This window comes from Gadus chalcogrammus, chromosome 1 (genome assembly GCF_026213295.1).
Source record: "Gadus chalcogrammus isolate NIFS_2021 chromosome 1, NIFS_Gcha_1.0, whole genome shotgun sequence".
In the NCBI taxonomy this organism is placed as follows: domain Eukaryota; kingdom Metazoa; phylum Chordata; class Actinopteri; order Gadiformes; family Gadidae; genus Gadus; species Gadus chalcogrammus.
The window spans coordinates 26,814,926-26,917,425 of record NC_079412.1 but is presented as its reverse complement, the minus strand read 5'-3'; the positions used below and the strand labels follow the sequence as shown (position 1 = coordinate 26,917,425).

Here is a 102,500-nt window from a genome sequence, read left to right as displayed (position 1 = left end):
CCGTTCCCCGGGAGCCCCGTCCACTCCATGACCAGTCCCCCATCAGCCAGATGCCCTGCTGTGTTCGCTGTAGTAGCATCCCAAAGGTTTAGCCGGTCGCTACACGCTGCAATAAATTACGAATAAAACCTTACACAGAGAAACAAACATGGGGAGCTCTTCAAAATGTCTCAATCTATTCTCCGCCCTTGCTCCAACAAGACGGTCTTGCGGGCCGTGTTCCCACATGATGGCTTATTTCCAGCTCATCACGTCGCAGCCGGTAATTAAGAGGACAGCTGTTTTCCTCGGAGAAGGAGAACCCCTATCTCACAGAGAGCTTTCAGCGGCTCCTCTCAGGGACTTTCTTTGCTTCCTAATGGATGTGGTGACATCGGGTCACCCTTGCTTAAAGGTCAGGCGAATCATTGGGGTGGTCAATCACCAGAATATCCTGCCGGGTGAAGATGGACGGGCGGGAGACAGAGAGACGGCGACAGAGGGAGGGAGAGGGAGAGGGAGGGAGAGAGAGGCAAATGGAATATATCGAACGGAACCCAAAGTGAGTCACCTCGTCGAGTTCACATCTCGGAGGCCAAGAATGTTTCTCTTGCATCTCGTCCAGGAACCACAGGAGTTCACTAACATGGCCGGTGCCACAACAGAGAACGGGGGGGGGAACACACAATTTACTTTAACGTTCGCCTAGTGGGGCTAAAAGTCCTGAAGAGCTGTTTGTCACGCGTCGTGACAGGCTGAAGTATGCCATGGGTCTTGACACATGCAGTGTAAAACAACACCTGGTTGGACAGCGCTGGCAGAGGGAATGCTGGGAAAACATCTGACGGAGCCATTAGCTGTCAGCCTCTCCATAAATAGCAAAGAGAGACAAGGAATTCTGGGCTCTTTTGAGCAGCGCCTTTGTAGTTTGCCAGATAGAACACGGATGGATCCCGGAGGTTAGTTTTCCGCCAATAAAAAAATTGGTTTTATTTCTATCGAAGAATATATTACACACTGTCCTACTTTTTAATCGCAGACTTTACGTTCTGCTTCCGACCCTGTCAGCGCCCCGGTAACGAACGCTCGATCAAATTTCCCTATTTTCCGTTCCTCTGTGTTGAGTGGACGCACTTCAGCAGGGCCACTCGGACCGGGAGCCTTTCAGCCTCAAGCTGGTTTCCCTCCGCGCGGCGCCTACCTGTTCCACCGCGCCCCCAAAACGCATGACATCATGACCAGCCTCGGGTTCACCCGCTGTTCATTTGGGAGATGCATCACTCACGAGGCGTGTTTATAGCGTTTCGATGTATAAGAGCCTGGGGGACGTTCATTCATCAGCTCACATGGCGCTCTGCATATGGACACGGTATCGTAGGAATACACACACCTATCACAGCAGAAGATCTTTCTGTTATTTCTTGCGCTCTGTCACCCTAATAGCCCACGAAGGATGACAGAGATGGATGGATGGGGTTGGCAGGCCTGTGATTTCCCTCTTTGTTGAAAGAAACCTTAAGTGACCCCCCCCCCCCCCCCCCCCCCCCCCCCCCCCCCCCGACACACACACACCCCCGCCCCCAACCTTTAGATGGGTATGTCTTACACACAGACACCTTACTGACCAAAACACACGCATACACACACACACAGACACACACACAGACATACACAGAGACATACACGGAGACAGAGATATGTTAACTACCAACTCTGGTCAGGAAGTTCAGAGAAGCCGATGAAGAGCCGATGAGGGAACGCCGCCGCAGGCTTTGGACAGCCACAGTACATTTACGAGACATGCACCACAGTACATTTCGGAGACATGCGCCACAGTACATTTCAGAGACATGCGCCACAGTACATTTACGAGACATGCACCACAGTACATTTCAGAGACATGCAAGGCTCATTGGTTGGCCGTGTCCGTGTACCTGTGTGTGTGTGCCTTCGTGGGTGTGGGTGTTTTCCTAAAAGAGTAAGACAGAAAGAAGGAGTGGAAAGACTCAGAGTGTGCACAAGACTTTTTCTTCTCAATGTGTAATGGGCCTTGGGACACGTGTGCACATATTTAGGGATCCTGAGAACGATCGTCTTTCCTGACGGGGTCCGGCGGCCAGATAACTTCTCCTGGCAGCGGGGCAGCCCGCTCCAGAGGAACTGTTCAACCCTGCAAATGATTCCCTTGACGTTCTCTCCTCTTCCTCTTCCTCTTCCGCTTCGTCCTCCTCGCCCCAGGCCTCTCTGTGCAATACTCTGAGTTGCTTTATTGTGCTGTTTGTTTTTCTGCCTGGGTTGCTGTTGTCCCCCTCTTCCTGCCTGATGACAATGATGAATACTCTGTGGACACAGCAAACAGACAGAGAGCCCCAGATAAGGCAAGGCTCCAGCCACGAAGCAAACCCATTGACAGACAGAGAGACAGGGAGGGAATCAGAAGAATTTAAAACACAAAGGTGTTGAAAACGTGTGGGACAAACCGGCAGGAGTAATGAGGATAATCACTGACGAAAATGTGTTATCTTTTACTCGGCCTCAGTTTACTCCAGTGAGCTGTTGTTGAATCCACCAGGAAGGTGTTGCGTAACAGCACGTTCCGTCCAAACATCGGTTGAGGGTTTTGCTGTAGTCAAAACAACTTGGAGGGGTTCTAGCACAAACCAAGCATGTAATTTGCTCCGCTAGCGTTCTGTCTCCACATTTCCTACCCCTTCTCCATGGCAGATACTGTGGTTAGGGACAGGAGAGATACAAACTTGAGGGTCTGGGGGCTGTGCAGTGGCGACGGTGGAAGACTGATTAGGCACCCAGGAGAGAAACGACAGTAATCTACATCAAGGGGGCGCGACGACCAAAACAACAGGATAACAAATTAGAGTAGTTAGTGGGGAAGGGGAGAGGAAGGAGAGTGGGAGGACAGTGCTCTCCATCACTGCTCGGTGAGTGGAAAGCAGCCAACGGACGGGACACTGGTGGCTTTCCCTCCGCGCAAGGAACTCCCTTTAAAATCATCGTAGCATTGGATGTTCGCCAGCGATGACTGCAACCCTGTGAGAGGCAGGGGTGCGGGGTGAATGTGTGTGTGTGTGTGTGTGTGTGTGTGTGTGTGTGTGTGTGTGTGTGTGTGTGTGTGTGTGTGTGTGTGTGTGTGTGTGTGTGTGTGTGTGTGTGTCATTCTGTACGCAAACGTCCATTTCGGCCAGGAGTTTCCATGCAGATTGAGGTTGTTTAGAGTAGTAGTGAGTGTGAGGAGTGAGTATGCAGATGGAGATGCAGATGTTGCGAGACTGTTGTGAATAAGACTCTGTGAGCGCTGCAAGGCGACTTTCGGCAAAACTGGCACCATTGAACCGTTTTGCCCATGTTGCACTCGCTTCCTTCCAATTGCTCAATGTCAGCCAATACCCCCGACTGCCGTTGGAATCACAACCCACCCTGTGTATGTTCCTGCATGCGTGTGCGTGTGTGAGAGGGGGAAAGAGAGAGAAGGAGGGAAATAGAGAGAGAGAGAGAGAGAGAGAGAGAGAGAGAGAGAGAGAGAGAGAGAGAGAGAGAGAGAGAGAGAGAGAGAGAGAGAGAGAGAGAGAGAGAGAGAGAGAGAGAGAGAGAGAGAGAGAGAGAGAGAGAGAGAGAGAGAGAGGTACATGGAGAAGCGACTGTTCATCAGGTATCTACTTTAACGTGCTGGTCTTAAACGGCCTTAGCTCAATCACTGATAATATGTACTGTCTACTGTAAATCGCTTTGGGCTACAAAAATATGGTTAATGGTTTAAAAAACATTTGTATAATGGCCTCATTGCATGTTGTTATCATATTTAAAGCAGGGTGAATATGCATGTGATGCTGCAAATGCATAGGTCCCAGCAATCTGCGCAGATATTTCTGGAACTAGGGCACATTCATACTTGCACATTCATGACAATCCGTGGAGGAGCAATCCAATGGTTCCCAACTCCCTCCTTTCAGCAAGAGGTTGGACGAGAGAGAGAGAAAGAAAGAAAGAGAGAGAGAGAGAAACAGAGAGAGAGTAATGGAGTGGAACAGGATGGGGGAATTTGTTTGGATGGATCTCTCCGAATCCCATTACAATCCCCTCTGTACCTCTGAGGATATACTCCGAGACAATATACGACAGTAAGAGACAGATGAAGAGAAGAAGAAGCGTTTGGGGGAAAACTCATATTCAGGGATCAATCTCCGCCCAGCCCCCTCCTATTAAAAGGGGCTGTCAAAATCCAACAGAGGAATCCTGAGCAGGGCCGTCCACCAGCCCACAGATACACTACAACAACAACGACTGAGCAAACAAACCGACTTTACACAACCCAATGTGGCGTTGTGGTGGTGGTGGTGGTGGTGGTGTTGTTGGTGGGGTGGCCGTCAGTGGAATACTTTTCCAGCCGACCTCCAGATGGAGGAGGGCTACAGAGGCCCGTCTATAAGCCAGCATTCTGTACATGATGGATGGCCGCTGGAATCTGAAGTGTGCTGGCCGATGCACCTTCTTCATTTACAGCCTGCTGCCAGTATGCGGCGGCACTGCAGGGTGCAGTGTTTTCTTTGATAATAAACAGTTGTTAAAATAAACAGGTTCTCCATTCTGAGGTCATCGACAACCCGGTGTCATGTCAAGAAGACGGAACCAGCCACAGGATCTGTGTTTGCTGTGTGTGTGTGTGTGTGTGTGTGTGTGTGTGTGTGTGTGTGTGTGTGTGTGTGTGTGTGTGTGTGTGTGTGTGTGTGTGTGTGTGTGTGTGTGTGTGTGTGTGTGTGTGTGTGCGCCTGTCTGTCTGTCTGTCTGTCTGTCTGTCTGTCTGTCTGTCTGTCTGTCTGTCTGTCTGTCTGTCTGTCTGTCTGTCTGTCTGTCTGTCTGTCTGTCTGTCTGTCTGTCTGTCTGTCTGTCTGTCTGTCTGTCTGTCTGTCTGTCTGTCTGTCTGTGTGTGTGAGCCCTTTTATATGTGTGTGCACGTGTGCGGCGTGTATGAATGCCCCCTGCGGCGGGCAGTGTGGAAATGCATGCCTGTGCGTTGCCATGTCTTTCGCGGCGTCCTATCATTGTCCGGTAGGGGGGGGGGGCGTGTTTGTGGTGTGCGTGCGTCGGAGCGCTGACGTCACTGCGTTAATGATGATGATGCTAGTGTTTATTTATCTGTGGAGGTGGAAAATAGGTGGACAGGGTTGAATGAACACAGTGTCACCAGACCTGTAGAAAAAGCCAAGAGGGGGAGAGGGCAAGAGGGGGAGAGGGTGGAGAGGTGGGAGAGGGGGAGTGGGGAAGAGAGGAAACCAGGGGGGCAAGAGCAAGAGAGAGAGGTAGAGGTAGAGGGTGATCAGTAAACAGTGGTCTGTTTGTAGAGGGAAGAAAAGAGAGAGCCTCTTGTGGTATGTTTACGTGTCAGTGCGGTTCCTGGGTCTAATTAATCGTATCTGCGGATGCGTGTGTGCGCATGTGCTCCTACCTGCATTTTGCCTGCATGTTTGTCGGCCCATGACGGCAAGTGTCAAGAGCGAGTGTGTGTGTGTGAAACACTGTGTGTGTATGTGAATGTGAGCGGCTGTGTGTGTTTGTGTGTGTGTGTGTGTGTGTACACTTTACACATTTGGGTACACTTAAGTGGTTGTGGGTCTGGTCAACCGTCCTCTGAGCGTTGCACCACACGCCAGACTGCTGGGGGGTTCCAGGCGGCTCGGTTATACGTCGCTGTGTTGTACATCAGGACTCCTTTTACTTCCAGTTCATAACTCACTGGTGATCTCTTTTGGCCAATGAGCAGCGGGGGCGTGCGTTAAATACCCTCCGCACTGGCTCCTCACTCCTGAGATTTATCGCAGCGTTACCCCATAAACCACAGACACACGGCAGGTGTAAAACATGAGACCTGGCCCCGTTCCTGTCTTGGATAGAAACATGCAAATAGGGGAGCGTGCGTTAAGACTAGCGTCCCGAGCTCACCTCATGGAAATGGAGAGGTAATGATGGGGAAGGATGGTGATTAGCTTTTGAGGGGAAATAAAGACACCATTTGTGTCTACGCCTGCATGTAAACATGTGTTTTTACTTTTATAATATATTATGAACAAATGGGGTGTTTTTCTCATGTTGAAGTGAGGCTGACTAGAATAATGGGCACAATTCCTGTGGGTAATAGGTTCTAAGTCCTGGGAGCAGATCTAAGCGCCTGGTAAGTGGTCCTGAAAGCAGACTGAAGATCCGTTTAAAGCGGCTGTTTCTAATTTTTCCACCCGTTGAGAGAAGGTGGTACAGTAGGATCCTGGGGATGACGGTTTTGAAGGAGGCAAAAGAGCGCCGTTGGAACGACTCTAGAGGCCAGGTTTGAAGAAAGAGGAAAAAACCAACTGTGAATAGACTTGTGAGTGTTTTCTTGTTTTGCTTCTTTCACAAAATAAGTGACAGGACTGCTGGGAGGCCGGGGTGGTAGGAAAGGTTCAGATGGTGAGGAGGATGAAGAAACACACACCCGCACAGAGAAAAGACAGTGTTTAGGGAGATTATGGTCATCTCCTATTACAGCAAATTAAATATTAAGGATGTCACTCAAAGCTGTTTGCCTGGAAGGTATCAGGTTGGTGCTATTTGTAAAATGGGCTCTTCTCGGGGCTTGGCTGAATTTTTTATGTGCCTGTGTATTTATGTGCTTGCGCACACATGATTGCTTGGCACCGATGCATGCGTGAGTAACCACAGGGGCTAATCTGATATTGAATCTCATTTTGTTTGACTTTATCTACGCATACATATTGAACTCTAATTATAGCCGTAGAGTAAACTAATTATAGTCCAGTGCCTCGGGTTGGTCAACTCCGTGCCAAAAGGTTCTGGGTTTGATCCCAGACGTCCTCAGAAAGGTGCTTAACACCTACCTGCTCATGGATTACCCATATTCACATTGGATAAAAAGTGAATCCTATAGTGACCTTTTATCCTGAGTAAAGCTCCAAACACATCGACACGGGATCTGGGTAACTGAAACCAAACCTTGTGGTCTATATAAATTGTCACTGGTCAACACAACAACGTTTGACTTGCATTTCAAACTGAGCTGTTGACGCTGATGGTTGCCGCCGTGATACATCATGCGCTGTGTTTACGGCTCTATATTCCCATTGCTTCCTGCAGAGCGTGACCCCACTTTTCCCAGGCCAGGACATGGGGCCGTGGAAAAGACTGTCACCACAATGTGGCGACTGTTCTCAAGCCATGAGCTGTGATCCTGTATTGAACGAGGGCTCTGCTTCTCTTCTCCGGGGAGCGAGGTGCCACATGGAGTCAACATTTGAGACGCTGGAACGGGGGAGACGCCGTAACTCTGAGGAGCATGCTTAGCATAAATCGTGACTGGCAGCACTTGGCGGCTGCCATTCCTGTTTCCATCTGCGGCTGATCAGCGCGGGCGAGTTCTCCGCCGCCATGGTGACGAGGGCTCTGACAGGCTCCTAATAAAGCTGTATCAAAGGGCCTTATGCTGTAAAAATACCACCGGTTGATGGTGGATTAACTGTTCCCGCCCCTTCCCTCCTCCCTTCACCTCCAGACGACAACCATCTGATCCGTTTGAAGGAATCAGAACAACCTGTTCAAACCAACCCTGCAAACATTAAGTCCAATTGACACAACTCACCGGGCCGGTAAAATAGGACTGTATTAGGCATGAGCGAGAGTGGGTGTCTGCACCACAGGAACCATGTAGGGCCGTCCTCCTGGCTAACGGGCCATGGTTTACACGGTGTAAACCATTACAGAACATCAACAACTCGCACACCGCCGCCGTGGCTCATAGGTCAGACAGGTGCCGTCGCTTTTAGACAAATAAATTAGCCCGGAATCATGTGGCCATTCCTGTGTATAACACACTTAGCCATCGCAGCCAAAGGATGTGGGGGGAGGCCTTCGCTCCATTAGCTTTTCATGAGGCCAAATAGGAGGAGATAAGCTTGAATAATGAAATGACAAGCTTGGGTAATGAAAGCGAGGAAGAGACGCATTTAGACGGTGCCCTTAGTGTTTGCGAGACCCTCGTCTTTTGGCACAAGTGGTTTGCCGGAGCGGGGATCAGGCCGATTAGCCGACTGTATTGTGTTTCTATGGAAAAAGAGCAGTGGATGCACACAGGGAAGGGGCCATAAGGGGAGGTCTGAGGCTGAGTTATCTGGTAAACAAACCTATCCATTCTCCTTTAGCAAAACAGAGATCATTTCTTCCCAGACGCGTCGGCTTTCACCTGCTTTCTGTTTTACCTTCTTTAGTGTTTGTCAGTGTTTTATGGTAATGGGGGGACGGCAACTAAAATAACTGGCTCCACATTGCGTGGACATCGTTTTCGAGGAATCCTTTACCAAGAAAGAGTCAAAGAAACCCGAGACACTGTAAGTCTGAGGCTGTGGTGGCGGCCCCGAAACGAGCCCGAACACAGACACGGGTTTACACTTGCGCTTCACTGATGAGGTCACTATCTCGGCTTTATGTGTTTAATGGGAAAAACGGAGCCACATGTTGAACACACTTAGGTTCAACAGAGGACTCATTCAGGCGTTGCTTCAGATCAGGCCATTGGGCTGATTGGAAGCCATGGTTAAGGCAGGGGGGAACTGCGTTTCAAGTGAGAGGGGGATAGGGTCAAGGCAGGTAGGGAGCTCTTCTGACGGAGACACCAGGTCTGCAAAAACCTCTTCTCTGGGCTGCCGGCATTGTTTCTGCTGCCAAGGGCAATGAATGTTCAGACTCATGATCTATGAACCTTTATTCCTTATCGGTCTCATATCAGGACCGGCGAGGTTAAATAAGGATGACCCACACTACAGTGAGCCCTTCTGTTCTTTAATGTTTAATACCAGGATTTTCTAGCTTTGTTTGGGATTCCCGGGGGCTGTTTCATGAGACCAAAGGAAGTAAACAACATGGAAATACACAAAGTGTCTGCACAACATCAATGGGGACATTTGTAGTTTGCAGAATATGTGATGTTATTACTTGAACAACAACATCGAGGACATTCCTCACATTTTGCCAATTTGTATTGTGGTGAATCTAGTACTCTAGTAAATAATTGGGCAGGTGTTAATTACGAAATATAAAGACAAGCCATAGTGGACACGAGATAAAAAAACATTACCTCGAAACCAATATTCCTCGAAACCAATAAACAAACTAGAACGATTGCCATCTAAAAATCGGTGAAATTCAAAAGCATAAATTTCTTAAATTATCCTTAAAGGCGACATTTCCTGGAACAGCTCCGACCAGGGACTGGCATCCGCCTGTGAAATGGGGACATCTGGTCGCCCTAGAACAGCCACCATAACCTTAGGTGATGTATTTTGGTTATGGCATTGTGTTTGTTATAACGCTTAAGGATGTTTATCGGTCCATTTAATCCAGAGATTTAAATGAAGGAACAATTTTAGATGAGAGAGAAGCAGAAGTGCATAACAATTTCCCCTCATTATATTCGTCTAAGAATCTAAGACAGTTGGCTGGGTCTCCGCAGCTCGGTAGAGACAGGTATGCCGCTGCTTAGCTTAGCCCCGGGGGCCTAACGTGAGCTTGCTGCTAGCCGTACTTGGTTTCGTGCTCGGTGCCCTTCACCCAGGTTCCCGACACCATAATGAAAACGAACCCTCAATTAGTCCTTTTTATTTTTTTGCCATGTTTTGCTATACCCTTTTTTTTTTAACAGAGCAAAGAACATCTGCCTGGCAAAATATGTGGTGACGACTATGCCCTGAAACTTTTCCATTGCAAGCAATTTCACGCAGCATCAGAGACCTTCGTGCAAAGCCACTCAAATATGAAATCCACATTGCAGTGACAGTGAGGAGAGAGATTTATTCAAAGTTGGGGTTTTTCTCTCCTGAATTTTCAGATCTTTTGTTTGTCATAGAAAGACACTTTTGTAGACGGGACACCTGGGTGCAATAAAAGCAGATTCGCAGACGTGCATATCTTTAAGCTGGCGTCATCTACCAGCATGGAACCGACCTGAAATCATGATTAAAAAGGAAGAGACTCCCAAAAGCACGCCATCTCATTTCAGGCTGGTTAGACAGGGTATGCACTGTCATATGATATTATGATATTTAATATGATACCTACTTACTAATTGGCAGGCTTGACAAGCTCCTGGCAACAGGTGTAGGATAAAACCAGCCCAAAATCGAGGTAAGATCTCTAAATGCGTACACAAATCAACACCCACCTCGGCCTGCTCTGGACTGGAAGCGAGACCGTTCATTTATCACACTCCATCAATGTCACTGGGAAATGACCAATGCACAAACAGGGATTGGGTTAAGAATCGGAGTGGTGTTGCAAGCAGAACTGAAAAAGCAAAGGGGGTACGGAGCGATGGCGCCGTGCCAAGGCCCGCCAACATCAGGGAGAGCGATCGCCGGTGATGTCAGGGCTGTGTTACGCAGGTTGTCATGAGCACAGCATGCCTGCCTTGATGTAATGTAACTCTGGTACTGCCCCCCTTGAACCCCAGAGCAGAAGGTTGAACATTTAACGGCAGAGAGAGTTGGAGAGAGAGAAAGTTATCGAGGGAGGAGAGAGAGAGAGAGTCCGTATAATTTAGCGAAAAAGTAAAATGGAGAATAATAGGAAAAAATTAAGTAAACAAAACCAGACATATTGGAAGAATATGTTGGACTTCAGCAAGCAGTCCATCAATATCTAATCTATCACCATACTTCGTTTTCTCCCTGGGATTTCCATTCTTTGCGGGCCCCTCTATATATCTGGTTGGACAGCAGCGCTGTCGAAGCCAAATGGATGTTTCTTTGAGGAGTGACTACACATCGACGTCCAATGTACTACCCCGTGGGAAAACGGATTCATCATGAACCAAAAATAAATAAATAAATAAATCAAATAATAAGCGGCCCACAGCCAGGCCCCCCCCGACCCAGATGGAGGCTCTCAGGACGGGGGGGGGGAGAGGGAGATTAACCATGTGAACAGGGAGAGAGGGGCACAAAGGGAATCTAAATAACATGAATCTTTCCAGGTTTTTCATGTGGGTGTCAAGTAACAGGACCCCCTTTTGGCCTACTCAAACCCCCACTGCACAGTAACACACAAGCAGACCACTCGCACACAGCACTCTGCAGCAAAGCCCCCCCCCCCCCCCTCCTACCCTCCACCCCTGACCTGCTATTACATTTCAACCCTCACCCGCATCACCGTGCTCACAGCCCCTCCCCGATCCTTGTGAGCCATTTTCAGGTGGTTTCCACTTCCCCGTCTGGGGCAGATATATGTCTATGCTAAAAACACATAAACACAAACACACGTACACGCGCGCGCGTGTGCGCGCACGCGCACACACACACACACACACACACACACACACACACACACACACACACACACACACACACACACACACACACACACACACACACACACACACACACACACACACACACACTACGTGATGAATGAATGTGAATGAATGTGAGCCCATGGAAATTCGAGCAATGCAAAACACACACACATGTTGGCTATATGTGGAGCCTGGACACATTCCCTTAAAGGGATCAGATAAGAGCCGTATGTTCACCATATTACGGAGAGTGCTGACATAAGATAAACATGATAATTGCTGGTTGTGTGGGTGGCATGCACTTATGCAACGCATCAATTCAAGGCATGTCTGTGCTCATGCCTGTGTTTGTGACAGGGGTCTATGTTTGGTTAGGATTGGACAAGAGAGCACCGAGCGTACATTACCGACCACAATGGGAGATGTTCTAAGTTGTAACTTTGAAAATTCACACAATTCAGGGCGTTCCCAGTGACACATTCTCTCGAACGCTTTGACTGCACATCAAAAATATTCGCACTCAAGGCAATCCAAGGCACTTTGAATGAAAGAGGCCACCCAATTCATGATTACATATTTGATTTTATTTGACGTTGGATGTCTGCCCACCTGGCACCTCCTGCACTATAGCCTGCCAAGAAGGGCACTTCTCGGGGGGTAGGAGCCCCCTTCTCAAGTGTCCATTTCCCTGGTCTCTTTCTTTTCCCTGGGGGCTTTGTTCATTTTCAACAGAACATTTCTGACACTTTCAGTTTTTATTCATACGTGCCTCCCTTGAGACAGGGATATTTGGTTGTACAAACAAACTTGACCCCACGGTATCTCCAGTGTAGTGCTGCGGCAGCAGTGGCCGACCTAACGATAACAAAACCACCAGTGGTCAAACAACTCGGCCTGAATGTAAACCATGTCAGCCTCGTGCAGTTGGCGGCTAACTCGCAGCCCGAGCAAGGAAGCGTGTTGAAATTGATCGTTCCCCTCTTGCGATAGATAAAAGGGAAATCGTAAAAAATTAATAAAAATTAAGCATGAGAACGCTTTTTGGAAACAGACCCAAGAAACCCGGCAGGCAGTGTGGGGGGTGAGGCGCTTCAGATAAATGCCCTAGATACGTCGTGTGACCCTCTGGATGGGAACACGGCACCAGATGGAGCGGATGAGAAGATGTCCGATTTTTCTTGGCTCCCATGTGTATGTTTGGCAGCGGCTGCAGCTGTGGGGGACTGCTCGCGGTCTCCCCACCGCCACGCCACATGACCCCCCAGGCATTCAACCTACCTCATCTTTACGTAACAACGCTCCCCCCATTTCTACCCCGATCTTACCACCGTGACCCTCCCATCAATCAATCTCCAATCTCCAACGTCGACTGCGCTCTAGCTTTTTACCCCTGTGCATCTCCCCCTCCTCCTCCTCCTCCTCCTCCTCCTCCTCCTCCTCCTCCTCCTCCTCCTCCTCCTCCTCCTCCTCCTCCTCCTCCTCCTCCTCCTGTGCCTGCTACCTTTCCTTTCATTCCTACTTCCTCCTTCCTCTAAAAGCGCATCCCCCCTTGTCACTCAGTGTCAAGTTCCCCACTGGCGCCCCGTGGCTTCTGCCACCATAGGACATCCGGGATTAGGATTGTCTCTGTTGAACAGGGCCCTGTGAACGCGGCTCCTTTAATAGCACGCCAAGGGAACACACAGAGTTCCCAAACAGGCGGTCTAGGGGCTCCGTAATGGAGGAAAAATAGCGAAGCAGTGACGTAGCGCAATGTAACTAAGCCATTGCTGAGGGGAAGGAAGAAAGGCCCAATTAGTAGAGCCCGCTGCTGGCTGACTGGATGCAGCTGTGCAGTGGGGATGGCTGATCAGAAGCACAGTGAATGATAACCATCACCTGGGCGGCGATGCTGCCAATATGAGAGTGGGATAAGCACATATGCACACGCACACACAGACGGGGATACATCTTTAGATGCACGTTCTCATAAATGCGCGCGCACACACACACACACACACACACACACACACACACACACACACACACACACACACACACACACACACACACACACACACACACACACACACACACACACACACACACACACACACACACACAGACATCACAAAAGCCCACTCCCATAAACACAAACAGGCACATGGGTCGTGGTAATTGCAAGGGGCTTGTATTACAAAGGATAGATAGTATGCAATGAAGAGAGACAGAGAGTTTGAGGGAGAAAAGGAGAGAGATAAAAGGAGAGAGAGGAATGAAGAGAAAAAGAGAGAAAGATAGAGCGAGTGAGGTATGGCAACCGACAATAATAATAAGTAATAAAACACACTTTCATCGTCGCCTTCATCCCACCTGATTGCTTCATTTATCAACAGAAAGGCGGATGAAAGATTTGAAACAAGCTTTCAGAAGAGGGAAAGATAGGCCAAGGGTGGTTGGACAAGAGAGAGGGGGGAAGGACATGTAAGTAGAAGAAAAATGATCTGTTAGGAGATGTAGAAAAGGGCAAATCGTATTTACTAGACAATGTAAATATCTGTTCTTAGAGATGGATGATGTGAAGCCAAGGCAGTCAGTCAACGAGCTTGATTGTATCCGATACAGAATAGCAGCGTGACTAATAGTGTGTGGAGTTTAGGTTGTGGGCTAATGGCTTCTCGTACAAGCCTTCCCCTGCGGCCACAGGTTTCAGTCTATAGATTACTCAGAAAGAGCCGGAAATTACGAATAGGTGCCAGTGAGTGTTACGTCACCAGGCCCTTCAATAAAAGGCAGTACAGAATATTCCTTATATTTGATGAGGTGTACTAGAAGCACACACACACACACACACACACACACACACACACACACACACACACACACACACACACACACACACACACACACACACACACACACACACACACACACACACACACACACACACACACAGCAAATATAAATGCTTGGTGGAAAGCCAAGTGTCTGTGTACAAACCTGTGTGTCTTCATTAGAGCCTAACAACAGAGACAGTCTGGGAGATCTACGCAGTGTAGATCTCCCAGACTGTCCCCGACCTTGACAAAGAATGACAATGCATTGATTTACCAACCAATGTTCACAATTTCTGCCCATTTTCCCAAGACCAACCTGGCCTTCTCAGAATTAACTCTTATATTATTTGCTTGTTTACTTACTGGATTTGCGCGGTTTACCCTTTGTTGTCGGGAAGTTCTGGGGCTGGAACGGCAGATGGGTTAGGGGCTTATTTGTGTGTTTTGTGTGTTTATTTGCGTGCGCGCATGCTTGTATGTGCATGTATGCGTGGACGCATGCGTGCATGTGTGTATGTGTGGGTGTGAGCGTGCACGTGTGTGGGTGTTGGGGGGGCGGGGGGTAATGAAATGATCCTGTTAAAGGTGCCCTGCATAGCTCCGTGGGGCTGTTACCGAGATAAAGAGCTGTATAAATAAACCTCCCGGGAGTGTTTGAGGGAGCAGAGTATGTGCAGTGCAGCAAGCCCAGGGTGTCAGGTCCCAGTGGGGCCGAGGCAGGGGGGAGAGAGCAAACCAATATCCCCCCCTGCCACACCCCCAACACACACACATAGATCAGCTGGATGGACGGCTTGGCTTCCTGCTCAACATCAACAGGGGCTTCTGACCACATAGCAGGCTGCGGGGGAGAGCAGTGCTGTTCAATACAGATTTGGGGTAAGGAGGCGGTGGGGTGTGAGGGAAGGGAGGCTGAGAGGAGGTGAAAAGTGTCATGGTGAAGGGAGCTTGAATTACAGCAGCGTGATTTTAGTTGATTCAATGGTTGCTCAATTCAATGGCTGTTTGGGGAGAAAGGATACAGTAAATCTGAAGTCGAGTGGGGTGCATACAGGCCAACTCAGGAGCCTCCCTGGAGTGAATAAGTGACAACGATGGAGAGAGGGGGGGGCAGAGGAAACAGTCGGGCCGAACCGTGATAGGCCAAAGAACACACCTGACTAATTCATTGCACATGTAACACTCGCGGCAGCCGTCATTTTGGTTCCACAAATCTTTGAGGAAGGAAGGCCATCCCAGAACACAAATTCATGTTCAACATGTTTTCCAAAACACAATTATTATCATAATTATATCATGTACTATTTTTTGCCAATTTTTTTATTGTGAGACTATTCTAACTCTACCTCTGTGTGAGATCTTTCCATACGGTACATGTTAACGTTGTTCCAGTTTATTAGGTCTTGATATATATTAACTGTATGCCGTATATGCTGGCTCAACGTTTAAGGAATGGTTTTGATTTTAAGTTATATTATTCGTTCTTCTCGTAAATATTTTTTTGGGTGGGTGAGACAATAGTAGGCATGGTTTGGTTTAGGGAAAAACAATTCCAGTTTTACCTGGTTACCTGGTTTTAAGCCAAGCTGGCTGAGCTAGAACAGATTAGCTGTCAAAAACCACTACACACAACCCCAACCACGAACTGCTTTGAAAAATGACCTAATAGTTTCTGTTACATGACATTGAAAACATATTTATGGTCTCAAATATCACTTTCTCACACAATTCTCAGGTCCTTCCAGCAGCTTTCACACTAATCAAGGAAACAGTCAAATCTAAGCTTATTGCAGACCAAAAATAATTACAACGGGCAATTTTCTTGTCAACCAGCTGTTACGGGATACATGCTGCAAGACAGTCGCAGGCCCGCACCTACAGTTCCAACCTTGATGTACGAGAGGGCGGCTGTACTGATGCCACCCAGTGGGCACGCAAGGAACCGCTGCTTTCACGGGACACGGGACTGGCATGCGTTTTGTGTGAAATTTAGAACAATGCTACTTGTAGTTTCTAAATAAAAAGCCCTCTAAATAAAAAAATAATACTGTGTGGAATATCACGATACAATAGTATAAATAAAGTCATAATGTTCATCCAAAATAGACTTCTGTTGTGTTAATAATTCTATGCCGGTTTTCATTTCATACATAATTATTCCACCCCACAATGGTCCAAAAAGGCATTTTCCAAAGTACTTTTGATAACCTCTTTATTATATTCATGTTGTACATTTACACACAAACATCATGTTGACGTTATTTTATAACTAATCAAAAAAATGATACATATAGCATGAAACAAATGGGGAGTGTAATGGGAAACACCACCCAGCTATTACACATAGTGATGCGTAATCAAATTATCTGATCTCCACTCAGTCACATGAGGGACGTCAAAGTACTTAAACTTTTCAACTGCTTGTCAAACATAGCCTTCAGATGTCCATTCTCCAGAGAAAGCGTGTGCGGACAGACAATTTCTCCCAGCAGACGATGAGGAGTTAGTAAATTAGAAGCATCACTACCTTAAGGCCAAATGGAAACTCCTTGTTGCGGTTGAACGGAAAGGCTGAATCAGATAATGATATCATATGACTTATAGTGCGCTACTGAATGTGTACGTAGTTAACATGAACCACTTCACCCAACAATAAAGCAATTCAACATGTACTTAATCCAAAGCCTTGTCCACAATGTCATGTAGTTTCCCCATGGATACCATTAGATGTGATACATGTGATCACAGTGATTGCATGAAGAGTTGTGTTTAATAAATATGTTTTAAGACAGAATGTAGGGGACCAGTAAACTGAACACCAACACACCCAAAAGTAACAGTTTCTAAACCATTGATACAATCCGCATGCATATACATTAACCCTCCCGCCATTTATTATTGTGCGCTTAACAATAGCAATATAGACGCATGTTGGTCCACGTTTATTTAGAGGTTGATGATTGGCTGCCTGGGAGGTCATGGTATTTAAAGGTCGGTGGTGAGCTGTCCCTTACTCTGGATGAGCTTCATAATGGACTGGACAACCTCAGAAGTGGTGCCCTGCCCCCCGATGTCAGCAGTGTGCAACTGCAAGGACGAAACACATTTACAATTCAGGCATAGATTTTTTACATATGAGAAAAAATAAGATTTTCTTCGAGTATGTACATTGACAAAAAAATATTTTATCAAATAAAAGACAAAATCATCTTTGCTAGTAGATCTGGCCCTAAATCCAGTCGGTGCAGGGCAGCAAGAGGGCCATTCTGTGGTAGAGAATCTGAGCTGAGGACTGAAAAGCTGGGAGAAGAGGACTCACCCTGGTCTCGTTCATGCAGGTTAGGATCGCAGTACGGAGCAGACTGGCATACTCGTAGAGCCTTGTATCATCCAAAGAGAAAGAGTACAATTGAAACCCCACTTTCACATATGAGAAAAAATGCACTGTGAGAAAAGCACCACAACTGAACATGTATTATGGCCCGTCAGACTACACGATTTCAGCCCGATTTTGCCCCGATTCTTTCGTCGCAGACAAATTTGCGAATCGTACACGATTTTGACGGGTCGGCGACGAGACGAGGTCTTGTAATGTGACATGCTTGCGATCTGCGATGCTTTCGTCTGCGACGTGCGAAAACCCCACGACGAAAAGTTGGGCATGTCAGAATTTTTTGGGGAATCGCATGACGTATCCATTGTTGACATGAGGGAACCACGCCCCCAGTTGCGTGAGGGAAGCCCGCGAACAGCTGGAGCTCACGCGCAGTGTTTACCAACTGACTTCACTGCACTACGCTGAGTAGGAGTAACTGCTGCAAAAATGAATGCGATCAATGACAAGAAGAATGCTAATAAAGAAAACGATAGAAAATGGAGGAATATAATGGAGACAACTTTGGTGGAAATGTGGCGGCAGCAACGTCCCTGCATTTTCAACCCAAGAACGAGTCCACAATCTTTTCTTCTTTTTCTTCCTTTCCGTCTCTGTGCAGAGGACCACCAGCATAATGCCTAGTGCTAGGTACTCGGGATCCATTGTTGACGCTTTGTTGCCAGGCTACGTTGTTGCTGCGTCTACTTTGTATAGTTCATGTCACGCGCAACGCAACTACTGTGAGGAATTGCCGCATTGAGCAGATATAAAAACTACTGGAACCTTATGACAAAAATGTAAAAAGCATTTATGTTAGTTCCAAATCTTAGATTTTCAAAATATCGTGCAAACGTGAATGATACAAAGTAGAGAGCATCGCACCCTCGAATCTTGTAGTGTGGCCAGTCTTACGACGAGACAAGGCCCGATTTCCTGACTCTGTGATCGTATAGTGTGACATGGTAAATCATGGAGGAATGTCTGAGAATCGTGTAGTCTGAACCGGCCATTAGACGCAGGTGGACTCTTACTTGAGGTGGTCCAACATCATGCAGCTGGCCAGCAACATGGCAGTGGGGTTGGCGATGTTCCTGCCGGCAATACTCTTCCCCGTGTTCCTTGTAGCCTGAGAGATAGAAGCAGAGTGACGGCCTTAGAAAAACGACCGACCGGAGACTCTGCGGGCCGAGCAGCTATACTTTGCAGATGTTATATTTTCGGGTTGTTTAAAAATAAAAACAGCAAAGAATGGATCTTCTTCACTGCAATGGTTCTTTAACTGTGCAGACTGCTTACCGTTTCAAAGACTGCATAGTCCTTGCCGTAGTTGGCCCCAGGCACCAGGCCGGGGCCTCCGACCAGCCCGGCGCACACGTTGCTCACCACGTTGCCATAAAGGTTTGGCATCACCATCACATCGAACTGCTCCGGGTTGGACACCAGCTGTTAAACGAGTCCACATGAGTGAAACAAAAGTTTGGTTCATGTTTCTCTTGAAAAAAATAACCATTCAAAACCCTTTACAGCTACTTGTCCTAACTGACTGTTACCTGCATGGTCGTGTTGTCCACAATCATTGCGTCAAACTGAAGATCCGGGTATCCAGACGCAACCTCCCTGCAGCACTGCAAGAACAGACCATCACCAAGCTTCCTGTTGGGGGAATACATTTTTTAATACCAAAAAAGACAGGCAGTTAAGGTGACTTGATCTAAATGGCACAGGTGGCCCCCAGTAGACTCACATTATGTTGGCCTTGTGGACAGCGGTGACCCTGCGGCGACCTTTCTCCCGGGCCAGTTTGAAGGCGTAGTCTGCGATCCTGAGGGAGTTGGTCCTGGTGATGATCTTAAGACTTTCCACCACCCCGGTAACACTCTGCAGTAGGACAGAGCCATGGCACAAGGGGCAACAGATTCATGCTTGAAATAGCAGGCATGGCCCAAGCAGAGAATTAAATTACAGCGTGCATGTTAACCATTAGAAAACCTATAATTGCATCATGTTACACACGGTCAGTCCTTTTGGCTTGGCATCAAACAAAAACACATTTTCTAAATATGTATAGACTACAAAGTCAGGACTTAGATAGAAATAGACTAAAAACACACACAATGTCATTGTTTGCATTAGAATAAAAAAAGGGTTTGTGTTTCGGTGTACTGACCTCGTGCTCCAGGCTGCTGTATTCACCCTCGGTGTTCTCCCTGACGATCAGGATGTCAATATCCTTGTGTCGGGTCTGGACCCCAGGGAGGGACTGGCAGTGCATCACATTGGCGTACAGATCCAGACTGGTGCTGTGGATGCACATGAAGAGAAACCGATTAATAGGAAGGGAGACAAGCTCTGAACAATAATAGGTTTGACAAAAAAGGCTTTTGTCCAACGTACCGACCATTCAACCAAATCACTCACCGAAGCAGATTGTTTCTGGATTTGACAGAGGGGGGCATGGTGTGGTTTGTCTCTATGTTACCTGACAGAATAGGTAAATATAAATGCCATATATTTGACATGGGTTATGCACATTGACTATAATGTAAAATCTTGTGTATTCCCTAACTTCTATTTTCACATTCTCTTACCTTTAAGGGCAACTCCATTACGGCGGATGGCGGTAATGGCATTATTTATGTCATCTTCGCTGGTCATGGCAGAGTTGACGTTCACAACCTCAAAGTCAACAGGCACGCAGCTGAACCTTTTGACGCCAAAAAAAACAATCGGGATCTAGTCAACCTGAATGTCCCCCAAGCCAAGCACATTCAACACTATACAAAATTGTTACCTACACAGTAGACAAACGATAACATACCTGAAAACTTCTCTGACATGATTCAGCAGCTCTGGTCCAATACCATCTCCTGGGATGAGGGTGACTGTGTGTCTGCCTCCATATTTTGCCGGGAGCGGCTGAAAAAGTGACAAATCACACATTATGGAGTTCAAGACTTTATTGATTTGATAATTAATAGTAACATATAGTGGTTGAGTTTGAAAGAATGAAAATGAAGTATTTTGCCATTGAAGAAGTGCCCCTCAGAAAAGACTACTTACTATGTTCTCTCCCTGTTTATTGATGGACAGAAGGAAAAGCAAAGCAATAGTTAGTTCATTTGAGAGCCATGATAGATAGAAGGACACACCATTTAAAGGCCATTCCCCAGGTTAGACTAGATAAACTCCTCTCCCAAAGGGAAACCATTCCCGCAAATAAATAATGAAAAAAGGGGAGTGGGAAGCTGGAATGAAGACCGGCACCGAAACCACAACACAACAATTCTACCCATATATATTTTGTTAGAGAAGGGACATTAGCACCTAGTGATATGCGACCAGGAAGCAAGTCGATTTTTTCTAGTAGTTTTTTTAATGACAAACTGGTTACCTCTTGTACTGTGACATGTTTCTTGAGGAAAAACAATGCATTTGTAATTTGTAATATATTATGTGTTATGGCACATAATATATTCCATCTCCAAGTATAAGATTCAGTCTGGCCCGAATGGTTTCTCCCGCACAGGACAGCTCTCAAAAATTGCTGTACGGCCTATTTCAGGTCAGCCTTTCACAGGTTAAATCACATTGCGCCACCCAAAACATGCACAGGTTATATACTACTGGAAATCAACTATGTCACTATGCTGTTCAGAGCCTGACCTAAAATCGTTTTCATGGTCTAAATGACAGCTGACAAACCAGCTCCTTATTCACATTTCAACACTCGACGGCTGACGCTAGGATGTCAATGAGAAAGTTCACAACATGATTTAGAAGATTGTTTACCAATTTCAATGTTCACACATATTGACAACTTCACGTAATGTCCCCCGTAGGGCCCAAATGTTTTTTCCCACTCAGATCTAAACAATGGCTCTACGGCCTATTTCAGGCCAGAGTTGCACTGGTGCTGATCGTAAGGAAGATGTATCCATTGCAAAAATCGGATTAGAGATACATAATCAGATGGTCAATGTCCTGTTTAGCATATAACGTGGCTGTTTTTGGGCCCCCAAGATGATTTAACCAAAGGAACGCTGGTCTGGATTTTCTGGCTTGTCAGCTGTCCATTAGACCATGAAAAAGATTCATGGTCCCGGCCCATTCGGGTAATGGACTAGGTCCTATAGTGGGGGATATATGCCATAACACAGAATAGATCGACTCGTTGCCTGGTTGCATATCAGTAGCTGATAATAGGGAGCTGCGAATCGGGAGCTAACATCAGCTTCGTTGCGAGATGAATAAGAAAAACACAGGCTTATGTTGTTATTGATATTGTATTGCTGGGATTAGAGGTTATCTGAGACACTCACAGCAGCCGATGACCTCTCCCGACGGCTTGTCAGCGTTGGCCCGAACACCTAAAATACGTTGCCATTATAAAAGGGAAGAAGAGAGGACGGATGTTAAAAACTCTTCTTATTACACTAGGTATTATTCTGTTATTACGTAAAGCTAAACGACAGGTTTAAACAGTGAGCTAGCTCATTTAGCTGGTAGTTAACCAAATGACCTTGTATACAGAAAAAAACATATTGGATTTTAAACATCTAACTCAGCTTTGGAAGGCGACCAAAAGCGTAACAGATGCCTTTTCTTACTTTAACCGTATTCCCCAGTCGTCCACCCCAAAGGGGTTTGATAAGTTTGGACATGGAAAGCACAGAACTGGAAGCAGCCATCTTGGTTTCTAAACAGGATGTAAAGTTGAGTGTCGCACCGCAATGCTCGCAATCGCTCGCTTGTCCGTAAAGCAATATTAATATCATTTATTTTTATTTCTGAATTTAAGTGATATGGGTGTGTGCAGCACCACTGTAAAGACACATTGTCACTTTTATATTTTATTTTAAGTAATAAATAATTTCATATTCCCTAGATACTTGGGCGCAGACTCAGTGGGCTCCCGAGGTGTCGTGTACCTTATGTTTCAGGCTCGTGAGGCTCAGGCGGTCTATTATTCCGGAAGATACTTGATTGCCTTTAACACAGTCTATGGGTTTACCGCACTGATTTACACTTTGCTTCTCAATTATATGTCAGTGTCGTTCGACGAATATACTAGACCAAACATCGACATACCAGAAATGGCTCGGTTATTTCAAATATCCAATAGTTAATTTACAATAGCGTTGCCTCGATGAGAAAACCACGGAAGAAATAAACTCCCAGGTGGCAAGTAATTCTGTAAATCATCGTCTTTAACCTTGACACAATAGTAGGTAGGAATTGTTTCCTTTTATTCATTGTTGTGATGTTTTGCGCTGGATACGATTGCGCTTGACAGTTGTTCAGTTTTAATTTGTGAAATTGGTCGTATGCTTAATCCATGCCGCCTTGGTTAGCCTCGCCTTTGCATAATGTAACCATCATTGCTTGGCCGTTTTTCGCGGTATCTGTTTTTTACGGTATTCTCTTATCTATATTTGCAGGCCTGTGTACGAGTTAATCATGAGATTAGCAGGTTGGTAGACAATATTTATAATAATATTCATTTCAAAGTGTTGGCCGACACTGGTTGATTGGAAATGTCTACCTCTGCGACAGGTCCACTAAGAGGAGTAGCAGTGGTACTATTGGTCGGACTCACCTGGTTTTTGGCCAGCACGATATTCGGAGGAGACAGTGGCTCATCAGTGCGACATTTCTTTACTGGTAAACTAAATCAAATGGACACAACCTATGCTACATGTCATTCATGCATGTTTTTTGTGCTCCAAAACCTGTGTGATTTTGTTTTTGTTATTTTAGGCGCAAGTGAGGAGCCAACAGCCGGTCAGTCAAATTACAATGACCATGTCCAATGTATGGAAAGTAGTATATTTAGCTGACTAATGTATTGTGTTCTTTAGCAGAGCCTCGTCCCCGTAGGTATAAATGTGGCCTTTCGGCCCCATGTCCTCCAAAGCACCTTGCGTTCCGTGTGGTGTCAGGAGCTGCCAATGTGATCGGACCCAAAATCTGCCTGGAAGACAAGATGTGAGAAGCGATGCATATCCTCCTCCCCCTCTACGCTCTCTCTCTCTTTCTCTGTTTGTCTGTCTCTCGCTGTCCCCTTTGATCTTTATTTCTCCCATCCCTTTTTCTTTTTCTCTGTGCTGCCTTAACCAGGCCTCACATCTTTCTGGGGAGCTGAATGCAAGTATTCAAACTCTCGGTTTGTTTATTTGTTTGTGGATATCTCACCTCCATCTTTTTCTTCCTTGTCTCTAGTCCTGGCCCTCGTTTTCTTTCCCATGTTGTCCCTCATGGTCCTGTCACTGGCCATTGGTTAACAGATACTGTTGTCTTAACCTTGCCTGGCCCTCTGCCTGAAGCTAATGATTACATGTCTTCCCAGGTTGGTGAGCAGTTTGAAGGACAACGCTGGCCGAGGCATTAATGTCGCTTTAGTAAATGGTAAGACTTAATCCATCCAGGTATATGTTTCTATTTCCTCTAGGCTTCTTTGTTCAACGCTTTTGTCTAACTTCTTTATTTATCTCGCCTTCATTTCTGATATGCAGGCGTGACGGGAGAGCTGCTAGAAACCAAGTCTTTTGACATGTGGGCAGGAGGTATTTAAAACTTTTGCCTCCTCCAAAGGATACACACTCATAACCAACATGGGAACACATACTCCCCCGCTGATCATGACTCCTGGCTTTATATGCTCTATCTGTTGTTTTCAGATGTCTCTGACCTGCTGAAATTCATCCGACCGCTCCATGAGGGAACTCTGGTGTTTGTTGCGTCCTTTGATGATGCTGCCACTAAGTAAGTCCAAGGTGCTCACTCTCCCTTCCTTCCTTTTCTCCAAGAACGTAGGGGGGGGACGCGGATGACAAAACTGTGGAATAAAGCAAAAAGTAGTTTCCAAAATTTCCAGAAGGTATCCAGGATCAAATGAACTGGATCAACTGAGATTGTATTAGATTCTACTCAACCTAAAACCCTCTTTTGAAAAGTTTGCCGCGCTAAATCACGGGTAAATCTTGGTTTCTGCTTGAAGGTGTGTCGTTACTGATGTCGCAGTTGTCTTGAGCCGATGGCACAACAACACATACTTTTATTGCCTGCATAGTTTTATATTATATCCTACCATAAGTCTGATTGGTTAGTTTGCGAGTCATTTATTATGTTTGGGTTGTTTCAAACGGACGGAGACACATAATGATAACTCATGATTCATCCAGTTTGATGGCTCATTGATAGCTGATTAATTATTTCACACTTTGGGCACTAACACTTTGAGATTGTTTCACACAAATTTTGCAGAGTGCCACACTCGCTGAAACATGATGTGTGTGTGTGTGTGTATATATATATATATATATATATATATATATATATATATATGCTCACTTTGGTCCGACCTCAGATAGACCATCCCGGGCGCATTTAACCTGGTGGTGGAAACGCAAATCAGCGCAGTACGCCTTGGCTGTAGCTAGTTGCTGTGTAATGCCCGGATATTGTCATAGCCCAACTTCACGCCTGCAACATACGGTAGATGATAATGGTTAACAAATGAAGACAGAATTCTGGTTGCGGTAGAAAATACATGATCAAAACCAATTTATTTTCTATTATTAATCACATATTTGGTCAGAAGCTATTTTGTAAAATAAGCTTTGAAGAGATATACCACAAGTACCCAAACGTTTGATTATAAACGCTGAAGAACTTCTGGAATTTCTCAATTGATTGGTTACTTACAACTTGGCTCCAAGAGCTTGTATTCAAAACAGACGTTTACTGCAAGTGTGCATTTACTTTAGTGAACGTCACTTCTATTTAGCAATTTCTCCTTTGCAGAATGAACGATGAAGCCAGACGACTGTTCGAGGAGCTGGGCAGCACGGCTGCGAAGGAGCTGGCCTTTCGAGACAGCTGGGTGTTCGTTGGCGCCAAGGGTATCGAGAATAAAAGTCCATTCGAGCAGGTACATGGTCATTCCTGAGGGTGTTCCGATCAGGAACCTTTGTGCTCATCATCGATTGCTGGAAGTAGCGTCGTCAGATTCTGAACACGGGGTCTATTTGAAACTGTCTTTACTGTGTATCATTATTAATTCATTTAACTATTATTTAACAACATGGTACATTCAGTTCAGACAACGTTATCGATTCCAACATACATAGGTCCATTTAAGGAAACGACGAGCATCAGTAAATACAATATGCATATTAATGATATATTATTAACGAACCCAAAATATATTTTTTTATTTTTACACGGTATTAATCTTCTTATCTTCTACATAGTAACTTATGGTGACCGTTACTTCAATGAGACAGTATATTAGAGAAAATGTGTATAAAATCCTATGTTTTTACCAGTCCCAGCCGCCCAGTTTTGTTCTTTTCGTGACATCACGAAGGGACGGCGGTGTAGTGTGGGTCAATGAGTGGTTTCCGTCTGGGCAGCAGTCGATAATATCTTTGTCTGAGAGGATTACCATTCTCGTTCACTTGTTAAAGTATAACGCCACATGTGTGGCACATTTCCTCTATCGCTCATTATTACGCTCATACCCAACGACGGTACAAGCTTAAACAAAAAATGTAATAGAATTAAGAGATGAGAAAGTATTATGAATTCACAACTGATACTTATGGCAGGCAACATGTGCAAAATATTAAACAGACCGGTGAAGCCATTTTAGCAGCACGACTGTTTTGTGTCACTCGGCTCTTCTGATCTGGCTTTATAGAGATCAGTAATCAAACTATTTAGAACGATTAAATTGGGCTGATAACGATCCAACCATTCCCAGCTCCCTCATTGATTTGTGATTGGAATGTTCTCACTGTCGATAACACCAGGTGTCAAGATAAATTATTTGAAGGCCTAAAGCAAATTGCTGTTAAATATCTTTTCTTCTTAGTATAAGTAAGTCAAGGTTGACCGGTTGTAGCACAGATGTACAGATGTACGTATATATTGTCATTGTCTTTTCCTCTCGTCAGCGTATGAAGAACAGTAAAGGCAACAACAAGTACGAGGGCTGGCCAGAGTCTCTAGAGATGGACGGCTGCATACCTCTTCGCGCACCCCTGGAGAGCTAGCTCCCGTCTAGAAGTCCTCTTCCTTTTCTTCTGAGCAAGTCAACTACAAAGAACGCCTGGAGCAGCTGACGTACTGCTCATGAGCCCCTGATCTTTCACTGTGAACCGTGCCTGATAGACCTCACCAGCCGATAAAGGCTTTGAATATTTCAACTTTAATTTACTTAGTCCGACTCTTATGTTGTATTTTTGCCCATATCAGACACTTTACCTTGGATATGTTTTGATGGACTACAATTTCAAGCATGCAAAGGTGCGAAGACAAGAGGCGTTCCTGCTTCAACTTCGGGCAGAATTTAGTTGGTGTGCAAGAATTAAATAGAGTAAATCTGATGGTTCATATGTTTCAGGATTCCAATGCAACAGGACATGAGTCTGCACGTTTTTTTGCCACTGTAGGCGAAAACGGTTAAGTTCCTTTGCAGGTCTACAACTTCTGTGTCCTTCTTTTTTATCTGTTGGCAAGACTAATCACTTTCATGACATTTGCCGCTATTAATAGTCTTATCAGTGAAAATAATACTATAGAAATATTACCTAAGACATTTAATAATCAGATTTATATATGATGATGAACTTCTTTGACTACCACTACATCAGTGCGTGGCTTCCTGTTCTTGTTCTCTATATGTACTTATTGTTATTTCATGGACATTGTTCTGCTTTTTTAACCTCTATTGGTACTGTTCGGTTTTGCATTTAATAGTATCCGAAGTAATTGCTGCAAATCTATGCCCAATGTTTACATTATTATTTTTTGAAAGCCAACCCTCGTACTATTATTTATAAATATTATTGTGGTAACTTGCTTTTCTCTATTTTGGGTATGTTTTACTCCAATGTATTCATCAGACATCTGGCTATTCCAAATCTTTGATGTATATTGTAGGCACCATTGGTGTAAATGGTTTGGTTGGTGTAGTTGCACTCGTGATTTCAGATGCTGATCAATTCAGTGTAATCTAGGGTCTTTGAAATAAATTTTAAATGTCATACTTTTCCATGCTCTTTTTGTTTATAGTTCTTTACAGATTCCACACAAGAGGGCGACATATATCAGGGTTATTCACTTAATACTGCTTAGAGGCATTTGGAAACAGAGAGTTTTATATATAATATATATTATCTGTAGAGAGAGATAGATAAATAAATGTATGATGTATTAGATATATACAGATTAGTATTTTAGTTGCGTAAGGCAAGCAAATCTTATCCTGTCACTAGTTTATTCGAAGTTAAGCATGACTTTCTGTATTGTATTCTATATATTATTCACATCAAAGACCGCATGAGTACATCATTTATTTGGGTATCTAAAATGAAAAGCTGTATGCTGAGACGCCTCGTAAACAACGTCTACTACCGCCCTCTTGTGGCGAAACGACGCCATGATAAGTGGCGTGTGTCTGGTCTAGCTCTAGCCCGTGGCAAGTGTATTCGACAGAAAGAGCGAAGCGGCGACAGCGAGCACGTCAAAAGCTCTTGAACCCCCCCAAACGCCCCGTGCGTGAGTCATAGGATGTAAATTGTGTACATAATTTATTTGTATTCTAATATGAGTGAACACGTGTACGTTTGAGTCTCCGTACCGACGGACCGGAGGACAATACCTCAAAGCAAAGGCTGGCAGCATCTGAACTGGAGCACGTACATCGACTCGCGCGCACACCAAGGATCCACTCGAGTGGGGATTTTCAAAGCGACTGTACCACCAGAAGCCTATAAAACAGACCAGACCAAACACGGGTTTGCTATATATTTGGTAGCAGTGCAAAATAGATAGTGTAAAAAATAATTGTGTGTACGGAAGACCGTTTGTACGTTGCGTGGCTATAACGCTTCAACGGCGCTTATCTAACGAAATGATGTGTAGGTCTTGGTGAGTTATCCATCTGGGCTGACCTGCTCGTCTGATAAATAACCGACAAGATGTTACATTTGGGTGAGTTATGTTTATTATTATTCAAAGCTATGATGTTGACAGACAGACGCTTGCCATTGTTGTCCAATTCCAATGCAACCGATGTTATTGATCGCACATATAGGCTTCTTAAACCATTCATAATGCTTTAAGAAGCCATTACCGTTAGCAAATATACCGTTGCCGTTAGTAACTAAATGTATACGTGTCTTTCAAGATGACGTAAAGCTAATTATCAGGTAACACTCATTTGGGTCGGGTCTATGTTTATTTAGTGGGTATATTAATAGTATAGTCTATCGTGTATCCTAATCAGGGGCGGTATGATAGGCCTATAAACATCACATTTATAGCTTTCAGAATGAATATTAAACTGCGAGGCCACCGATTTAGCGTTTATTTGTGTTTGTGTCTCATTCATGAATTTGTTCTTGTTCCGACCCTGTTACATTTTCTTTTGTCGCCACTTGACGTTTATAAAGTCAGCTGAGTAACCAGTTAGCCAATGGCTAGCGAGCCTGCATACTTGCAGTGTAAATAATGAAGCATGCACAATTAATTTACCACAATTATTGAATGTATCAGTTGTTGACAGTTCCATCAACGTTGTCGCTGTAGCACGTTGTTAACTTAATCAAACAACATTTTGACCCTTTAATGGCTGACTACAATATGACTACATCAAGTTTATGGTGTTGATTGCTTTTGCTCTTTACGGCCTAAATGAACATAATATTAACATGGAATTTTCAATCAGATTTGATTAATCTCTATCTTCAGCTATGAAGTCATGAGAGCTCAGAGGTGATCCGCTCAGCGCATGGGCGATTTGAAGTGATAAAAGTGGCTCAGCTGTTAATGTCAGCTCGAATGCTAGGACACCACTTCAGCATTGTGTGATCCTTATTAATAATGGTCTAATTAAAGGCTCGCAGTTTGCCCCTGGATTAGCTGGACGAACGGTGTGAAATGGCCCTCTGCTATCCAGATAACGCTCCCTTCGTCATTTTGTCGCCCCTCTGCTCTACCTACACCCCTCTCTTCCATGCTTGACCTGCGTTGCACAAGAGCACTTGTGTTTCTAGCCCTACTGGTGGCCCACATGAAAGGGAACAGTCCAGTGACCAGTCATCAGGGACCATTGTTATTATACTTTTTTCCCCTCCCCACCAGTTCTTCAATACCATCTACTCTAGACATAAGATGTGGAAAAATAAGCAGAATGTTCAGGATGTTATAATTGAATGTGAATAGCCTAGAAAACTGAATGTACAGTTTCTGTTCATTGGTTATAGCAGATTAAAATCAGCAGCTATACTCATACAATGGTTATAGTGAAACATCACAATCAAGTTCGTCCAGATGTGATGTTATGTCACAGCCCTTACCCTCCCCCTTGCATTTCATTTTATTTTGCATGTAACTTGTATGCAGTACATCCATTATGCAAACATACAATGGATAATTGATATTATTAAAGGAAATCAGTGCTGTCTGCATTGACACTTATGCAATCTTAGCATCTGTGTTTAAGTATTAGTGCTATATAATTACGCTCTGTGTATTTATTTTTGCATAATTAGTTAATGCTTAACAATAGATTATAATTTCTCAGACCGAATGGTACAACCAACCAGTGTCTCTACATGACTTGATTCTCCTTCATCGTTCTGTGGAAGCCAATGGCAGCCATGCTGATTGGTGGAAGCAGTAACCACAAAGATTGCATTAATCATAATTGTACCCACGCCCATGCTGGTGCCCACAGATCTGCATGAGGGTTATGTTAATCATGTATAACTATGGTCTTATGCAGGGCTGCTTCCTACGCAGGTTGTGTTGCAATCACAAAGTCCTTGTTTTGATAAATATTATGATGGTGATTATGTCTAGCAACCTTGGCGTGCAATTTTAACGCAAGCACTGCTTTTTTTTGAAGAGTGTGAATGATATTGTTTCCCTTGTGCTATTATTGTCATTCCTAAAAATGATATTGAGGAACCTCCCTGGTGTTTTTGGGCCTAATTTGGAAAAATAATTTCTCTGAAAATTGCGCTTTGTTGATCTCAGATATTTACTTGCATTAAAAACATATATGCTATTACAGAATTGTTACATTTTGGCTATTCCAAAATGGTATTAGATTTTTTGTTCTCAAGAAGATAACATTACAACATTGATTCTTTATTCAATTGTGAGGAATGAAAGTAAAAGCCTATTTTCTGTAGCCCTAATTGTTGTGAATCGGCCTTGACCTAGCAGTCTTAGCCTAAAGTGGCTACAAGATTGACCGAATGAACGGCTTTTAGTAGAGGGGGAAGATTGCCAAAACTATCCAGTTTCACTCATACTGTTGTGCTTCCATTAGCAGCTCTGGGCCGTACCTTCCCAGCCAAACTGTCCCTAATGCAATGCAGCCCTCCTACATGTCCAAGCCATTCCAATCTGAAACCATTCTCTTCCCGCATCTCATCCCCCTGTCTAAAACCACAGTTGTTTTTTGTTCAGGCAGAAATTTAGCTATAGTCACTGCTTTCATTCACACCTCCACTGGCACATATTTGATCAGGCGGAATCCCTCCAAACCGCTTTTTGTCTATGCCAACCCCCTCTTTTTCATCTCCCTCTTGTTCTCTTTCACACACAGTTTTCCCACCCCTTCATGTAGCCATCCCCACCACCCCTCCCCAACTAACTCTCCCTCTCTGTCTCCCTCTCTCTTTTTTCTCTGCGGTTTGAACCTGAGTGTCAGCTCGCTCAATCCAGATAAAACACTGCCTGAGCCCCCCTGCATACTTTTTATACAGGCTACACTTTTTAATCTGTGTCCCCCTCCATCACAATGTAACCCTGTCTGCCTGAACGCACGGCCACAATTCCCCCCAAATACACACAGCATGCACGCACACAGATACACACAGATACACACACACACACACACACACACACACACACACACACACACACACACACACACACACACACACACACACACACACACACACACACACACACACACACACACACACACACACACACACACACACACACACACACACTGTCCCAAACCCCTTTGTCTGTCTGTCTAATTCTACAGCGGCTGTTTAGTCCCGGGGGATTAATGTGTGGATGGGTGCCCATGAAGTGAGAGGAATGGAAAAAAAGGGCAGGAGTTGGTGCTGTTGGGTTGGGGAGGTGTGTTTGGTGTGTGTGTGTGTGTGTGGGGGGGGGGGTTATTAGTTATGTTTTGAGGGAAATTAATAAAGTTCTATAAGAGTCGGTGGGAGTTCTCCAACCCGATTTGTGGGGAGAACCCAAATCAGCCATCCCATCTATCGGCAGCAAGCGAAGGAAGATTTGTACTGCTTCCATTTCAGAAATAAACGGCCTAGACGCGGCTCCTTTCTTGCCGCAGGTGTAACACAGGGAAGGGTTTGCCCCAGCACAGGCCTGCAGGGCCACACAGAGCACAGTGTGTCAGATGTTCACTCCTCATTCGCTCCATATGAATGAATGCACAATGAATCTGACACGCAATCACATCTCTAGATTGCATATACTGGAAGATTTGTTTTTCTCGTTGACTTACCCAAATAAAGAATCCTGATTTTGATCATGGAATTTCATTGTGTTAATCACGAGCATGGCAACCATCACTGTTGAGGTTGTTAAGGCCCAAATAGTTGCTGGCAGGAAATGCTCTTTGACATTCTTTCATTGGAATTGGATGTGCTGTCATTTTTTAGGATTTGTCTGAGAGGAAGAAGGAAGGGATAGAGGACGAGAAAGCCTGTCAGATTGGTGTTGATTTGCGGGTCTGTGTGTGTGTGTTTGCGCATGCGTGCGTCTGCTGTAGGCTGATGTATATTTGCATGTTTGCGTATTATTTGAAGAGAGGTTGACGGACAGGGCAATAGACACTAAGAGAGCATGAGTGAGAGAAAGTGAGAGACTGGGTTTGTGTGTGTGTGTTTCACAGAGGCGCAGGGCTGGTGAGAGAGAAGCGGGCATGAATGTGTTTGATGTACTGTGATAACTCTGTCCGGTATGTGGCTTTCATTGGAACTCCTTGCCCTGGGGACACTGGCGAATAAGCTCTGGCATGAAAGGAGATCGACCCTCTCTATATCGCCTGTTGTTTTTCCCCCTTGTCTCCCGACATCCTGTTAGCCTTTACCTCTCTGTCCACTGTGTGTGCCCACCAGGGTTCCCTAACTAGATGCCTCAGTCTTGTTGCATTCCTCTCATTAACTGTACACATGAAGACAAAGCACCCAAATTTCTCTGACAGGTACACTCAGTCCGTTGACTATAACGCAACAGGATACAATTAGCCTATATACATCTGGGCCAAGCTGTTCTAGTTGTGGTTTGTCTTTATGGTACCAGAGTTTACATGGAGGCCCTGAAACCTTAAGTGAGAAGCGTAAATTATTACTTTGGACGGTGGAATGTGACTGGACTGGAAGTGTGTTTCAGACCACACCACTCCCAGAGCAGCAGGGAACCAACTCTAGCGCCAACCTTTTGTGTTTTGATTCTGAGTGACAGCCTTTGGAATCATGTGTCACATTCACCCATTTCTTCGAGTCAGCAGACAAGACTGTACTTGACTGACGGAAGCCGTGTTGACAAGATAATGAACGCTGTGGTGGGGTGGTGAGCATGAACCTCATAGCCTTGAAGCTACATGACCAGACACCAAGGATAGCATTGATTTGATATCTACGTTTGAAAAGCGCTCAGTGCATGCAGATACATTAACACACAGCATTCGACAGGAGGGGTCTGTGTGCTCTGGCTTTGCACTATATAATGCACCTGGAGATTGTCATCCAACATGGATTTGGATTGACACAATATTATCATTATCTTCTTCTTTCATTGCTGATCCATGTCAAACCACATTCCAAAGTGATTAAACATTTTCTTTTACGAAACCCCGTCTTGGGGATACCTTGGTATCCCCAATACAGTTTTTTGAAGCCACTCCCACTTTGTGCTGTATTATACAACGAGAAGAATTAGCTACATTGAGTGTCATGTAAACGCACTGAATGAGTGCTACAGACACTGACCAACCGAGATTTTGTCATCAGCCAAACAAAGTTGAGGAAACAGAAAACAGTTGTTAAGTCTTGCAAACTAGAGGAGGGCCACTTTGAGTATCGGATACATTCGTTGGTTCATAAAGTCTCATGGAAGGGTATTTGGAAAGGTAATCCAGACGCTAACATATTGCACATTTATGCTGGCAGGGGAAGTGCTATTTATTCACTGTAGCTTTTGTTGTTTTAATGCTATGCACGAGCACTTGGTTCCGGTAAGGCCAGTTGCCGCATCATAAATGGTTACAATGCACTTTATTGCTTCTGTAATACTGTCTGCTGGTCAGCAGCAGGCAAGAGTCGGTGTGGTGCAGTTCTGTTTCAGGATGGTTTGGAATAGAATGAGCGATTGTTTAACAGCCAGGGACCGACGGACAATTATAGATAGATGTCACTGAAAGGGTTTGACACACACACACACACACACACACACACACACACACACACACAGACACACACAGACACACACACACACACACACACACACACACACACACACACACACACACACACACACACACACACACACACACACACACACACACACAATCTCACAAACACACACACAATCTCACACACACACACACACACACACACACACACACACACACACACACACACACACACACACACACACACACACACACACACACACAGATAACTCACATGGGATCTAAACCCCGTCAATGGATACCTGAGTGCTGTAATATCCCAACAGTGAGCACTGCCGTCAGGTCTAAACTCGCTAATTCGACAACGGTACATTAGGAGGGTTACATGGTTGGATACGATGCCTGCCGCTGATGATAATTACAAGGATAGCTTTATTGTTACAAGCCCTTTCCTGTCTCTCTGCACTTGCATTCAGTTCCATACGGTATGCCTCGACCCATTAATTATTCATGCAGAAAAGGCCCGTGGTGCGCCATCCATATTTAATGTTCACGATCACATATTCCTAATGCAGCAATCTATTGACTAATGCTTCCATTGAGTACAACCAAGTCACATGATACTCATAAAGACCGGCTTTATCGGCCAATACCATTAAATTGGCCATGTGTGACACTTAAGCAGGTTAGATGTTGAAACATAATGGTTTAACCCAAAACAGAGACTTAGCTCTTGTTTGGCTGTGATTAGCAGATTATGTGGTTGCTCTCTTTGTGAGTGAGTCAGGATATTATACCATATATAGACACTATTGGGCTTCCTGTGCACATTACCAATTAAAAAAAACACAGATTAATCACCGCTGAGGAACTAGACCATGTTTGGACATTTTGTTTAATTTTAGCTTTGCTGGAAATGTCTTAGCCTGGTCTTTTTGCTGCATTTTATTTGATTCACATCTTTCAAAATGGCACCTGCCTACCAACATTTTAATATGCAATGTATGCATGTATTATGTATCCAAATTAATTCAATCCTATTTGATGAAAGACAATTTGATACTTATGTGACTTATGATATCTGTATATATTTTTATAATATTTCTCTGCCACCCTGCTAAATATATGTATGTGTGTTTTTGTTTGCCTTGCAGGGTTTACCTGAAGACACTTTTTTACAAGGAAGCCAGGAGCAGGGAGCTGTTCCCTCTCTCTGGCTGGCTGTCTGCTGCGTGTGCACATGAGAAGTACTGAATGAGGTCAGGTTTATTTCAGTTGGTCGTGAGTACACCTGCTGGAGGGCGTAGGTGGGACATGGAGAGAGGGAAAGTGAGGATACAACTTCATCTTTAGTTCACCATCTCAAACTGAACAACTGATTTTCAAGGCGCGACTGACAGCGAACGAGGGGAGCCACAGAGGGGGGGGGGGGGAGACTCGGAGGGACCTGAGGCGCCAGAGGAAATGCCAGGCCCTCTGACAGGGGTCAGAGGGTAACCACGGACACAGAGAGAGACGGGGACTGGCCGAGGATCCGAGGTTTGGAGGCGGAGACCGAGGACTAAGGGAGGGTAGGCGGGAGCTGGGACCGCCGTTTCCCATGGCGACCGACCCCGGCGAGCCCACCGGCACAGAGGACTCCTCGGAGAAACCGGATGGACGGAGGAGGGGCGAGGGGGCGGCGGAGGAGGCGGGGGAGCGGGCGGTGGGGGGCGGCGGCTCCGGACGGGAGAGGACGCGCAGCACCCCCTCCGACTTCCCCACCTACAACACCAAGGAGCGGCGGGACGAGGGCGGAGCGGCGGGCGGCCGCGAGCGCGAGGGGGAGACCCCTGTCCGACCGGCGTCCTACTCCAACCCTTCCTCCCCGGCGCTGGCGGCGGGCGGCGGCAGGCTGAGGCGGGAGAAGCGCTTCTTCAGGAAGAGCGTGGAGATCTGCGAGGAGGAGGACGAGGTGGACGAGCCCCCGCCTGCTCCTCACAGCGCCCCCCCCCTGGAGCAGCGCTCCTCAGACTCAGTCTTCGCCGGCAGTGGCGGCGGCGGCGGCGGCGTTCAGCAGGGTGAGCCGAGCGCCGTGTCGGCCAGCGCCGTCCTGGGGCAGGAGCCCGGGGCCCCCGTCTCCACGCAGGAGGCCGAGAAGGACTCGCCCGCCTCGGTCGCTCTGCAGAACAGGGAGCGTGCACGGGAGCTGGAGGAGGAGGCGGAGATGAAGGCCGTGGCCACGTCTCCCGGAGGCCGCTTCCTCAAGTTTGACATTGAACTGGGCAGAGGAGCCTTTAAAACGGTCTACAAAGGCCTGGACACTGAGACCTGGGTGGAGGTGGCCTGGTGTGAGCTTCAGGTAAGAACAACCCTAACCTCTGTATATTTAATGTTACATTCACAACACAATGAACTATATTGTTTACTATATATTGTTCAATATATGATATTGAACAAATACTGCCTTATCATCATCCATACTAGAGTAGGATTGAACACCGGATGTTTCCAGTGTTTTGATTTCACCTGGAGTGTGCGCCTGTGGCAAAAGCATGTGACCACAGCGGCGTGGGAGGCTCATTTCACATCAGAGGCTTTATGGGCCAATTAGATCAGCCAAATCTATAAAGCCAGCGTTGTTCCTGTGATGAGTATCCCATTGGAGGAAGTGTCCCGGGAGTGCTCTCTCCCCTGCCTGAGAAACTCTTGGCACGTTGTCTTCTTGCTATTCACGCTTTGAGGCTGGAGAGGAGTGGCTGCATGGGGTGAAGAGGAGTAGCATCCGCCGTGCTGAGTGGCAGCACCACAGAGGGAGAACACGTGGGGGCGCTTTTGGGGGTGCACTTATGAATAATCAAATCGCAGGCTTTTGTCTTTGTTGTATGTTTGTGTACACACATTCAACGTTGAATGGTTACCAATTAGCCCAAATGGTATGCATCGATGAGGGTTAGAGATGTGACAGAGCTGATGGTTTGGTATACAAATGAACTCAGTTTTTATAGCCACATCGTAGCATTTAATCTGCACATTAGTGAGTGATATCGCATGGTTACATCATTTTTGACTCATTAGTGCAGCATCCAAAATGGGCACTATTAGCAAAGTCAGCATCAAACTTATCTTTTTACATAGCCTACATGATCGAAATGAGAAATGTTGACAGGATATACTTACACTGAATGTAAGATTATACAGTTGTCCCCCAACTTTTTTTCTCAGGTCCCCTTTTTGGTCAAAATAAGTAATTTCATTTCTTAATGTTGTGTGATAAATCCAACACAATATGGATCGATTTCAATTATATTAGTCTCTATTTTTCTAGTACTGCTTCTCAGTGTTCTCCATTTAACTTCCTGCCCTCCATTTGTGGTTTTCACATAACTGGTGTCACGTTACTGCAAACAATGCAAAATACAAATGCAAAGGCTGTAATCCAATGTATTGCAATCATTCATGGACAATGCATTGCTGCAGATTGTATCAACAACCATCATTTATGATGAGAGGGCACGCCTCAGACAGGAGATGCTTAGGTTTAAAATCTCTCACACCATTCAGTTGTACTCTCTCTGTGATCATCATACACAATGCCGTGCCGCCCAGCCTTACTAAGCAGGAACCCCGGTCTGTTAAGTGTTTGATCCGCTTTGGTGGTGATTAAAACACCCAGTTAATATAGACTTTCTGCAGCGCACTGCTGAAACTCCTCATTGGCTGGTGGGGCAATGGGGGACATTGTCATGCCAGCGTGAGCTCAACATGTGGTGGGAGACGCACTCGAGGAGGCCCAGGAGAAAGTGTCTCTTTGAATGTTGACCACACAATGGAGTGCACAGTGTGGTGGTAGTGGTTGTGCTGGTGGTGGTGGTGCTTTTGAAGCTGCAGATCTGGCTGCAGGCATTGTATGTGGAGGAGAAAAGCTCAGTCATGTGTTTGGTTTGCATCTCATTCTAAAACAAGACTAATCCCTTTGTTTTAGGCCATGACACACACACACATGCACACACCTCAATGCAACCACATCCTCTGACACCTTTTCCCAGCCATACTCGTCCAGCTCGTCGGTGAGCTTGCTGACGGTGTTCTGTTTCCGTCTTGTGTCACTGACGAATGCGGCCATAGCCTCCTGCCTGAATACTTCCATCAAAGGCAACGGCTTGTGCTTTCTCACTGAGTATTTTACTCAGCTTCTCCTCCGCAGCTCTTCTCCACCGAGAAGCCATTCCCCTTTCTTTCCATTATGTCTCTAATGGAGGGTTCCCCTGATAATATAACACATTTTAAGGACAACTGCAATGGCAACATATCGGCCCTGGACTGAGAGAGACAAGGTGTTACTCCATCTTTATCAAATAACTAAAATACTTTATTAGAAAGTGCTCCCTTCGCGGTATCACTGGGATATCGTATTTGATTTTAAACAACCGCACCAGGCTACCACAATATTCCATAAGAAAATAAGGTTATTATTGATTGAATACAAATGGAACATTTTAGAGCATAGACACATTGAGCTGCAGCAGAACGAAAACCCTTATTGTAAACAAACTTTATATGACTTAAATGTTTATTTGAGGGCAGGATGGGTGGGGGGGGGTATTGAGAGAGAAAGCAGGCAGACCTTAGACACACACACACAGACACACACACACACACACACACACTGGTACTTAAACACACACACACGCACGCACGTGCGCACACACACACACACACACACACACACACACACACACACACACACACACACACACACACACACACACACACACACACACACACACACACACACAGACACTCACAGAAGCATAGGGATGGAATAAAAATTAGCAGCAGTGGAAAAGAGACTGGGCAGTGTGTGAAAGAGAGGAGAGAGACGGGGGGTGTTGGTAGTAAGCGAGAGAGAGTGAGAGAGAGGGAGAAAGCAAAAGAAGGCGAGAGACGAGGTGTTGGTAGTGAGAGAGAGAGAGGGATAGATCGAGAGAGGGAGGGAGGGAGAGGGAGTGAGAGAATGATGAGCCAAGCGGAGGATTAGCATGGCAGCTCTCTCGGCGAGCATTTGTGGAGCTAATGCAAAATTACCGCACACAGGCAGACAATGACATGCACACTCAGACACACACACACACGCACACTAACACTCACATACACACAGTACATCCACACACAGAGTTGCATGACCCTGTCCCGATAGATTGAGTGAACATTCTAATACATCCCGGTGAAACAGGTCTCCAAACCTCACACATTCAACAGTTAGATTGGATTTACAGACATCTGTTCATTTTAGTCTTATGCAAACTAGGTCAAAAAGCGGAGAAAAAGGATGTTTGACTGCATATCTGACGGCCTCCACTGCATACCAGATTCACAATTAATTACCTTTATCTATAACGATGCTTGTTTCTTAAAACTGATCAAACACTCTTTCAATACAGATTTTATATCTGTATTTAAATCCCACAGCTCCTGCTTGACCTAACCCAAACCTGGGAAATCCTTGGGATTTGCGGATATGATTTTGGGAATACTTGATGAAGTGTAGCCTGTGTACAGGTCCAGTTGGTAGCCGGCAGCAGAAAACTGTTCTAAGTCTGTTTTTCCACTGATAAGAGAATGTACTGCAAGCTAAAAAGGAATATAACAAGTGGCTAAAAAAAGCAAGTCAGAGACGGTACGTTTGAGGGATGAACTGATATCTGTTGTCATCCAAAAAATACTGTTGTCAGTTCGGCATGTCGTATGAGAAATGTTTGAACTAAACAATCATAGAGCAGCATTGGCTGACAAGAAGCTTGTTGTCCTGACATGGGGTTTGTTGATATATTATCATTGCAATCATTTCCTTCCAGGTACAAGGCACCCTGTTAAAGAGACCATTACAATTTGGATATTTCTGGTGATGAATCATGTGAACACCTTAAACAAACATGGTACTTCCAGCTTTTCAGTGTCGGGAGAAATTGCGGGCATGAGGGCAGTTGATGAAACATGGTGGATGGATGAGCATCATAACTTCTAGACCTGGCTGATGTGCAAGCTGCTGGCCTGTAGCCTTGTGATAATGTGAAGAGTGCTGTTAAGCACATCCATAGCTTCTCTGTGACTGCCCACTAAGAGATGGGGAAAGTAGCTGTTCTAATGCAACCTCAAAGAGTGGCTAATAAAGCCTCAGAGTGCCCAAAAGTGCGGACATCCTTTTCATCCTTGCCTCTTTCCTGTGAGTTCTACCTCTAAAAGGCCAAAGCTGTTTACCCCCCGCTCATTCCGATCATCGTGACGTCATCAGCACTGTTTATCACCCTATACATGTGTTTGGGTCCGTCACGGAAAGTTGTGAGGGTCAATACCATTCCTTGTTTGTGTGGGGGGTGAGAGTGCGTATGGGTGTTTATGTGTGTTTGTATGTCTATATATATGTTAATGTGCGTGCATGATGTGCGTGCATGGGGAAAAGGTTATAACCGACATGTTTCGCAACCAGCGGGTATGTATTGCTGTCTGTCTCTGTACACCACTGTATGCATCCATGTCTGTCTCTCTCTCTCTCTCTCTCTCCCTAACCTCCTGCTCGCCCACTCCCACTCCCTCTCTCCCCGGCCCCTCCCCCGTGGCTCTTTGTCTGGTCGAGTGAGTATACAGAGGGGATGCAGGGAGTTAATTACAGTGGGTGCCAGTCAGTCCAGAACAAAAACCCTGCACAGACAGCACAACTGGGGCGGCAGAACACTCAACGGCTTCCACCCGGTGCTGCCCTGGTCCGGCTCAGCCCACCCCCAGGGTAGTAGAACATCCCCAATCATAGGCTGACCTGGCAAAACAACCGGCAGCAGGGGGGGGGGGGTCTGGAGCAGGGGGGCCTGTAGTGGGCGCCGGGGGGGGGGGGGTCTGAATAGAGCCGTCTGAGTCTGGTCTGCCACAAGTGAACCAGACCGAGGCCAAGAAGGCCAAGAGAACTGACTGGTTGAGCTGGTAGCAGCAGCATTCTGGGCTGAATGCCTGGAGTGCTTCAGGTTGCTGTGGAGATAAATGTTGTTAGTGCCTCCGAGAGAGATGTTGTTATTGAATGTGTCTTTTTTTTGGAAAACCCGACAAGAGCTCTGCCTTTACAATTATTTTTGAGAGAAACAGTCTCGCTGCACAGGAGCTGATGGTGTTTATCCTGGTAATATTAGCAGAGTGTATAGGGTTACCGGCCTGACGCACAAGGAAACTCCATTCTGAAACCTACATTTAGCCCCTGTTGTGAATCGACTGGGCCATGCCAGATACAGGGAAAGGATCGGTTTGTCACGCTATTAATTGGAGAATTGTTGGTGGTGCACAAGTTACAACTGTCTTTCGCGTTCCAATGATCATTGTTGACCTTTGAGAGTTTGGTCGTACACAGCGTTGACCTAATCCACCTGACCTAACAGCAGAAAGGGGAGGAGTTGGTATTTATGTATTTGATTACAAAACAAACAGTTGGATTAGCACAGGAAAACTAAAAATATGCTATTGACCTGTGAGCTTATTTTAGCACTTGCTAGAATGGGCAAAGTACAGAATAATTTATTAGAGTAGATCCATATCAATAGGATAATATTGACAAGAGGCATATTTGTCGGAAGTAGAGACAGTTAACTGGTGTCCTGTGGCCAATTCCAAGCTGCTCTAACGGTGGTCCCAAACCGGTCATATAATCAGTGATGGTCTATTAAGGGACCATGTATTCCCCAAAGTCTGGCATAGCTAATTCAGATGAACGCTTGCCAAAATGACTTCAATGATTTAAGGTATTCTAAATCTTGCTGAGTATTACAGCTTACCACGTCAGTTTGATTACAATGGAATTTAAACACCCTCCTTGTATTAGAGCCATTATTAGGGACCGCTAATGACCTCAAGTGTACGGAAGTTTGGTAAAGCTAAACCAACCAAGCTAATTGTATTTAGTAATTATAGTGTCCAAGCATACACTGTAGAATATCATGGTAATAACTGGCTGAACTAAACCTGACTGACATCAATACACACAAACATGTTTAAGCACAGACACACAAAAGCAAAACCCTTAGACATAATTATTAGTGGCATTATCGTTGTCCTTTCACAGCAAAGCACATGCTCCAATATGCCTGGTTTGAGACGTCTTTGGGGAGGGGACCCTTGTACGCCCTGTTATTAAAGCCCCATAGCACACCTAAGTCCATAATCAGCATGCACATTGCGCTTTCTGAGGAACCGAAAGCAGAAGCCCTTTGACAGAACAGAGCAAATGTGTTTCATTTCAATTTGAGTAAAGAGAAGTCAAGTAATATTCTAGGCTGTCTTTAAATCCCAAACTGTCTCATAGACATTACAGAAATTAGGAGGCACTCATTGAACATCAGGGTCCATGGTAAAATGACGAGTGGGAGGAAATTGACTTTTGAGACCAACTGGACAAGCTGTTTACTTGTCATCAACTTTGTAGCCATGGAGAAGGGCAGTGGAGATCTGTTCAAAAGGATCACCAATTACATTCTCTGTTTGATTTACAAAAATGCTCAGAGTGAAGTAAGTTTACAGAAGGGTTTCCTTTGGGAGTGGGAACATTTTCCCCCAACTGTCTAAAAGCTTGAATAACATTTACACTATATTCGTTTAGCAAACCAAGCCTTCCAAGTGCTCCTTAACTACCCCTTGAGATATTCCAGACTTGATATCGTGAGCTTCTTCCGCTCTTATCTCATACAGGGCAGTAGCATATATAGTCCAATTCAATTATATGTTAGGTGGAGTTGAGCTAGGCTTTATTGCTCCAACCAAACTGTCAGGGTCAACCCGTTCTGCATGGGTTTATTCTGCTACCATCAGGTCGTCTTAGGATGTCGGTTGAGAACCAGGCGATATACGGTCTCCTTGGTCCCTAATGCTATTTAATAGATAATAGCACTAATCTGCTTATGGCACACTGTATCTGAAGTCGTCTGACCTGCCCCTGGGTACACTTGGGTTGTTATTGTTCTTGTTTAATTACTAGTTAATGGTTGTGCTTCTCAGTCTGTATTTATTTTGTGACACTGGCTGCGATACAATTGAACTCGAACTTGAACTGTGTTCAACGAGTTCCACGAATTGCCCTGTTATGTTTAAATCTTCAAGATATATGCGCCTGTCCATACAAACAAATCAAGCACTGCCGGAACAAGACCAGAAAAATCGATGGCGGTGGTGGCCGGTGAACTTGGCCTCTGGGAGCCATTCGGTTGTAATCCCTGCTCCTTCTCTACCAGTCCTTTCCCCCAGTCTCGTCTGCTGTAGATTACTGTAATCTAATTCTGGACGGCCACAAACGGTAAAAGGCTTTACTCCCACACACCCCGGGTCCATAAAGTAGACCAGGTCATGCATGTGCACGATCCACCTGCACCCAAAATAACCCGTGCATGTCCCCGGTGCCGGCCCTGTGACATGAGGCTAGCTGGCCGTATCGATCTCACTGCTGGTGGAATATCATTGCCACCCGGTGTTCCGCTCTCCAGACAGACGCTCCACTGTAGTCAGTAGAAAAATAAAATCAATACTGGATGAGTCAGACTTTTTTTGCGCTGTCAATGCGATCGTCATGTTTCGACGGGACGGGGACGGGGGGGGGGGGCGCATGGGGGGGGCTCACGTGTCCTGGTAACCCTAAGCACCCACCCTCCCCAAAAACGTGTCTCGTTGTAGGCCATATCTGGCTGCTTCCGCCCCTGTGTTTTACGAGCCTGCTTAACCCCTTAGCTCAACCTTCTGCCTGGCCAGGTGTCTGGTCCCAAACTGTCTGCGGTGGAAAAGGCTGGGTGACCTTCCGGGGTAGACCAGAGTGTGTTCTACAAGTGCATTAGGCTAGACGAGCTCAGCACTCAACACACAGGACTCTGTAGCATGTTGCATGTAGCACAGCCAGCCACACACATGTAAGTGAGTCAGAAAGAGAAACTGAAAGTGGAATAGAAAGTATGTGTGTGTGTGTGTGTGTGTGTGTGTGTGTGTGTGTGTGTGTGTGTGTGTGTGTGTGTGTGTGTGTGTGTCTGTGTGTGTGTCTGTGTGTGTGTGTGTGTGTGTGTGCGTGTCCTCAACCCAGTTTTAAATAGCTGCTGCATTGTTTACAGCCAAGTGCGTCCATTCGTAAGCCTGCCCAAAATGGAGGCTGTGCGCCAGCCAACTGAGTCTGTTAAACTGCCCTCATTAAATGCTGTGGGTCATTACACAAAATCAACATGCTAATATTCACTGTTGTTATTCTTATTTATTTTGTTAATAGCTTGCATATTATCAGCACTACTGCAGCAGTTTGACCGGACTAGAGTCACTCCTTCAGTTTACAATGAAGGCATGTTGACCTGGAGGAACTTTGGCATGGATGAGAGTCACCCACAGCAGGGTCACAAAGGGTCCCGTTCATAGTTCCAGTCTCCTCCACCCCCACCCTTTTTCTCTCCCTCTTGGCCTCCATCTCTTTGTGAGTCTGTCGTTTCTTCTATCCATTAATCCGGGAGATCCAGGAGTCTGTTTTCCTTCTTATTTGTTGCCTGTGAGCAATCTTAGTGAGTAGCTCCTTTGTCTGCCGAGCGTGGATGACGATATCTGTTGGTTCTACTAAAGAGGTGCAATGATTCACAAAAGTCACATTGTGGACCTTTATGCACTCCCAGGGTGTATCAATTTGAGCTCAGCTCAATATGTATTACAATTCCAATGAGTTCAATTCACTTGATTAAAGACAAGCTCTACAGTAGCATCACCCATACAGACACAACACAACAGCTTCTCCCCACTTAATTAAGTGCGGCATTCACAAACAGAACAGCTTTTCTCTCAATGGAATTGAGTGTTACACACATGCAAAATGAATGCCGGTCAGTGGATAGCATTGCAGCCTTATTTGAAGGACCTTGAAAAACACTCGCTAAGGTGTGCGCCACGGAGAATTGATCGTATGCATCTTATTAAATATACAGGCCTGCCTTATCAGCAAGTTAATATTAGCCGGCTAATGTAAATATAAAACTTTGAAAGAACAGAGAACAGTTGTGTCACGTGACCCCAGCGGCCGCCAACGCGGCAGTTATCCCATCCAGCCTGTGAAGCCGCCAAGTACCAGTGGAATAGCCCTCTCAGTGGTACCAACCGCGGCCATTGTACTCTGATGTGTTAAGCAGCCTTGTGGATTGAAAAGGCTACTCTGACTTATTCATGATGCACTTGAACAGCGCTATCGCCTTTCGCTTATAGCCTCTGTTTGTTGTTGTGCCGCCGTTTGTGTGTTTGTGTGTGTGTATGTGTGTGTGTGTGGGGGGGGATAATCTGTGGTGGGAATCAGTCTTGCAAGCAGGAAGATAATTACGTAACTCTAGGGGACTTTGGTTGACCCAAGGGTGGTCTGATGCAGCACGTAGAGTCAGGCAGCTTGGGGTGCAAGGAGCAGGATGCAGAAAAGTGACGTGTGGACAACCACGCTGATGTGCGGACCAAGACACACACGCAGGCACCCTGTCTCAGACACTCAGACAGGATGCTCTGACGGAACAATGACAAAAACGGGGAAACCAAAGCACCACACTTGCTCTGGTTTCAGTAGTGTCACATAACCTGTCCTTTCCCAGTGAAAAACAATTGCTGTCATGGTTGTATAGGTTAAAATATATGAATTATGAAATGTTCCTGGCCCTAGCTAAATGTAACACATGAATTGCTAGACTAGCCAAAACTGATTGTTGTAATCACTTCTCTATTTGTTCAGAGAGAATCTCTGAGGGATCGTGATTCATTCAATATAATTCCTATGATACAGTGTTCTTGTACCTATTTGCTTTATTTAACAGACAGATTAGAATGCACAAATTGAGGTTGTTCACCTAAGTAGAAGAGGTAGTGGCAGCCACCGTTCGGCAGACTCGCCATTTAGATAAAAATGAACACACTGTCTGGAACACGCACACACACGCTCACATATTATGCATGCAAGCACACACACACACACACACACACAGACACACACACACACACACACACACACACACACACACACACACACACACACACACACACACACACACACACACACACACACACACACACACACACACACACACACACACTCACACATACTTTTTCATGCATACACACAAACATTTAGAGGCAGATGGAGTAAAAGTGAGTAGAGAAGGTGGGGGGGAGGGCAGGCCCAGGGCATGCATCTTATTTTTAGCCACACCATCCCCGTCAATTCTAGGTCTCTGGTTCCAGTGAATAAATGGGGGGGGAGACTACTTCCAGAAAAGGGCATTGTGTCGGCAGAGACAGAGAGAGAAGCTTTCGGACAAGATGATTCACAGACGGAAAGAAGGGAGAGTGAGTGAGGGGGAGACGGAGCAGAAGAAGAAAGAGAGAGAATGGAAGGGACTATGAAGAGAGGGGCTGATTTAAATGAGGAGGGCAGCAGCGATCCGCCTGCTTACCTCAGAACACCTGCCGACTGCGAGGTGTTGGGTAAACAGCGCGGCACTACATTGAATCGATCGATGGAAACGGTTGCTGAGAGGCGTGTTATTTTTAGGAAGGCCCATGTGCAACACCCAAATGGCTGTTATTGTCTCCTCAAGCGCTGAACGTACATTATGTTTCAGAATCCATACTTAAGGTTATAGAATAGAATTTAGACTTCTATAAAGGGTCATTTTTATTGATTGATTCAGTGACCCTGCAAATTTGCCCTCAGTTACTGGATTAGCCATGGCATGTTGAATATCTATTTTTCTTCATTGATGTATTCATTTATGCTAACGAGTGATAAATTATGTTTTTTAACATTGAAGTAGAAACATTCCACCCTTATATAAAGCTATTTCGAGGAATTTCTGCATGAGGCTTATTTCTGAATAGCTTTTGTACAGCTGATTGTCACAGACCAAATGGCTTTAGTCTCTGGCTATCCCTAGTCCTGTGGGACTCTCCCTGTGCCCCCGTCAATGGGATTTCTACAGCATCAATACCAATCCGCCATACTGTGGAAACGACATGGCAGATGCAGCAGAACCGTGCGGTCACTGGGTGGTGGCTGGCCTCCCGTACAACTCTTGTTTTGCTAGCACCATCTAGTGGCAGGGGGTGTGTAGTGCCAGTGCCACCAGTCTTGACAAAACGGGTGTGCTGTTTCCAGGTTGCTTAATAATTCAGCAGCTCCCTCGTAGCAGCATCTGTCACTAATGGCCTGCGATTGTTCCAGTGCTTGTATCACTGTGTCCCTGAAAGCATCATTGATCTCAATGTTTCGGTTGTTTAAGATAGTGTAATGGATTGGAAGTGATAGTGTGTTTGGTTATGTTAGCTTGCCTGTCCTTCCATCTATTCTAGTTTCTGTACTGTATGCAATAAGGAAGTAGATACCAACAATATGGGAACATAGTCAGAATCTTATCTGTACACACTCAGACAGAACACCACGTACCCACACAAACACCCACACCCACACACACACTGTGTATGTGTCTGCCTGTATTGTATGTTCAGATGAAGCTGCTGAGTCTTAAATACTGACATGCGTTCCCTTTCCTTTAGGACCGTAAGCTAACCAAAGCAGAGCAGCAGCGCTTCAAGGAGGAGGCTGAGATGCTGAAGGGGCTCCAGCACCCCAACATCGTGCGCTTCTACGACTCCTGGGAGTCTGCGCTTCGGGGCAAGAAGTGCATCGTCCTGGTTACCGAGCTCATGACCTCCGGAACCCTTAAAACGTCAGGGATCCCTTCCTCATTCTCGTCCTCTAGATCGCTTTCAGAGTGGAACTAGAACAATATTTACACTATTTGTTTTAGTTCGGGGTACCATAAACTGTTGCCTGTTTATAAACAGTTGATAAATTGCCAAAGTAAAATATCTAAATATTAATTTAGTGTGTGAATAATCATAAAAAGATTAGCCATAATTCCAGGGATTTTTTTTTTGCAAATAGAGAAAGCAAGAGCAATTCAGATCCTTCAAATCATTGATATCAAGGAAACAATTAAATCAAACGTTTAACATGACCTTATTACAGCATGATTCCATTAGCATGGACGGTTTGTTTTTTATTTTCCGGCAGGTCAAATGTTTCATTGAAAATCAATGTTAATTCAATGAGTGTTGGGTTTCTAATCATTTTACATTGTTTGATTATCCGACCTGCGATGTGATGGAAGTGATCTCCCTCAGTTTCTTTTTGCGCTTCACATATCCCATTACATCTAATCCTTTAATGTATAGAATACCAAAGACTCCCCCCTGTATCCCCCCCCTCTCTCCACAGTTACCTTAAACGCTTCAAGGTGATGAAGCCCAAAGTCCTTCGGAGCTGGTGCAGGCAGATCCTAAAAGGCCTTCACTTCCTCCACACCCGAACCCCTCCTATCGTCCACCGGGACCTCAAGTGTGATAACATCTTCATCACGGGGCCCACGGGCTCCGTGAAGATAGGAGACCTGGGACTAGCTACACTAATGAGAACCTCCTTCGCCAAGAGTGTCATAGGTAGGCTACAAGGAAAATATGAATGGAAAAAGAACAGTGTGGTGAGTGTACATCCTGGTGCCCTGCTTGCTATGGATTAAAGATTATTGTTGACACGGCCGGCATTCATCCCGGCAGCACTTAGTGTTGGAGAACGGTGCGAGCTACGATATTTATCCAAGCACAGAATGTGGATAAGAGAGGGGCAGGCTGATGTCAAAGATTGCCCAGGAAGTAAGCTTCTCTATTGATGGAGTGGTTCAATGGTTTTATTGAAAAATGTTTTCACTTTCGGTACTTAATTCTCTCTTTACTGTAACATGAGCCCATCAAACAGGAACATAATGGTTAAGGGATTCTCTTACTCATTTTAATTTAAAACATTCTTCCTCGGACTGTATTAGAGCCTATAATAGGTCACAATGTTGCACATATTACAATGATCAAAACCCCAAACACCTCGTCTTGTCAACATACCAACATGCTATTTGATATTAACACCTTACCCAGCTCTTGGCCTCAATATCCGGATGCTAGAGTAAACACAGACACAGTGTTTGCTGACGGTGGTAAAGTGAAACTGTGATGTGTCAAAGCCACTGTCTGTGTTGTGCGCAGGAACCCCAGAGTTCATGGCACCGGAGATGTACGAAGAGCACTACGATGAGTCGGTGGACGTCTATGCTTTCGGCATGTGCATGCTGGAGATGGCCACCTCCGAGTACCCGTACTCGGAGTGTCAGAACGCAGCACAGATCTATCGCAAAGTCACAAGTGTGAGTTCCCCCCCACCTGACTGCAACATGGATAAACAGTATAGCCCTTGATTAGTTCAGTGAACGTGTCTCAACCGTTCAACTGCTTTTTTCAGCTCAATGAGGTCGTCTACAAATTCATTTTACAAATAAAAAAAAACAATGGAGGAGAATAAACGTGTCACCCATGTCCCCCCGTGCAGGGCATAAAACCAGCCAGCTTTGATAAAGTCAACGACCCGGAGATTAAAGAGATCATCGAGTGCTGCATTCGTCAGAACCAAAGCCAGAGGCAAGCAGATTTCTCTCTTCCCTTATCGACACATGACATGTAGCGTTGTCTCGGCCAGGCATGCTGATGTGGCACTCGGTGCATGACACCCCTGTTTCTCCCCTCTGCTCCCTAAAGACTGTCCGTCCGCGATCTCCTGAACCACGCGTTCTTCGGGGAGGACACGGGGGTGCGGGTGGAGCTGGCAGAGGAGGACACGGGCAGCCAGGACTGTCTGGCCCTTCGGATTTGGGTGGAGGATCCCAAGAAACTGAAGGGCAAGCATAAGGATAACGAGGCCATCGAGTTCAGCTACGACCTGGAGAACGACAGCGCGGAGGAGGTGGCCATGGAGATGGTGGGTTCAGAGCAGTCTAGAACGCTGAACTCTCTCAGGGTTTATAGCAATTATTTTTACCAATTGACTAATGGTACTTTGACCTGCGTTATTTTATTTAATTGAACAGTTTATTGTTCTATCATATATTTGATTTTTTTTGATTTTTTTGTGCCTTTATGTACAGAATAGTGAAAAGTAATAGTAAAGGGGGTTCAAAGGAAGAGGGATCGACATGAAGCATAGGAGCCAAACCTACATATGTTAGCAGATTAGCAGGTTGAGCCACCGGCCGCACCGGGTGCTTTATTATTGCTGTTGCTTTAGTATTGTTATTGTTAAGTAAGGCTTCTTCGTATTAATTAGCGAATAACACTCCCAGCGTACAATTGACCAACGTTAGTTTGAAATGTGATCCATCCTCTAATCGATGCATGTATCATTGATTATCACTCTCTTGCTGTCTGTGCTCCCTCCCTTTGTCTCTCTGGTCCCAGGTGAAGTCAGGCTTCTTCCACGAGAGCGATGCCAAGTTGGTGGGCAAGTCCATCCGGGACCGGGTCACGCTGATCAAGAAGTCTCGGGAGCGCCGTGTGCAGCAGCAGCAGTTACTCCAGCAGCAGCAACAGCAGCAGCAGCAGCAGGACCTGGAGGAGCGGAGAGACTCTGGTATTCAACCTTTCACCTGCTCCCACCCCTCCTGCCCCTCCTCCCTGGGACCCTCAGCAGCCGGCCAGGTGGCCCCTAGAGGTGGCGGAGTAGCAGGGCAGGAGCCGGAGGAAGCATTAGAGGCGGAGCAGCGCGCCAGGCAGCAGCATGTTCTAAGTGGGGCCTCGGCTCTCGGCCTGCCAGGTAAAGTCCCAAAGTAACAGCATGCAAATAGTGTCTTCCATATATGTTAGCTATCAGGTTTGTATACAAATATAACACAAATATTGTAGATCGTGAGTGGAGGAAGACTGATAACATTTTCAAGATTGTCTCTTCGTTGTGTGTAAATGACGAGTATAGTGATTGTAAATATGGTATTTGTTTGCTGTGTATTTTATCTTTGACTTTGTCCAGAAGGTGAAACCATTGGATCAGCCAGTTGTGAATCATATGCAAGTGACCAGAGCCATGTCTACTCCCATCAAGGAGAGTCCTACGCCCACTCCCACCCTAGCTACGCCTCCACTGCTTCCGTAAGTCTGCGGACTCCTTCACCACATACTAACTTCAAAAAAGGGTTAGGGTTACCCTAACCCTAACCCTATTAAAAAATAATTATTGTAAATATCATGTTTTCTTCTCCTGCGTTATAGAGTACTGGGATGACTTCTCATCCCGGAATGCTCCCCATTGGTCAGAGTGGAGGTGTTCCAAATGTGCCTATTGGTCAGAGCGGTGGCATCTCCGGCCTCTCCATTGGCCAGAGTGGAGGGGCATCTCTTGGCCAGACATTTATTCAACCTGCAAGCATGGCAACACAGGTCTTACCCAGTGTAACGCAACAATACTCTCAGGTTAATTTACCCACTTGTTCAATGTTGCATACTTGATTTGCATGATAGATGATGAAAGAGAAATTTCTAAAATGGGTTGATTTTCAAGTACCACAATATTAAAATTGTATTCCCTTAAATAACCCATTAACACAATTACAAATCCTTGTTGTAACTGAATTGGGATGGGTGCCAGATGCTTACTTTATCCTGTAATAATTAGAAATGCCTTGATAATTACTGACCCTTGCCAAAGCTTACTTGTACCTAATTCTTCTACCACTGTCTTTTCCTCTACCCCTTGTCTCTTACAACACCACTCATCTTACTGCCATTACCACTGAAAAAAAAACATAGCCATACATTTCAGATGGGTCCCAGATTGCCAATTCCAATGCATTGGCCCCCTCCCAGTCATATATGCCCCCCATCTCGCAACAAGCGCCCCTTAATATGCTGGCTACCTCCCTCTCGGCTGGTGATCCTACTGGACTAGCAGGGGGCATGGTGCCCCTCGCTCAGCAGACCCAGCCCACTGCCACTCCTATGCAGCCCCCTGACATCATCCCTCAGGCAGCACAACAGCAAGCGCAGCCTGTCATGATCTCTCAGCCGGCCATTGTCCAACAACAACAGACAGGGATGGAGCCACACACCACCAGCGTACAGCAGCAACACCAAATGGAGGTCCATGCCGCTCTGCTTCAACAGAAGCATGCTAGCGCTGCTCAGCAGCCTCAGCTAGCCGCTGAAACGCTGATGGCTGACCAGCGGCAGCAGAGCCTTTCCACCACGGCCACCCATCAACATCCACCTGAGCTTCAGCAGCACATGTACGTACAGCAAGCCATACCTCCGCAAACCCCTCAACAGACAGTTTTGGCAACACAGCCAAGCATGGAACAACAGCGGCAACAGGTGTTGTCATTTACCCAGCCGGCAGAGCTGCTTCACATGGATCAACATGGACAGACCCTGCTACAACAGCAACAGCAACAACAGCTTCAACAACAGCAACAACAACAACATCAACAACAGCTTCAACAACAACAGCTTCAACAACAGAATAATCAACAACACATACAGCATCAACAACAACAACACCCACAACAGTACCAACAACAGCATCAACTGCAGAACCAACAACAGCAGCAACTACAGCAACAACTACAGCACCAACAGCAGAACCAACAACAACCGCAACTACAGCAACAACCACAGCATCAACAGCAACAACCACAGCATCAACAACAGCAACAGCTTCAATCACAGCAGCAGCAGCAACAACAACAGCAACAACTACAACAGCAGCTTCAACAAAAACAAAATCATCAACAACAACTGCTACAACACCTTCAACAACAGCAAACCATTTCAATGCAGCAACAGATACCGCAGCAACAGCAAGTGGAACTTCAACAACAACAGCAACAACAACAGAACCAACACCAAGCTTTACTACTGGAGCAACATGCATGCATCCAACAGCAACAACAAGCCCAACAACAACAAGCCCAACAACAACAGCAACAACAAGCCCAACAACAACAGCAACAACAAGCCCAACAACAACAAGCCCAACAACAACAGCAACAACAAGCCCAACAGCAACCATCCCAACAACAGCAACAACAAGCCCAACAACAACAACAACAACAAAAGCAACAACAGCAACAACAGCAACAACAACAGTTGGAGCAGCAACAAGTACTTATTCAAAAACAATTACTGGAGCAACAGCAGGCCCTTCTGCACCAGCGGCAGCAAGAGCAGCAGCCCAAACAATCGTTGCTACCGCAACAACAATCCTTGCTGCAGCAGCAACCACAAGATCAGCAACAGCAAGCCATCTTACAACAACAGCTGGAGCAACATCAACAGCAAGTGATTTTACAGCAACAACAACTACATCTTGAGCAGATGCAGTCAAACCAATTACAGCCGCAGCTTGACCAATCCCATCCGCATGTTCTAATGCAAACCCCTCAGCCTCAGTTGCATCCTCTGAATGAGCAACAGCAGCAGAGCCAGATGCAACAGCAAGTGGAACAACAGCATCAGCAAGCTCTACTGCAGCAACACCTGCAGCAGCAAGTTCTTCTGCAACAACAGCATGCTCTCCTGCAGCAGCAACGCTTGGATCAACAACAAGCACAGCTCAAGCATCAGCTGGAAACACAGCAGCAGCAGGCTTTGTTACAACAGCAGCTAGAGAAACAACACCAACAAGCCCTGTTGAAACAACAGCAACAACAACAACAACAACCACAGCAACCACAAGCAGAGCCACTGCAACGGAATCAGCAGAATCAGATTCAAGAGCAACCTCAGCAACAGACTACCATTCAACAACTAGAGGCCGTCTCTCTCGAGCAACAGAGGGAGCAGCAGACTTTGATTCAACAGCCATTGACCGGCGTCCAGCAGGTGTGCCTCCCTCAGCAGAGTGTCCCTCAGTTCCCAGGGCCGAGCACAGGTCTCACCCAGGTGCAACAGCACGCTGCGCACGTACAGCAGCAGCAGAACGCGTACATGGCACAGCAGCACGCTAGCTCTGCAGCGGAGCCCATCGACTCTCAGGCAGCCGTCATGGAGGGCACCCTGCACCAAACTCAAATGATACCGCAGGCCCATCCGACACCTGTCCAGGCCACGAAACACCCCGCTCAGTCACTCGCTGCTGTGATGCAAGCTCAAGTCCCGGCCCAGCAGCGACAGAGTGACCTCCTGCCCAATAGCATAGCCCAGGTCCCAGTCCAGTTCCAGACCATGGCCGCCCCCCCGGCACCGCAGCCTCGATCAATGATGGAAGCCCCAGTCCCTCTTCAGGTGGTGACTTCCATCCAGGGCCAGCCGCCATCGGCCCAGACTCAGCAACTTCACTTGCAGGCCACACTTCCGATGGCTGCCACAATGACGCCGGGCGAGGCGGCGGCTCAGCCTTTAATCCGCCTACAGCCCCTGCATCCGGTGATGCAGAGTCAGCCTCAGCCACCACAAGGCCAAATACCAACTGACGCAACCATGATGGCTCAGCAGAACCAAGCCCCCATTCAGTCCCCGCCGGCTGTTGCCATGGCTCCCTGTCAGGTTCAACCTAACATACCAGCACAACAGACTGGCCAAATTTCAGGAATGTTACAGGCCCAGCTGCAGCCATCTGGCCAGGTGCAGGTTCAGGCTCCCACCGGCATTTTGGCGCCCCAGTATAATCAAGCCCTTCAGGCAGCAATGCCCTCAATACACCAGGACATCGTTCCACAACAGCAGCAGCCCTCTGTACTGCAGCATCAGCAGATGATTCTGTCTCCTGGCGCCATTGGAAGTGTTGGAGCAGGCGTGGCTGTCAGTTGCTCCATGGTCGACCCCATATCCTTTACATCTGCTCTTCCTCCTGTACAGCAGACGGGGCAAGCATACGTTGCTAGTCAAACAATTCAACAGCCAGCGGTTCAGAGCCAGCAGCAGTTGACGGGAAATATAGCCGTGCCTTCCGTCACCCACTCTTTACCCCAGCCGGCAACTATTCAACCTACTGGGCAGTACCAACAACCACTGCAGACGCTACCACAAATGCAAAATCAGCAACAACAAATGCAGCAACAGCAACAAATGCAACAGCAACAACAAATGCAACAACAACAAATGCAACAGCAACAAATGCATCAGCAACAGATGCAACAGCAACCAATGCAACAGCAACCAATGCAACAACAGCAGCAGCCACAACCGCCACTTCCATTTCACCAGACGCACCAGGCCCTTCCCGGTCCGGCCTCCATACAGCAACCGCTCCTCCTTCAGCAGCAAGCCCTGGATCCGAGTCAGCTGCCCCCACAGCCTCACGCGGCTCCCCAGCTGCTAACCCAGTACTCTGCCCAGATCATCTCAAAGGGCCCAGCCCAGCCGCAGTCCCCGCCCCAGGCGCTCCCGCTGTACAGTCAGATCGTCGCAGGGCAACCCCCGTCGTCCGTGCAGAGGACGCTGCCCGCCGACACACAAACCCAGACCGGCATGCAGGCCCAGGCTCAGACGCACACACAGACGCACGTCCAGACACAGGCCCACCCTCACGCACAGATCCAACCGGCCAACCCCTCTTTCGTGGCAGAGCAGGCTGCTCTTCCCCATGCCGCCTTTCCCCTCCAACAGATGCCCCCCAGTCCCACTCATACCTCCTACCCGCCAGCATCGCTAGCCACCCTCTCCCAGCTGCCCTCCCTCCACGCTCTGGCTGGCCAAGTTCCTCCAGAGCTCACCTCGCCCCCACCAGGGGGGCCGAGCACCTTACCCGGATGGGCTGACGTCCCCACCTCCCCTCCTCCTGTCGCACCTGTCCAGTTGCTTGACTCTAATGTCCCCTTGCTGTCCCAAACCTCGCTGCAAGACTGTGACCCTCCTCCATTGCTGGGCATAGCTCAGGTACAGGCCACAAGACCCACTGGGTTGTTACCTCACAACATTGTCTTCAGTTAGTTTTCTAATAGTGATTTGGTTTCCTTTTTTATCTGATATTCTCCAGCACTAATTCACGTGACAAAATTAACGTAATATTCTATTTTTCGATATTACTACAAAATTACAAACATTTCATTAGCTTAACTAACCAATTCAACAATGGATTTATATTCAATGATTTTATTTGAATTTCCTTGATTTATCCTACTAATGTTTTATTGTATTGCCTCTGTGCCTTTGATCTCCATTCCCCTGGATTCTACAGGAAAGTCCCCATCTATCAGGCACAGAATACCACTCTTCAACAGGGTATGTGTTGAAAACACAGTTTGTCATTAGAGCTGAAAATCACATTACATTTGTTATAGTAGATACAGTATGCTATTCACAGCCATTTAACTAGACCAGGCTCAAGCAGACACATAGGGGATTGTGAATAGTAAGCATCCATTACGACATGGAATAACCTCACAGCTATTTTTGCATCTGTACTGCATACTGTCATAATGCATATAATCTGACCTACAGATCTGCTCCACCGAACGGAGAAGAGATGCTGCAGCTCCTGGCCAATGGGAAGCTCGAAAAACTCAAGTCTCAAAGGCGATCTTCTGGCCAGAAGCCTGAGAAATGCTCCCTCCAGTTTCAGCTGAGCATGCTGCAGGTGGGTTGGACCCTAAGCAATCGGATATGCGTGTGGGTGAGTTGCGTAATTCATTCATCCTGGTTCTGTAATTAATTCTTCATGTCGCCCGTAGGTTTCCAGCAGTGGTGACAATATGGTTGAATGCCAGTTGGAGACCCATAGCAACAAGATGGTGACATACAAGTTTGACATTGAAGGGGATGCACCCGAGGACATTGCGGATTATATGGTAGAATACACATATGCATTTGCAGTTATCAGTCAACAGTATTTATTGAATTGAATAGCTTGTTTGCATATCATCAAGTAACTGCTTCATTATGTTTGTTTAGGTGGAGGAAGACTTTGTCCTTGAATCTGAGAAAGAGAAGTTTGTGGAGCAGTTGAGGGCCATAGTTAAGAAAGCCCAGGAAATTCTTCAAACAAAGTCACAGGTATGTTCTTATTGAAACACAAAATTTTTGTTTCCTTTCCTTTCCTTCCTTAAATAAATTACAACATTTTCATCTCTTTTTAGACGGGATCTTTTGAGCAATCGAGCACTCCCACTGGTTCTGCAGGTGAGTTTTCAAAGCTGTATTTATTTTGTCTTACACTAAAGACATTAAAGAGAACAGACATTTCCTTTGAGAGTCTGCTAACTCCATGTCTGCCAACCTACAGATTCAGTTCCCCAGTCCTCCCCAGTGGGGCGTTGGCGCTTCTTTATCAACCAGACCATTCGCCACAGAGACTCAAACCAGGGAGCCATCACACCGCCCCCTACTGGAGAGATACGATTACCTCAGTCCCCAGAGAAAGGTAAGCCCTTCTGCGTAACATGTAAAGATATGGCGCTAAATTAACTCAGTTAATAAGCAAGCGGCCTAACAAAAACTAATCTATCCCTGCCTCCTCCCCCCTACCCCTCCCCCATTCTCTTTATGGTGGCTGCAGAGTTTGAAAGATCTCAGAGGTCAGAGCCTTCCATCGCAATGGCCTCTCCCTCCTCCCCCGCCCATTACGCTGCTTCCCCCCCCACCTCCGCTGCCTCCGCCCCGGCCTCCATGTCCGCCCCCCCCACCGCCGCCGCTGTTCACGCTGCCACCACTCCCACCTCGGACAGCATCTCCGCCCCGGCTTCTACCCTAACCAGCCTGGCCGCAGCGCCTTCGGCCCCTTCTGCACCCCCGACCGGTCTGGAGCTACTGGTCCTCACCTCGGTCGCCGGCCCTTCCTCCTCACCGTTACCGTCTTCCGCGTCCAACCTGAATGCCGCCGCCGCTGTGCCCGCCTCCTCCGCTGCCCCCGTCCCCGACGTCCTCTCACCTCACGGCTCTAGCGGAAGCTCCGTTCCAGCTGCAAACTACGGGGAGACGGGACTGGCGGCCCCGGGCCAGCACGCGTCCGGAGGGGATCACTCCACCTCGGTTGACCCTCGTCCTCTTCCCCCTGTTCTCGCCGCCGCTGCGGTCACCTCCCCCCCAGTCAGCCAGGTGATGCAGGAGCAGCACCAGCAGCAGCAGCAGCAGCAGATGTTGGCGCAGATGGCCCAGCCAGCACCGCCCAAAACCCAGCCGCAGCCACCAACGCACCTTGCCCTGCATCAGGTGCCGCAGCAGATACTGCAGCAGGTGTCGCCGGCGCCGACGACGCCACAGCTTCAAGGCTTACAACGCCAAGCCCTGCAGCTTCAGCAGCTACCAATGGTGCCGCAGATGCAGCAGGTCTTACCGCCACAACCGCAGCCAATACAACAGCAGATCTACCAAGAGCAATTCAAAATACCACAGGAGCAAATACTACAGCAGTCTTTCCAGGTGTTACAATTACAACAACCCCCGTTACAGCAGCAACATCCCAGCCAGACTGAGCCAGTGGTGCAGCAGCCAGTCAACCCTCAAATGGCTCAAATGCCGCCAGCAGAATTGCACTCGGCGGCGCAGCATGTGACTGGTCAACAGCAAACTCCACAGTATAGCACACAGGTGCTACAGCAGCCCGCAGTGCAGCAGCTACCATCTACCCCAGTGGCAGCAGTGTCTCTGCAGCAGGCCCAGGCCGACCCCCTGCAGCAACACCTAGCGCTGCAGCAGACAATGCAGCTGCAGCAACAGCAAAGGCTCCAACAACAGCAACAGTTGCTGATGTACGCTGCCTCAGTGCAGCCCGACCCGGTGCAGACACTTCCCCAGTCGGTCAGTCAGCAGTTTATCCCGCAGCAGAGGGCGCAGCCTTCCAATGCCAGCTACGTCCAGCCAAACACGCTTCCACCACCGCCACCAGCGCAGGTCCCCGTGGAGCAGCTGCAGCAGCCCCTGCAGCCACAGCAGCCGGTCCACATGCAGCATGAGTCAGTGAAGGCCGGGGACCCGCCCCAGCAGGAGGACCCCCTGCCCAAGCAGCCCTTGTCGCAGCAGTCTGAGTCTGAACTCTCCGTGGGGGAGGCCGGAATCACGGAGGAACCGGCGGGGAGCCTGGGCCACTTCCAGCCTGCCTCGGACTCCTCTCTGCCTCCTCTGGCTCCTCTGCCTCTGAGCACGACCGAAGCACCGCCCGCCTCCCTCTCCCTCACCCTCACACCCTCGCCCGCCCAGCCCTCCTCCGTGGTCGAGTCCGACAGCGAGGGTCCGCCCAAAATGGAGTTTGGGGACAACCGCATCAAGACGCTGGACGAGAAGCTGCGCAACCTGCTGTACCAGGAGCACAGTGGGGCGGCGGCACCGGGGGCAGGGGGCGGGGCTGTGGCCCCCAGCCCACCTCCAGTATCTCAGACCGCAGCCTCCACCGCGTCCACTGGTGGGGACGAGACTTTGGAGCTCTCCACGTTCCAACCGCTGTCCGGTCACCTGCCAGGCTCCTCCTCAGACACCTCCCCTCAATCCTCCTCCTCCACCAGCTCCACCTCCTCCTCCTCCTCGTCCACGTCCTCCCGCTCCTCGTCCACCTCCCCAGAGCCCGAGGCGCAGAGGGCAGAGGAGGAGGTGGGTGCGTCGGAGCTGCCGCAGATAGACCAAGCTCTGCCCTCTGGCTCTGGCTCTGGGTCAGGGTCTGCCGCCCCGCCACCCTCCTCCCTCCTGATGCCCCAGCAGGAAGACTCTGTCGAGCCCCAGCGCCAACCTGTCCCCGGAGAACCTACTGTACTCGTAAGTTTCATTCATTAGTTTAGAGACGGACAAAAAACGGATCGAGTCCTCTCCGTCAAGTAGCAAGTTGCACCACCAACTTTCAACTCCCCAGTACAACAAGCTTTATTATTCCCCGTTATTTCTCTGATAATTATTTATCAATATTTGTAGGAAATTCCATTTCATCAAATTATTCATCAAACAACCTTGCAGAGGTCATTAGGCATTGAGTTCTAGAGATCCATAGTAAATCACTAATGCCCCACTAACTGTCTCTGCGCCTTATTCCCCATTCCTTTTCCCGATCCCACCGGGGGTCTCTAGGCTGTCTCCCCACACTCAGACACCAGTGCCCACGGAGAGGCGTCCGCGGCCCCAAAACAGCAAGCCATCCCTCTGCGGCACGGACTGCAGCAGCAGCAGCAAAATGCAGGAGGTGGATATTTTGGCCTAAACCTGACATGTCCTAGTATCAGAAATCCTGTTAGCAAGAAATCCTGGACTCGCAAATTCAAAAGCTGGGCATGCAAACTGCGCCACTCCGCCAGCTTGTTCAAGAAGCCCAGATTCCAGCAAGGTAGCGTCTTCTTAGAGGCTGATCAAAAGAGCGAGAGACTGAGCGATTGAGAAATTGAGACTGAGAGATTGAGAGAGAGAGACTGAAAGAAAGAGAGTGAGAGAATGGGATGCTGAGGCATGATGTAAAACCTAATGTCTAGTTCTAGTTGTAACATAGTACCTTAACTCCTTAGATTGTATTTTAGACGATAATTAATAATTGTAAATAGATACATGTTTTGCCTTCTGCTAATGTGACCCTGTAGTCCACTGTAGAGCTTTGATATCACTACATACATGGCTGTTCTTTCTTTGCTATGATTTAATTCCTTTATAACTAAATCTCATTTTCTCAGCAATCCTTTCTTTTTCGCATGCATTTCTCCCCGAGGGGACGAGAGCAGAGGGGAGTAGGAGAGGGTGGGAGGGTGTAGAAGGAGGCGACACCCACGGCTCATACCAAAGCCCCCCTCCCGTGCACAGGATTGACCTCTACATGATTCACCAGCACCACCCCATCCAGCCACACACAAACCCACCCCAACGCACCACCAATCAACTCACTCTGCTCACCACATCGCTTGTAGTGTCCACCAGCACGCAAGCAGAGCCATAACATCATGGGGCCACGGGTTTAAAGGGCACTGACATCTGTGCTACTACACAGATGTAGAAGCTTCCTTCTATATTGTGTGACGTGAACAATACCAAATCAACCATTGATGGGAGATTTGGTGAGAACTAACTGAACAGCTTAACTCTATGGCAGTTGTTATTATAGTATGTAGGCATTATGTCAATCAACTTTATGTATGTGATATCCCAACTAGGGTTAAAAGACATAACACATAAAGGATTATCACCGTTGATGAGACTACAGGTTATCAACACGGATGTCTCCTACCTCTGTGGAAACGATTGTAAGTCAGTGAAAATGAAAGAGTGGATGTGAGGGTGGGCGGGAATTCAATCTTCTTGAATTGGACATGCATCTGCCATACCATGGTTACGTTCCATTTCCTTTAAGTCCCTTTTTGTTTCCATTTCACGTGTGTTTACCCCTCACAATGCTTTAACACGTTTGCTTCGAGCATGCAATTAACAGGACTGCGCGCTTTCACACATTGTTTGACTTATGTTTGAATTCTGCTGCAATATTCAACATTCAATGCAACTGTCTTCTCATAGTCCTGCATGTAAGATGCATAAGGCGCAGGGTTGATAATAATGTGGTGTGGTGTTGGTGAGTGATTTTTAATGCTCTACTTCTGTGTCTGTGTGTTAATGTGTCTCTCTGTCACTGTATATCTTCATGGGTGTATATCGTTTGTTTGTACTGTTTGAATGCCTTGGTCTGTGTCTTCCCTGTCCATGGCCCATGTCTTTATACCTCTGTTTTCTCTGTGGCCGCCCTCCTTGTTTGTCATATGCCTCCATTGTCAGATGGGAAAGACGCTCAGCCGCTCACAGAGGAAAAGGAAGATGTGCCACTCAATCCGACAGTGTCCCGTAAAGGCCGATTTCAGGTGGGGAACGCACTTCTCTCCCACTTAGACATATATAAAACGATAAGTTCCAGCAGGCGAGACGACAGCAGCACTTACACCTGCCCATCGTTCTTTACCTCCAGGTGACTCCAGTGCCTCAGCCTCCCGAACCCTCCCCTCCCAAGGAGCAGGCCCAAAGCCTGAGGAGCAGCCACAGGAAAGTGGGGCGCTTCTCAGTGACCCAGGCTGAGGCCGCCAAGAGAGAGGAGGCGCACACGGACAGCTCCCCCGTCTCCCCCGACCTGGAGCGAGAGAGGAGGAAGGCCAGGGGGAAGGAGGGGGAGGAAGGGAAGAGGACACCTGCGCTGAGCCACCCGCCCCGAGGACACAGCCACGGACACTCCCCCCTGGGCAGCAGCGACGACGAGGAGAGTGAGATGGAGGATGAGGAGCTGAGGAAGGAGCTGCACCGGCTCCGAGAGAAGTGAGAGCACAATGGAGGGCAATTGAGGCTAAGATATCCTCCATCCATCCTATATAATCATGTTTAACTACACCCATGTTTATTCATAGCGTTTTTGGTCGTTTTCTTTCATTTAATTTGTCCTTTTTCTCCCCCCTGTGGATTTCCATCGCTATCGTATATGGTAACTTGATGTTGAGGTCCTGAATAATTCATAGCTACTTCCGCTGATTTGGCATTTGGAGGGTGAATACATTAAAAACAGAAGTTCAGCATAAATAATATTTTGAAAAAGAAAAAAACGAATTAAAGAATACATTATGTTATTGTCGAAATAACAACATAAATTATTCAATGTTGATATTTCATTAATCTCTATATTAGATTACGTATCAATATATCCCAGGCTTTCCATTATACAACACTAGCGATTACACAGCTTACCCTATTCCCCTAAACCGGACATCACCACCCTGACATTCCAACTCATGCGTTCCAGGCACATAAAGGAGGTGGTGTCGCTCCAGGCCCAGCAGAACAGAGAGCTGCAGGGTCTCTACCAGCAGCTGCGCTCCATCAAAGATCACAGGCACACCCTGCCTCTCCCGCTGCCGCGAACGCCCCCTCTTCCCATGACGCCCACATCCCTGTCCCCCCGCAGGCCCCGGCCAAACAAGGTCAAGCTCCGGCCCCGGCCTCATTCTCACTTGGACAACAATGGAGTCGCATCCCCTGGTAACCGTTGCTTTTCCACATATTCCATATATCCCCCCATCTCCCCACTCTCCTCCTCCCAACAACAACAACCCCAATTCATGTCATACTCTTACTCGCTCTGAGCTCTTGATACCTTCTGACCTTCCGTTTTATGTGTGACTCTTTGTTCAGGGGTCCAGCAGTCAAGCAGTTACTCTGGTGGGGAACACAGCCGCTTGCCTCCGTACCGCCACCCTGAAAGCACCACCTCGCTATCAGCCAAAAGAGGTATGGGTTTGTTCTCTTCACGCAAACAAGGAGTTACCGGCGCTCAACGTCAACAATGCTCACCGGAAAGCTGCCTCCTGCTTTGTTTCCACAGATCACAGCCCCCCTAGGAAGAGCACATTTACAGACGAGCTGCACAAACTGGTGGACGATTGGACAAAGGAGGCGGTGGGTCCCGCCCCTCCCAAGCCATCGCTCAATCAGATCAAACAGATCCAGCAGGGGCAGGAACTCTGGGGCCAACCGGCGGAGGTAAAGCCCGGCGCAACAAGCACTTCCTCTACTTCAGCCAAGTCAACCGCCCCCTGATAACATGTGTGATTGTTGCACAGGTGGCTCCCCCCTGCTGGTTTCCAGTAGCACCTCTAAACCCCCAGTCATCCCCAGCCCCGTCGAGCCTGCCCGGGGCTGCCCCGTCACACTACACAGGAGGAGGTGGAGGAGGAGGAGGAGGAGGAGGAGGAGGAGGAGGTGGAGTAGGAGGAGGAGGAGCAGGAGGAGCGTGCCGTACCTTGCGCTCCCCCGGGGCAACACCGCCTACACACCTGGCTCCAGTGCCCCAGCTGCAGCCCAGTGTGCACCTCCACCAGTCGCTCCAGCAGATGTCCTATCAGCAGCCCCCGCTCCGCCAGCAGCTCCCCCAGCCTCGGGTCCAGAGTCCCCTGCAGACCCAGTCTCAGCCAATGCAGAGCCAAGCCCCGGCCAGCGCCACTCACCTGCCACCTCAAACCCAGCCACTGTTGCCTTCCCAGAAGCCCGCCTCGACCGTGCCCCCCTCTGCACCCACAGACAGCAGCACTGTGACCGGGGCCACGTTCTGCTCCTGCTCCTCCTCTTCCTCCTCCTCCTGTTGCTCCTCCTCCTCCTGCTCTACCGCTCCTCTGCCTTCCAGTGCCAAACTACACCCAGCGCCCCCCGCCACCCCCCTCCCCCTGGGACAGCCCTGAAGCCCCCGAGAGGGCTTTGGGCAAGGACTGGGTGACGGGGCCAGGGTTGAGACTTTTGAAGGGTATTCTAAAGATTGGATATGAAATTGAGGATGTGGAAGAGTGGATGAGAGAAGGACGAGTGTTGATGTAGTTATTGTGGGAAGGGGGTGTGAATGTGAAAGATGGTTACTGTATGTACACTACAGACAGGGCCACTGTGGCTGTGGATTTATGAATAATGTTGTGTTTGGCTGTTAAGTTGTATAAATTCTGCAATGTGTGTGTGCATTTGTGAGTGTGAGTGTGTTTGTGCTTCTATGTATGTACTGTACAAGGGCATAACCCCCCACCCCCCCGCCCCTTTGTATTTGTGACACAAATTAATTATCTTTCCTTTCATACGGTTGAACCTGAACTCTATTTGAAAGAGACATGAAGGACACACAGGATTTTAACATCAATGACTTTTTCGTTATATTTCTTTGTCAAAGTTAGGGCAAAACAACAATTTTAAAAGTGCAATTAGTAACTGTCTAAATTGATCATTGTGCATTTGATTTATTTGTCTGTATGACATAAAATATTTTCTAGAAGCAACTTAACAGATGAGGATTAAAGAACAGACCATTAAAATGATGGAATAAAGCACAAAGTGTTTCCATGGGCCGAAAGCGTAAACACAGTTGCGTCGAAAGCATGTTACACAGTAAAGCATGGTCATGTTATCTGGCTACCATCGCAACCATGATGCCATCAGCGCACTGTTTTAAGTGTAGTGCATGGACACGGCATGTTAGCTTCTAATACCTCGAAACAGCAATGGGTTTGTAGCAGATTTAATTGAACGGAATTCACATGATTGATAGTCTGTGTCCTTCATTTTAGTATTATTAGCGGGATATTGACAAGCTCAGAAGTTCTGCCAAGTCTTTGCTTCACATTTTTATTGTTTGGGAGGACTTTAAAGTTCCTGCACTGCATCCATTACATTACTACTTTGCATGACCTTTTGGCTACCTTGAGTGGATCTTTGCGCACCTACACTTTGATTTAGGTAGTATGCTCACTACTAATTAATTCATACATGTTTATGAGGTGGGGCACGAAAGAGAAAAAAACTGCCAAATGATTATTAAATGGGAAAAACATGATTTCTTTCCGATATTGCCTTTTAAATTGACTACATTATTGTGTGAGAATGTGTATTTTTTTCTGTGTGGCAAAGCTTTGTTACCGTTGCACTGCGTCATAAATGGCACCCATTTTGCTTTTATTCGGAGCGGCCTGTACGCAATGTACGCAAGACCGGTGAGGACTTTTACACCTGTAAAGTTTGACATTTTACAACTGTAAAGTTTAAAACTTTGTTGAACGTGGTATTATTATTTTAATGGTGAACTATTTTGTCTATGATCATAAGCTTTTTCACTGTGAATGACTATAAACTAGACTGGACCACGAAAGTGCAATCATGCACAGTACCCTAACTTGATCAAGAAGTGAACATATTTCTGAATTAACGTCAATCAAAAAACAGGGACATAGGCCTACATAATAATATAGCCAACTGATGTTCTATTTGACTTTCAGCGTTAAAGCTAAATAATGTATTGGCTATTGATGGTCAATCATTGATACATTTACTTGGTATAATGTATATATAATGGAGTAGTATATACATTTCTGTATTTATTGAAAATATGATAAATATCAATAGAGATATTCTGTTCTACAGCAATGAGGAGATTAGGATACAAAGGAGTCAAAAACATCCTACAAATTTGTAATTGGGAAAAGCAGTTTGTACAAGAGTTTATGGTTCAATTTGCATCACTTTGCAGTAGTATTACCTGCAATTTAACGTATGGCTTCTAGTATTCATGTTGTTTTTGATACAACTCACATTTTCCACAGAAATGTAGTTCATTATTTATGTTGGATACTAACCTGTTGACTACTGCTACAGCTTTGACGATGATTCATGAATAAAATGGAACTTGCCAGGTCCTTGGAAGTGTTACCAAAATGTTACCTTAAAGAAAATTATTTTTGTATTTCGAAATGGGGTTGTATAAATTGTGTTATGATCAAATCAGAGGGTAAGTGAAACTAGAGAAGATTGGTTCTCTTTCTTGTCTAAATTAAACTCTTCTTGTGTCCTTCATTGGTTGGAGGCAGGATGGGGTGATTCTAAACCCTCATTTGTAATTGTTAGTCTTCTAGGATATATTATTGGATTTTAACAATGTGTCACCCGAGAAGAACTTTCAATACAAAAAAGATGTGCATTGATAAATATCCAAAATATGTTTGTGGAGTCTCGAAATAACATGATTGAGAACCAACTATAAAATAATAAAAAGAAAGTAATGAACGTTGCCGGTAATTAGCATCTGTAAATTGTAACTAATTAAATTGCTGATTTTATTTATGTTTTGTAACTAATCAAAATAAATGATGTATAAACATCAAACTCTTCTGATTGTTTTATTAAATATCATAATCAGTCTGACAAACTAAACGTTTTATTTTATCATTCCTGAGCTGAATCAGATAAATACATACATACAAGTATCTTATTGAAAATAAAATAAAAAACATACAGAATCATATGGTCTCTAGACGTGCGGATTATATAACGTTTTGCTTCTATCGTCCCGTAACGTTTTGTCTTCTTGAACGCACCTCAGTTTTCTACCAGTCGCAACTTTATTGTTCCTTCAATAACAGACAGCGAAGAAGAAACCGTTTACCGCTGTTGTCTTTGAAATGGCGTTGAAGCGTTATTATAGTAGTCCGTATTTCTGATGGTTGTGCTTGTTTAGGGGATTTGCTATATAATTTCCCCGGTAATTTTATATCAGAAATTTGAAATACACCATATTGTTCCTGAAGTTTGCTTCATAAAAATGTGCAGACGCTTGTTGTAGTTATCTTTTGCAGTGCTGAGCTAGGCCGCTTCTATCCCCGAGCTTGCTTACGGATTTCATCAGCTTTAAAGCTCTCGGCCTTGCCGCAACCTGGTTGCTTTGGTAAGTTGCTAACAACCGATTTATTTGTCTTTATTTTATGGGTTTTCAAAATGTTGGTTACCTTTTTACATCGAGAAAAGCCTTTTATTCATTATGCATGTTTTATTTGTTTCTTAATGTGAAAACAAGGATCTGTACAGCCCTTATTTTGACAACATAGCCGTTAGCTAATGTGTTAGCTCAGCGTTAGCCAGCTTTACCGCTAAACCGCTTTAACTCACAGCTCCATTATCCATTATAGTGTGTTTACAAATGGCAAGCCTCGTTAGCCTATAAGCTATTGAAACTTGTACTATGTACACCATCTTTAATCAACATGTAGCCTTTTTTTCGTTCCCTCAGTCTGCAGTTACTTCTAAATGATGTTACATTAAAATGGAAATATTTTCCAAATTGCTTTTGTAATTAGGATTTTTTTAGTGTAGACAGTATCAAGCTAGAATTAGCATCGATAACTTTTAGAGACGGATGCTACCGTTGGGATATCTTTGCTTAATTTGTTTGCGTAGAATCTATTATTTTTGCTTTATACAACATATTATTGCGTTTTAGACCCTGTTCTACCACTGGTGCTCCAAGATATTTATTTCTAATTTTCATTGTTTACTTTTTAACAGGGCTCCTGGTGGGCGACCAGTGTCATGCGTGTCAGGAACGATCATCTGGCAGGGATATGTCAGAAGCTCTACTCATTTCAGCATTATTACCCTTAATATAGAGCTACATTAAAACTCTTAATGTAGTTTGGACATTTGAACCTCTGCCTGTTGGATTGTACACTGACTGAAGTGGGCTCTTACCAGAGACTGCACTGAGATTGTTTTCATAGTGACATTCAGTATGGCATCAGTACCAGTATACTGTTTGTGTCGACTACCATATGATGTGACCCGGTTCATGATCGAATGTGACATTTGTCAAGACTGGTTCCATGGGAGGTGAGTCATGTTTATATTTTTATTCTTTTGTGATTTTGTCTTTGTCTTTGAGGTGGGCCATTAATAGTCACTGTTTGCTTTGTACCATTCCATACGTCGAATTATATCATCAAATCTTCTATTCTGTAAAGTTGTCAGTGATGCATACTGAATTGTATCCTAGCTCCATTAGTCAATTTGATGACTGTGTTTTTAGTGGAATTGTTATGACGTGGTCTGAGATGTGTTCCCTGATAATTGTATTTTTAATAAGATCTGCTCAGTTTGCTACTTTCCCTATCTTGATGCTGGATCTACACATTGATTTCCTTGCAGCTGTGTTGGAGTGGAGGAGGATAAAGCAGCAGAGATTGACCTGTATCACTGCCCTAACTGTCAGATCACCCATGGGCCATCGATCAGTAAGTTATTAAAATGTGTGTCATTTTGATATTTCACTAATCATTGCTTTTGAAAGCCTCTCCAATTTTCTGTCTAGACCCAGCACTTCTGTTGACAATGTGTTTCCCTCCGTTTCCACCGGCAGTGCGTAAGCGTCGTGGGGGAAATAAGCAGGCAGATGGGGGTGCTGTGGCAGGGAGAGATCCTACTCGGCCTGCGAAAACAGGCACCCCACAGTTTGTGAGGGAACTTCGGAGCCGCACTTTTCCAAGGTAAGCCCTGCACCCTCCCGTGTGGCGCCATGGCTGCTTGTTATTCTGACCTTCACCAAAAAAAAACATGAGCTATTAAACATGAGCTGTTAATACACATTACCTACTGTGTCTTTAAAAAGGGAATACACACATATTCAGCATACCCCAATCCCAATTTAATCAGTGCATGGTTTCCTTTATCCAGTGCGGATGAGGTTTTGCTGAAGCCCACTGGGGCCCAGCTGACGGTGGAGTTCCTTGAAGAGCGTTCCTTTAGTGTTCCTGTCATGGTGCTCCGGCGAGATGGCTTGGGCATGAACTTGCCGCCATCCTCCTTCGGCGTCAACGACGTAGAGCACTACATCGGTAAACCTCCTTCCTATTTAATTCCCTTTCTCCCTCTGGGTCATGTAGCCTTATTAAAAAACTTGTTCAACAAAGTGCATTTGTACTATTGACATTTTTCCCAATTGTTCAAAAGTAATTTTTTCCTCACTGAACAGAATTTGTGTTGAATGTGTAATTTGTTGAAAGAACACTACGCTACTTTTAGACGTATCTAATACATGGCGTTTTTTGTCCTCATTCTAGGTCCTGACAAAGAGATAGATGTGATTGACGTGTCTCGCCAGTCTGACATGAAAATGCGCTTGGAAGAGTTTGTGGAATATTACAACAGCCCCAACCGAGACAGAGTGCTCAATGTGATCAGCCTGGAGTTCTCAGAGACCAGGTGCACATTCTCATAGTTATACGCTCAGCCCCTGTTCAATACCACTTCAGTATCTAGCCTTATTCTACATGGACCCTACTGTATTTTATCAAAATAGAAAGTCATTTATTTACTAAATAAGGCACACGTCTCCCATATTGGTTCGCGTAACACTTTGTTAAGAAATAGTCCATGTCTCTTATAGGCTCTCCAATTTGGTGGAAACTCCAAAGATCGTTAGGAAACTGTCCTGGGTTGAAAACCTGTGGCCAGAGGAGTCTGTGTTTGAACGTCCGAACGTACAGAAGTACTGCCTGATGGGGGTGAAGGACAGCTACACAGACTTTCACATTGACTTTGGAGGAACTTCGGTCTGGTATCACGTTCTGAGGGTAAGCTACATGAGTTGACTTGTAGTGAGGTTTATGACTGAAACCGTTGTTCATAAGTGGCCTTTAATCTAACTACATCCATCCAAACCTCTTTTTGTCTCTCTATGTAGGGCGAGAAGATATTTTACTTGATATCTCCAACTGCAGCCAATCTGGCCTTGTTTGAACGTTGGAGTTCCTCTTCGAATCAGAATGAGATGTTCTTTGGCGATCAAGTGGATATGTGCTACAAATGTTCGGTCAAACAAGGCAACACCCTCTTCATTCCAACAGGTAGGCTCACAGTTTTCCTTCATTGGGCAGGGCCGGATTAACAAATCATAGGCCCCTGGGCACAAATGCCTGAAGGCCCCCCCCCCCATCTCTACCGCGTTTTGTTTTTTTCACCATAGGTGGACTGGCTCAATTGACAGGTTATGGGAGGGGGGTTAACTGTCACATTAGGCCACTATATTGTTCAGAATCATTATATTGCTGTTCTTATGACATTCGTTTTAATAATGAATTTTAAATGAATACCCTATTTAATAATACCATGTATAACTATTTTAAGAGTACAAACATTCATAAATTTTTTTTTTTTAAAAAAAAGTTTTTCGTGTGGTGCCCCCCCACTGGCTGGGAATGGTTGGGGCCCCTGGGCACAGTGCCGTGTGCCCTAATGGTAGATCCGGCCCTGATCGGGTACTAGTATGGTGGCCAAATCACAATTTTAAGTACCAAATAGGAAACACGATAGCATATAAGAAATGGGGAAATGGGACCAGGTCATTATCGTAATGCTCAGCAATTATAAATGAATACACTTTAATCAATTAAAATTAAAATCCACAAAACTCTTAAAGTTGTTCCATGTCTATTTATTTCACACCTCTCTGATGAGTGATTTAAAGCCTATAGTTATCATGTTATACAAACGGCATTGCGATTCAAGTTTTTCAGACTCGCGGAAGCTGTCTTTTTTCCCCCTATATGTGTCTGCATCACTGGAGCTGTCAATCAGTTAGATTTACATATTTTCTGCATGTGTTTTTTAGGGTGGATTCATGCGGTTCTCACTCCAGTGGACTGTTTAGCTTTTGGAGGGAACTTTCTTCATAGTCTCAACATTGACATGCAGCTACGGTGAGTTCCCTCACACCGATCTCATTCAAGTGAATTGCTCATGCATTCAGTGCAGGGGTTGACACTAACGGTTGCCCGCTTGCCCGGGGCAAGTAAAAAAAATGTTTGGGCAAGTTGAGATTTTTTCTGGTTGCCCGAACGGGCAAGTGGATTTTGGGTGGATGTTAATATAAAAGCTATTTATTCAAATGTTTTTAGAAACTGCAGAACAACCTTTTGTTCCGCAAAACCACACAAAATAGAAGTATTTGCAATTGATCAGCGCGCTGTCTTCTCTTCTCTCGGAAAGCGAGTTAACAGACACGCATCGCTTCAGTGCGAATATAGCCCCGCCTTCTGTCACTCACTCGCAGTGTGGTCTCTGGCAGTGATTCGCTAAAGGTTAGCCAACACAGCTAGCATCTCAAGTGCAGCACCTCCGCGAACGGTTTAGGTAGAAGTTAAATGGAGTAGTGATGGAGGAGTGCAGTTTGGAAGTACTTTGGATTGAGGCAAATTATCAAGGAAAGTCAAGAACACGGTTTTGTGTTTCATAACTGTGCACATGCGCACAGCAATAGCGATCTTTTTCACGAAATTGGACCCTCACTGTATATATTACATGAAAGCTGAGCCTCCACTTATTCCAACAGTCCAAACCATATCATTCTGTGACTAAAACTCGCAAATAACAACTTAAGAAGAAACGTCCCCTTTTCTTTTAACAACCAAAAATGAAGTATTACCTTTGTGATTTTTGTCCACAAAGTTGAAGTTGATTCTGATCGAATAAAACCACCATAAACAGATTATCCAGTATCTGGGCCAAATTTTGCAACTTAACATGGTGTTTTCAATCAATGAATAAGAGAAGGTTTCTTAGGAAATAGGTAAATTCCCTTCAATCAGAAAACATATTCTTCAGCGCAATCTAGTGGCCATATATTTATTTGCGAGTGTTTGGCTTGGTGCATTCGATTGCCAGATCTTTTTCCAGGAATAGTGTTGAAGTTAGAAAATCCAGTATCGTGACTGACAACCTAAACGCGATTGTGATTATTCAGTTAGAGCTACAAGAAACTTGAAAGTTAAAAAAGACATATCTTTGCTACTACCTCTGACATTTAGTTATGTACATTTGCATCAAATCATGCAGGTCTACATATAACTTGGCGATAGCTTTAATAGGTTGTAACTGTGGACTGAAATCACTTCATGGCACGATGTGACCGCTCGATAAATAAGTAAACAAAGAGAAGTTTGTTATTTTTTAAACACATGTGTGGAAGCTAACATTCAGCTTCAGTCTGAGCTAGGATGATTTTTCTGAGCCCCCCCAAAACCAGGCCGGGTGCCTGGCAAAAAGAGGCCTGTTTACGATTCTGATTATAATTTGGGCAAGTGAACATTACATTCGGGCAAGTTGAACCTGACCTGTACTTGCCCGATGGGCAAGTGCTTTTGAAACCTTAGTGTCAACCCCTGATTCAGGCACATACCTTAAAACATGTTTAACAAACCGTTTCTCCTCAGGGCATATGAGATAGAAAAGAGGTTGAGCACAGCAGATCTGTTTAGGTTCCCCAACTTTGAGACCGTGTGCTGGTATGTTGGCAAGCACCTCCTCGATACATTCAGAGGTAAGGTTTCTAACCTCTAGCCAGACGTGTTCAATTCATGCTTTCAAGACCTGTATTTCCTCAGCTTTTTTCATGAGAAGAAAAGTTTCAGAAAAGTTTCTGGTGATGTTACCAAACCAGTGGGGCTCTATTTGGTAGGTTTGAGGGAGAACCGCAGGCATCCTGCCACCTACCTGGTCCACGGAGCAAAGGCACTGAACAATGCTTTCCGCACCTGGACCCGCAAAGAGGTCAGGCGTAAACCCATCAACCACCTCACTCGGCTCACTCTCTACACATCTTTGAGTGAAGATCATATTATCGTACTGTCCAGTGATCAGAAGTTATTTAGATTTGTAATTTTGTTTTACCGATCTTCTTTCACAGGCAATAGCTGACCACGAAGTGGAAATTCCAGAGACCATCAAGACTCAGCAGTTAATAAAGGACCTAGCTAAAGAGATCCGCCTTGTCGAGGTACAAAGAAGCACCCTGGTAGATGTGGTGTGTGGCGTTCATATCATCGTTCCATTTTACACACTCCATATATTGTCGGTTTTCATTTGAATTATAACGGCAACATTTATTTTCAAAGGACATCTTTCAGCAAAACATTGGCCGGGCCGCTCCCCCGTTCCCTGGGTCGCCGCTCTCTAAAGGTCCCGCTACCCCTTCCCAAAATCCCATCCGCTCTCCAGGAAAAAAGAGAGGGCCCAAAGCAAAGGATGGGGTAGGGGTTATGGGCTTGCCGGTAACCAAGAAGAAGAGTCAGAAAAGTCTGATCAAGGCAGAGGCTGGGGAACTGGATCTCCTGGAAATTCACACCAAACACACTCTTAAAAAGTTTAATCCCGGCAAATCCAAGAAAAACAAGGTATGGGATTATCTTCACCTTCTTTCAAGCTAGGGTAGGCAATTTGGAGAAGCCAGCCAGAGTAAGCTTGGTCTTTAAGTTATCCAACCTACGGCAGAGTGCCCGCAGGAAGCCGGGTTGGACGGTAGTTGGACAGATAAAAGTCAAAGATACCGTATTTTTCTTTATGCTTTTAAAATAGCATTTGATTTTAATTAATTGCTTTTGGGATGTAAAGAAAAATTGAAAAAATAGGAAGAAAAAAAATTGCTTCTAAAATAAATTGCCTACTGTAGCTTTAATTTCTTTCTGAACAGCATGAGTTATTGATTGTGTTTGCCAATTGATTTGCTTACAACTGTATTTGTACTGTTTTTCTTTGGTCTCCAGCTGGAGTTGCCATTAGAGGAGTTTGAAGGGAAGCTTAATAAGAGCAAGCTGAAACTTGTACTGACCAATGGCAAAATTCAAGGGTAAGCGAAATGCACAACAGACACGTTGCTCCTTTTGTTGACCCTGTGCTCCTTCGAAGGCGGGCTGAAAATGCTGACGTAGTCTCTTTTTTTTTTCCTTCTTCTTTTCAAGCTCCAAGAAGAAGGGCGGCAGTAACGGAGCTGGAGGTGCAGGGAACTTCCAACATGTGGCCATGGAGGGATCCAGCCTCTCTGACCTGGAGACGGAGGACGAGCTGCAGATCGACGAGACCCCGCCGCCACGCCGCAAGCCCACAGGGCCCAGCAAGAAGAAGAAACTTAGTGGTGAGAATTAACCTCCAAAAGAGGGGCCGGGTGACGGCTGTATAATTATGGACAACCGTGCAGCTTCGCTCCTCCATAATCTTTCTATTCCCTGCAGACCACGAAGTTGTCCGCACTATTGCTACGTTATAACACTCCAGAAACTCAAAATGAAAATGCTCCTTTTTATAAGGTCTTCCGAGGAAGCTTCCCCGAGCCAAGCCGTGCTCTGACCCCAACAGGATCAGGGAGCCTGGGGAGGTGGATTTTGACATTGAGGTAAGGATGCTCTGCATGTTCAACGGGTCACGATGAATGCAATGTCATCTGCATGGTTATTTAAAGTTGTCTTCTTTATCATGGTTACCGCCATGCTAGAACCACGTTTGTTTGTTTGTTTGTTTGTTTGTTCATTAAAGGAGGACTACACAACAGATGAGGAAGCATTGGCTGCCCATGGAGTGAAGGGTGGAGCCGGAGGTATTCTGGACTTACTGAAGGCCAGTAAGCAAGTAGCGGGCCTGGACTCTGCACTCAGGTGAGATCTCTATGTTAGTGTTCAAATGTTTTACAGATTTAAGGCTTAAGTATATATTTTGAATCCAACAAATTGGGTGTGCTAAGCACTGCAGTCCTAATTAAAAACTACAATTGTAACGATTTTAGAAAGCATTGGTGTACTTTTTGATTGCTATCGGTAGGCTGATCCCCTCTTCTCTTTCTCAGTGAGGAAGCTCCAGCCTCTCCAAGCACACGGGAAGCCATCCAAGGCATGCTCTCCATGGCCAACCCTCCGTCCTCCTCCTCTTCATCCTCCTCCTCCTCGTCCTCGCCCATGTCCATCTCAGGAGGCCTGACGGAGGGTCTTGCCGTGGTGAAGGAGAAGGGGCGAAGGGCTGTGTGGGTGTCCGGCGGAAACAAAAAGAATTCAGGTAGTCCCGAGAAGAAACCCGCCATCCAGCAGCGTCCTGGGAAGCGGGCGATCAAGCGTCCGGCGCGGCACCTTAGCGACGAGGAAAGTCCGGACGAGCAGGAGACTCTCGGCACATGCTTTAAGGACTCTGACTACGGTGAGAGACATCATATGCACCTGCCAATGCCTTTTAAACACAGACCCCACACATGGACACGAAGCTGAACACGGAGGTCATCGACTGTATTTTCCTAAGATTCTTTCATTCTTTGAAGTAACTTGTGTGCCTGTCTTTTTCTCTTAGTTTACCCTTCGCTAGAGTCTGACGAGGAGGATCATGCCAACAAGGCCAAGATGAAACGGAAGAAAAACTGGGACGATACACCCTGGAGTCCAAAAGGTTTTCTGCATAGTTCATTCTGTAAAATGATAATGCATCTTAAAACCATAGTGGGGTTTTCTTTTAAACCCTTACTTTCCATTTGCAGCACGGGTGTTGCCCACCCTCCCGAAACAGGAGAGACCGGCCAGGGAGGGTGCGAGAGTAGCATCGGTGGAAACCGGTCTTGCAGCAGCGGCCGCTAAACTGGCACACCAGGTGGGTTTACGGAAATGTGAAGTTTTAATCCAACGAATCAGGGTGGAGTTTTGGGTGGTGAGGTTGATATGTAATTGTTTCCCTTGTAGGAGCAACAGAAACCCGCAAAGAGAAAGTACACCAAAAAGCAGCGGCCCCCACCTCCGGCACCGGCCCCGCCCCCTGTCCAACCGGAACCAGCCCCGCCCTCCCCGCCACAGGCTTCCTCCTCTGGACCCGAGGTCAGCCCCGACCGGAGGATGGACTACTACTCTGCCAGCTTGATGGATCACGAGTACACGGCAGGGCCCGGACCCTTCGGCCCGGGGGGCCCTCGGGGCACCGGGGCCATGGCTCCTGGGGTGTTCCTCACCTCCAGGAGGCCTTCGCTCTCCCCGCAGAACAGCAGCACTTACTCGCCCTCTGGCGCGTCCCCGGCAGGGCCGGCCAGTCAAAGCACTGCTGTAGCAGGACAAGGTAAGGGGAGCGCGTGAGAAACACACAACATGCTGGCATATCGCACTGAGGGCGTGTTTTCTCATTCCTCTTTTCCCTCTCTTAATTTAGCAGGGAAACGTCCAAGGAAAGGACTTGCAACTGCAAAACAGAGACTTGGAAAAATTCTGAAAATTCACCGCAATGGCAAACTTCTCTTGTAGGCGGTGCTGGTAATGTGGCCACACATTGGGTGGGGAAAATGAAGAAAAAATTACTTACAAGGACATACTGCCCGGACAGAATTCATTATATTTTTATTATAGGTTTTTATGATCATCGGTTTTCTCATCTTCCTCCATGCTTTTACTCTTCTATCCACAAATATAATGTTACAAAGACCCACTGAACACACTTTTCACCAGGCAACTTGACGGGTAAACCGCATCCTCCTAATGTTGGCAATAAAGACATTTTAGAAACTTGAAATTAATATAATATTGGAGTTAAATCTTCAATGTATCGTTTTTGAGTTGGGCTATAATAGTTTCTGTATTCAGGCAGCAGATATTCATGTTCTCTCATCTTTACTTAAATACTTGGACTTTTACTCTTTCTCGGTTCGTTCAAAATGTCCTAGCTTTCAGAAATGTTTTCTTCAGAAGTTCATAATGAATTGCAAGTTTGCCATAATAATGGAAAGTGTTGTGTAATTAGTTATACCATGTACGGTTCAGTAAGAATTATGTGATGAAGAGACATAATGCTCTGTTGTAGAAATGTTTCGAGCATTCTATTTTAGGCGTGTTTCCTCAGTTTTCCCTGTTCATGAATGACACCCTATTTTACACATTTTTATATCATGGATCTGTTTTATTCCTTTAGAATTCCCTTGGAAAATGGCAATTTGCCCCTCTGCATAGTCACAATGCATTATTTAATTGATCCCACGTTATTATGCTCAAGTTTGTATCCGATCATGCTGCAAGTTCAGATTGATACAAACTGTCATTTAAATATAGAATATTTTCTACATAGGCATGTTCTCAACTTTTTTGTATGCTTTTCCACTCTTAAGATGATCGTAACCTCAGTACATTGGTTTATTATGCTTTTTAATGTTTCTTTAAGTCGATGTAAATATTTGTAATTTACCTAGATACTGAGTAAGCAGTACGATGTTAGAACACAGAGTTCTCATTAGCATCCCATCAGTTTAGCATGATGGATTTAGCCGTGTTGGAGTTGGGCTATCAACGAAATGTTGGTTGAGATGTAGATCTTACCATTCACAGTAGAAGTGAGGGCTATTGTCTGATGTGTAAATACGTATTGTAATTTAATTTCTTTTATAGTTAAAATGACTGTTGAAATCTTTTTAAAAATGACTTGTAAATGATGCATTGCTGTATTTGGAAATATATGAACCTGTTTTTTTTTTAACTTGTTTGCAGTAAATATGTCCTGCTTAGTTGGTCATGTTGTATTGTCAATGTTATAAGGGAGTTATTTTGTGCTGAAAAAATACCCTAGTTTGATCTGTTTGGTTATGTATTGTTGTTTATATTCACTCATGCTTCAACAAACTGTATGTTACACACAATGGTTTTTAAATATGACCCAAAACAGATAAACTATACTTTGGGAAAACTTACTGTTTAAAAATGATTTCTTTACATGAACCATTCCAAAATTGGTTGGTTTTTGAGGGACCGCTGCCTATTCATCAGATTTATTTAGTTATTTGTATGATTCAAGCGTTTTGAAATGTCTCTACCCAACTTATTTTAACTCATTACATCTTGCAGTTAGAAATGTAAATGATTCACTTATTTAAATTGGTTATTTTGTTGTAGATAAAGACGAGCTCATCAAATGATGAGATGCATTGTAGCATCTTTAATCATTCCTAATATTTTGCACAAAACATTTACGGTAGTGAATTTATACAGACCATTTGTGGTGAAATCAGCTATTTTATTAAAATAAAGATCTTTGCAGTAGTTTGGAATATTTACGAATATAAGTTTGGCATAAATAACAGATTACTTATGACCTAAATTACAAGCAATCAAGCTTTTTCTGCACATCAGTGCATATTTAAAAACCAAAAAGTTGATTCAGTACACCAATTTACAAATCTAATTCAAATCAAGATCAAAATTTCTATTTTCGGCCGGAAACAAGACTGTCCATCTTCGAGACAGTCCATATTCATTGATGGAACAGGGTTTTTTCTCTCAGTACAAGGGAGTGCCAGAGCCTCTGTAAAGAAGTTCTCGCGAGACCTAAACTGCCCTACTCGCTACTAGTGCAAGATGGAGAAGTGAATTTAGCACGCAAACGAGGTAAGCAAAAATAAAAACATTTTAGTGTAACATGTCTCGGTGTTTAGTGAAGTGTACACATTGACCTTTCATCAACAACTAATGATTTATTTTCGAAGTCTGCCTCCAGTGCCATCAAGAGTTTCTGTCATGGTGAACTGAACATTATGCCATGTAAACCGCCATTTTTAATGTAGCCATGATCCCACAGATAGCATTGTGCTGTGTTCTCGCTCCTAGCTGCTTAGCTCGCGCGAAACCCACCAACACACGCCGCACGGGCTCACTGCGCGAATGCGTGCCCCCGTGTGCTACTCCTAGCCACATTAGCATATAGGCGAGTTAGCCGGTGGCTTCTGTGTCGAATGATGAGACAAACGACCGGTGAGAATCACGACGAGTGTGTGAGAGTTGATTTTCTTTTCCTGGCTGACCGGTGACATGCGGCAAACTGTAGCTTATGTTGGCTTATAGTCTGGGTAGCTAACGTGTTGTAGTTATTCTTTAACATCACCGTTACAATATCCTAGCTAGGGAACGTTAGCCTATGTTAACTATGGTAATATCTTAACGTCATATGGACTGATTTGTCAAGGTACGGACATTAACTTTGTATCATTGACTTTATTAAACACTCTAGCCCGTGTGGGCCAGAAATTGACATTAGTGTTACTGAACTCAGGTATTTGTCTTTACCTAAGTGGCTGATTTGCTTTACATGTTTAATAATCGAGATGAAAAATGGCTCCATAAAGGTCGACTCCATTCATAATACATGTTCTGGTTGTTAGCCACGTTTAAATACCTGTATGTGTACACAAAATGTTATAATGAAGCCGCACTGGCATAGTTAAGCTATACGACTCGTTTGGCAGTGTTTTGTTCAGTGGGAAGCCGGTGTGTGCAATATCTGCAGCCCCTTTTTACAATTTAACTTCATGAAAGACCATTGTGATGACATGAACACATAGGGCCTCTGGCATTCACAAGGCGTTTTTGCTCACCCAAAAATGTAGTCGGTGATGGAAAACAATGACGGATTTTGTTTCGTTTTCCAGTGTGTAAAGAGAACAACTGAGATAAAGGTGATCTATATTGAAAGTTAAAACACGTTTTAGAAATGTAAAAATATACAGGATATTATTGCAATAGTATATTTAAAGCAAACATTTGCAGTTGACCTTAATCGTATATCAGAAACCCTTTTGCTGATTTTGTGCAAGCCAATATGATCAAAAACTCAATATTTTTAATGGAAGTATATGTAGATTTGATTTGTTGATATTTGATCGTTATGTATTCCTAATGCATACACATAGGAAAACTGGGAGAACCAATCATCGATAATGTTAATATGATACCCAAGGTATTTGATGCATTGCACATCGTTGTCAGGGGACAAACAAATACAGACTTATTTTTTACATTACTATAATGAAGCATTGCAGAACAGGATACAACAGCATTTAACTTGGATCAACATTTTTTCATTAACACACATCTTATGCAATATAAAAACATGGATATGATCAACATATTTTATTACAGAGCTGCAGACACTCCAATTTTAGATTTTTTTTCTGATTTAACTTAAATTGTTAAAGCATCCTGACACTTTACATCATTCTTGAACCCCTTCTCTGATTGCTCTCACCAGGTATAACCAGTTCAGTTCGGCAGTTCAGTTCTGCTTTATGTTTAGAATGCTGAGAACAATGGCAGAGTGGGCAAAAATATTTATTATTTGGTTTTTAATGCCTACAAAAGAGTGCTGATTCCATTTCAATCCACAAATAATAACATAACTAGATATATGCCAGCATATCTCTTCATGAGTACTTTGCATAGCGAGAGTTGATATGAAATCATGCATCATAACTTTTCCAGCAAAATAGTTGCACGTCGATCAATCGTTTTTTGATACAGCTGAGACTCCCTGATTTGCAAATATCGATAGGATGCACACTGTAACCCAACTGTAGTCTTTTTGTTTTGGCTAGAGCATAACACATCCCATGGTTCATTATAGGTATATTACAACTCATCGTTTTGAAGGATTTTAAACAGAAGATCTCATGGACAACCTGTCACTGTGATTTTTAATCATGCTAGTAAATAATTATGTGGAATCAAATGTCGTTTTGGCATACATCTATAAACCAATTGTACCAAATAGTCTGACCTTGTGACTCAAAGTTAAAATGTGGTTCTGAGTGTACACAGGAAATGTGAACGTATAGACCCTTTTGAGATTCAAGCCAATAAGGACGGTGAAACTCAATTGCTTATGAACATTGTGACTTAAACTTGTTTTGATGTTTCTGGTTTAGTTAAAAAAATGTCAGTTCTGTGTTGTGGCTTTTTACTGAGATTGGTCTTCTTTAATTTTAGATTGCCTTGTTAAAAGACCCTAACTAGCTGAGGAGGATGATGATGGAGATATTGTATCAAAGCAGTTTCTGGTATGTATCGGAAATGTTTTTTATCCACGTCTCAAATGCAGTGATACCATGCTTTTTAATTGCAATTGTAAGAGGACTCATTCGAATTGCAACGAGCAGCTAGGGATTCAGTTATTTGTAGAACATGGGGCCTAATTTGTGATAAAGCTTTAACCAACTTTTAAGGTATTCTGAACTGTTTCTATATCTATCAATGTATAACAAAGGTTCCTTTGCTTTCATGGTTGTGATCCCATTGGGTCATTTCACTTCTTGCACAGTTAAGCAATTATTTTATATTGGTCTTGGCAACAGTTGGTTTATCAACACATGCTCCTTAATCCCAGCCCTAATTTAATATCGTTACCCGCTACCAAAATTGTGTATATATTGTTGGCAAAATAATCTGATTTGTATTAATTATTGCCATTATGAGAAAGGAAGATGCAAAATGGATGCCAGTTCATGTAATCTAAGTTGTTATTTTTTGCATAAAACCAGAGTCTGAACTAACTAGATCTTCATCACAATTGGAGTAATGGCTTTGGATGCCCACATTAATCCAGGAAAAGAAGGAAGGATGCTGACAATTTTGCATTTATTATAGCTTTCCTAAATGTACATTTTACTACCAGATTATACATTATGTATCTGTTCAGATTTCAGAATTTTTCTAAATTAAGACTGATTATGGGCAATGTTTAGATTAGATTAATATTCCTTGTGGGCAATTTACTATATGGTTTTAAGACCAATACATGGTTATTAATACACATGTTAGAGAGACGATCTCTTATAGTCCAAGCTTTTTAAATTCTGAAATGCACCGAGAAATCCAACAGTAACTACCCGGTTTCCAGCTGAAACATTATTCACTTTGCACACTACCCCAGTCATAATGACTTGTCAAGTCTAGTGTCTAGAGCCTATATGCTACGGATACATGCGCGCGTTGTCGTCGAAAAATGACCAGGATAAAAGTGCTATGACGGACGTTTAAAGCTATATGCCGGGCCAGTTGATGCACACTATTAACTGGAATACTACGAAATACGCCAACTCGCAGTGTCACGATAGACTCGTATGGGAATGATTCAGCGAGTAATTCTACGTTTCTGCTTTGCGTTCAAGTAGCTAGCAAGCTAGCTAGCCAACGCGTGCTACGACTTGCTAGCTGAAAGGCCGGGGTAAGAATCAGAGTGGCCAGATTTGCCGTTATAGAATCAAGAGTTTTTTATTGATATTGCAATCAGCCGCTGTAGTGTTTACGGTGTAAGGAAATGTGTCAGCAAGAAAGCCGAGCCTGATAGTGCGGGTTTCTTGTGCGGCCTTTAGTGCAACCGCGAGGTAAATTAGTCAACAGTGATGTCAGGACTGGGATCGGGAACAGTCAAATAAGGGGTGCTCTAGCTATTTAGCTAAAGCCGAACGTATTTCGGTTTCCATGCATTGTGTTAGCGCTAGTGTCATATAGGCATGTATCGACATACGCTAGGTATTGTCTGAGCATTTCACCAACTCAAGGTCTGTTTCCTTAGTATATTTATGGCATAGTTTGACACTAGCAGCGTAGCATGCCAAATGCCAGTCGCAGGCAGCGACTACAACGCCAGCCATCTAATTATCAATTGAAGTAATTTGCTTTATGTCTGGTTTGTGCCTAGTTGTTAAAAAGTGGACCAATTGATGTGGCAAGTAGTTCAATTTGTGTTTCCCCTGACTTTAAAATAGCGGGTATTGCTGGCAGCCTCTGTGCTAACCGTAGCTTGCAAGCTATAACTAATGCTAAACCTCTTTCATGTTACTGGCATTGCGGACTGTTAACCAATTGTACTTGTTGGCTTAACTATTGGTTGTTTCGAGGGGACACGATGGATTGCAAAAACGTTGCTTTGTGTGTATATATCTATATCTATATAATGATGTGAATTAATCACGTAGAATCATTTGTTAGCCATCAAGCCACCGGCGGCTCGTCTTTATGCGAAGCCAATCAAAATACTCTCAATGCTTGACTAACGCAAACGTTTTCAATTGCAAATGTCCAACTGTGATTACTTGTCCATTGTATTTTGTCGTGTTTTTTTTTTTAAATGTCCAGGTCTTTTTAAACCAGTCGTTATGACTATTTTCTCTATCTTCTAACTTCATCTTATCTATCTATTTTTACACTACTAATTGCATGCTATGTTTAGCTGTAATCAAAATATTTGTACTGTCCATCTTGTGCCTTTCTGTTTCATTTTGGCAGAATCTTTAGAGGCTCCTTACATTTTCAGTTAAATTTGATGTGGTTTCAATCTTTCACTTTGCAGGTAAAGTGCAAAAAACATGCTGTTAAGTGGGTACTGCCAAACTACTTATTGTAAGTATAATACTTACGGTTCTACATAATGTTTATCTTACAATGTTTCAATTAAGGTAGCTTCTGGTTTGCCCTCTATGGCCTCATCCATACAACATCCAAATATGACATCCTAATGTTTTTTATGTGGTGTGTTGACAGGAGCCACAAATAGAAAGTAGCGACAATGAAGGTCGACAGAAGCAAGTTAAAGAAAACCCCTACAGAGGCTGTGAGTGTGTATACTGGTGACATTGTAATTAATTAGACTTACTGGCTGTTTACTGGGCTTTGTATTGAAATAACCTCTTGCCTTCTCCATACTTTGCAGCCTGCAGACTGCAGGACCCTTATAGAGAAGCTCAAGGCATGCAGTGATGAGCAATTGCTTGTGGAGCTTCAGCACATTAAGACCTGGAATATTGGAAAGGTAAACAATATGTTGGGAGCAGAGCTTATGTTTTTATTGAAGCGAAGTGCTTATTATATGCAATACCATTCTGTCAATGTTCATGTGGACCTAGCAATCTCAGTTTCAATACCGTAACAAATGGCAAAAGTTCCTCTAACACTGGCATTTTCTCCAGTGTGAGCTGTACCACTGGGTGGACCTACTGGACCGTTTCGATGGAATTCTATGCGATGCAGGCCAGACTGTGGAGAGCATGTCATGGCTGCTGGTGTGCGACCGGCCAGACAACGGGCACCTCAAGGCCCTGCTGCTGGCTGTGCTCAATTTCACCGCCTTGCTCATTGAGTACAGCTTCTCCAGACACCTCTACAGCTCCATAGAGGTAAGCTTTCACCCTGCACAGCTGCTTTTCACCATAGGGGATAAAACCATATGAATAATTCTAATGAATTTTCCTCCTTCCCTTTTGCTTCACAGCACTTAACCACCTTATTGGCGTCATGTGACATGCAAGTAGTCTTGTCTGTACTCAACCTGCTGTACGTGTTCAGCAAACGCTCCAACTACATCACAAGATTGGGGTCTGACAAGAGAACTCCTCTTTTGGCCCGCCTGCAACATCTGGCAGAGGTTTAACAATACAATGTCAATATCCATCTAGTTTATGTAGGTGTAATGACAGATGTATTTTAGAACATAGAATCTGATTGTGTCAATCTCCTTGTTCTTCTGTAGAGTTGGGGTGGAAAGGAGAATGGGTTTGGTTTGGCCGAATGCTGCAGGGATCTGCCCATGTCGGTAAATGCCAATTTACATAATCTCTTTGTGGAGTCATTCCAATTATTCCAGTGACTTGTTTTCTTTGTAATTAATAGTGCAACATTGAGATTAATGATTCTTTTTGGGGCACCAGAAATACCCACCCAGTGCCACAACACTGCACTTTGAGTTCTATGCTGAACCAGGCCCTGAGGTCAAAGTAGAGAGAAAAGTAAGCATTACAGATTTACAAAATAACACCTACACTATCTTTATTTGTAGTATATATTAAAATGTACCCTTTTTTCGTCAGCAGACAAGCAGTAACACACTACACTATATTCACATTGAGCAGCTTGACAAGGTAAAGTCAGACATTACTCTTCTTTGCATTATAGTTCATAATATGCTGCAAGGAAGTCCATGATGCATGGAAGTCTTTATTTTGTTTGTTTTACCTGTCAGTTGTTTGATTTTCCTGTGTTTTTTAGATTTCAGAGAGTCCGTCTGAGATCATGGAGTCACTGACAGTAATGTACAACATCCCAAAAGACAAGCAGACCCTTCTCTTCACACACATTCGATTGGCTCACGGCTTCTCTAATCACAAGAAGAGGCTACAGGCTGTACAGGCCCGCCTGCATGCCATTTCTATACTTGGTGAGCACGTAGTCCCATCCCAACACCATGGTTAGCAAGAGGTTCTGACTGTAGCAAATGCTGACATTATGCTGTGTTCCCTCCCATGCAGTGTACTCCAATGCGCTCCAGGAGTCCGCCAACAGTATACTGTACAATGGCTTGATAGAGGAACTGGTAGATGTGCTGCAGATTACAGACAAACAGCTTGTGGTAAGGACCGTGTCATCCCTGTCGTCAAAGCATGTTTGTGCGCGAATGGAGACAATCCATGCAAATGCATAATTTATGTGTCACAGTAGATTGTGTCAAGACTAGTTGGATAGAAAAAAAACTGTTTTAAATGTGCTTTCATTTTTTTTTCTAGGATATAAAAGCAGCATCTTTGCGCACTTTAACTTCAATTGTCCACCTGGAGAGGACCCCTAAGCTTTCCAACATCATCGACTGCACCGGGACGGCGTCTTACCATGGCTTCCTGCCTGTGTTGGTGCGCAACTGTATACAAGCAATGATTGGTAAGAGTTGCTAGTACCGCTGCAACTGAATTTCCATATACATGTTGCATGCAGTGCACCTGTAAACGAAGCGTGCTCATATTTAAATCGAATGGCTATTCAAAGTGCAAGTAAACCCACTGTTTTGTCTCTAATTCGATGAGGGGACATTGTGTGTGTGTGTGTGTGTGTGTGTGTGTGTGTGTGTGTCATAAATTTGTCGGTTTATTGCTTGTTAAGTCATTCTGTATGAGCATCTTAAAGAGCAATGTAGTTTATTGAAGCGGCCACACACGGGGGCATATATACTACAAGTATCCTGGAAGCCTAACCCTCGCTCGGTCACATTAACATCAAGCACTAACCAGACGTAGCTGCACTTAGCCACACCCACCGTGACATTAGCCTAACCTCTAGCCAACGATTTTGCTTCGTTGTGGTGTCACGAAAATAATAGTTTTCTTTATGGTTTTTACGCCGTATTTCTCTTAATTCCAGTACAAAATGGCATAAATTACCATAATGGGGTGAATATAAGACATTGAAAAAAATCCTTGTTTCCACAGACCCTCTGATGGAACCCTACCCACATCAGTTTGCCACTGCACTCTTCTCCTTCCTCTACCACCTGGCAAGCTACGATGCCGGAGGCGAGGCACTCGTCTCCTGTGGTATGATGGAAGCACTACTCAAGGTACCATCTCCCCCATAATTCACTTTACAAACTGCATGGATATGATCTAATGTGAATGCAACCATTATAAAGCAGAAGTTTTAAAATCAGAAGAGGAATTGTCCTCCTTCAAAGTTCAAATCAATCAATTCTACATTTAATCTAAATATTTTCTACCATTCTTTCCCTGAAGGTGATCAAGTTCCTTGGAGATGAGCAGGACCAGATCACCTTTGTGACCCGGGCGGTGCGAGTCGTGGACCTCATCACCAACCTGGACATGGCTGCCTTCCAGTCCCACACTGGCCTTACCATCTTCATCTCCAGACTGGAGGTGGGTGGCGGCGCTCTGCAATGCTCAGCGACATGAAGCACTTCTTAACCTACGGCGCATAGCCAAAGAGCTGCGTTCACTCTGTCCCCTGTCCGTCTGTCTCAATGCCTAGCACGAGGTGGACCTGTCGAGGAAAGAGTGCCCTTTTGTCATCAAGCCAAAGATCCAGAGGCCGAGCACAGCTACTGAGTCTGAGGACATGGACACAGACATGGACAGTAAGTTCATTTTATTTTCTGTAGATGTAATGACCTTTTTATTGTGTTCAGCAGATGCGATCACCGAATTATTCATTTGCTTTAATGGGCAAATGTATATAAATGTAACGTTTCTTATGATAGTGGTTGTGAACCAATTATGTAATTGCTCTTATTAAGCGGCATATAAGCCCTGCATTATTAGTTATTGTTGATTTCCTCAGCCGACAGAAATATGTTCTATAAATGTTCTTTCTAGGTTTCCAATCACATTGTACATAAGCTTTCCCTTTTAAAGGCCGCAGGTCTCATGTCTTATGATTTTAATTACACAATCAAGTTGTCGATAGCCTATGATGATTTTTTTAAATCGGCAATGGCTTTCAAAGATGCATATTTTGATAATTTTTTTAACTTGCTTTGATTAGTGTCAGAAGTCTCTATGGAGAGCAGCCCCGGCCCATCCACATCTTCTAGCTCTAGACCAGAAGTGGACCACCGAGTGCAGAGTGGCACAGCCAATGCACCGCGTGCAGGTAGGATCGAATGCAATCATACTGTCTCAGCATTCAAATGTTTATCTGGGGTGTCTAATGACATCCTTGTCGTCTCCCATAGGTATGCAGTGTATCCCCCAGAGAGCAGCTCTGTTGAAGTCTATGTTAAACTTCTTAAAGAAAGCCATTCAAGACCCTGCATTTTCTGATGGTATCCGCCATGGTAAGATGTGCTTTTATAACAATGCTGGTGGATGGCATATATCTAGTTTATTGTGTGGTTGTATGGGACTGATGGCTCCAAGTGTATATATGCTAACCTATGTGCTTGTGATTGCCTTTTTCCTCTAGTAATGGATGGGTCATTGCCTACCTCACTCAAGCACATCATCAGTAACGCAGAGTATTATGGCCCATCACTCTTTTTACTGGGTTAGTACTAAGTCATTCACAAGAAGAGATGAAATGGCTTTTGTTTGTGTGTTGTGGCATGGTATGTGTAGTTGTCGAATATGATGATAAACAAACCAACATCAACAGTTGTAAGCTTGGAGGATGCCTTTCGCAGGTTGGTCCTATGGATTTCTCATCATGTCTCTTCTCCTCCCCCTGTGTTGTCCTGTCCGGTCTGCAGCGACGGAGGTGGTGACGGTGTTTGTGTTCCAGGAGCCCTCCCTGCTCTCCTCCCTGCAGGATAACGGCCTCACAGACGTCATGCTGCATGCGCTGCTCATCAAGGACGTGAGTCCCCCAGCCCTCTGCCGTTCCTTCCTGTCTCTCTCTCCTTCGGGCTTCTCTGACGGCTCTCTCTCTCTTTCATGCCCCCTACTAAACAAATTTTTTCATGCCTTTTTATTTTCCTTGGAGCTTGATCCAGCACAGCCAGATGTCTTGCCTTTCGCAGGCGTCTCGCTGTCCAGATTCACTCAGCTCCCATCACTCCCCTCATTCTGGCTCCTCATGCCCCCTTAGCCCAGTATCAACATTTGCGCTGTTTCGCCTGTACATTTTCCTCCTATTGATGCTCCGTGCACCTCTCGGCCCCTGACCCCCCCCCCCCTCCCCCCCCGCTTCTCCTTCCCCCCCCTCGCAGTTAACCCGTCCCTCGCCACTCTCTCTCTCACCCTGTCTTCCTCCTTTTTTTTCTCTCTCTCCTGCCTATTCTCTCTCTCATAGTGTCTCTCTCTGCAGGTTCCCGCCACTCGGGAGGTGCTGGGCTCCCTCCCCAATGTGTTCAGTGCCCTGTGCTTGAACGCGAGAGGCCTGCACTCCTTCGTTCAGTGCCAGCCGTTTGAGCGCCTCTTTAAGGTGCTGCTCTCCCCGGACTACCTACCCGCCATGAGGCGGCGACGGAGCTCCGACCCACTGGGTGAGTCATTGGCTGTTTGACTCCTGTTAGAATCCTCTTTAATCGTTAACACTGGATATATAACTGTGACCGTGTACGCATGTCTGCTGCTACAGGGGACACTGCCTCAAACCTCGGCAGTGCTGTGGATGAGCTCATGAGGCACCAGCCCACTCTCAAGACAGACGCCACTACTGCCATCATTAAGGTTTGGTTTCCATTCATTTCAAGTTTTTCTCTCTCCGTCCTAATGAGAATAATACAGCATAGCGCATAGACACGAGTCTGACCGATGGTGAATTTGTTATATGACAGTTGTTGGAGGAGATCTGTAACCTTGGCCGGGCGCCGGAGTACATCTGCCAGAAGCCGTCCATCCAGAAGGCGGACGGCACAGTGGCCGTGCCCCCTGCCCGGTCCAGCCATGCTGCAGAGGAGGCCTCCAGTGAAGACGAGGAGGAGGAGGAGGCCCTCCACACCTTCAGCCAGCAGCAGGGGGAGCCAGAGAGCAACAGGCAGTCAGTTCCACTTGAACTGTATGACGCTGAGTTCACTTCACCGAGTAGAACCAACAACTCCTTGCAAGAGTTCTTGAGTTTTTTATTCAGTTTTTAGATTACATTTCACTTCATATTTTTCGAGTTGAACCTGTCAATTTGACAATGTTATGTTTTTGTTTGTAGGGTGGTTGGCACAGAGGAGAGAATACCTATTCCTCTCATGGATTACATCCTGAATGTGGTAGGTGTATACCTTTTTTTTTTAGGGCTCTTCTAACGGTTCACACGCAAACCCTTTTTTATAAAAATTCAATGTGTCCGCTTTCCAGATGAAGTTTGTGGAATCCATACTGAGCAACAACACCACCGACGACCACTGTCAGGAGTTTGTCAACCAGAAGGGCCTCTTGCCCCTGGTCTCCATCCTGGGCCTGCCCAACCTGCCCATAGACTTCCCCACCTCTGCTGCGTGCCAAGCCGTGGCCGGTGTCTGCAAGTCCATCCTGGTAAGCAAAGAATAAATAACGTTCACCTCCCCCCCACCGATGCACTGCGGCAGTATCCATTTAGTGGATTGGGATTAAAGCGAGCCTCTCTTCCCTCCCCTCCCCGCCCTTGTCCCAGACGCTCTCTCATGAGCCTAAAGTGCTCCAGGAGGGGCTCTGCCAGCTGGACAGCATCCTCACGGCCCTGGAGCCCCTGCACCGGCCCATCGAGGTCCCCGGCGGCTCTGTGCTACTCCGAGAGCTGGCCAACGCCGGCCACGTCGCCGACGCCACCCTGTCGGCCCGCGCCACGCCTCTCCTGCACGCGCTCACCGCAGCGCACGCCTACATCCTCATGTTTGTCCACACCTGCAGAGTGGGACAGGTAAAGCACGGATGTCTTTGCTTGGGGGACTTTCCTTTTAGGATATGCAATGACGCTGCATAAACTCGCGATCAGTAAATCTTGATGGGACGACAATATGGTTTTAAATTATAATAGCCTGAGTAGTATTTAATATACGTTTTCATATAATCAATAATGTTGTTTTGGTTGGCCAAGTCATTGTTGCTGTTCTGGGATTTGAGGATGTTTTCTTGTTGTGTTGGATCAGAGTGAAATCAGAGCCATCTCTGTGAACCAGTGGGGCTCCCAGCTTGGCCTGAGTGTCCTCAACAAGCTGAGCCAGCTGTACTGCTCTCTGGTCTGGGAAAGCACCGTCCTGTTGTCCCTCTGTACCCCCAACAGGTGAGGCCCCTTACACGTCCTCCTTTCTCCCCTGCTTGTCGTCTTGCTGATCTTTAACCTTCCTCCTGTCTGTGATTCGGATGCTGATCTTTAACCTTCCCCCTGCTGTGCTGCAGTCTACCACCTGGCTGTGAGTTTGGGCAGGCAGACATGCAGAAACTTGTGCCCAAGGAGGAGAAGCCTTCTGGCAGCGCCACAGCGACCCCGGCGTCTGGCTCCAGGAGAACTGGTAAGGGGACTTTTTAAATGCAATCTTCATCGGTTCAGTTTGTTGGTTGGATTTGAGTCAACCCGACTTTGTCCATTGTCCTCCCCCCCAGCTGAGTCTGAGGCAGTGGCTGTGGACTCGTCAGCCGGCGGTCTGCTGGAGGGCATGGGTCTAGACGGGGACACGCTGGCTCCCATGGAGACGGATGAGCCCACCGCCACCGACCCCAAGGCCAAGTCCAAACTGACGCCAGCGATGGCCACCCGGATCAAGCAGATCAAACCGCTGCTCTCGGGTAAGAACCATCCCTTGCTTTTAGTTATATTAGACATGTTGGTGTAATTCTGCCTATCCTCAGTATTTTCTCTCTGAGCATCGCTACAGCCGGATTAAGCTTAATACTCCCATGAGTACCTTTCATTACCAGCTAATCTCCGATCCCCTCCCTGCAGCCTCATCGCGTCTGGGCAGGGCTCTGGCTGAGCTGTTTGGGCTGCTCGTCAAGCTGTGTGTTGGCTCCCCTGTGCGCCAGCGTCGTTCCCATCACGCCACCAGCACGGGCACGGCCCCGACGCCAGCGGCCCGTGCCACCGCCTCCTCCCTCACCAAGCTGCTCACCAAGGGCCTGAGCTGGCAGCCGCCACCCTACACCCCCACCCCCCGATTCAGGTAAGTCTTCTTCTCTTGACTGATGCAATCCAGGTGATGATACCTGGATGTATTATTGTTTCATACATGTTATTTAATGAGGAACTCCATTCCTTGCAGGCTGACCTTTTTCATCTGCTCCGTGGGCTTCACGTCTCCCATGCTGTTTGATGAGAGAAAGTACCCATACCACCTAATGCTGCAGAAGTTCTTCTGTTCAGGCGGTCACGATGCTCTGTTTGAGTAAGTTCTGCGTTTCACTTTTTTAAACCCTTTGCACAGTGATTTATTCAAGTGAGGACAAACCTCTTTTGGTCTACTTGTGGAATCACAGCATGACCCGAGAACAAGATAATTATCTGTCTTCATGTCTGTGTTCCTCCCCTCTGTAGGACCTTTAACTGGGCTCTGTCGATGGGCGGTAAGGTGCCCGTCTCTGAAGGGCTGGAGCATACTGATCTGCCCGACGGCACTGGGGAGTTCCTGGACGCCTGGCTGATGCTGGTGGAGAAGATGGTGAACCCCAGCACCGTGCTGGACTCTCCTCACTCTCTGCCCGCCAAGGTCCCCGGGGTCACGCCCACGACGCCCCAGTTCAGCGCCCTGCGGTTCCTCATCGTCACGCAGAAGGTTGGTAACCATGGAAATGACTGTCAGTAAAATCAGGAGGTTTAAAATTGTTATCCGTGGATAATTGAAAAGGCGCCTGGTTTCAGATGAGTGTCCCTGGCCAGATGTCTGCTATAAATTGAACACTTGTCTTCTCTCCCTAGGCTGCGTTCAGCTGCATCCGCAGCCTGTGGAACCGGAAGCCCCTCAAGGTGTACGGAGGCCGCATGGCCGAGTCCATGTTGGCCATCCTCTGCCACATTCTGAGGGGAGAGCCGGTGATCCAGGAGCGCCTGGGCAAGGAGCGGGAGGGCACGGCACGGCCAGAAGAGGAGGGGGCTCCCGCGGGGCCTCCGGCACCTACCGGGGCCCCCGGAGCTGCTCCGACCGCAGGAGAGGGCACCGCTGCCCCTGGGTCGGCCCCGGCTGCACCAGCCGCCGCCGGCTCAGCGGAGGACGCCACCAACTCGACCAACTCCACCCCTCGTCGGGAGCCCCAGGTCAACCAGGCGCAGCTCACGCAGGTAGGGTGGATGAGTCCCCAATTACCACTGGGCGGGCAAATAAAGGGATGTTGGGAAGGCTTTCATGTTTTTCGTTTGAATATTGCCTTTCACACCTTGAATGATTTAAATTGTAAAGCTATGGGAAAATGAAAAATAAAATCTGAACCTGTACTTCACTTTTTTTGGCTGAAGTGAGGAACAGTCTTTCCCAATGTGAAACCTTCGAGTATAATTGCTGTTTTCATTAAATGTTGTCAGCCCCGCTTTGAATAACAAAAGTACCTTTTTGTAGAAAGCTCTCCGCAGGAGATCTAGAAATAAGAATAGGGCTTGTGTTGGTTTTGAACATGAGAGGCGGAGGATGAACGAGGCACATCTCCCATAGTGGGTTCAGCAGGTTTAGGAGCCATCAGGCAGAGGGGTGATTGACAGGCCAGGTGTAGAGGGAGGCGGAGGGAGTGGGCGGGAGGTAGAGAAAGGAAAGGAGATTGATAGTTGTCAAGGTGAACCTTCAGGATTCATTTTTCTCAAGAAGGGTGTGGAGAATTTTAATCAGATGAATAAGATAAGTGCGGAGGCGGGTACGGTATGATTCATTTCTTTGTTGAAGACGACCACTCCAGTTATTAAAACGTCAAAGCACATTCATGCGTACAAGACATTCACCCAATTTTCATAATGGTAATTAGGGTTTTGACTTTTTTGCCGACCTCCTATGCCTCTAGTCTGATCATCATCGCGTCCTCCCTCCCGTTATCTTGTTTTCATTGCCCCTGGTTCTTTGTGTTTCTCCAGCTGATGGACATGGGCTTCTCCAGAGAACATGCCATGGAGGCCCTGCTGAACACCACCACTATGGAGCAGGCCACAGAGTACCTGCTCACTCACCCGCCCCCCCTTCTCAGCGGCGCTGTTCGGGTAAGCTTTCCTCTCCGACATGGTGCGCACGTGCACTCCCACACACAGATGCATACACACAGGTATCCATTGTCTCCCTTCCTCCCCATACAAATAATATAAACACAGGCCAGACGTAGTGAGTGTTGCTCTTCTCTGGTTCCCTAGGACCTGACTATGTCTGAAGAGGACCAGATGATGAGGGCCATTGCCATGTCACTAGGACAAGAGGTTAGCATGGAGCAGCGCTCTGACTCTCCCGAGGTGCGCCATCCTCGCTACTCGCATTATGTAAAGACACTGACGCACTCGACCGCACACTCTTACCCCCCGCTGCCCTCGCCTCTGTTCAAACCACCCGCTGCTAAAGAAAACCTCATGAATAAATGACGGGTCACTTTCGGCTGCGGCTGCTGCAGCCATTATCCCTGACTCGGATCCTCCCTCCCCTTCCCAGGAGGCGGCGAGGCGGCGCGAGGAGGACGACCGGCGGGCCCGGGAGCGGGCGGAGGAGGAGGAGGCCCGCTGTCTGGAGCGCTTCATGGAGGCGGAGCCCCTGGACCCCCAGGAGCTGCACGCATTCACGGACTCCATGCTGCCCGGCTGCTTCCACCTGCTAGACGAGCTGCCCGACACGGTCTACCGCCTCTGCGACCTGCTGATGACGGCCATCAAGAGGAGCGGCCCCGAGTACCGAGACCTCATCCTGGGCCAGGTGGTCCACCAGGTCCGTGGGCTGATGCGCCTCAAATCTCGTCGCTCGCATTTTGGTGATTCATTTGTTCCTTCTGCTCTGCACGTCGATCTCATCCTGTGTGGGTGGGTTTGTTTCCCTGTGTGCAGGTGTGGGATGCGGCCCGTGTGCTGATCAAAGCAGCGGAGCCCCTGACAACCAGTGACACCAAGACGGTGGCTGAGTGGACCAGGCAGATGGCCACGCTGCCGCAGGCCTCCAAGCTGGCCACGCGCATCCTGCTGCTCACGCTTCTCTTTGAGGTGAGTTATCTTCACAACCTATCTGAGATTATTATTTATTATTCTAAAGTTGAACAAATATTGTTTTTCCATTGTGGACGTGGTCTCTTCCAAACTAGATTTATTCCCCAGTGCTGGAGTTTAACTGACTTGAGCGTGTGCTCTGCCCTTTTCCCTGACAGGAGCTAAAGCTGTTGTGCACCAGGGTGGTGGAGCGAAGTGGAATTCTTGACTTGCTGATTAAGCTGCTTGAGGTGGTGCAACCCTGTTTGCAGGCTGCCAAGGAGCAGAAGGACATCCAGACCCCAAAGTGAGTCCTTAATCATTCTAGGGACGAGAAAAACGACTGCCTCAGGGATATCAATCACTGTGGCGTAAATGCCAAAGCACACAGTGTGTACATTATGGAAAGTAATCCATACCCTATTTCTTTACAGATGGATTACCCCAGTTCTTTTGCTTATTGACTTCTATGAGAAGATGGCCGTTTCTTCAAAGCGCAGAGCACAGATGAACAAGGTTAGCATCCACCAGCTCGGAGAAGGCGACGATTCACCACTGCCTCTTTCTTGCATTCTATGTGCCTCTAAATAATATATGAACTATCTTCTTATTCGTGGCACCTTTATTTATTTTTTTGCACCAGTACCTGCAGCCTAACGGCAACAACTGGCGGTGGTTTGACGACCGCTCTGGCCGCTGGTGTAGCTACAGCGCGTCCAACAACAGCACCATCGACTCAGCCTGGAGGGCCGGGGAGAGCAGTGTGCGCTTCACCGCCGGACGGCGACGCTACACCGTCCAGTTCAACACCATGGTGCAGGTATGTAGCGTCACCGTGGCAACCACCACCACTGTTTCATCCTAAAGCGGAGCCAGTAGTCGTCGGCTTCTGATCCCACTCTGATGGAACGGCTTGTATTTTCTCACCACTGCCAGGTGAACGAAGAGACGGGCAACAGGAGGCCAGTGATGCTCACCGTCCAGAGAGTTCCTCGGTTGCCCAAACCCTCCAAGACCGGGGGCGCGGCGGACTCGGAGAGAGAGGAGGGAGAGAAGACCAAGCCGGAGGAAACCCAGACTGAAGGTAACTGGGGGCCTTGGTTAGGGAATGGGAAGCGTTTGGTTGTGATGATTATAGCTCTTTAACCTGTGGATGTACTCGCCTGTTTAACATAGTTGGTCCCACAGCCCTCACAGCAGAACCGGGCGCAGCAGTGGAGATGGCCGCCCCCAAAGAGGACACCAGTCCGCCGAAGGACGCGACGTCGACGGGACCCTCGGCCCCGCCGGCGGACCCGGACCCCGCCCAGGGCACGGACATCGCCGTGGAGGGCCTGTCCGAGGACATGACCACGGTGCTGATCCGCGCCTGCGTCAGCATGATCAGCGTGCCGGTGGACCCCGACACCCTCCACGCAACGCTGCGCCTTTGTCTGCGCCTGACGCGCACGCACCACTACGCCATGATGTTCGCCGAGCTGAAGAGCACCCGCATGATCCTGGGGCTCACCCAGGTCTCCGGGTTCAACGGCTTCACCCCCCTCGTCACCCTGCTGTTCAGGCACATCATCGAGGACCCGGCCACACTGAGACACACCATGGAGAAGGTGGGCGTTTGATCCGACACGGGGTTCCCCTTTCTCAAAATGACACCACGGGTGAATAGGTCTGACTGTGGTTTTAAACCTTGTGCAGGTGGTGCGGTCTGCCGTCACCAGCGGAGCGGGAAGCACCACCTCCGGGGTGGTGTCTGGCAGCCTGGGCTCCAGGGAGATCAACTACATCCTGCGTGTGCTGGGCCCTGCCTCGTGCCGCAACCCTGAGTGCTTCGCAGAGACGGCCAACAGCTGCATCCGCATCGCCCTGCCCGCACCGCGAGGCGCAGGCACCGGTAATCCAGACGACCGCATCGTATTCACATGGGTGCCTGATCTGGAGGCCTTGGGTTTAGGATTTGGTGTCTCTTTTGATTTGACACGGTATCGGCTAAAAACATCGTAAATGGCTTGTCCTGTATCCAGGCACGATTTTTGAAACCTGACACGGTGTTGACAATCCTCTGTAGTAGCCAAGTTGTGGTTTTCAGATAAAAAACAAAAAATTGCCTTCAGTCAGAGCAGTGGGTCTTTATCGCCGTCTGGTGGTCATCTGGTGCAATTGCGGTGGTTAGTCCTGAAGTGGGGAGTCTAATTTCAAAATGTATCAATGGGTTCTCGATCTATTCACCTTTTTGTCTTATCACATTTGCGTCAGATGTTCAGTCTGGCCCTATAGTGCTATTATTGGATATACTATGAAATAAGAAATGTATCTCAGGCAGACATTAATTGTCCCTTGACAACAATCTCACAGGTGCTATCTTTCTTTAGGTACCTATATTATAACGTATAGCCCTTGTAGTTGTGGAGATACTCTATTCACTTTGTGTTCATTTAGGCAAGTACCTGAGATGGAGGCCTCGTGAGGGAAGAGGTTAATGAATCTGTATTCTTTCTCTCAGTGTCTGATGACGAGTTTGAGAACCTGCGCATCAAAGGGCCCAATGCCGTGCAGCTGGTGAAGACCACCCCCCTCAAGCTATCCCCGCTGCCCACCATCCCAGAGACCATCAGGGAAGTCATCTGCGACATGCTCAACGCTCTGGCCGCCTACCATGCACCTGAAGAGCGTAAGACCACCCGACCAACAAAGTTGTCTTTTCATCCACCTTCACTTCTGTTTGGATCCTCATGGTGTGTTTTGTTGCCATGGTTCCAGCCGAGCGTCCAGAGGAGCGTGCTGCGGCGGCGGCGGCGGCGGCGGTGGTGGTGCCTGGGGGCCAGGACCTGTCCCAGATCCTTCAGGATGTCGGGGACGACGTGTACCAGCAGTACAGGCTCACCAGACAGGGCAGCGACTTTGACTCACAGTCTGCCTTCCACATCAATGTAAGTCCTTATGACCGTGATCCTGTTATCTTGGTCTGTGGCTGGGTGTGTTGTGGTTGTGTGTTGAGTAACGGTTTCAATGACTAACATGAGCGTTGCTACTTCCAGCCCCAGGTGTTCGCTGCAGATGGAGCTGTGGCTGACTCTTCCCAGTCTGGCACACCCCAAGGCGAGGGTAAGATATGTTTTGTTATTTATTTCGTAATGTCTGCTTTCAATCACCATGTCATGCCACATGGCTTGGATTCTGAACATCTGTTTTTTGTCCTCGTTCCTAGCCTCCACGCCGGAGGAGTTGCGTGAGGAGAAGAAGGAGCAGGAGGGAGAGAAGGGCGCCGGCACTGAGGAGAGCAAAGCGGCTAAGGCCAAGGCTAGCAAGCCTCTGATGCCCACCTCCACCATCCTCAGACTGCTGGCCGAGTTGGTGCGCTCCTACGTGGGTATCGCCACACTCATCGCCTCCTACAGCTACACGGCCGGACAGTCGGAGCTCATCAAGGAGGTGGGTACAATGCCAAAGCCTCCTCTCCAGTGCCGCCTGGCATCGGCGCGTTATCCTAGCGCTTCTATTGTCCTTTATTCTGACCTTCGCCCTGTTTTTTTTTTTTCCCTCTCAGGACTGCAGCGTTCTTGCCTTCGTGTTGGACCACCTGCTGCCCCACACCCAAAACTCTGAGGACAAGGACACGCCCGCACTGGCTCGACTATTCCTGGCCAGTCTGGCGGCCGCCGGCACCGGCACGGACGCGCAGGTTGCCCTGGTGAACGAGGTGAAGGCTGCCCTCAGCAGAGCCCTGGCTATGGCGGAAGGAGCAGAGAAGCACGCCAGGTAATGACGGCACCAGTCAGACTCTTTTCCACACAGTCTTATCCCCGCAGAATAGTTGTATTAACCTCTGGTCCGTCCACCACAGGCTCCAGGCAGTGATGTGCATCATCAGCACCATCATGGAGTCCTGCCCCTCCACCTCCAGCTTCTACAGCACGGCCACTGCCAAGACGCAGCACAATGGCATGAACAACATCATCCGCCTCTTCCTCAAGAAGGGCCTGGTCAACGACCTAGCACGTGTGCCACACAGCCTCGACTTGTCTAGGTGGGTCTTTCACCTGCACTGTAACAACGTTTAATTATGGTAATTTACAGTCAAATATTGTTATTGTATCAATAACTTACATGTATTGTTTTGCTACTCTGCGCACTTCAGTCCCAACATGGCAAACACAGTGAATGCTGCCCTCAAGCCCCTGGAGACCCTCTCTCGTATCGTGAACCAGCCCAGCAGTCTGTTCGGGGGCAAGGGAGGCTCCAGCAAAAACAAGGCTGAACACGACACCGTGGGCGCTGCCAGGGACAGCAACAGCAACACCACGGACCAAGGTGCCCACACGGCTCAACATTCTTGTGCATTCTTGCTTTATTTAGATGGCCACCGAGTGTTCCCGGCTGCAAGCTGATACGTGGTGTGTGTTTCTAGGAGAGCCAGGTGAGGCGGAGCCCGTGGAGGGAAGCAGGGTGCCGGGAGCGGACAGTGACCTGATGGACGGAGAGACGGAGGCGGACACGGTGGTGATCGCTGGTCAGCCAGAGGTCCTCAGCACTCAGGCCATGCAGGTGCATAACACTACATTATCTCACACTTTGCTTTACTGGGTATAGAGTGCCTATGTTGGCATGAGTTGCTCAGTGCTTACTTGCTGAGTGGATTTGTTTGTGTCCTTGGGTAATTACCTTCTGCCCTTGTGTGTTTTATGTATAGGTGGAGAATGAGTTGGTGGATCTGATTGATGAGCTTCTGGAACGGGACGCTGTCACAGTAAACAGCACCATTATAGGTAAGATACGACGCCTCCTGCTGAAAGCCTCTTAACAGCAGCTCAGGGGGTAGACGAATATGTAATTCATGGCACAGCTTGATTCTACTACAGCTAGTGTTCCTTTTTATGGGCTGCCATTCAGTAGGACGCAGTGGTGAAGACGAATCACAGGAGGATGTGTTGATGGATGAAGCTCCCTCGAATATTAGCCAGACTTCCACTCTCCAGGCAAATCGGGAAGGTATGTCCGCTCCACATAATGAACCCCTCAGTTGATACTAGCATGTATCCATTTATTGACATGAGTTTCTGGTGCAATTAATAAATAATGGATTATTTGTATGTTTTCTTTATCAGACTCCATGAACATCCTGGAACCAGAGGATGAAGAGCACACACAGGAGGAAGATTCTAGTGGCAGCAATGATGATGAAGACAGCCAGGATGAAGAGGAGGAGGAGGAAGAAGAGGAAGAGGAGGAGGACCAGGTCAGAAGGATGAATGGAAAGCTGTTGAAGGAGCCAGTTGTCGAAAAGGAATGTATGCTCATATTTTCACTCACCTCAGGATGACGAGGAAGGAGACGAGGACGACGATGACGAAGGTTCGGAGATGGAGTTGGACGAGGACTTCCCGGACATCAATGCGGCGCCTCACATCCGCTTCGAGAGGTTCGACCGGGACGACGACCTCATCATCGAGTTCGACAACATGTTCTCCACAACCGGTACGCAAGACTTCCCCTTCCACTCTTACCACGGGGCATAAAAGCACCATCTTTATGACCTCGTTTTCAAAATGGCCGTGGCGTTGTGCTTGAGCTGTCGCCCTAATGTCTGCCAACTGTTCTCTCTATTGTGTTCCTCCGTCAGCTGACATCCCTCCCTCCCCAGGCAACATCCCCAGCTCCCACCCCCTGATGGTGCGCCACGCCGACCACGGCTCGCTCACGCTGGGGGCCGCGGGCACCAGCAGCCGCCTGGCACAGGGCATGGGCCGCAGCCAGCGCACGCTGCGCCAGCTCACCGCCAACGCCGGCCACACCATCCACGTCCACTACCCCGGCAACCGCCAGCCCAACCCGCCCCTCATCCTGCAGAGGTGAGGAGCGAAATGTCCCAACGCCATATGGGTTCGCTTCAGGCGTCTAGCAATTCGATCGGGCCCTTCACTGTACCTCTGGACACTGGTTATTGGTTGATCCAGAGGGTTGTGACGTACTGGAAATGACAAACTTTGCATTGCAAACGTTTGGATTGCATACATTTGCTCAGATGGGTGCAGCTTGTTGAGCAGTGAGTCAGTCTGGGTGATTAACCAACTGTCCATTCCTCCCTCTCCCAGACTGCTGGGCCCCAGCGCAGCAGCGGACATCCTGCAGCTCTCCAGCTCCCTGCCCCTGCAGTCCCGCGGCCGCGCCCGCCTCCTGGTGGGCAACGAGGACGTGCACATCATCGCCCGCTCGGACGACGAGCTGCTGGATGACTTCTTCCACGAGCAGAGCAGCACCGGAGGACAGGCCGGTGAGGACCCCTTATTGAAGGGCCGTTGGGGTCTTTAGGGTTAGGGGCCATTGTTTGTTAACATCCTTGACTTGGAGTTTATGGGGAGAAACACAGCGAGTTTGCCGAAGCCGAGCGAGCAGGTATTCTGCAGACCAGCTCGGCTTTTGGAGTACTTTCTTAAAGTTGTAATTTAAGTCTTCAACTTTGTCCTGACTACTTCACTTGTCATAGTCTAAATGATGTACACTCCATAACATCTGGAATTGCTCTTCCCAGGCACTCTCTCCAGTATCCCCACGGCCCTGACCAGGTGGACAGATGAGTGCAAGGTGCTGGATGCCGAGAGCATGCACGACTGTGTAGCAGGTAGGCTCATCTAGCACGCTGTCGGCTGTCGCGCATCGATTGCAACATTCTCCAACCTCTGTGTGTGTTCTTCAATCCCCCCTGACGTGGTGTGTGGTGTCTCCAGTGGTGAAGGTGCCAATCCTGCAGCACCTGGAGAGCTTGCGAGATGAGGAGCTGGAGGAGCGACGGGAGAAGAGGAGGAGGCAGCTGGCTGAGGAGGAGGAGGCCAAGCAGAGCGAGCGGAGGGCTTCGGGGGCGGAGGACAGCAGGGAGCAGAGCCTGCAGGTCAGCAGATGGAGAGAGGTCTGTGTGCTCATCATACGAAAAGCAATGCTTTGGCGATTGAGATGTAGGATAAAGTTTGATGTTTATTTTCTCCTTGCTCAGGGTCCTGGATTGGGGGTGGTCAATGGCGCAGAGAACACTGCAGGTAGTCTGAGCTTACTTTACTCTTCTGGCTACAGATGATGTACATGCATCTTTGTCTGGACTCGACGCCGTCTCCTGAATCTTCAGCAAGTGACAAGCCGCGGATCAGAGCGTGCTGTGGGATGAGGTAGTAGTTTGTATAGTTTTAGGATCACACCAGATCTGGGAGATAACTATACAGTCTACTGTCTTTCTCACAGCGATGCGACATCAACTCTACAGTCTCGGCTGCTCCAGTGTGCAAACACTGAACAGCGGAGGTTTATATTTCCATGTGGGCTCTGCAAATACTTCACAAACTGACCTTTTCAAATACTGCCGTGTTAATTCATTTATTAGTTTCTCTCGACTGCGTTTTTTTTCAATCCGTTTACATTTCCATAATACATTTCTCTAGCATGTCCTTGTATATTAATGTCCGAATCTGGCTATGCTGTGGTGAGGTAGTAAGTTGTGTTGTTGTTGGGGATCAGGATTATTCACCCCGTTCAGGAGATAACTATACAACTTACTGCCTTCCTCAGTGTAGGCCCTGAACATCATGGTGGTGTGCAACTATAACGACATAATATTGTTAAAGTCTAAGCGATTACAATAATACAACGCACTTACTGTGCTCTTGGGCATGTGAACTCTGAACTTTTTTTCTGCATTGCTGTTCCAGAAGGTGAGCAGGCCCACGGTGCTCCTGGGTCCTGCCTGGATCCCCCCAGGGTCTCTGAGGGCTTCCTCACAGCCCCTCCATCAGGAGAGGTGACCCCCACCACCCCTGCTCCGCATGAGCAGGCCCTAGTCTCCCTGGAGACTGCCATCAGCCAACAGGTCCATCAGCCTATTGCTGACCTGCTGCTTGCGGAGTCGCACGCCAGCTCGCTGGCCGCCCTGGCCGTAGCAGAGGCCTCCCAAATGGAAATGTCCCCGGCCCCCACAATCGGTGAGAGAGGAGGAAGTGGTGGTGGTGGAGGAGGTGGAGCAGTGGACGGAGGCAGGGAAGGTAGAATAACTTTAAAGACGCCTCTCATACAAACAAATGTGTGCCAGGCTGGTAGCCAACCTCTGATCTTCGCTTGTTAGAAACCACGTTTACTGTTTTTGACGTGACTCCGCTAACCCCCATGGTGGGCGCGTTGTTCCTCTCAGCCTCCCTCAGTCCAGATATTGCCGAGCCTGTTGCGGTGGGCGTGTCGCAGCTGGAGGGGTCGCCCATGGATACCAGCAGCCCTGCTTCCACCACGCTGGAGGAAGCCACTCCCAACCCCGCCCAGACCGCCCACCTCTCCCAGGAGCTGTCGGGCAGCGCTGGCAGTGCGGACAGCGGGCTGACCGACAGGCAGACGGACGCAGAGACTGGGTTAGCTCCATGTTGTGCTACTGAGCCCACCTCTATGTTAGGTCCGTTGAGCGTCAGTTGAGCCACACTCGGCGTACTCGAGATTTAATTTGGTGCCTCTGTTCTGTCCAGATCCACCACTGTCTCGTCACCCGGGGAGACCATGCCCCGGAGTGACAGCGCTGATAGCCAATCCCAGG

At 46.6% G+C, this 102,500-nt stretch overlaps 4 protein-coding genes across 9 annotated transcripts; 3 read left to right on the top strand and 1 right to left on the bottom strand.

The window, feature by feature from the left end:
- Nucleotides 1-16,321: 16,321 nt before the first annotated feature.
- idh3g (isocitrate dehydrogenase (NAD(+)) 3 non-catalytic subunit gamma) lies at nucleotides 16,322-22,233 on the bottom strand. 2 transcript variants are annotated; one of them, XM_056598848.1, is made up of 13 exons: nucleotides 22,123-22,233; nucleotides 21,835-21,882; nucleotides 20,576-20,587; nucleotides 20,334-20,431; nucleotides 20,104-20,219; nucleotides 19,934-19,994; nucleotides 19,683-19,815; nucleotides 19,260-19,393; nucleotides 19,066-19,168; nucleotides 18,812-18,958; nucleotides 18,547-18,641; nucleotides 17,459-17,519; nucleotides 16,322-17,226 (listed from the first exon to the last, which is right to left on the bottom strand). In XM_056598848.1, the coding sequence occupies exons 1-13, from the start codon at nucleotides 22,201-22,203 to the stop codon at nucleotides 17,125-17,127; spliced, it is 1,191 nt and encodes a 396-aa protein (XP_056454823.1). In that variant the 5' UTR covers nucleotides 22,204-22,233; the 3' UTR covers nucleotides 16,322-17,124. The 2 variants fall into 2 exon arrangements, with proteins under 2 accessions (XP_056454823.1, XP_056454829.1); XM_056598854.1 differs by lacking the exon at nucleotides 20,576-20,587.
- On the top strand, nucleotides 22,194-27,584 carry fam3a (FAM3 metabolism regulating signaling molecule A). Of its 5 annotated transcripts, none has more exons than XM_056598870.1 (10): nucleotides 22,194-22,743; nucleotides 22,954-22,985; nucleotides 23,069-23,176; nucleotides 23,273-23,296; nucleotides 23,374-23,500; nucleotides 23,862-23,920; nucleotides 24,028-24,078; nucleotides 24,193-24,277; nucleotides 25,319-25,445; nucleotides 26,473-27,572. In XM_056598870.1, the coding sequence occupies exons 2-10, from the start codon at nucleotides 22,973-22,975 to the stop codon at nucleotides 26,569-26,571; spliced, it is 693 nt and encodes a 230-aa protein (XP_056454845.1). In that variant the 5' UTR covers nucleotides 22,194-22,743; nucleotides 22,954-22,972; the 3' UTR covers nucleotides 26,572-27,572. The 5 variants fall into 5 exon arrangements, with proteins under 5 accessions (XP_056454845.1, XP_056454863.1, XP_056454856.1 ...); XM_056598888.1 differs by having other exon boundaries at nucleotides 22,389-22,696; nucleotides 23,377-23,500; nucleotides 26,473-27,566; XM_056598881.1 differs by having other exon boundaries at nucleotides 22,391-22,743; nucleotides 23,377-23,500; nucleotides 26,473-27,565.
- An 84-nt stretch (nucleotides 27,585-27,668) lies between these two features.
- si:dkey-151g10.3 (uncharacterized) lies at nucleotides 27,669-75,955 on the top strand. The gene is made up of 41 exons (XM_056597162.1): nucleotides 27,669-28,513; nucleotides 35,147-36,333; nucleotides 47,547-47,719; nucleotides 48,271-48,491; nucleotides 49,089-49,246; nucleotides 49,429-49,517; nucleotides 49,635-49,854; nucleotides 50,331-50,685; nucleotides 50,899-51,017; nucleotides 51,138-51,338; nucleotides 51,675-55,739; nucleotides 56,041-56,084; nucleotides 56,304-56,439; nucleotides 56,534-56,650; nucleotides 56,754-56,855; nucleotides 56,939-56,981; nucleotides 57,085-57,222; nucleotides 57,358-59,546; nucleotides 59,853-60,105; nucleotides 60,917-61,006; nucleotides 61,335-61,612; nucleotides 61,717-62,057; nucleotides 62,536-62,771; nucleotides 62,925-63,020; nucleotides 63,115-63,272; nucleotides 63,353-63,455; nucleotides 63,576-63,820; nucleotides 68,446-68,540; nucleotides 68,760-68,920; nucleotides 69,146-69,287; nucleotides 72,296-72,402; nucleotides 72,541-72,632; nucleotides 72,769-72,858; nucleotides 73,625-73,707; nucleotides 73,820-73,992; nucleotides 74,165-74,250; nucleotides 74,391-74,509; nucleotides 74,698-75,041; nucleotides 75,189-75,284; nucleotides 75,373-75,482; nucleotides 75,572-75,955. The coding sequence occupies exons 2-41, from the start codon at nucleotides 35,593-35,595 to the stop codon at nucleotides 75,953-75,955; spliced, it is 12,993 nt and encodes a 4,330-aa protein (XP_056453137.1). The 5' UTR covers nucleotides 27,669-28,513; nucleotides 35,147-35,592.
- A 4,736-nt stretch (nucleotides 75,956-80,691) lies between these two features.
- Nucleotides 80,692-102,499, top strand: huwe1 (HECT, UBA and WWE domain containing E3 ubiquitin protein ligase 1; the record flags this gene model as incomplete). The annotated part of the gene is made up of 62 exons (XM_056597047.1): nucleotides 80,692-81,851; nucleotides 82,980-83,029; nucleotides 83,171-83,240; nucleotides 83,340-83,438; nucleotides 83,596-83,802; nucleotides 83,898-84,050; nucleotides 84,156-84,218; nucleotides 84,334-84,411; nucleotides 84,496-84,543; nucleotides 84,671-84,839; nucleotides 84,931-85,031; nucleotides 85,186-85,336; nucleotides 85,882-86,009; nucleotides 86,182-86,322; nucleotides 86,435-86,540; nucleotides 86,948-87,055; nucleotides 87,138-87,239; nucleotides 87,368-87,448; nucleotides 87,651-87,757; nucleotides 88,208-88,385; nucleotides 88,481-88,572; nucleotides 88,680-88,882; nucleotides 89,048-89,105; nucleotides 89,194-89,370; nucleotides 89,489-89,734; nucleotides 89,964-90,097; nucleotides 90,214-90,326; nucleotides 90,418-90,600; nucleotides 90,758-90,974; nucleotides 91,074-91,196; nucleotides 91,346-91,583; nucleotides 91,727-92,086; nucleotides 92,864-92,986; nucleotides 93,134-93,229; nucleotides 93,423-93,692; nucleotides 93,809-93,961; nucleotides 94,123-94,250; nucleotides 94,378-94,459; nucleotides 94,587-94,763; nucleotides 94,880-95,027; nucleotides 95,120-95,550; nucleotides 95,639-95,834; nucleotides 96,444-96,611; nucleotides 96,701-96,870; nucleotides 96,979-97,045; nucleotides 97,149-97,372; nucleotides 97,488-97,699; nucleotides 97,785-97,967; nucleotides 98,079-98,251; nucleotides 98,349-98,485; nucleotides 98,631-98,706; nucleotides 98,831-98,929; nucleotides 99,046-99,176; nucleotides 99,256-99,415; nucleotides 99,561-99,789; nucleotides 100,033-100,211; nucleotides 100,470-100,559; nucleotides 100,666-100,844; nucleotides 100,929-100,971; nucleotides 101,635-101,964; nucleotides 102,111-102,321; nucleotides 102,433-102,499. Coding segments are annotated over exons 3-62 (9,141 nt in total), but the record flags the coding sequence as incomplete, so codon positions are not given.
- Between the last annotated feature and the right edge of the window lies 1 nt (nucleotide 102,500).

Bases quoted from the DNA above. Each gene is read 5' to 3' on its own strand.
- idh3g (XM_056598848.1), bottom strand. From the start codon at position 22,203: ATGGCTGCTTCCAGTTCTGTGCTTTCCATGTCCAAACTTATCAAACCC. The intron at 19,816-19,933 runs GTGAGTGATTTG...GTGCATCCACAG, and splicing joins TCCAGAAACAATCTGCTTCG to CACCAGTCTGGATCTGTACG. The intron at 19,394-19,682 runs GTCAGTACACCG...GTCCTACTGCAG, and splicing joins ACAGCAGCCTGGAGCACGAG to AGTGTTACCGGGGTGGTGGA.
- fam3a (XM_056598864.1), top strand. The intron at 23,297-23,373 runs GTCAGTCAAATT...TGTGTTCTTTAG, and splicing joins AAGTGAGGAGCCAACAGCCG to CAGAGCCTCGTCCCCGTAGG. The intron at 24,079-24,192 runs GTATTTAAAACT...TGTTGTTTTCAG, and splicing joins TTTTGACATGTGGGCAGGAG to ATGTCTCTGACCTGCTGAAA.
- si:dkey-151g10.3 (XM_056597162.1), top strand. From the start codon at position 35,593: ATGGCGACCGACCCCGGCGAGCCCACCGGCACAGAGGACTCCTCGGAG. The intron at 63,821-68,445 runs GTGACCGGGGCC...TTCCACCGGCAG, and splicing joins CACCCACAGACAGCAGCACT to TGCGTAAGCGTCGTGGGGGA. The intron at 74,510-74,697 runs GTGAGATCTCTA...TCTCTTTCTCAG, and splicing joins GGCCTGGACTCTGCACTCAG to TGAGGAAGCTCCAGCCTCTC.